This window comes from Quercus robur, chromosome 6 (assembly GCF_932294415.1).
Source record: "Quercus robur chromosome 6, dhQueRobu3.1, whole genome shotgun sequence".
NCBI classification, from domain to species: Eukaryota; Viridiplantae; Streptophyta; class Magnoliopsida; order Fagales; family Fagaceae; genus Quercus; species Quercus robur.
In genome coordinates, this window is record NC_065539.1 from 1,794,081 (window position 1) to 1,926,979 (window position 132,899).

A 132,899-nucleotide genomic window follows, 5' to 3' on the forward strand; every position below is an offset into this window, starting at 1 on the left:
AAAACATGAATTTTCAAAGCATTTTCTTGTACTATAAATGAGGTTTTTTTCCCCCTCCATTCAACATACATTCATACATATAACATCCAATGTAGTATAATTTTTTTTTTTTTTGAGACAAACAAACACAAGGGTGGAAATGTAATTCTAACACAAAGGTAGTACACATATTTTACTAACTATACTAGACTTTAACTATCAAAAAATTATTGGTCAGTCTCAGAGTATACTCCTTCTCTTTCACATAGATGTGAGTCTCATGGTGGGTGGAATCTACTCTATGTGAGAAGGAGAGAGTATACTTCCGAAGTACTCAATAATAACCCTTAACTATCATATAAAAATTAAAGGATTTAAGTGAGAGAAGATCTTCTCTCAATGAATGTCAATTTCATATTCTTTTATCATTGTTAGTTCCACCAACTGTGATTCTTGGAAAAATAAAATAAAATAAAGAAGAAGCTCCACCAACCTCTCATATGATACTCCTCTAAAAAAAAAAAATCCCATATGATATTCATTATTATTATTAAAGATTTTTAGAATCATTACATTGATACTTTTAGAGTCACATTGATGATTTGGTATGCTTGTCACCGGAGATATTTGCATGATTGAAGGAGAAGAAATATAAATGAAAGGATGGGTGCAGCAACTTGATGAAGACATATATTTTAATTGAATTGATTCTGCTGTGTGCTGTCTCAACATCCACCTTTTATTCATTTCTTAAGTTCCTTTTTGGTCCCAAAGTGTTTGCTGCCTTGACCTATGTTCTTTTATTTTCTCGAGGAATGCTACTACCACAAACTATTATACAATATTTTTATAAATTATTAAAATGGTTAACTCACCTTGGTTCTCATTTGAGCACAGTACTAACATTACTTTTTCACTTAATAAGAACTACTCATTACATTAGCATTTTGTAAAAAATGTTATAAAATAGTTTATAACTCTAATATTTTCCTATTTTCTTTGCTTTTGACCCCGGAATTCACTTCTTAATGACAAAACTTCACAACTTAATTTGAATAATGTAGCAAGTCACTCTCACTAAATTGCAGAAAGGTTCGGCAACATATATAAGCTAAAAGTCTTGGCTATTTAAGGACCCGTCCCCTTAAGCCACATATTTATGCTCTTACCAAATTTTCCATTTCACCGCGTTTGCGTGGTATACTTTTTAAGCACACATTTTCAACTATGGCTGCGACGTGTTTTCTGATTGCATAGTCACTCCTATACCGAGTGAGGCCTCGTACCACATAAATATTTGAAATTTTCGCAAGTATAGTGACAATTCAGTTTGCACTTACCTACGAAGTTCCTTTTGTTTTTTATTTAAATTTTCTTGGACCGTGTTAGAATTTAGATTGATAAATTAAATGTGTCGGTGCAACTTGTAATAAGGTAGACAAAATTTTGTGTAAGAAGCTTCTTTTAAGATATTGAAGTACGCAAGACTTGCTCAAACGATCACTAAAATTAGGAAGATTTTTTTTTTTTTTTTGTTTTTTTAAAATGTTAGAAAGACATACTATTTTATAAATTTTTTTACAAATTACTGACGCGGTTAGTAATTATTAATAAATGAAAAAGTGATATTAATGATGGGTCTAAATGAAAACTAATAAAAATTTAGCCATATCAACATTTTGTAAAAATGTTGTAAAATAGTTTATAGATATAGCATTACTTTATATATATATATATATATATATATCTTTTGAGATAAGTTCTACATCCACAACATTATCACAATATTTTTACAAGAAGTTCTAGGTGATAAGTTGTTATTGGTTTTGTAATTATTTTTTTATCCACAGTAACGGGTAATTATTGGGTATTTTCGAAATATCATAAGTATGTACTTTCCCATCTCACATAACTTTGGGTTCCATTAATTAAATTTACGGTGAAACCCACAACTCATATAAGAATGGGAAGTATGTATTTATGATACTCCCGGAATATTCAATAATTTTCCACTAATAACAGCTAGTAGAAACTTATCACTTAAAATTTATTGTGAAAAATATTGTGGACGTAGCATTAATTTCTCATCTTTTAAATACACTTTAATGCATGATTTTCAAGACCTAATTAATGCTGTCGGTGCCAAGAATATCTATGTGTATTCCTTTTTAAGTTAAAAAAAAAAAAGAAATTAAAAATTCTTCGCTATGCCTTTTACAACCTGGAAAGCATAAAAAATTAAAAATAATTCTTTTTAGAGTGCTAGAGAGTTCCTGTGGTTACAAATGAATTCGCTAAACACGAAGATTTTGTAGAAGAGTTAAGAGTTTTGTGGTCAATTTACAAAGGCCTTGTTAGTTTAAACCATTGTTAATAATTTATTCTATAGTGAAAATTTCTGAATCAGGGTAGGTTTTTTTACTATATATTATTATCTTTTAGTTTTTTTGAATTGATATAAAGCTCCAATTGTTGTTTATCTCTTATAATAAGTAAGATGATCTGTTAACAAATTTAACTCTTCTTTTGGTATGTTTATTATTAAGTTTTTTTTTTGGGTAAATTCCAGAAAACACCCCTGAGGATTGGGTTAATTACAGTTAGGTCCAAGATACTTTGAAAATGACCAATTTGGTCCTTAAAAGACAAAAAAACCTTTACACCGTTATCCCTCTTAACCCTCCGTTACACTTTTCTTTTCTTGTCTTCCTTCCTCACAGACCTACTCTCCCTCTTGGTGGTTCCTTTGATTCTCACAGCCAAAACCCCACTCTCCCTCTCTAACCTCAGATCTGCTACAACCACCACCAGCCATAAAACCTAGCCAAACCATAGCATAAAGACCCAAATCCAAAAAACCTTTAGCATCCTCCACTACAAATCCAAAAAACCATAGCATCCTCCACTGCAAATCCACCCCATACCGGAAACCACCACCACCACCACCACCACTGAAAACCACCGCCGGCCAGAAAACCCAAAGAAAAAAAAAAAACCCCCAAAACCCAAAACAAGCCACACAAACATCAGATCCCACCACCACCGCCGGCCACAAGAGCCAAAGAAAAAAAAAACCCACAAACCAACCACATCAGAGCCCACCAAAAAAATCATCAACAAACCAAAACCAACCACTAGAAAACGCACCACCACCGCAAAAACCACCTAAACCACAACTCACAGCCACCAAACCCATGCACCACTATGAAGAAAAGAGGCATGGACGAGAGAAACAGAGGCTTGAGAGGGAGGAGAGTGGATCGGCTTGCAGAGAGAGAGAGAGGATGAGAGGGAGAATGAGAGGTATGAGGAAGAAGAGAGGAAACAGAGAGACAGACAGGATTGAGAAAAAAAAAAAAAAAAGTAACGGAGGAAATAAATATGGTAATAACAGTGTAAGGGTTTTTTTGTCTTTTAAGGACCAAATTGATCATTTTTAAAATATCTTGAACCTAACTGTAATTAATCCAAACCTCAGGGGTGTTTTTTGGAATTTACTTTTTTTTTTTTTTTTTTTTTAAAGAGAAGTATTATAAAGTCATGATTATAATAATATATATTTTTACCATTTAAAACATTTAAGAACATTATTAAAAAAAAAAAAAAAAAAAAAAGCATATATTCACTACCTTGGCACCATGAAAATCATTTTAAACAAAGTAACTAATCTATTACATTTTAGTTAATTCCTACTCAAGCATGTGACCAAGGGTCATGATATGTCTTTGAGTTCAAATATTAAAAACGATGATCCAATGTTGATTCGGCTCAAATACTATTTAAATCTTATTGTTTGAAACTATAATATATTTTTTTCTTATAAGAGAAACTACAATATTTTTAAGTGAACATAAGGTTTAAGATCATGTTGTGACTCGATCCACATAAAGCATGCTCTTCTTTATTTTATTTTTTGATAAGACATGTAAGGCATCCTTGATATGGGATAGATGATGAGTTCAAACCTTAAAAACAATATATGATATTGATTTGGCTCAAATACTAAAAACAATGATGTTGATTAGATTCAAATACTATTAAATCGTTTTTTTTTTAATGAATATTAAATCTTATTGTTTTAAACCACAAGATTATTAAGTGAATATAAGGTTTAAAATCATGTTATGACTTAATCCACATAAGCCATGCCTGATACTGGATGAATTATGAATTCAAAGCTTAAAAACAATAATAAGACATTGATTATGCTTAAATATTATTACTTCATGTTGTTAAAAACTACAAGATTAGTAGAAGGAGTTAAGATTTAACTTCATGATAATGACTTATTACTCAAATCCACGTAATATAAGAGGTTCCCAACAATCTAAACCCTTTTAGGTACATTGATTAATTTCAAATGGAAAAAAAGTCTAGGATTACGTAATTTTTCACAACTTTTTATCACAATTTTGACGTGGCAGAGACTAATTGGTAAAGAAAAAATAATTGATCTATATGTAAATGATAGTTAACTACTCATAATCTGTCACATTAGAACTGTGACAAAAAAATTGTAAAATAATTTGTAATCTTACAACTATTAGAACTATTGATTTCAAATGGTGTGGGGTTCAACCAGAACGAGTGTCTCTTATAGAACCCACCCACCTCTGGAAGATATTTCTAAATACCAAACGCCAAAATAAATATAAAATAGAGTACTTGGCTTGGCTGACCAAAAAAAATACGACCAAAGATGAAAAAAACACACGTCGCAGTACCAACTTGTACTATATGACCAATCTCTCGTGGAAAAATATGTATGTCACCGAAAAATTATAACACAATTTGCTGAAAAAAATAAAAAATTTGTGGACGAATAAAATTGGCTGAAGTGAACATCACGTGGATATATCTCCAAAAGAAGTTTCTCTCATCTGTCTCTCTTTCTCTGTCTGCTTCCTTAATAGTACTATTATATTCATAATCACATTTAACAAGACCTTTCTTCTTGATCAGCCACAAGAAAATTAAGCTAAGAAAAAGTTTTGGTTTTCGGGGAAAGAAATTTAAACAAAAGCTTTAAATGCGAGTTGGTTGATTTGTTTTTTGTTTTTCTTGTTTATTTTTTCCTCCATTCTCTTTTCTCTTAAGCACTAAGCATACCCATCCATCTCTATCTCCATCTCTTTTTTTGTGTATATATAAACATTTTATATATATATTGGTCCATTTAAACCAAATCTTTAAGATCAACCAGACCCCAGCCATAGAAAGCTTTTATCTTTGTATAATTCCCGACCAAGACAATGGATTTTATTGCATACCCATCTCTTTTTTCTTCATCTTCTTCATCTTCGTTTGGGAATTTCATTGAAAGGGTTAGAGAAGCTTGCCATTTTGCTGTGTCTGCCATTATTGGGAACATCTTCTCTGCGATCTTCACCTTCTTCTTTGCATTAGGTTGGTCTCTTTTTTTCTCCCTCAGATTCTCTTTATTGTTTCATGTTTTTCTATGAATTGGCATTTGATTTTGTTTCCTGAGGTGGGTCTTGCAAAAAGATTGGATTTTTGGGCTTGTTTTTGTATTGATCTGTTAATCTCTGTTACCATGATGAATTTGCTTGTTCTTATTTATATAGTTTGTTGTTTTTCACATTTGGGTTTTGATTCCACTATTGAATTGAATTGCAAAAACTAAAATTTAGAATTCATTGAAGACAGAAATGAGTTTTTTTTTTTTTTTTTTTTTTTTTGGAATAAAAACAATATATAGGTATTGGGTACATGGTATGTTTTTGTTGGATTCTGATTAGTATAGTTGAAGAGAACAGGTTTAGCGTGTGTAGACAAAGAGGTGCTGGATTTGTTGTCCTTTATCTATATTCACAATACATCCATAACTAGGAGTTTCCTTCAGTATTAAGGGATGAATTAAACACCTTCATTTTTTAATGATTAATTACCTATTTGTCCCGGAAGGGTTTGAACACAAGACCAATTTCTCTGATACCATGATGAATCACTAATTGTCTCAAAAGCTTAAGCTATTAAGAAATGGTGAATCTAATCTTTTAACCATTATTCTAGCACTGAAAACTACTTGTTTTCCTAAACTGATACTAATGGAAAATGGGCATTTGTCTTGGCAGTGGGTACCTTGTTAGGAGCTATGACTGGAGCTTTGATAGGCCAAGAGACTGAAAGTGGGTTTGTTAGAGGGGCTGCTGTTGGAGCAATATCGGGAGCTGTTTTCTCCATTGAAGTTTTTGAATCTTCTCTTGTTCTTTGGCAATCGGATGAATCCGGTATTGGGTGTGTCCTCTACTTGGTGAGCAATTTAACTTCCATCCTTATTGTTGATGTGATATGGTGTTAGTTTAATGAAGAAAGATTTGACAATTTTTTTGTTCCTATTTGGTTTCCAAGCTCCAATTATGTTGCAAAATCTATCCCCAATAACCCAATTCATGTTAAAATGGTACAGATTGACGTCATAGCTAGCCTTCTAAGTGGGAGACTTGTTCGCGAAAGGATTGGTCCGGCCATGTTAAGTGCAGTGCAAAGTCAGGTAATAATAATGCAATGCAAATATTAGTCTCTGACAGAGATGTGCAGAAAATTAAGCATGGATTTTTGTTGTTTGCTTACAAATTCATTGTGCTTAATCAGATGGGTGCTGTTGAAGCAAGCTTTGATGAGATCCCAAACATTTTTGACACTGGTGGGGCTAAAGGATTGCCTGGAGATTCAGTTGAAAAAATCCCAAAGATCATAATTACAAGCAATAACAATGTAGATGCTTCTGGAGAGAGAGTCTCTTGCTCAGTGTGCCTTCAGGTTCGGCCATAAGTTTCGTCTTTTCTAGCTAACCTTTGCTTTATCATACCCAACTTATGAAATATGTTTATCTAATTGGCATTGTGCATTTCTGCATATTCAGGACTTTCAACTCGGAGAGACGGCTAGGAGCTTGCCTCATTGCCATCATATATTTCACCTAGCTTGCATAGATAAGTGGCTTCTTAGGCATGGTTCTTGCCCACTATGCAGAAGGGATCTGTGACTTTACTCTTGTAAATTATAAACTGAAGAAAATTTCTTTTATTATTTATACAGTTCTTAACTTTTTAGGGCTTTTGCATTTTGTTCAATATATGGTTACGTTGTCACTCTTGTAGTTGGAGCCTACCACGATGTGAGTTGGATCGTTGTACTTAATTAGTGATCATGTATAAAAATTTTGAGTTACAGACAGTTCTTGTTGCTTCTTTGGATTCGCAGCCCCTTCCTTACTCACTCTTTCTTGTTGTTGAAGGTCTTTGATGATTAAACCCAGGTCTATTACTTAAGGATGGTGGATGGATCTTTAGTTTTTTTTTTATTGTATTGAGAATCTGTATATGAAAGGGCTAGTAATCTAAAACTAACCAAGATACCATTCACTAGCCAAACTGTGTTGTGATGTGAATAGTGCCAGTTTCTATGATAGCAGTTACCAAAATATTATTTTGTCCGGAAGTATTTGATGTAATTTAAAATTTTTGTTCTTGCCATAAATATTGTGGTCATCTTCAAAATGCTTGAGCTAACTTTGTTGGTTATATTTATCATGTTCTCAACAATACTGCTCCTGTAGAAGCGGCTATTTGTCCTTCATTTATGAGACTGTTGTGATAAATATGATGATGATAGGCCTATATTGGGAGTACGCAATTGAGATGGCTCAGATTAGGCATGTTTGGAGATTGATTACAGGTAACAGTGTACCAAGTCAACAGGATTTAAGCATCTTTATTGTATACTTGTACCACTACCGCCTCCCTCTCTTCATTTCCCTCTTCATCTTTCTTTGTAAATTCCAAGTTGACCATTAAATATTACTGCTTGGGTGGTGAATGTTGTGGTAGCTCACCCAAGTGGATCATCTTAACCTTTTAATATTCTATCACCTACAACATACTTACTCTTAACACTTAGTTATGGTTCAGTCAAATTTCAGAGTCCCTCCTAATTATGGTTCATCTTAACCTTTTGATCCTAATTCATTTAATGGATGAATCATGCATATTAGATAATGCCTACCTAAGAGAAGTTTGTTGGATCCTCAGGTAGTTCAGCTGTTCTTGCTCACGTTATTTCATTAGTGAATTCTTAGTGTATTCCACTGGTGACCCTCAATTGATATGTAGAAGGATATATTATGTAACTTTTTGTTAATATTACACAACTTAATAAATTTTAATTGGACTAATATTTTAAAATTTCCACCAATGATTTATGCGTTTCCGTTTAATGCACAAACCAATTTTGTATTATTAAGTTGTTATTTACTATTCAATTTAAAAACTCATGTTTTGTTTATAATTTCATTTTTTTTTTTTTTTTTGAAATTTAACATTGTATAGATGAGATAATTACTGGTATTTGATTGTATTGAAATTTTGCATGCATAAAAGGTATAAGGAGAAAATGTAATTCTATGGCGAATTTGTCCAAATAAATTATTATTAAATTGTGTAATATTGTCAAAAATTACCCCAAGTGTAACTTAAATCTCGCCTCATAAACTTCATGTTAATTTGATATTATTTATTTTCCAATCCATAAACTCATGTTTTGCATATAATTTTAAAATTAAAAATACTTGAAATTTAAACTTTTTATGATAAAATAGTTATTGATTTCTAATCATCTTGATATTTTGTAAGTATGAAAAGTATAACAAAACAGTGTAATTCTAGATTGATTTGTTGAAATATTCCTTTAAAAAAAAAAAAAAGAATGATGTAACGTCATTAAGAATTAGATCAAGTGTAACTTGAATTTTTTTTTCTTATAAAGGAAGTCATTGAATGGAATAAGGTAAAGTATCATTATTACGTGTTAGACTTGTTGGTAAATTAGAGTCCACATAGAGGCAAGAAAGTCTCATCTTACCTGTTTAATTCTTATTTAGTTCCCTTCTCAAAAAAAAAAAATTCTTATTTAGTTCATTCTACTTGTTAAGGCTTCATTCTTGTCTGACATTAGGGATGGTGAAAATTTCCCGCCCCATTCAATCCATCCTACCCACTGGCGGCTCCACGTTAAAAAAAAAAAAAAAAAAAAAAATTGTTATATATAAAATTTAAAAATTTTATGATTTTTTAACCTTAAAAAAAATGTGTGACCATCCTAAATTTTTTTAAGCTCAATATAATTAAACTTTAGACAAAATTTAGCAACAAATTAACTTAGTTGTACACTAAGGCTACAACTTCACTCGATATTTTTTTAATGGATACGAATTTTGGCAAATCCATAATTAGATTACATTTTGTTTTCTTATATCTTCCATGCTTGCAAAACTTTAAGAAGATCAGAGATCAATAACTTATGTCATCAATCAAATGTTTAAATTTCGAGTTTTTGTAGTCTAAAATTATACGCAAAAAATAAGTTTATGGATCAAATAGTAAATAACATCCGATTAACATGAAATTTGACATGTGTTTAAAGAACATACAATTCAATGGTTAGATTTTCAAAATATGTAGCCATGTTAATTTGTTTAGTGGAAGTTGTAATCTTAAACTACAACTAAGTTTGTAGTCAAATTTTGTTCCTCTTAACAATATAGAGCCCTTACAAACAAAAAGAAAAATCCAAGAAAATTTTTATTTAACTAAAATTTTGAAAAAGATTTAGCTTGCAGCATTGATAATGAGATTAATTATCATGCAACAATTTCAATTTTTTTTTTAAACAAAAAATCGTAGAAGAAAATTGTAACACTTCATATATTTGAGTTTTTTTTTTTTTTTTTTGCTTTCATTTTTGGTTGTTGTCAATATATGAATTTATCTTTTTATTTAATTTTGTTTAATTTAAGTTTCTTCATGATCACCTTGGAAAAAAATTCTGAAACCACCACTGATCCTACCTCGTTCCGCCCCACATAGATTTTTTCCACCTTGAGTGATATGTATATATAATTTAGTTTATTTTTATGCAGTGCTTTTTTATAAATTAATTTTTATACATATTTTATTATCATCTCATAAACACTTGTTTGATTTCTCATGGCACTCTCATTGCCACCCCTCCCTTTTCTCTCTCATCCTTATCTCATTGGTGATAGGGCTACCTAACTTGTAATTAGGGATGAAAAATGCCTCCACCCTATACACCTCCATAAGTACTTGTCCTGCTCTGGTCCTGAAAAGGGGATGGAACAAGGATAAAGCACCCATGATCCAACTCTGTCCAACCCTGCGACCATCCCAATCGAAACTAACTATTGGAAGAAGGGATTTAAATGTAGAACTTTTGTACTAGAGCTTCTACGATATAATGTTTACTTGACATTGTTCTAGAAAGTAGAGCTTTAATTATAAATTTTTAGCATATAGCTTTTGTGATATAAAGTTTTAACTGAAGAGCTCATTAGTATTTTGGGTGTTTGGCAAACTATAGTGAAAAGTGTTTTAAAGTTCTGGATCCATAAATCATGAGCAGTGAATTGGAAAGTTTTTTTTGCCCTCATTTTTGCTCAAAAGAGCTTTTCAACTTAAACAAGTATTTTGAGGATCTGCATTACGTAGTGCAAGACAAACCTTTGGAGGTTTAACTGTAAAACTCTGATGTTTTTAGTGCGTGGCGAATTAACAGTGTATAATACTTTAAAGTTCTAAATTTATAAATTATTAACAATTAGTTGTAGACCTTTTTTTTCTAAAAATTTCAGTTTTAGGCTTAAAATTAAAGTCGTTTTTAGTTTTAAGGACCCTAAAGTTCTTTTTAGAATCCGTTTGAAAATAGTTTATTTAGCTGAAATTAAAATTTTTTTGCTGAAAATACGATAGATAAAGCTAAATACGATAGATAAAGATAAAAGTTTGCTGAAATAATACAATGAGATTCATGAATAGTATCAAAAAGTACAATGAAACACATAAATAATAGCAAAAATAAACAAAATAGTAAAAAAAATTGTCCAAAAATAAGCTATCCCAAAGGCAATCTTAATGGGTCACCAGGCACCTTTTTATTATTATTATTATTATTTATTGAAGTGCTTTTTAGTTCTAAAAGTTCTATCAGTATAATTATGTCTGACTTTAGATATAATAAGTAAATAAGGTAGCCCAGGGTATTTTCCATTTAAAAACATAGCTTTCTAATTTGTATGTATAAATAAAGGGAGGGTTCCCATCAAAAAAGAAAAAAAGGGAGGGTTATGTAAAAAATATTATTTTAGGATTTTTTTTGGGTATTTGTTAATAAACTATTTTAGGAAAATTTTAATATTACTTTTATAAAAAAAAAATATAAAAAGTTGTTAAAAAAATTAATTACTTTTTTTTTTTTCAAAAAAAATTTCTAAAAAAAATTTCCTAAACCAATACCCTATCCGTTACAAAAGAAGAAGAAGAGGAAGAAGAAGAGCTAAGCCATGGTCCAAAATTTTTTCTACTTTCTTAAGTATATAGAGCATTTTGTGTTTTTTTTTACAAAATATAAATTCTACTCTAACTTAATCTAAGTGTATATATGTGTGAAGCTCCATTATGAAGACTTGAACCCCAACCTTTACTCCCCATACCTCATAAGCACTTATACTTGTGGAGTGACCATCGCATCAAGAGTGTGCGGTGATAGAGCATTTTGTGTTCTAATTCCTCATTGGCTTGAATCTTTACTTTCTCTTTCGGCACTTTATTAAATGAAGGAGACAACTTACCAAAAATTTGTGTGTCAATTGTCAAACCAACCGTGAGAAAACCATATGTCAATTTCCCACTAAAGTCTTCCAGTGATTTTCTTCCATTCAAAAGGCACCGTATCAATGTTACCGACTCTTTGCACCACACAACCTCTTTTCCCTAATTTCGATCCTTCCTGAGTCCCAAGTCCCAACTAGCACTTGAGTTTATTATTACTATAAGGATGGTATACTGTATACCTTCTCTTACATTTTATTTTTCAAAAATTTCCAAAAAAATACTACAAATTTTGTGATATAGAACTTACAAATCGATGTGTTACAAATCACCAAAAAAAAAAATTTAAATAGTAGGTTTTTTTTTTTTTTTTTTTTTTTGGATAGAGTTTCAACCAAAAAACCAATTGATTTTTTGTGTAGGCGAGAATTGAACTCCAAATCTCTTATGCAACCATACTTTACCAATTGAGCAAACTAGAACCCATAATTTAAATAGTAGTTGAAGTCTACTAATTATATTTATTGTTGCATCAGTTTGTAAGGTTTATATAATAAAAAAGATGATTTCCTTTTCAAAAATAAAGTGGATCATGTGATCCTGTCACATGCTACATGCATCAATTGAATGATTTTCGAATTGTGCCTTCCCTTTTAGGGAAATTTTTAGTAGTCATAGGTTCATGTGATTTTTCCCAATTGTCCCTTCACTTTTATTGATAGAAAATTAAGGGTTTCTCATGATCAAATATATATGTGTAAGAATTGTTACACATGAGTATTATTAAAAACAATTCCCACCCCTTTCACATATATAGATCTGTAGGGACTAGGGCCCAAAGTAGCGTATTGGACCTTGGGCCTTGTCCGAGGACATAGACAAGTTCGAGGAGGAATGAATAGCTACTAAGAGGTTCCTAGTTGAAATCTCACAAATGGGGTATGAATAGAAGGATATCCGAGGAGGAATACCTCCTCGGACACGACAAGTGTAGTCCAAGTATACACTAAATGTGCCCTATGAAAGTACGAGAAGAAAGGAAACTCAAAATATCTAAGAAAAAGCTGCTACCACCGTATTAAATGCACTGCAGTTACTTTTCTGGCCGCATTTATGTGAAGAAAACCTCTGAACAGTGCTGCCTTGGCTACCATAACTCACAGAAGGCTGAAAGGGGTGTCTAATGAGATGGGCACTCAAGTGTGGATTCAGATTATCAACAAGTGTAGGGTCAAGATGATCAGAAAGGAGCTATAAAATGTGGAAGAACCCCCATGAGAAGGGGATCGGAAAAACAAAAAGAAAACACTGTAACAATCTAAACTATCTTAGTATCCAACTGTGATCAATATACAATAATTGTGGCCTCCTCGGACTGAAAGTCCACAGACATCAATATCTCTTATTTGTGCTTGATTGTCTTTTGATCCAATACTAGCCGTTGTCCAATTCATTAGGACCCAATTCTTTGACCCATTCTCTGCAAATTCATTGTATTTGGCTCATTGGACCAAGACTCCATACATTTTGGGCTTAGGCTCCAAATTTTTAGCCCTACAAGAACCATAGAAGATATTTGTGGCTATGTGCCACACATTTATGCACTAACTCAATTGGGGTGCCTCCAATTACACCCCTTTCTAATTTGGCCATTTTAAGCTTTTCTCATGACCAATCACGTATGAATCGTTTTGATAATTGTTAAAACAATTCCTACATAATTACATAGAAAACAATTGTGCCACACATACGCTCTAGCTACAATCTCTAATATTAGGGAGATTTGAACCTCAATTGGGGAGATTTGTTGAACATCCAATTCCACCCCTTTCTAATTTGGCCACTTCAGAAGCCTCCCGGCTTTTTTGTCCTATTTCTCTCTAATTTGTTGGGGTTAGCATGTACATGTTTATATGTCTTGCCCATATATGAACTAACTCTAAGCCTATTCTCCATCGATGTCCATCTAATTAATGATTATCTTATAGTAATGTGGGTTTGCTACTAAAGGAAACCTATATGTTGTGAGATGCGTAGTGCATCTATTCAATGCAGAAGATACTTTCTCCTGAGCCTCATTATTGTTTCAGGATTGGGTTTATTCACATCTCTAACTTGTTAAGTCAGGATGTAGACAGAAAATAAGGATTAGATTTAGAAGGATCCTATTATCCTTTATTGAGAGGGGGAAAAAAAAAAACTTATTTCTGAGCCTATTAATTTGGTGGGAATGTCAAACAATGACTAAAAAAATTCAAACGGTAGATAAGCAACATTTCCATTTGTTTTTTTTTTTCAGAGATTTTTAACCTATGACGTCCGCTTTTGATCAGGGGCGGAGCCAGAAATTTTGGTTTGGGGGGGCCAAGTTGTAATGCTAATATATTAGTTAAGACAAACTTCTACACACATGTATATAAATTAATTTACTAAGAGAATTTATCATTTTCTAAATTTTAATGAGTATATAAAAGTCATGTATTTCTTCTATTAGACATGTACAAAAATTTATCATTTTCTACACAATTTAATTTGTTAAACCTCTTAAATTATTTGATTTTAATACAATTCCTTTTTCTTTTAAGAGCACCATTGAAATAACTCAAAATTTGGGAGGGCCAACTTCAATTTTTACATGCTACATTTTTAAAAATGTAAATAATATACATACTATAAAATAATTTTTTTAAATTTTGGGGGGGCCAAGTATGTGGCTCCGCCACTGCTTCTGATGATAACTCTTTATCATCAGACCAAGACACCAATCAGTTTTTGGTGTAGACGGGGATTAAACCCCAGATCTCTTATACAACCATCAGATACTTTACCAGTTAAGCTAACTGGAACCCACAACATTTCCATTTGTTTTAATGATTATATAATAATATCGGTTTGTGATTTTAAACTGTTTGAAACAGTCCAATAAAAATATAATTTTTTCTTTCTAGAAATGTAGAATTAAAAAAATATAGTGGCTCTAATTTGGAATTCGGTTCAAGCTTTTGGATGCATATATATCCTAGACCTAGTAAAAAAAAAATATATATATATATATATATTTTTTTTTTCCAGCTGGTCCTAAATTTAGCAATAGATTATTATTATTATTATTTAGTAACGTCGCTAAAAGTTATTTTACACCCACAAATCCCATATAAATACAAAATATAAAATTGATGATATGATGGAGACAAGGATTGGTGAACTTGTAGAAATTTTATACAACATCAAGTCCTACTCATTATGTGTCAGTTCTTAATGCAGAAAAGGAAGCATGATAATGTTAGGTCAATTTTTATTTGAGTATAAATACTTAAATTTATAAATAATTCATTGAATTTACAAGAAAGAATTCTATAATCCAAAATAAATAAATAAATAATCTCAACCACCCCACCCCCCCCCCCCCCCACCAAAATACTACCAAGTCAAAAAGAGTGAAAACAATTCCTTAACAAACCTTGTTTTGAGTTGGAAAACCTTAAAACCTAGTATTAAAAATAAGGTTAAAGTGCAAATAACCTAGTATTAAAAATAAGGTTAAAGTGCAAATAACATCCCTAAAGTTTAAAAGTCTTTGAATTTTATATTTTAAAATTTCAGAATTTAGATTTTACTTCATGAAATTATACTTAATTTGCATCAGCGATCTCTTTATTAGTTTTTTGTTGACGTGTCTATTAAGTGCCATATAAACTTATGAAGTATACTAATTGATCCAATTGAAACATGACACATGGATTTATCTACTCACGTCAAATTAAAAACCTAAAAAAAAAAAAACCTATTTTTAAATATTTGAAATAAGAACTAAAAAAAAATACAATAATTCCTTCTTCTTTTTTTCATTTTCTACAACAATTTTAGGGAACCCCAAAAAAATTTTAAAAATCAAACAATAAATAAGTTTCTAGGGACCCAAACAAATAGGCACTGGCCCAAATAATAATATGTTGCACATGCTGCTAATAGCAGGAAAATAAACAAAAGCAAAGCTTGAGTTTGAGTAAAAGTTTTCTCCAATGTCTAATTATTATTGTTGTAGGGATGAAGGGTCCAAGAATACTGTGCGCGCCGGAAATGCTCTAGTTCGACTGAGACTCAAGCAAGGGAAATGTTCGAGGGGCGTTCGGGAGGGCGCGCCTAGAGCTGTTCGATAGGATCTTCTCAGGGTTCCACATGGTGGGAAAGAAGACAGAAAAGGCGTGAGGATAGGGAGCGTCTGTGAGGAGAAGAAGAATCTAGCCTGGGAGAAGGATCGGACCAGACCCACCGAACGATGTTGGGTGTCTCGGGACACGGGCAGCGTGATGATAGGGACCGAGAGCTGGAGCAGTTGCGCAAACTGGTAATGGATCTGGAGTTGGAAGTAAGGGGTCGACGCCAGGAAAGGGACCGAAACCACCGGCAAAGGAGAGATGATAGCACGGGAAATTGAGGCGAAGAGGGTTCTAGCCAATCCGGTACCTAACGATTCCAAAACCGATCACCCTCTCGAGAATCACGCCGGTGCAGGAATCACTCACACTCCCGAGAGACACGTCATCACCAGAACCGTTCACGTTCGCACGGATACGACGACTGAGGATCGGATTCACCAGAGGAACGGCAACCCCACAATGCTGCCATAGGCGCCATGAGCCGAGCCTTACGAAGAGCTGCCCGTTCAATTTCATTGCCGAGTCGATTTACATGACCACCATTCAATTCCTACAATAGGAAGACGGATCCTGTGGAGCATGTCAGTCATTATATCCACATGATGTCCTTGCATGCACACAATGATGCGCTGATGTGTAAGGTATTCCCCTCTAGTCTCGGCTCTACGGCCCTGAGATGGTTCAATGGGTTACAAAAAGGTACCATTCGCAGCTTCGCCGAGCTGATCCAAGAGTTCGGCAGTAGATTCGTGACATGCAGCCAAGTGCCGCAGCCGATGGATGCGCTACTTTCCATAAAGATAAGGGTCGGTGAAACCCTTCGGAGTTACGCCAGTTGGTACTAGGAACTATACAACGAGATCGGTGGGGGAAATGAGAAGATAGCGGCAAGCACCTTCAGGATGGGGCTCCCCGAGGATTCTGAACTACGGGAGTCGCTGACGAAAAGACCTCCCGAGGATATGAGGCAACTTATGAGGCGCATTGAGGAGTATAAGTGCCTGGAAGATGATCGGATGTAGAATAAGGGGAAGGCCCCGTTACTCGGCAGATCTCGGCAGGGCATTATTCTGACAAAACCGAAAAAAGATTTTAGGATGCAGGAACCAGAGGCGCAAATTGAAGGAGTTAATGTGGCGTTCAAAGAGCCTGTGCACAAAATTCTAGTTCGGATTAAGAACGAATTGTTCTTCAGGTGGCCGAACAAGATGGGGGGTGACCCATCTCGGAGGAATCAAAACTTATACTGCACATACCACAGGGATAAAGGGCACACCACCGAGCAGTGTCGGGTACTAAAAGATCATCTTGGGCAGCTAGTAAAAGCAGGGTATCTGAAAGAGTTCGTAGTGGACTCCGTAGACCGAGATGCCGGCCAGGGTGTTCAGCAGAAAAGGAATCCCCCTCCCACCCCCGTTGGGAGTGATCGAAGTCATCCACGCTGCCCCCGAGAGATGCGGCCGCAGCTAAGGGAGTACTGACAGTGGCCTTTCGCGGAGGGAGAATCACACGAGAAAATGATGAAAGTTGGTCGGCTGACAATCTCTTTTGACGAGGAAGACTTGGAGGGGACGATCCAACCTCATGATGATGCGTTGGTAGTAACAGCTCGGATAAGTGGGTTCTTGGTGAAAAGAGTGATGATAGACCAGGGAAGCGGAGCTGACGTAATGTACCCTGGATTTGTTCGAAGGGCTCGGATTGAAGAGCCAGGAGTTGGTGAAATATGATACGCCGCTGGTCTCGTTTGACGGAAGAGTCATGATCCCCGAAGGTCAGATTTCTCTCTCGGTGGACATGGAAGGCAAGGAAGTAATGGTGACCTTCATAGTAGTCCAATCATTCTCACCGTACACTGCAATCCTGGGAAGGCAGTGGATTCACGCAATAAAGGCTGTTCCGTCCACCCTGCACGTGAAAGTTAAATTTCCCACCGAGTATGGAGTCGCCGTGGTACGAGAGAGCCAACGAGTGGCTAGGCAGTGTCTTGTCGCTGCGGTCAGATGGAAGGGCGAACAGATTTGACAAGTGGAGGCCACCGAAAAAGAAACTTTATAACAATTACAGAAGCCCCGAGGGGAAACAAGGGCGGACGGTGCCAAGGAGGTTTTGAAGGTTAAAATCTTTCCAGACACTGACAGGTATTTCCATTTAGGATTTCCTACTTTGGGTCGTTCTCGGCACAGAGACTCAAAGTAATATCCTCTCTCCCTTCCTGAATGACTGTTTTTTCTCTCTTTTTTCTGAACCTCTATTTCTTCCTCAGCTTCTCCTATTTATAGCTCTGAGTTAGTGGGGAGATCATAATTACTGCCATTGTTAGTGCAATTGAAGGTCCAATATTATCTGTTGTAAGTGGATGTTTAGGTGAGAGTGAAATGTAGCGATTATGGCTTTGGAACTTGGCTCCAATTCAGGTTAACATGCTCGGTAGTGATGTTTCCTGAACTGCCGAGCATCCTATGGTACATCCGGACAAGGTTTCATTGTTTGTTCGGGTAATTTATGCCGAGCATCGGTTAAGGGTCGAGGCTCAAAACTCGTAGTTCGTGAAGGTAGTTTCAAGCAGAATTTAAAGTGATAGGGTCGTGCCATTGGGCCTGAGTCCAGGGCCCATTTAGGTCTTGGGACCTCGTTGCCGTACAAATATATATTAGACCGCGGGCCTTGTCCGAGGACGTTTAGCTGTTCGAGGATGGTTAAACCTTAACAAAGACATACAAATAGGCACGGAAAAACGGGTCAGAATTTTTTGACCTGACCCGAATCTGATTTTTTTGACTCGAAACAAAAACAAGTTGACCCGTGACCCGACTCATGTTTTTTGTGTGGGTCAACCCGACCCAAACCCGAATCATTTAAAAAAAAAATTTGGGTAAAAAAATAATAAAATTAAGACAATATTGGTTTAATTGTTTGTTGTGAGTTTTAAGGAAACAATTGAGACATTTACATAATTGCATGCAAATTAATTGAAAGATGAATGGTTGAGCATTCTGTAATGAGTAAAGATTTTTAGATATTAAATAGCAAAGTACATGCCAAGATAATTTGGTTACAGTACAGTTAAAAATATAGATTTAAAATTATAAACATATGTGAGAAACATTCACAAGTGCGAAAATAATAAAGCCAAATTAACATAAATTATGAATGCTTAGACCTATTTTATAACAATTTATGTCCAAAATAAATGATTTTTCAAAATAAATTATTATATTTCCTAGAGTGTGTGTTGCTTAACAATGATATGATATTCATAAAAGAGACAATGTATAAATAAGTAAACAATCAAACTTTAATGTATATCTCAAATTGAAATAGAGTGCCAACCACAATTGACAATAGATTATAAAATTAATTTTCAAGATTGTAAATTTTTTATATGTTTTTATTCTTTGTCAAATGAATTATCCAATAAGTCATTTGTAATTTTGTTTTATATTTTGGGATGTTGATATTGTGTAGAAATAAAACTTGTGTATTTTTTTTACTTATCTTTGTGTTATTTTGTTTTAGATAGCAATGTTAGGATTTGTATAATTTTTAAAGTTATTGAATAAGTATTAATAAGTGTAGTTCATTCTTGATATAAGTGGTGAATTCAAAGTAATTTGTTGTATGACTTTTCAAATGGCAAATGCATGTTGTTTTTTTTATAAAAACAATTCATGTGAAAAATACAAGTTAATCCGACCCGACCTACAACCCGATTGACTCGAACCAGTTTTTAACCCGCTTAAAATGACCCGTTTTTTACCTACAACCCGTTTGACATGCAACCCGATTGACCTAACCCGAATCCGACCCACCCATTTTGCCATATCTACGTACAAATAAGTAAGTTATGGAAGGATTTTGGTCATAAAGGTTTGGGAAAGTAGTCCAAGGAGAAATGCCTCCTCGGCTAAGCAGAGTAGAGGTCAAAGGTTCGACTTGCCATCAAGAACGACACATCGAATAATTTTACTGATAAGGATAAGTATCAAGAAAGAATAGGACAAGGGGAAGTTGAGAACTATCTAGAAGAAAGCTGCTGCTACTGAATTAAATGCTCTGCAGCTAACTTCTTGACCGCATTTATGTAAATGTGATATCTGAATAGTAGTATTCAGCCTTACAGTTACCCCCAATGACTTCAGGAATGTGCTAATGGGACAAGGATCAAAGCCGGCGGTTTGATTTACACGTGGAAGGCTAAAATGAAGAAAAACATGGTAATATAAAGAAGAAAGACCCCCATTACTAGGGGAAAATCTGAGAATCTGTAAATAAATAAATAAATAAATAAACACTGTAGCAATAAGAACTATAATCAAGTTCAAGAGAATTATATACACGAACTACTCTCCTCAAACTTTATTGAGGAAGATTTTCCTTGCACAAAATTTGTTTATCTTTGTTTTCTCGTCATCTTTAACCTACTATGATTGTTGTCCAACTCATTGAAGTCTAGTTTCCAACCCACTCTCTACGAATTCATCATATTGGGCTCTTTGGGTCTTAGGTGGCGTTTGGATCCAGATGATTTGCGTTTTGCTTTTGCGTTTTCAGGTTTTTTTTTTTTTTTTTTTAAGCCGTGAATGTTGACTTTCTGCGTGAATAGTGCACCTGTGCACAGTTCACGGGACCCACAAATTTCACTTTTCAGTAACTTTTCATTAAAAATAGATCTCACGGTATTATTAACACATTTAAAAATTATTTTGCTACAGTATTTTCAATTTTCAGTTTTCAGCTGTATCCAAACGAACCCTTAGTCCTTTTACTTTTTTGGCCTAGGAACCAAAACGTGCCCTTACAATTGTGTTTCGTTCTTCTCTTCTATTACACAAATATATTTGCTAAAATGTATTTACCTTCCTCTATTTCTAGTTTTTCTTTGTCATTTCTGCTTATGATCTTTCTTAGCATGGTTTCTTGGCAAAATTTGAGAAATTTTTTTGTTTGTTTAGGTCCCTAGAAAATGTTTAAGAAAAAAAAATTGAATTATTTTATTTTTGGTTTTAGACTTTGATTTCTTATATTTCTAAAAAGTTTTTATTTTAATTATTTAAAACATTTTAGGCAATTTTGTCTGAAGTGGAATAAGTAAATCCACATGCCACGTTTCAATTGGATTAATTAATACACCATAAGCTTACGTGGCACTTAATTAACAGACACATCAACAAAAGAACTTATGAAAAGATACTAATGTAAATTAAGGGTGCGTTTGAATACAGCTGAAAACTGAAAACTGAAACTGAAAACTGAAAAACACTGTAGCGAAATAATTTTTAAATGTGTGAATAGTATCGTGGGACCCATTTTTAATGAAAAAGTTACTGAAAAGTGAAATTTGTGGGTCCGTGAACAGTACACGATGTGCTGTGATTGGTCAAAAAAATTTGAAAAGTCAAAGTTTGCGGCTACTGTTCATTGAACAGTGCATGAACAGTAGCCGCAAACCCAAAACGCGTGAAAAAAAAAAAAAAAAAAAAAAAAAAAAAAAAAAAAAACAGACAAAACGCAAACGCAGGGAACTTTCAGCCGAATCCAAACGCACTCTAAGTATAACTTTAGGGTATAAAATTCAAAAACCCTTAAATTTTAGTGGTATAATTTGCACTTTTTAACCTAAAAATAAAGAAATATAAATCCTTTTATATTACACACAAAATATATATATATATATATATAAATTAATAAAAAAAGAGCAACTGACTAAACTAGACCCGTATATATTTTATCCTATTTCACTTTTTTCTTTTTCTTTTTTCGTTTTTATAAGTCCTATTTCACTTATGAATCACTAGACAAGCATGGGGATTCAATGCCTTCTCGGGCAAACAAAGTATACATGCATGAATTTACGTAAAAGTATAGTTGTACATGTTCTCTTGGCCTATGTGCCGTCCGAAGAAAGAAGACTAAGTCACAAATGACATGGTAAACGACTCTGAAAACATATACTAGCTAACTTTGAAAATAAATATACAGCCGGCATTGTTCGTTAATCTTTATCAAACTACAATGTCCTCTGCTTAACATTTCCTACTATCTTTCTCTTCATTGAAGCAAATATTTCATACAAGTGAAAATGGAACAAAAGTGAAAAAAACAACCAAACATACAGGTTCACGAAGCTTTCTCTTTTAGGACACTATCAAATTTTGTAATGGCAATTAGACAATTTCTTGTAGTAGCTTCAGTTTCAGCACCACCAATTTTAAGTATATTGGTGGTTGCCTTATTTTGCTACTTATGCAAAAGAAAACTCTTTCCAATTCTCAAGCAACGTTACAAGAAGAAAGGTTAGTGACTTTTTGTGCTTCAAATTCTTTGTGAATTCTTTTTGCTTATAAATCTCAGTTCTGAGTTGGGAAAATGATGATTAGGGAGCTTGAAATTCGAGAATATATTGTTGCGGCGCTTCCAGTTGGTGGAGCTAGAGAAGGCTACCAACAATTTCAGCCAAGATTGCTTGCCGGGTTCAGGTGCATTTGGGAATGTCTACAAGGGGGACTTCGATGTAGAAGGAACACTAGCTATTAAGAGACCCCTTGCTGATTCTTCCCAAAGCGTTGAAGAATTCAGAAATGGTAATTAAGTTTCAATTCACACATGTTTGTTCAAAAATATATGAAAAAGTTTCAATTTCTTCCACCCCAGAAAATTAAGGCATGTAATTATTGTGTTTAGTGAGAACAATGCTTAAGACTATTTCACAATTTTTTCATAACTTGTTATGGTGGTAAGTTGTGATTGGTGCTATATCAATTTTATTTATCCGCTACTAATTGTACTCAATTACAACATGTTGTCTTTATAGCCTGGCAAAAGAAAGTTATTGTTATTTTATTTTATTTTTTTATGTCTTTATACTTGTTGATTATTTGTTGTGGTTTCTTGATCAGAAGTGATGCTACTTTCAAAAGTAAAGCACAAGAACCTTGTAAGTCTGGTGGGATATTGTGAAGAACCAGGTACGTAGATACAGTATCACCCAAAAAGTAAGCCATGCTGATTATATAATAAAGATGGAGCAATGACAGTTCAAGTAATATTCACAAAAAGAAAGAATGAAAAATATAATCAAGTAAAATTGTATCGAAATTGTAAATACATATCAAATTAGGCTGTCCATGTACAAAATAATACCCAAATATTGCCCCTTCTTTATTTTGAAAGCTTAATTTATGCCTTGAACAGGACCAAAAGGTGCAAAATTATTAGTTTATGAGTACGTTCCAAATGGTTCTCTGCTTGAGTAAATTACGGGTATGTTGAAGGGCATGCATTGCTACATGTTAACATTCCTAAATATGTTTATCTTAGTTGACTTCATATACTAATACCATGTAGGAAAGAGAGGGAGGAGCTTAACTTGGAGGCAGAGAGTAAACATAGCCATTGGAGCAGCTAAAGGTGCAGTCCTCATTAGACTAAAATGATTATAAACTGGCGTGATAATAAATGTCATTGGCAGCACGTCAACAAAAATAAATAAATTTCTAATTTTTTTAACATTAAAAATGCATTAATTTATATAATAAAATTTGTAATAATTGTAAAAATCGAAAACAAAGAAAAAAAATGGTGTTAATTAAGTTGGTTGAAAATTTTGCAGGCATTGCTCATTTGCATGAAGGGATTCAGCCTAGCATAATCCACCGCGACATAAAACCAAGTAACATACTAGTAGGAGATGAGTTCAAAGCTAAGGTTTCGGATTTTGGGTTAGTGAAGATGGGGCCTACTGAGGACAAATCACATGTCAGTAGCCAAATTAAAGGAACACCAGGATACCTTGATCTGGCTTATTGTATGAGTCTCCATTTGACCCCATTCAGTGATGTCTATAGTTTTGGTGTCATATTGTTGCAACTTGGGGCTGCACGACTTGCAATTTACTCTAATGGAAGGCTGTCTAATTATCATATCGTTGAATGGGTAAGTAATCGAAGCACCTATTTGTTCATAAATTTAAAAAAAAAAAAAAAAAAAAAAAAAAAAAAATCATTAAGGTGTTACTCTAAACCAATAACAAAAGTCATCTAATACATAAAATTAACATTTTCACATTACTTCTTGAGTTTATGTACTATTATTTTATTGTGATGACATATTTTTATTGGTGTTGAGTACTACATCAACTGTATTTTGAAAGTATCTAATAGGAGATTAGGATTGTAATTTTCTTGACAATTTAAGATAATCTCATATAATTCAAAGTTTCAATTAATTAATTTGTGTTTGACCACGCTTATTTGCTTAAAGGCGAGCAAAAAGTAACTTTAAGCAAATAAGGCAGCTTATTTTTTCAAAACTAGTCTATTTACTTAAGTCATTTTTTGTCTCGCCTTTAAGCAAATAAGGGCAACTAAACGGACACATTCATTAAGGTCTTAACCCTACTAGCTAGTTCCAAGTTCAAATAAAATGGGGATTGTGTCTAATGAACAAATTGCATGCAGGCAAGGCCTAGCTTAGAGAAAGGCAGCGTTGAAGAAATTTTAGATGTTAATCTTCTATCAGAGCCATGCAACATGGAGATAATGCTGAAGATGGCACAACTAGGCCTAAGATGTTCTGTGAAAGTACCCAAACAACGTCCTACAATGAACCAGGTGTGGCAAGAACTAGAAGAGGCCCTGCATTCAGTTGACAACTTTATAAGCAAACAGCCCTCGAGCGCTGCTCTATTATCAAGTGGCAGCAGCGCACCTTGTGAATCAATGGATAACGATTATTCTCAAAGCTTTGTGAGCTTAAATGGTGTTGGATTTCAGAGATTTCATGTAGAGATGGAAAGCTACTTCTTTCGAACCACTAGCTTAAGGTGTTTAGAGGAAAATAGTATTAGTGTCGAGTTTGATAAGAAAAACTTAAAAGGGAATACGTGATCATACAGAAGAAGACCTCAATTGAGTTTGTCATGGTTTAAGCTATCTCTCTCAACACAGGAAAAACTTGAGTGTATGATCAGCCTCAATAGCACCTATGCCAATCGAATTCCTTAGCTTATGTGTTTTGAGTGTTAGAGAAGCACATTGCCGTTTATCAAATAGTTATGAGACAATTGATGTGAATTGCTCTTATGTTTTAAGAAAGGGTTGGGAATTGAGAGGCTTACCTCTTTTGCTATTACAATATTGGTGCATGGGAGCAGTAAATTTAGTTTTTAGGAAAGGGTGAATTTAATTTGTACAAGTTTGCGACAAATATACAAGATAATAGAAGTTGCCATTATTAGTTGTGAATTTACTATTTTTGGAGAAAATGGTACTAACTCATTCTTGCATCTCCAGAGCCTAACCAAACATACATTTTGACAATTAACAATACTAACATCCTCGAAACCATTTTCCAGCTTTCTTTACACACTGTTGACTTTAACTCCAGTGCTCAAAGTCCATTCCTCTTCGTTGTATACTAAGTTATTTGCTCACCTCTTCATCTAAGACCTTTGCATTTTTGCCGAATGCCAAAAGATCAGCATACATTTTCTCAGAAGCCTTTGAAAACCCAAGCAAGGACTCAAAAACAGAAGAAAATCCAGTTGGAAATCCATTTACAGTGACATGCTGCGTAACTTGCAAGCTATTATGGTGCTTTTCTTTCTCCATGTCTAGCCTCTTCCTAAACATATCCAACATGGCTTTCTTCTCTGTCAAGTATTCAATCCGACTACGTACATTTGCCTGTGATTCATGCTCATGAAGCTTTGATTCAAGAATTCTGCTCTCTGCCCGCTGGAATGCCAGGACCTTCCTGTCAAGTTCGCTGGCAAGTCCATCAACCTTCCTTTTCTGGTGCTGTTCCTCTCCTTGTTGAACCCACAAAGCTCGAATATCCTTCTCAAAGCTTTTCATGGTATGAGTCACTGCTTTTTCTGGCAACTTCTCCAGGAAAGCTAACCAATTACGACAGATTACAAGCAACGGTGGCCCACTGAAAATAGGCCGTGGGATTGAAGACCTGCCTCTGGAGTATAATTCCTCTTCAGGGGCAATGAACTTGGATAGCCAACCATCAAGAGCTTCAATATATGCCTTCTGAGCAGAAACATATGCAGTAAAGCAAGTGCGCCAATTTTGAACTTCTGCTTCGAGCTGAAGGGTCGCAAGACGGTGAGAGTCATTGCAAAATTTTCCATAGGCAGGACAGTTGAAAGATTTAACCTCACACATGATTCGGTTTTGAGTTTCATATGATTCCACCATTATCTTCCAGTGTTGCATTAGGCTGCAGAAGTGGCGGAATTGGAGGTTATCACAAAATTTGAAATTTCAAGCTTCTTTAATCTAACCTACAAATTTCTGTCATCAACTTTCTTACCCATTTATTAGCTCTAAAAGTTGTGGCTGCAACTCTTCGTCTCTCAGTTTTTCGATTCTTTGGGAGATTGATTCTGCACTTCGTATTGCAACCAAGATCCTTGCATGCAAGTCTTTTACTTCAACTCTTGTCTTGTCCCCAGAGCAGATTCCATCTTCTCTGGCATTCTGGTTCCTCAAATTAGAGCATTTTCGCTCATAAATTTTCTTGTTCTCATCTCCAGCCTGATAATTTGATTTAAAACATGTTCAAGAAAGTAGGTAATGAAACAATGTTTAGTCATTACTAAGTGTCTACAAAAAGTAGCTGTCGTGGATCCATTTATAATGGAGTGACTAAATTTTACGCACGCTGTCATCCTACCGGACCCCTTCTCCCTTTTTTGGGCTTGGGACTAGCTTTGAACAAAATATGACACTAAGCACAGACACAGGCAAAGTGCAGCAGGAAAAAATTGATAGCTTTCTGGTTGCAAAATCTGCATCCCAGATGAAAGAAAATGGCTGTTCCCATTCTTTAATGGAACTTCAGTAATTAGTTTTTCTTCAAAAAACCTAGTTGAAAGCTTTGCAGAATTGACAGCTGACCTCCCCTGCTTTCAAAACTCTGTTTCAGCCAATCAAACAAACATGTTTTTACTCCCAAGGGTCACATTCATGACACCATAAATCTGCCTCATTTGTTTTTTCCCTTCAGAAACAAAGATTTTCTAGTCTTAAACAAGTTGTTTGACCTAAATTTCCAAGTCATATTTGGATTCAGTTTGTCCATTGCTACAGCATATAAATACTTTAACTGGAAAAAGTAACACACGCAAAAGAGAAAAGAAAGGTTTGCCTTCGAATAATGTTCAAAAACAAATTGAAGGCATAAGAAGCAGAGATTGACAGTGTCGTTAGCCAATGACCTTTAGGCTAGTTAGAACCAGTGGGAGGTTCAAGAGTAAATTACCAAGCCTAAAAAAAGGAAAAATAACAAAAAATAATAAAAGAAGAGTGGTTCATTAAAGAAGACAGTAGATAGGTAACAGAAAACAAGAAAACAGATAAAAGGTTCCCTAATGACTGGCTATCTATTTTAATCACCCATATCTATATAATGATGGTACAAAGAGTGTCCCATGTCTCTCTTTTTTTTAGCAGAGAATGAAAATACTGCAAACAAGTGGTAAAAGAGACTAACAAAGCAATAAGAAACTGGGAGGAAATCATAAGAAAGCGTATGAATGAGATTTACCTTCACCTCCTCGTAGAGTTTCTTCTCCCAAGCATATAACCTTTCTAGTGTTAGCGAATGGCTTCCAGATTCCATTCCTCCATAGTCATCAAATAAATCACTCTTTAATTCTGTCCATGTTGAAGAACTTTTGGAGCTACATGAGAGGAGACTTTTACATGAGGAAGACCGAGATGAGGTGGATCGATTCAATGTAATTGACCGAATGAGCTTAGTTGAGCTCTCTGCACCCAAATTTCATGGATGAATAGATGAAGTAACTAAGATACGATGAAAGTTGGTGAATGAGCAATGTCCAACACATGACAAAGATAATGATTGTCAGTAATTTAATAATAAAAAGGCAAAATCTGTATGGAACACCATGACAAATGGCATTAAGAAAAAAAAAATGTTTAAGAAAGACAGTTCAAATTTTCATTTTTTTGATAAGTAGGGAAAGACAGTTCAAATTTTCAGGTCAAAGAATGGTTTGGTTTTTGGAAATTCAATTCAAGGAAATGGAATTTGATGACTTCAATTATATCTGTCACCACAAGGGCATACATTCTTTGTATGCATTCCTACAAGATGGAAACTGGAAAGTGAGTTCCTACTCCTTTGGGATGATTCTTTGAAATTGGCAGAATATACTTAATCTACTTCCCACATTACACAATTTCTTCAATAAAAAATAAAATAGCCTACAATGTCACATCTTACAACCGCCAATGACACATAACCCTGTGCATCAAAATCAGGCACCAAGACATTTTATTCCTCAATTTGCATTCCATGGAAGCAAACGTAACTAATTTCCTCTAATTTAACCATATATATGCACACATAGAACTACGGCAAGCATGTACGAATCACAAGAAATTATAAATTATAACATTGAGAGGAAATTTAAAAAAAAAAGAAAAAAAAAGGAGGAGAGAAAAGAACCAACCTTTTATTTCCTCCAAACCAGACAGCACTGGAACTCTATTGGTCTCCAGCATCCTAGAAACTTCCAAACCAGAATCATAAGCTCTGATAAAATGGTCTTCAACATCCTTCAATGCCTCCAACAATTCCCTCCCATCAGTGGGTGTATCAATCACTCTAAAACTTTTGTGCTCCTCTTGGCTCACATTAACATCGTCCCCTTCTGTCACAGACTCAACCTCACCACCCTCCTCATGATCTACTTCATCATTATTCAAATCCTCAACCTTTCTCTCACTCATCATTCCTCTTTCTCCATCCTCTTCCAACTCTGGAATCCCTTCTTCCTCTCTCACCACCCTCAGATCCTCCTCAGAACTAAACTCATTCTCCACTTGTGTTCTCACTCCATCAAACAGACTGAAGAAATCCCAACCAGAATCTTTGTGTACACCTGCCACTGGCTGAGCCACCTCATCGAAAAAATGCTCACAAACCACATCTCCGTCTTCTTCTTCTTCATCCTCAACCTCATTGTCACCAATATCTTCTTGGTCTTGTTTTTCACTTACTATCTTAATAGTAGAGTCCAAAAAAGCTGTAGAATCTGAGGTGGGACATGAAATGGTTTCATGGGTGGGTTCAGATGGTCTTTGTTGAAGGAACATGGGGTTGGAGATAAGGGTCTCAGTAGTCTCAGAAGAAGAAGGAAAAGTGATGAGAAATGAAGAAGATGAACCTGAATGCCGAGCAACAAACAGCCTTATAGCTGCTGATACAGCACAAAGCGAGTGATTATACTTGCACTGTGCATCTGCAAGAGCATACCTCCTCTCCACCGCCAATTTTATGAGGCGTTTTCTGTCTTTACAGATAGACACAACATCGTCTTCTTCATCTTTCCTAGACACAACACAACCCATCTCTATCTAAAAACTCAAGAAGTTTTGTGTTTTGGTAAGAGTTTTGAGTGCCCAATAATGTGTATAACTCTTTTGGCACAAACAGCTAGCGGTTTATTAGTTTTTTGTTGTTTATGAAACAAAGGCAGGTTCTGCCAAAAGAAAAGATGAAGGTTTTGTGTGTTGTGGCAGAAAGTTTATGTTTTGGCAAGACTCTAGAGTACCCAATAATGTGTTTAACTCTTTTGGCACAAATTAAGAGCAAGTGGTTTGGTTTTTTTTTTTGTTGTTTCTGAAACAAAGGGTGGGTTCTGCCAAAATATGGAGGTTTCGAGTGTGAGTTAATGTGGCAGAATTGCAGAAAGGTGGTTTTGGGAAAGTTGTAGAGAATCACATTATGTTGTTAACTGATTGAAGTATAGCTATATGCCTTTGGTGAGATGAGAAAGACATCATAGAAGACAGATGGGTTTGTCAGAGATGAGACAAAAACTAATTAGGTGTAAATATTGGTTCTTAAAAAAAAGCTTCAAGGCCAGTCATACACTCAAACCAATTGCTTTTTTAGTACTCAACATTTCTTTTGCAACAGGATTTTATCAGAGACTAGCTCAACATTTCTTTTGCAATATGAAAAAGAGGATTGGTCAGTGACTCAGTGCTCCATGGACCCAAAAGTCTTGAAACATGGAGAGGCCTAGGCAAACATATTTTGCTAGATTTTAGCAGAGATTTTGGTGGTGGTGAGTCTGGTGTCAGATAGCCTAGAAGAAATAGGTAGGTGATGACTGAGGAGTCAAAATAAAAAAGCCTCTCTCTCTCTATCACTCACTCTCAGGCTCAAAGCAAGAGAGGGAGAGAATGTTTGGGCCCAGATTCACTGTTTACTGCAAATATGGTATCTCTGGAATGAATTGCTTCACGCGGTGTTGGAGCGTCGAAACACTAGTGAAGTGTACCATGAAATCAAATTCCTCTTTGATCTATGCAACGTGTGTGCTAAGGTTTATGTTTTTCTAGGATTTAATTACATATTTGGTCTTTAATTTTGTCACATATTTTGAAAATGATCTCTATTCTTTCAAATATTTTGGTTTAGTTCTTAACTTCTTAAATGTATGTCAAATAGGTCTCCATCGTTTACTGGTCGATAAAAATGACTTGGCAAATAATTACCAAAATCAAACACAAATGCTAATCTAGAACTCTAGTGCTAGTTGATGATGGTTGTTATGTTCTTTTTTGTTAACTCAATGTTGGTGTCAAAAATGTCCTTAACGTATTCATCTTCTTACAAGTCACAACAACTGATGACTTTTTTTTATTAAAAATATATATATATATATATATATACAAAAACTATCATCACTTGGGCTTCGCATCAGCATTAATACTTGGTTTTTAATGTTTCCATTTTCCAGGATTATGCCTTTTCATTCACCAATTCACAACAGTTGAGGAGAACCTTTTTAAGGCACATTTAAAAAGTTAATGACTAATTTAAAACATTTGAAAGGTTGAGAACCAATTAGAAACATGAGACAAAAGTTGAAGACGAAAATGTGTAATTAATAAACATTTTCTTTATCAGAAGTGTCATACATTTCTCTCTCTTTTTTAGGAGATTTATGTTTTTTCTTATATAGAGAAATTAAAGTTTAAATATTCATAAATTAGTCAAACGTGCGTTTGGCCAATCTATTTACTATTATCATATTTACTTGCGAGTGGAACAAAAGTAACTTTAAGAAATAAGTAGACTTTTTATTTTTTATAATTTAATAGTTACAATAATGAAAAATGAGATATTCGAATTTTGATTCTCCTAATAAAGGAGAATAAGTTATGACACTTAGTTACAAGGCTTTTAACATGAGATGATTTTTTAAAGTAGAATAATTTTAATGTCAAGAAAATATCTGTCATTACAATGCATGATAAACAAGTGTCACTTCATGTAGCCTAGTAGTCTCTTAACCTCTCACAAGATTCATGAGACTCTTCTCAGAGCTACTTCATTATAATTACATAGTGCATGTAGGACAATGATTACACACACGGATGAATAATACTCAAACTCGAAGAGATTCGGATATCTTCGATGGAAAAAAAAGCCAAAAAAAAATGTCAATTCAGATTATGAGGGTGCTACCACGCGCTGAAGTAAGAGTGTGAGACTAGTGAACCTTATAAAGGATAAAAAGAAGAAGAAAAAAAAGTTAACGTGGAAACATAAATGGAATTTGAGGTTGATCATTGCTGGCTTGGTTTGTCAGTAATAAAGAAGGAAACAGTAAAACAGGGGATTTAGTGGGGCTTAGGTCTGCCCAAAGTCATAATTGCCCTTGTGTTTTTTTGCCACAAGACAGCATGTATTACAAATTTACAATATTGGCATTTGTATAACCTTAACCTTGGCAAAAGATTTTTTTGTAGTTGGTGCCATCAGAATCAGATGAGAATCTAGTGAGCTCATTGTGTACATCACACAGCAGATGTACAGTAAGCACTCATAGATAATACCATCTCAGTATTTATTTTGATACTTTTTATCTAATAAATGAGTGATATTTGTTTTAAAAAATTACATCAGATTATTTTAATAAATAATTAATTTATCTTCTTGATAATATAAAATATTATAATTAATTTATTGAAATAATTTAATGTGATTTTTTGAAATTAATGTCAATCATTTATTAAATAAAAAATACCAAAACAAATACTAAATTGGTATTACCAAAACATATCTTACTTTCTCCTTCACTACCCTTTAATTTCACAATCATTCTACGATTACTCAATTATTACTAGGAAAAAGTTGATTTTGATTGCTAACACTTTTTTATTTATTTTATGAATTGCAAATTTTTATTCAGAGAAAAAGATTTCACTAAACTGCAAAAGAGAGAGCGCATTATTGGTTTTAATTTTAAGTAAATGTTAATGGCATTTATGTTCATCCAAGAGTTAAGGATGATTTATTGTGGAGTTCATGCAATAAAAAATTAGTATAAATTAATAAGGTGACTTAAAATATTACTAAGTGATAAGTTAAATTTAATAATTTAATTTTATCGACTCTACATCTTATAAAGTTAATTAAAAATCTGACATAAAACAAAATGATTTGACCTAAAACAACTTTATAATGGATACTATAAAGTGCCTGTTAATATCAATCTTAATTTTAATACTATAGTTTGGTCACACGATAAACTTTTATATATATTTTTCTCATAATTTTAAAAATATTATATAATTGTAATTAATACAAATAAAATTCATGTTCTGCAAGATGTGAAAGTAATATACTTTAACCATAACTTATCATAAAAATGGGTGTGGATTTGACACTTTTCCTCTCAAAATGTAAACCTGCAGAGACTTGCACTTACTTACTAGAGAAAATGTTAAGAAAATTTTTGTATATCTCTGCAGAATTACTCCTCTTCTTGTGGAGTACCATAGCTAAGTCCAGACGTGTGGACAAAGATTTGGACCCTCAATTGTCTATTAACTGCTAAAGTCAAGACTACACAGCAAAATATATATATAAATTAAAAAAAAAAAAAAAAAACCTGCTAAAACCTAGACACTCGAACTGTGGTCACGAGGACAACTTTTTTTTTTTTTTTTTTACTTCTTTTTCTTTTTGGGTCTTTAGTCGTCCTGTCATATTTCTTGGCTTTGCTTGTAAGCTGTAATGTGAAAATTTAAAAATTTAAAAAAAGAAAAAGAAATAAAGATAAGTAAATAATTTTTACTGCGACAGCAATGATAAATTCTTACCACCTGCTGAAACAGTATAGCCTAAACACGTATTCTCACTGCACGATACTATAAATGCCTTATTTTAGTCATTGAAATATCATGAAACCAACACTATAAATATTCTGAATTCTGAGTACTTGACAGACTATGGCTTGGTAATTCTACCATAGAATTATTAAAATTTTGCAATAAATTCTAGATTATTATTTATCAACAAATGATTAAAATTTTAAAGAAATTTATGCCATATTTTAGCTCTACAGACTACAATAGGAAAAGAAATGTGCAAGTCTTAAGTCAATAATAATAATAATATGATGAAAGTCAAGATTAGCAAAGAAAGATGCCAAAGACGAGTTTGGTAAGTCAGAAATCAGAATAATGGAGAATCTCTCTTATCTCTTTTTCAGGTTTAGCTCGTAGGTATGGAGAATCGTGCCCCTAAAAAGTGATAAGGGAAATGACAATTTATAAAGAAGTGGAGCCTCTCACCCTTTCTCATGACCAATGGGGTAGACTTCTATGCGCCGGGAAGCGGAAAAAGACAGCCCAGCTACCCAACGTTCCCTCACTCTGTCCTGCCCTAAATTTTATCTACAATTTGGAATTTTTTTTTTTTGCACAGGCGCGCTAAATTGTATTCACGTGATAAATTGTAAGCGATTATTTATTTTTTATATTTTAAAGCAAACTTGAGTGTTTATTTATTACTTTTAATAAATTCACTATTTTTTTTTTTTTTTTTTATCAATTTCACTTTGTCTCATTAGAGTTATGCCTTTGGTGAGCTTGATTCTTTGGCTGTGGTCTCTTTCCTGAATTGTTCTGTTAACATTCATATATACATTTTGCCCTTGGAGGATAAGTGCATGTCTCTATTTATGGAGGATTACTTATGATATGGTTAAGCATGCTTTTAGGGAGGTGAATAGGACTACAAATGCCCTTGCCGGCCAGGGAAGGTCCCAAGATCCTGATTTTGTTATGTTTTCCTCTTCCTTGGCTGCTGTTTTGGGGTTTTGTGTACTAAATAATTCAGCGGTAACTAGTTCTCGCCTTGTTTCGCTTCCTTAGCTTTTGTAATGCATTCATTTCATACTCAAAAAGAACACAAACATTAGAATTGTCTCAAAATTGTGGCACAAAAAGTTGTAGTCTTTTATTTTCCCCAATCTTTATGTTCACATTACTACTACCAACAATACTATAGATGTTTGGACTCTCAAGTCTACAGCTCTGGTCTCCTTGCTAGGTTTATTTTTTCTCTTTTTGTGGATGCACTCTCTAAAACCAACCTAAAGACACCCAATCGCAAGCCCAATTTCATAATTTATTGACTTGTGTAATTGTGAGTAATCATAAAAAATGATGGGTCACACAAATTATTAGCGGGCAAAAAATATCAATTATTCACAATTGCACAAATCAATAAGTTATAAAATTCAAATTAGGTATGTGATTTGGCATGTCTCTAGAATTGTTTTTACTACTATCTCTCATCTCAATCTCATGTAAGTTGTATGGTCCAATTGCCAAATGATATTTTATTATCATTTAGCTTAATGACTGGTTAGATTTTGCTCTAGGTCATTTTTAGCTCATCTGGCATAAACCATGCATGTCTCCAACAGTTGATTTCAATGGTTTAGTCTGGATATCAGCTTTGTTATTTTTTATTTTTTAAGTTTTGCTGTATTTGTTTAAGTGTATAAAGTATAGATGGCATTGATCTAAAGACATTTTTAGGGTCTTATCCTTGTAATGAATGCCATTTCCCTTTCATTTATTCCCCCGTTTTGGATAAATATTTCATCCTTGCGTTTCTTAATTTTAAACGTTGACCATTATCTGTAACCAGGATTTCTAGTCATCTTCAAAGCAAAGATCATAATGGCCCAATCATATTGGTTCATCAACAATGTTAGAAGGATCTATCTTAAACACCAATCCAACCAAAGGCTTATTTCATCAAACAAGCCGGCATAAGTGCCAAAGGCACGTGACTATCATTTGTCTTCTCCCTACTTTTGTCACTTAGATCAACAAGGCATAAGAATTGTTTCTTAAGTATAAAATTTGGGTTCCAGTTAATTTAACTGATAAAATCTCTAATAGTTGAATAAGAGATTTGAAATTCAATCTCTGCTTATGCCAAAAACTTATTGGTGTCTTAGTCTGATGATAAAAGAACTATCATTAGGAGTGGACGCCATGAGTTAAAACTCTCCCAAAAAAAATATAAAATAATTTTAGGATCCAAATTAAAGGTGTCTCAGACCTTAGATAATTGACTTGCCAATCTCAAATTTTTGCAACAACAAGCAATTTACCAATATTATGTTTTGGCTGATATACAAATTACATCCTCTAATTTCGACGTTTTTGCAATTCAGTCATTTAATGTTTTTTGTTTTTTTCTTTGTTTTTGTTTTTGTTTTAGTCCTTTTAACTTCTATTTGTTTCCAATATAGTTTCTCTAAAAAAATTATTGGCAAGATTGGACAAAACTAGACGAATGACTAAATTGAAAACAAATTAAAGTTAAGGGACTAAAAAAATTAAATTGAAAATAGGTCAAAGTTAGAGGCTACAATTTGAAATTTGGCCTAATTATTTTTATTGTGAGCCATAACTTCCAAACTATGGAATACTTACAATTATAGAGATAACAAAGAAACTTGTTGTAATCTCCACACTATTCTTATTATTTATAGAAATACCATAGTCCAAAAATATGCCTTCTATAAAGGAATCTAACATAATGAATGTGCTGAATCTTATGATAGCATTATACATGATTGACAACAATAATGATAAATGATGCTTGTAACATGTAATCCCTTTTATCACAAAGTCATGCACGTGCTTTATGAATTATTTCATGACAATGCAAATTAAATTGGGCTGAATGCCAACCTTAAATAATAACTTATTTAGGTTGGAAAATCATTTTTCATTCCTCAAATCATTCTCTGGCTAGCTAGCCTTTGTTGATGCCCATTTTGGCAAAAGGGCCCAATGATAAGAAGAAACCCAACAATATAAAAGGGGTGAAGAAAGAAGAATTAGCAAAGTAAGAAAAACCATTAAACCCGAATGGCAGGAATAATGGTACACAGGCCCATATAATAGTAAAAGGGCCCCAAAGAAGGCCCATATAAGGAAGTAATAAGCTCATGAGAACCATAAGAAGTGGAAAGCAAGCAAAGACGAGTCAAAGAAGCCCAAAGGAAGGAATTAGTAAATGAGATTGGTTCAAAGGCCAATAAACCCAAGTAAAGGATATGGTAATTGGGCCGGGGAAGCCCAAAAGATTTAGCAAAAACCCATGGGAATGAAAGAAGCAAGAAAGAATGAGATGGGCCAAGGATGCCCCAAGGAATGAAACGGGCCGAGGATGTCCAAAGAAATAAAATGGGCTAAGAATGCCTAAAATGATATGGGAATTGACCCAACAGGAGTACTGGGCAACATAAACTAAGGGGAAAAGTAATACATGGAACTGGCATGGCAGGCCCAAAGAAGGCCCAGTAAACACAAGTTAAATGCTATCATGGTAGAAATGATGCAGTGGCGTGGTAGGAATACTAGTTGGCCCACGAATTGGAAGTAAAAGGAGACAAGGACTAAATTAAAGAAGAAAAGATCCATACCCGAGCAATATCCAACCCAAAGAAGGAACAAGATACAAGGAATGAAGACTCAATGACTCATCCACGCCACAAAGAGTTAAACTAACAGCAAAACGCGCAGCAAGACCAGACAAACCCACAGGCAATGGCAAACGCGTGAACACTAGACAAGCCATGGACTCATATGGGAGTGGAACACGCACAAGGCTCAAGCACCACCCACATGTACCCAACCAATACAGGGGCGGTGGGCCATGAGTCAGAGGTAAGAGAGGGTATGGTCTGGCTGTGGGGAAAAGAAAGAAGCTTATTCTAGGGTTCCCGCTCAAGCTCTTTTAGGGAAATGTCTTGCTGGGATGACATACCACCCAAAAGAGATGAAAGCTAGTATTTGTGTTAAAACACAAGAGCTTATTCAAGCCCCCAATTAAAAATTACTGCTAGATTGCTTTTACTCCAATTTAGACTAAGTGTGTAATAAGAGTAAATAAGCACAAAGAACTGATAACACTACCCTAAGCCATATTCATCCATTATCAACGATAAAAATAAAGCTTAAAGAGTAGGAAAGAGAGATGCAAACACAAGATAATACTGAGACGTGTTATCGAAGAGAAAATCGAAGAACTCAGCGAAAAACCTTTTCGTGACCCTCCAAGTCGAAATCAATCCACTAGAGAATAAAGTTGAAGTACACGAATAACAAAAGACCCTCCAAGCCTGATCTACCCCATGTACTTGAGCCCTCTAAGCTCCCGCTACTAATGGACTTCTCGGAGTCATGTCTTCTCTAACTTTTCGAATCCCGCAATACGCCTGATTGCATTCGTCAAGCCTCACCGGCTTTTTTTGGCAAATTCCTAAAACTTCCCAAGTTCCAAAATACACTTTATACTCTGAATAGGTGTGAGTTATGTTTGGGTACAAATCTCATCTCAAGGTATGATAATGGGGAAGGGAAGGAGAAGAGGTTACAATGATTTCTCACTAAGGATGAGTAGCTCTCCCTCTAAGGGGTGGGTGTGTTGTGATGTAGAAAACCTATCTAGGGTTTTTCTCTCTAAATAGTCTCCTTTACTTTTATGGATAATGAGGGTATATATAGTATGAGTGAAGGGTAAGAAAGTCACACTTAAAATCCTCCAGGCAGAGAGTTTCGCAGGTACCTCGCGAGATGGCCTGTCTTGCGAAGCACTCGCGAAATGAAGCCCTCGCGAAATGAAGCCAGGCATTTGACTCTTCAACTTCTAGCATGTGCTTCTCACGTGGCCTTTTCGCGGATTACTCTTCTCACAAACTTCTTGCTAGCTAGTTACAAAACTGCACTAATCTTCATTTCATGCTCGATTCCTCATTAACTTAATACTAAATCCAATACAATAAAATCCCACAAAATACAAAGAACAAAATTAATGTAATTACAACACTTTTTGTCATGAAATAAAGCCAACATAAAACATAGTTGTAAATCACAACTTTACAAGAAAGAAGCCCAACCCTTATCCAGATGAGAATGCCACGGGAAGCAAGAAAACAAAACAAAAACTACTTTTGTCTAGGAATGAAGTGTGGTGTGGCCAGCACAAGATAGTGGTGGTAGCTGGGTAGCCAGCAGACCAATGGGCAATTCGGGAAGGACACCCTCAATTGGCCAAAAGTAGTTAAGGGGTAAAATGGTAAATCTTATCACGACAGGCAGTATAAAAAGGCCTTAGCTGTGCACAGTAAAGAGGAGGAACAACGACAACAAAGAAGAATAGGAGAAAACTCTGAAAAACAGAGAAAATAGAGAAGAAAAAACAAAAAGGAAAACAAGAGAGTAGGGAGTAAAGAGTGATAAAGCATGCACCAATAGGCTGCTCACTTCTCTCCCTCTCAATAACCTATTCTTTAGCGAGTTTAAGAATCTGAGATTAAGCCACTTAGGTCCATTTTCCAAAGTAGGTAATTTCTATGGCAGAATTCCTTGTGAAATTACCTATATTGGAGATTGGTTCCCTTCTTGGACTTAAATCTGCTGAGGAGCCAAGTTTGGCAAACTAATCCTCTTCCTTCCTTTAATCATGATTGTTTAAGTACTAACATTATTTTTCTTGTCATTGATTTATTTCTGTCATACTTATATTATTGTGTTTTCCTTTTGCAAAAATGTTTAAACGTCATCTTTGGTCAATAGCATGCACTTTAGTTAGAATATTTTTAGGGATAATTACAGTAAACCCACCTGAGGTTAGGCCCGTTTTCATTTTGCCTATCCGTAGTTTAAAACTTTACACTTTACCCACCTGAGGTTAGGCCCGTTTTCATTTTGCCTATCCGTAGTTTAAAACTTTACACTTTACCCACCTAAGGTTAGTTATGTTAGCCTTCCGTAACCCACCTCTCCGTTTGCCGTTAGAAAAACACATTTTTAGGCTAAAACAAATATTACAAGAATAAAAAAGCTAGGGTTTTTCATTGCTCATGAACTTCAATGAGAACAAAGTTGAGGAACAACACACCAATCAAATGACTCAATGAAATTATTTTTAATCTATAACAATATCAACAATTTCACAACAGGCCAACTATCACAACAGCCATAATCACACCAGTACTTAACCCTTTCTTCGAAGGCAATTTTCCTTTTGCTTGACTCATTACAGGCGCTTCTGGTAATGAGCTCAGGTTCGATGGCACCGTCTGAGCCAATGCAGTCATTGGAGATGTATTGGTGAACGAACAAGCAAGCAAAGGACTCGACCCACATAGCCCGATTTCCTTCGTTCATCTCGGGTTCCTTGGTGAACGAACGAGCTCGGGTTCATCTGATTTCCTTCGTTCTCGCATCCGTCTTGATCTCAGCCTTCGCTTCAGTAGTTTGGAGCAGATCCAAGAAGAGGGCTGGCGGTGGTTTAGAGAGAATGGAGCTCGATCTCAACCTCCATCTCGACCAAAATGGAGCTCGATATTGGCCTCCGTCTCGGTCGGCGGTGGTTTTCTTTTTTCCTTTTCTTTTTTTGCTTTTGGGTTGTGGGTTTGATAATGATTTGATTATGGTGGGGTTATGGGTTGTGGCTTGTGGTGGTTGTGGATTGTGGGCATGGTGGTGGTGCTAAGTTGTGGGTTCTAATAGTGGTGGTGGTGGAGTGGGTGGCAACGCTTCGTGGGTTTCAAAAAATTTTTTTTTTTTTTTTTTGGTTGTGGGTTTTATATGATTTTGGCTTGCTAATGGTGGTTGACCTCCATGGCCGCCGTTAGCACCACTATGAGCCACCACCACGACAGCCAAGCCGCCGTACAAGCCACCATCAAACTTTAGGTCGAAGCACTCGACTACCACCATCGGCAGGATGAACAATGGTGCCGTTTTTCTCTCTTTGGTTTGTTTCTATTTTCTGTTTAATCTATGATTGGGTTCTAAAATTTTTTTTTTTTACAGTTTGGGTTTGAAAAATGAGAGGGATTTTGGTATGGATTCAGAGGATTTAATTGGTTCTGGATGTGTGTAACTGAAAATTTTGAACTATATTTACAAATGTTGTGTTCTTGTGTTCGTGAGGAAAAGATTTAATGGTTCGTGTTTGATCCGTGTTATGTTCTATTTTTAATAAAAAGGTGTTTTTCTAACATATGAGGGTGAGGTGGGTAACGGATTGAAGTTCAGGTGGGCAAAGTGTAAAGTTTTAAACCACGGATAGGTAAAATAAAAACGGGCTTAACCTCAAGTAGGTTTACTGTAATTATCCCATATTTTTAACTATCCTACTATATTACGTTTCTCTTGCTATAACATTTTTATTACAACATTCCTTACCGTGGGCACGTGACCTAGATTTTTGCCAAGGGGTCCTAGCTTGCACACAAACTGGCTTAAGATGAGTTCCAATTGAACAGTCCCGACTCTCCTATCCCAGAATTATTGGGCCATAGTACAGTAGGAGCAATTCAGCCCAGGATACAAAAAGGCCCACCACTGTCTTCCAACATAATTTCCTTATATATAAAGGAATCATTTAGCGTAGTTTTTCTTTTTATTTTTTAAACAAAATAGTGTCATTTCACTTAGTTAAAAAAAGGGGTAATTTCACTCCCCTCTCTTGAAGTTTGGAGAAATGACACTTAGCTCCAAACCTAAAAGAAAAAAACACTCCCTTCCCTTAAAGTTTGAAGAAATTTAACACTCCCCCCCTTATTGTTTATATTAGTAATGAAATATTTTAAAAATAAGAATTTTAAATTTTTAGCAATGGGGGATGTAAAAAGACAAATATTTTACATTCTTAAATACTACTTTATCTATTTTACCAACTCATCCAACAATACACCTAATATCCCAGTTTTTATTTTTACATACAACTTAATAAAATAATATAAACTACCTAATAAAAAATAAAAAGTAAGAGGAGAGAGAGAGTGTTAGAGGAAGAAAGAGTGTGTGGAAGATTAAAAAAGTAGTATTTTTTTTACAACCTCATGAATAGTAAGGTTGCAAATATGCAACCTTACTGTAGTTAGGATGGATAATTTTTTGGGTTTACATACTCAGATGGAACTTGCTTTTAAGGGTGTAGTTGCTAAAATAGCAATTGGGAGGGTTTTACATTCTCTAATGCTAGTGTTCTAGTAAACAAATAATTAATAAATTTAGTATTGTAAGGACTCAATTTGTAACGATCCCAAACTCGTATTGGGTTCGATCGCTAAAGGCCCAAATAATAAATTTGTAGAGCATGGATATAAAAGAATTAGATTAAATTCAAAAGAAAAACGATTAAACTTAGCGTTTCTAGATGGATTAACACAAATATTACAATCAATTTCTCCTTGAAACAAACTAAGTTCTTTATTTCATAAGATTTTCTTTTAGGCACTACTCGTTTAGAAGTTCCGATCCTTTCTCTCAATGCATGCTTCCATGTTATATACTGCCATCTTGGTGTCATCTTCACCACACACGTGTAGATTAGATTCGGAGGATCCCTTCCTGTCTCATCCAACACTTCCTGGAACCTTCAACTAGCAGCTGTAAGACTGCTTCATCACTGTTCAGGCATCACCTCCACATTAATGCGGCCAGAGAATTGGTTGAGAGACAATTAATGAGGAGGCAGCAGTTGTTAAAGATATTTGTTTATCTTTTCTTTCTTACCCTTGGTCCCATGTCCCACCTTTAGTGGTAATGTAACTTCGAAGTGTGTTTGTAACAATATGGCGTTCAGGTTGTCCTCAGACACATATCGTCGAGAAGGATTTTGTCCTCGGACGCATACTGGACCCATCTCATATGATATCTACTCATCTTTTCATTTGGTTCCCCTGATGATCTTTTATGGGCCTCCTCGAATGGTTTAACGTCCTTAGATGGGCCACTAGCCTAGTTAACACGGTTTTAATATTTATTGATTAATCGGCCCTCACAAGTATAAAAATACAAAATTTATTAAACACTATAAAACAGTTACAAAGGAAAATGTCCCCATAACCCATTGAGAAAATAAAAAAGAAAAAGAAAAATTCACACTTAATATTTTAAAATACACTTTAATAAAAAATTTAAAACAATGATTTTTAACTATAAAATATATAATTTTAGAAACCCACTCTTAAGAAAATGGCAAGTTAGTACACAACATTTCTAATATTAATTTAATAAAGTTTGGTAAATCAGATGTCAAGATGGGAAAAAAATTTTCCTTTTAAGTTTGGGATAGGTGTCATTTTTCCAAATCTAGAGAGAGAGAAGTCTAATTACCCAAAAAAAAGAAAAAAGAAACAACAACTACAACATGAAAACGGCGTCGTTTTGTGGACAACCCACACATAACTCCCTAACCATAAATTTGTTATTTTCTCAGACCTTCCTCCTTAACTCTCTCAGTCTCTCTCTCGCCTCTCGGCTTTGCTGAGTGCTGGCTCTCTGACGTGTCTCTCTCTCTCACCGCCTCACCCGTCACCGGCTCACCGCCTCGCTGCCGCCAGCCACTCCGCCGGTAACTCCCTGTCTCCACTCTCCCTCTGAAATGGAAATTGTTCTTGGTTTTTTTAATTAATTGTATTGGCTTTCTCATTGTTGGACCTAATTGCATAATTGAGTAATGAGTAATCGAGCATAATTTGTATAAGTATGAGTACTTGGAATATGTTTTTGTGTATGGCAGGCTGGTTGTGAAAAACAATTAGTATTTTTGATCAATTTTGGAATGAGTTGGAATATGTTTTTGTGTATTAGCTTATCAATTTTGGGAGTCAATTTGGTATTTGGGGTAAGATTTTTGGTCCGGAACTGGTTATCTGAGCTGACATTGGTAATTCGTAAATGGGAAATCTGATCAATCTAATTCAAAAGAAAAAAAAAAATCACAGTTTAATTTGTTCTCCATTTCAATTCAAGTCCTTGTTCTCTGTTTGGATGTGTGATGAATTGGGTATCTTGTAGCCATGAGTCAGTTTTTCCTAACTGGGAATTTTCAATTTTAATCGATCTTGTTTACTAAGCAAGAAGGAGAAATTGATATTGTGATGTTTTGCGTGTTTTTGTTACAGATGATCGACGATCAGGACCTCGGCTTCTTTGCCAATTTCCTTGGCGTGTTCATCTTCGTACTAGTGATAGCGTATCATTACGTGGTGGCTGACCCGAAATATGAAGGCAGCTAAGGTTTTCTGTTTGTTTTTTTTGATGTATTTGCAATAGAGATGTTTTTTCTTGTTTTGTAGACTTGAGCTGTTTCACAAAATGTACGCTCTTTGACCGTGAATATCATTTTATAGCTCTGTTTTCATGAAAAATTAATCCATAGATTCTGGTTTTGAATGCCCATTTTGTTTGGCTATATTTAAATTTTGGTAATGCTGTTAATGTCTTGGGGATCATGATGGTGGTGTGCTTCTATGAATGTGGCATGAAATTGTCAAGTATCAGTTCTAGCTGTTGGCGGTTGGCACTCTTAGCTTTGTAGATTTGAGGTCCCATTTCTACTCTCGTCCAATTGCAAATAGGATGGGTTTTCTTATTCTTGCCGCAAGGATTAGGCCTTTTCTGGTTGAGACCTTAATCTGACCAAATCACATGAGGTGTTGAGCACAGGTAAAGCGTTTGTAGCTTTGTGCTTTGTGATTTGGTTGAATGCCTAGAGATGCATGTTGTAGCCTGACAGCCTTTCCATGTGGGACTCATGAAATCCTTTTATTGGCATGGATTTTCTACAGCTAATTGGCTCGATAGGAAAATTCTATTAACAGTTAAGCAAGAGTTTAGGTTTTCTATCTCTCTTCTCTTTCAGGCACCCACTAGTGTTACTAGGTTGTGGTGCTGCTGGATTTATGAAAAGCAAGCACACTCCTGAATGTGACTAGCCCTTAATTTTAAGTACTATAGTCTGGCCATATGATAAATTTTTATATATATTTTTCTCATGATTTAAAAAATAATATATTATTGTAATTAATACAAAATAAAATTCATGTTATTGCAAGATGTGAAAGTAATATATTTTAACCATAACTTATCATAAAAATGGGTGTAGATTTGACACTGTTCCTTTAAAAATGTAAACCTGCAGAGACTTGCACTAACTTACTAGAGAAAATGTTAAGAAAATTTTTGTATTTCTCTGCAGAATTACTCGTCTTCTTGTGGAGTACCCTAGCTAAGGCTAGACATATGGACAAAGATTTGGACCCTCAATTGTCTATTAACTGCTAAAGTCAAGACTACACAGCAAAATAAAATAAAAATAAATAAATAACTTGCTAAGAGGACCCTTGTTTTTCTTTTTGGGTCTTTAGTCGTCCTGTCATATTGCTTGGCTTTGCTTGTAAGCTGTAATGTGAAAAATTTTAAAAAAAAAATTAAAAAGAAAAGAAAAGAAATAAGGATAGGTAAATAATTTTAACTGCAACAGCATTGATAAATTCTTACCACCTGCTGAACCAGTATTGACATAGCCTATAGAAGACTACTAATTTTTTTTCCATCGCATAATAGTGAATGTGTTGGAGACAAGTGACACTTACATAATTCTTATAGCATGAAACTATAAATGCCTTATTTTAATCATTAAAATATCATGAAACCAAAACTATAAATATTTTGAATTTTGAGTACTTAACAGATTATGAGTCTGTTTGGATACAATTTATTTTATTGAAAACTGAAAATAATTAAAAAGTTACTGTTCATTGACCAGGTACTATTTATTTGCCTAATTGCGCTGTTTATGGAACAACAGGTTTTGATTAAAAAAAGAAAAAAGAAAAAAAAAGAAAAGAAGAGGCTGAAAACGTAAAATGCTGAACGCGTTTCAGCTATCCAAACCGCACCTATGGCTTGGTAATTCTACCATAGTAATATTAAAATTTTGCAATAAATTCTAGATTATTATTTATCAACGAATGATTAAAATTTTTAAGAAATTTATGCCAAATCTTTGCTCTACAGACTATAATGGGAAAAGAAATATGCAAGTCTTAAGTTAATAATAATATGATGAGAGTCAAGATTAGGGTGCCAAAGAACAGTTGGTAAGTCAGAAATCAGAATAATGGAGGATATCGAGAATTGTGCCCCTAAAAAGTGACAAGGGAAATGACAATTTTTAAAGAAGTGGAGCCTCTCCTCTCTCTCTCTTTCTCATGACCAATGGGGTAGACTTCTATGCGCTGGGAAGCGGGGAAAAGGCAGCCGCACTACCCAAAGCTCCCTTCACTTTCTCCTGACCTGAATTCCCTCCACAATTTGGAGTTTTTTTTTTTTTTTTTTTTTTTTGTTTTTTTTTAACTCGATAAATTATAAATTGTTATCTATTACTTTCGTATAAATTTATAATTTTTTTTCATTACTCATAATTTATCACATCAAAATTGTGCCTTTTGATGAGCTTGATTTTTTGGTTGCGATCTCTTTTCTGAATTGTCATGTTAGCATTCATACTTAACTTTTTACCTTTGGAGGATGAGTGCATGTCTATCATGGAGGATTCACTATTATATGGTTAAGCATGTTTTTGGAGAGGTGAATAGGATTACCAATGCCTTTGCTGGCCGGGGAAGGTCCCAAGATTCGAATTTTGTCATATTTTCCTTTCTTCCAGTTTCTGTTTCAGGGTTTTGTGTACTGGATAATTCGGCGACAACTAGTTCTCACCTTTGTTTCACTTTCTTAGCTTTTGTAACGCATCCGTTTCTTACTCAAAACACACACACCATAGAGTTGTCCCAAAATTGTGGTACAAAAAGTTGTGGTCTTTTATTTTCCCTAATTGTTATGTTCACAGTACTACTACCAACAAAACTATAGATGTTTGGACTCTCAAAGTCTGGCTTTGGTCTCCTTGCTAGGTTTAATTTTTCTCTTGTGAATGCACTCTCTAAAACTAATCTAAAGACACCCAATCGCAAGCCCAATTTTATAATTTGTTGACTTGTGCAATTGTGAGTAGTCACAAAAAATAGTGGGTCACACAAATTATTAGCAGGCAAAAAATGTCAATTACTCACAATTGCACAAATAAATAAGTTGTAAAATTAAAATTGTGTGTGTGATTTGGTATGTCTCTAGAATTGTTCTTGCTATTATCTCTCATATTAATCTCATGTAAGTTTTATAGTCCAATTGCTAAATGATATTTTATTATCATTTAGCTTAATGACTGGTTAGATTTTGCTCTAGCTCATTGTTAGCTCATCTGGCATAAACCATGCATGTCTCCAGCAGTTGATTTCAATGGTTTAGTTTGGATCAGCTTTGTTATTTTTTATTTTTTAAGTTTTACTGTATTTATTTAAGAGTTTGTTTGGAAACAGTTTATTTAGCTGAAATTGAAAATTTTTTGTTGAAGGTACCCTAAAAAAAAAGCTCAAAAGTTAACTGAATAGTGCAATAAGACTCATAAATAGTACCAAAATTGCAATAAAACCTATAAATAGTAGAAAAAATAAACTAAAATCCCTTATAAACTACAACTTTCATTACTTCCCAAACACACTCAAGTGTATAAAAAAAAATTCATTTTTGTAGTATCACTATACTTTTGTCAACTTTTAACAAATAAACTTTTAGGGAAAATAAAAATCTAATCTAAAAGTATGTTTAATTTTATACTACTTGGTTTTCAGCAGACCGAAAATTCAATGGATTTGATAGGCCGAAAAATGAGTGGATTTGGGATTGAATCTGTTCAATGAAATAACGTATGCAATATTCCAGTTTGGATCATCTTTTTCTTTTTAATTAATCTCCATCATCAATCTGTAACTATATTACACAGGAAACAAAGACCCATTTTAGAACCTATATTTTTACCGGCTTTATTATTTTCTTTTGATGTGCAAAATGTGCCCAATGATGCTTATCCATATCTTTTCCAGAGTTCCCTGCCGACTGCAAGTATTTACCAGCTTTATTATTTTCTTTTGATGTGCAAAATGCACCCAATGATGCTTATCCATATCCTTTCCAGAGTTCCCTGCCAACTGCAAGTATAAGGGCTGTTTGGATCTGTAGTATTCCATCACCTCTAACTTAAAATTGATGGGTCCTATAGCTGAATAGTTTATTTGGATATGTGTGCTCTGATGGCACACATTAAGCTTTCTATTTTTAAAAATATTTTCTCAGAAATTGAAAAAACTATCATTACTTTTTCAATTCTTGAGAAAATTTTTTCCAAAAATAAAAATTAATGTGTACCCTGTAAAATCCATGTTATAAAAACCTAAAACTCATTTGAGATGTTTTCAAGTTATCAAAAACTGCACATCAAAAAAAAAAAAAGTTATCAGAACTGAATTTCCATTACATTTTGGTAATTAAACACACATACATGTTAACCAATTAAGGCAGAATTTCCAATCGGTTCAGACCAATATGTATCTCTTCAAGTAAGCACACACAAGCAGAATCTGAAAGTGCAAAAAGTAAAGCGAAGCCGTGAAGCAACAGGATCCGAAACTTTGATTTCAAGGGATGAAGTTCACATAATATACAAAACACAAAACTCTAAAATGAAAGAAAGAGAGGGGGAGGAAAATGAATACGTAAGAACACAGTCTCGAAGAAAGAATCATCAGTGTCACCTTTGAAGCTCTATTTCACTGATTCTTTCCTTGCTCAAGTCCTTAGAAACTAAATAAATACACGTTCTTGGTTAAATCTACATTGTACAAGATAAAAATGACCACAGCTTCTCTTATCTCTCTTGGATATACAAGCTGAAGGCACTGGAATTCTGAGAAGGATCTAATACCACGTACAATAGTACAATGAGGCGGCTTAATCAAGTAGTATTAACTATTAAGCTCCACTGGTGTGGCACAGGGGGCTAGAGACTTCGCAGGTAGGTGAACACCACCTCCTCTCACAGACAAAGTAGGGCCTCTAACTGAACTTGCTCTGCTCACAAGATTTGAATCAAGAAAAACAACTATGACTGTGATATCATCGTGGAAATGTCGGCGGACACCGCGGTCAATTTTCTTCAGATCGGTGTATCTCATTTCCCTCTTCTTAGCTGCTTCCTGTAAGGCAACTTTCACAAGCCTCCGGGCAATTCCCTGCATGAACAGAACAGGTAATGTCAAGTTCTATCATTTCTTGAGGCCCCTCATATGATACTCATAACAATCATGGTAAACACAAAGTGAAAGCATGCGTACTTATTGGATGGGCTGAAAAGCCCCAAGATCTCCACAAAGTTTCACAAGTAACTAACAATTCCAAATTTACTAGGTCAAACCAGCTGTTGGTAACTCTAAAATTTCATGCAAGTAAATACAAATACAAATACAAATTAGAACTGCCATTGCTGTGATAAATATCTTACATTGCGTGGGTGGTTTTGAACAATATCAACTGCTTCCTGATTGCTAAGGTGCTCCCACAACCCATCAGAAGCAAATATGAGAAACTGATCATGGGGTTGAAGTTCATGTGCAGAAATTGATGGATCAGAGCTTAAAATTGGCATTTTAAAAGGTCCACGAAGGCGAAACTTAGTATACAAAGGCTCCCTGTTAAATTCAGCCTTTTTTAGATATACATCACCAATAGATCTAGATATCTGAAACACAAAACATATCCACAGATAAGCAAATGTTAAAACCAAGAGAAATAAAAATGCTCAGCATGCCACAAAAATTGCATCATAATTTACACATACATGCATGTGTACATGAATACAAATCCACATACCCAACTAATTTTGGTAAATTCATCTAATTCAAAAGAAACCAGTTTCCATTGTCATAGAGATATTGTACGGAATCATCAGTAAAGCAATAACACGTACAAGGGTTATCTTTTTCAGGAATCAGTGGAACCTAAGACCCTGCCCAACACCATCCCCTGTCCTTCATCACAGGGGCACTATTATATAACTTCTTTTAGTGTGATTGTGTCAAAATCAATTACGAACTATAAAGTATAAATGGCATCGATGTAAAGACATTTTTAGGGTCTTATCCTTGTATGAATGCCATTTCTCTTTCATTTATTCCCCCGTTTCGGATAAATATTTCATCCTTGCGTTTCTTAATTTTAAATGTTGACCATCTGTAACCAGGATTTCTAGTCATCTTCAAAGCAAAGATCATAATGGCCTATCATATTGGTTCATCAACAATATTAGAAGGATCTGTCTTAAACACCAATCCAACCAAAGGCTTTTTTCATCGAACAAGCCAGCATAAGTGCCAAAGGCACTTACAAAGGAAAATAATTGCCAGAGGCACGTTACCATCATTTGTCTTTGTTACAAACTCATAGGTAAAACTCACCCTTGAAAATTGGCTTGCAAGGGGAGGTGCCCAAGAGCTTAAAAACACATGGTTAATCAAAGTGGTACACTAGGATCATAACATACCACCACGCTTCGCAGCCAACGTCCATGACGGCTCATTCTAGCGACACTGATCTGTTGGTAGCTCTTTCTCTTTTTGGTGACTTCACTCAACTATCAGTAATTTTAATCTAGCCTCTAGGTCACCCCTTTTGGGACTCGACCACAAAGTTGCAACTCATTTGATCCCATACTTAATGAGCTACACCCGATTAATCAGGGTGATGGTTGGCTCTGATACCAAATGTTACAAACTCATAGGTAAAGCTCACCCTTGAAAACCAACTTGCAAAAGGAGGGTGTCCAAGAGCTTATAAACACACACTTAACCAATGTGGAACACTAGGATCTTAACAGTCTTCTCCCTCCTTTTGTCACTTAGGTCAACTAGGCATAAGAACTGTTTCTCAAGTATAAAATAACATTAGGTTCCAAATTAAAGGTGACTTGAACCTCAGATAACTGACTTGCCAATCTCAAATTTTTGGAACAGCAAGCAATTTACCAATATTATGTTTTGGCTGATTTACAAATTACACCCTCTAACTTTGATGTGTTTGCGATTCAGTCCTTTAAAGTGTTTTTTGCTTTTTTCTTTGTTTTTGTTTTAGTCCTTTAACTTCCATTTGTTTCCAATATAGTTACTCTGTCCAATCCACACCATTAGGTCCATCAAAACAGTGCTGTTTCGGAAATTGAAAAATACCAAAATTATTGGTGAGATTGGACAAAACTAGACGAAATGACAAAGGGATTAAAAAAATTAAACTTAAAGGACTGAATTGAGAATAGGTCAAAGTTAGAGGCTACAATTTGAAATTTAGCCTAATTATTTTTATTGTGAGCCATTACTTCCAAACTATGGAATACTTACATTATAGAGATAACAAAGAATCTTGTTGTAATCTCCACACTATTCCTATTATTTACAGAAATACCATAGTCCAAATATATGCTTTCTATAAAGGAATCTAACATGATGAATGTGCTGAACCTTATGATAGAATTATACATGATTTAAACAATGCTAATAAGTGATGCTTGTAACATGTAAACCCTTTTCTCACAAAGCCATGCACGTGCTCTATGAATCATTCCATGACAATGCAAATTAACTTGGGCTGAATGCCAACCTTAAATAATGTATTTAGGTTGGAAAATCATATTTCATCCCTCAAAATACCTTAGTCAATATTACTTAGTCACATCAAAATACCTTGTCAATATTACTTTCTTTACTGAATTTCATATGTTGTCAAGAGAAAGAAAAACAGAAAAGAGAAGAAAAACACCACAAAACCAAGAGTTTCCAGTGAAGCCTCTTGTTAAACATGTGCACATAGGAAAGGAACTATAAACAACTTGCCTACAAAGAAAAAGAGAGGCTCCATGCAGAACCAAAATGAAGTCTAAAGCAATATAGTCCCTCAAACAACATCCTTCAGAAATTATTAGCACACAAATTTACACAAACAACTCTAACAGTCTTACTCTGAATGCATGCTCTGAGACTAGAAACCATGGACTCAACAACATGACAAAGTCTGAATCACATGTGGCCTACATGGATAACATATCACTCTAATTACTTAGCTGACATGCGCTGCATGCACAAACTGAACTAATATTCGCATAAATATTGGTAAAAATCACAGGATCCATAATATGACATGGAATTTGTAGCTAGTTTTAGTACTAAATGTCAGTAAGGTTTCAAAAGCATTAATGTTGTAACATCTCAATTCCACAAATCAAAATGATACAAGAAATTAGAAAGGGAAGAAAAAGTTATTACATGGGCTAGTTCAAATGAAAGACATCATCACCCACACAACTAACTCACCTGTATCAAGCCTTTAACACGCCATACATTATGCTTCAAAACCACAACGTGTGAGTCATCCGGGTGCAAAGAGAACATCTCCTGTCGCACAGATTCTATTCCCACATTATGCTCTGCTGACAACTGGATGGCAAGAACCTCCCCAGTTGACCTGACAAGCCTCCCCAGCACAGCACGGGAATCACCAAGGTTGGCAATGTAGAGAGTACCACCACAGATCACACTAACCAGGCAGCAAGATCCAACAGCTGCAATTTGGGGATTCATAGGCCACTGTTTGGTAACAACAGACAGAAATCCCTCCTCAGTTGCTTGATATGCTTTCCGTATCACATCCACTGACATTGATTGTTGCTCTGAGGTGAACCCTGCAAAAATACAATTCAACCCAATCATGAGAACCATTGACTTAATTTCCCACCTCAAACCCAACGATTTAAGTACAACAAAACAAAAGCCCTGAATTACTGAAAGAAACTCATGTAAACTTTCATGGTTCTCAATTTTAACACGGAACTGAGTAAATGTCAATTTTGGCATTAACAAACGTTTTCAACTTTTCATGCTAAAAATCCATCTGAGCATAGGTTTCTTACTCTTTAAATGCTGAAATAGATTATCATAAATGTAACGTGAAGTCTCTGGCCCACCATGACCATCATATATGCCAATGAAGGTGCCATATGGTCCAGACTCTAGCGAACTCAAGGGACCTGACTCAATCTGGCTCTGATCCTCAAGCAAATTGTTGGCCTGGACGACTGCCATTGAGAACTCACCATTCATGTGCTGCCCGGTGTCTTTGTACCAAAGTAATCCATCTTGCCGGCCTGCTGCATCTGAACCCGAGTAGACATAACTGTCCGAGGATGGCCCCCAGCAGGCCTTCAGTAAGTTTATCAACCTTGATAACATCCCTCATTTCACCTGGGCCAGCCTCCAATTCCTCCACATCCAAAATGGATGCAATCCCTCCCTCTACAACCAAAACCAGAGCAACCTCCTCCCCTGCAGGCCAAGAAAACCTCCATATGAACTAAACAAACAACATGATTAACACAATAACATCCCTACCCTCTACTCTCAATCAAAACCACATCATGTAGATAACGAAAGAAACAAACTTTTAGTCTAAATTCTCAGCTTAAAAACCTCATTGAAGTGAACACAATATGGCCTGAAATCCAAAACCCATCTCCATTTCTACTAAGAACTTCAAGAAAACCACAACCCTACTAATACTACCTCTAAATGAATAAAATAACATAGGAGTTGTGGCAAAGAGTAACGGTAAAATCTACCTTCACATTCAACCCTCCAATCATACAAAATTTTGCCCACATACCATAAATTCAGTAACTTTAACTTCCCAAAAACACAAATTTAAAGGGAAAAAACAAAAACCAAACACATTAATTGCTAAGTTGTAATAAAACCAAACATACACAGGAAAAGAGAACTCACAGTGTAATCAGGCTCCTAGATCAGTTGTTGTCAGCTATTGAATACCACCAAATGAAAATGATGGGGATCTAAAAGAAACAGACCAATACAAGTGGGTATAAAAGCGTTAGATCCATAGATCCATCAAAATCAATTCAAAAACTGTGGCCAATAGGGTTTTTTCTTATATGGGTCACTCTCTTTTTTTCTGAATATTGAATAAAAATGAAAACTTTTCACTCTTTTTTGGTCTTGTTGTAGATGCTAGAGGAGGAATAGGACGAAGAAAGAAAGAGATAATTGAATATATAAGGAGCTCTCAATCAGTGTGATTGAACAAACTGAAACTCTCTTTCTCTCTCTCCTCTTTTCTCAGCAGACAAAGGCCTATAAAAGAAAACGAACAAAGCGATGGCTTAAGGCCAGCAATGCATATGGGCAGCTGTGGGCTCCACACATAAAAAACCAAACAAACAGAAAGTAGATAGAAATAGGTAGAATATAATAATTAAATAATCATTATTGTTAAAAAAAAATTAATATAATTTTAATTTACTTGTTAATATTTTGGTTGCTAGTGACACATTAAAGTCTTCCGTTATGATTCTGCGATTTCGGCCACATATTTATTTTCACACATAATTTCACGACTTGTTCGTTAGTCTTTTGTCATGAAACAGGAAACCTAGAGTTTGATCATAATATTTTCGTTTAATGATAAAATGCAATCAACATCAATCTCAATAAATATGTTAGTAAAATATTATCCCAAAACTTAATCATTTGAACAAATAGCAGTGGTAGTTTTTTTAAAAAAAATTTGATGATTCATCCAAAAAAAAAAAAAAAATGGTCCGGATGTAATATTAATTAGAATAAGAAATACATCTTTTTCTTTTTTGGTCCCAGTGCAATATTATTATTATTATTTTCTAATTTTCAGTTTGTCAAAGAAAAGATGTAACCATTTTTCACTGTGTTCATCAAAATATTTTTCATGATATAGATTTTTCATTTTCTTTATTTTTCTATTGAAATTTCTGCCAATGACCAACCAAAAAATGAAAAAATAAAACAATTTCACTTTTTTTTCTATGTTTTTTCTTTATTTTATTTTCATTTATGGAGTCTGGTAGTTGTTAAATCTCTGTAACTTTTATTTTCCTCAGGGAAAAATATAATGATGTCGGTTTACATTTCCTATGTTTAGATGCTAAATTGTCAACATAAAATAGGTATTTTGGGTTTTTTTTGGGTATACGATTTCTAGGAAAAGGTTGGCTAGGAGTGTTTTTTTTTTTTTTGAGGTGAGCTAGGAGTTTTCTAGAACTACGTGTTGGGTTTACATGCTTTTTTCATATATGTATAAAAATATTATCACTTATCATGATAAACTTGGCTCTATATATGTACTTTAATTATACTTATTTGTACTTGCTCAAAAAAAAAAATTGTATATTGTTTAAAAAAAATTTCCTTGAATTGTTTAAGATGTGCTTTTGAGTAAAAGCTATTTAAGCAAATGAGATAAGCTCAAAAAAAAAAAAAAAAAAAAGATAAATCAAACACACGTATCGATTGGCATCCAAAATGTGATGACAGTGTTCTATATAAGACATTAACTTTTCCCCCTATTTTAACCCATATGTCCTTTTGTTCACATAAACCATAATTAAAAAAAATGCTTTAATGAGCTTTTTTTTTTGAGAAACGAATGCTTTAATGAGCTAATTCTCATATTTGATACTCTAGAACTGTCCTCAAATTCTTTTACATAACTAGTAGTTTTTATTTATTTATTAAGTTAATGTTGTTGCGTGCAATTTGAGTATTTAATGCTTTCTGGCTACAACTATTCTCAATCACAAACATCCTTCTCAGTATGACATGAGTGTACATAGGTGTCCATTCGTTGGATTTAAATGACACGTGGTCACACATATTCACAAGCAGGTGGCAACCATTATATGGGTTTGGAACGGTAACAAAAGAAGATAAAAAACACATAAGATCCCAAAAACTTCTAAATCTTTTTGATTTTTAACATGCAGTGTGACATTAAGGGTATGTTTGGTACACTGAATGTAGATTATATTTAGAATAGTAATTTTTATTACTCGGAATAAAAGACATTGTAATTGAATAACTATTACTATTCATAAGTTTGGTTGTAAAAAGTGATGTATAAGGAAACTTTATATTTTTGAAAATATATTAATTTTAAAACCTATTATATACATTAAGGAATAGCTATTATATCCATTTTAAAGAAAAATAACTATTTTTCAATTTAAAGAATAGTTATTCTAATGTAATAACTAATCCATGTAATAAATATGCAACCAAATGACCGAATTGATATTACAAATGAATAACTATTCCATTACAAAAGTTATTACAGCGTACCAAACGTACCCTAAGTGTATTTGGATAAGCTGTTGTAAAATGGTATTTAAAGTTTAAAATAAACGTTAAAAAAGTTACGAGAAATTGTTATTGCGAAATAGAGTTTTTCGTTTTAAAAATGGTTTTTTTTTTTTTTTTTTTGAGAATATCTAACTAAACAAACGCATATGATTCATACGAATCATTAAATTTTTTAGCTGCCACGTGTCTCTGTTTTGAGTTAAAGTGGTTTATAATGTGAACTTGGTTAAACCATAAAAACATGTCTCACGTTTGGCTAGAGATGAAGGAAAACCTCTCCTAGTTGCTAATTCTTAAAAGTGGGTTTTCAATGTGAACTTGATTAAACCATAAACTTAACCCATTCCAAAAGAAAAAAAGGGTTGAAAAAGAAGGAAAGAAAACACGTGTTGTCTCGTGTGGGAGACAAGTAGACAACACTTGTTTTCTCAATATTTTTGAGACTATTACTTCGGGATTTGCATTAGGAATTTTAGCTCAAAGTCTAGGGCTATCCACTTCCTAGTTCCTCTTTTTCTTCTTGTTTCAAACTCCACTGACCAATTGAGAATAAGAGCGTGACTGCTTTTGTTTCGTAATTGTAAAAAGATAAGGTCCTTTTGGATCATGTATATCTTTTAGCAACCATAGATATGCCCTAGGTAATAATAAGCTATGTAGACCATGCAATTGAAGCACTAACTAAAGAGACAGTGCTTCATTGTCAGTTATGAATACGTGTTCATTTTGTATTAAGACCCCAAAAAAAAAACTTATATTTATCTTTATTTGTCAATTGTATTAGATTCGTGAATACCTATGCAGTTTTGAATACATATTTGTATTGTATTGGGCCAGAAAAAAATGCTTATATTTATCTTTATTTGTCAATTGAACTATATTTAAATTTAATTATAAAACTTAATATATTGCATGCACCTCTGTTTTACCTCCACACTTACCCAGTTGCAACTTGGAAAATGGTATTTAATATACAGTAATGTCCTACCATAAGAAAATCATCACAGTTTTTTTTTTTTTTTTTCCTGTACAATTGTTTCCAAGAAGAAGAGGAAGAGTAATAAACTAATAATCGACATAAACAAAGGCCGTATTTGAAAATTCAAGTGCTATCTGACCCTCTCCCTTGGTATTATGGAGGTGTTAATACTAATTAAAATATTGGCCTCATTGCTTAATTACTAATGAAGACAGAAAGCGATTGATGTATGTATTGATAGGTTCGCATTCGTCAAGTCAATTATTAACAAGAGGATAGGTTAGACTTTGCCCATAGGCTCCGCAGTCGTTCATTTTAGGAAGTCCTTTCTACACGGTAAGTGGGATGTGCAAGAATGAAAAGGATCTAGCTACTTCAAAGAATTGTAAACCAGTGAGTTTTTCAGTTGCAAATTGCAAATTTGTAATGCCATTCGTGACTTTAAAAGGGTCTATTTCTAAGTCGGCAAGTATTGACCAATTGGGAATTGCCTAATTGGACCAAAACAAAAATAAAATATGAAGTTCTACGTTTGAAAATGGAGCATAATAGTCTTAGAACCATATAAATTGTTATAATTTTTGTCACAATTATCTTATGTGTAGACTGCGGGGTTCAGTTTAGGTTCAGTACTTTTAGTGCATTAAATTAGGTCGGATGGTGACACATGTCCAAAAATGGACACGTGTCACAATCCCATTTTTGGACATGTGTCACCATCCCAACAAATCCAGTGCCACTGAAAGCTGGACCCAAACCTCCCCCTACATATCATTTTCACATAGACTCACTATCTTTTTTTCACCATTCATAATATATCACATAGACAATTGTAGTATAAGTTATATTATTTTATATGATCTTAGCTTAGCGAATGCAACCAGGGACAGAACTATTCAAGGGCTAGGGGGGCCATCCCCCCCCCCCCCCCCCAAAAAAAACCTTTGAAACAAAAAATATTAGCACGTATATTAATAAAAAGAATTTTAATTCTAACCCTTAAATTTATATACTTGCCACCTTCCCCCCCTCCCCAAAAAATTTACAAATTGACCCAAGAAATCCAACAAATAGATAACAAGAAAAATATATAAAAAAAATGCACATATCCGGATAATAAGAAAAATCTTTGGACAAATCATAAATCTAGTCTAAGCAAAAACAATAACAACAAATCAATTACAAATTCTAGCAAAAAAAAATCACAAAAACCCAATAACATTTATCCAATTTCTTCCTTTCACTTGAGAGCTCTATGCTTCTCTCAAATAACTTCACCCTCATAGCCATAGAGACAACTTCTATGCCACATATTGATCACTTCATCCACACATTAGTTAGACCTTGAAAATATTAAAACGTGTCAATTGACTTACAAAACTCTTGATTATAAAATCCTATTATTAATTTTTTTTCAAAAAAAAAAATACAAATAATAATTAATAAATTAATACTAATAAAACAACTTTGTCAACCTTTAGTATTGATATTCTATTTTTTTTAAATCTTTGAACAAAAAATTTCGCCCCCTAAGTTTGAATCTGATTCCGTCCCAAAATGCAACACTATGGGAGAGAATGTTTCAATTTTCTCATCTAAATATGGTGATTTTGACATACCCATAGATAGGTGAGGTTCTTATTGGAGAGTGGTCGGATTTGTCAAAAGTAAATTTTCGCGAGGCATGGAAAAACATGATTGTTGCCAGATATTATGGGAGATTGGAGCCCAATTCGTCCACTCCAAGCTAATGATCGAGCACACTTTTTGAATTTTTTGCCCCTTCTTATTTGTGATTTTCTTTTCCTATTTGTTAGTGCATGACATTCCTCATAAAGGTACTTCAGAGTTCAGATCTGATATTCGTAGTTGGTAAAATGTAGTTTGTCAATGCTCTTTGACCTATTGGAACCTCTTTCCGACTTTTTTATGTGGTGCTGCATTTTAATATTAATTTACATATACAATATAATTTTTTTTATAATTATGTTATTTATCTGGATTAAATTGAGTTGATAAACAAAAATATAGGAATTTCAATTTGGTATTTGAGAGTTAGTAGCTTGCATTCTAATTAAGTCTATATACATATAAAAGATTTTAAGAACTCCCATCATAACAATAATAATCAAGATATTTATGTGATTAAATGGGTTATAATTCTCATCGATCTTATGAAGTTATAAAAAAGAGAATAGTAGAGATACAATTTTTTTACAAAAACTTTTAAAAATTGTTGATGTGGTGAATGATTATTGGTAAATAAAAAAAGTGATGTTATTAGTGTGCTCAAATGAGAACCAGTAAGAAGTTGGCCACAACAACAGTGTGAGCATGAGCATGAGCATTCCTAAGGACCGTTTCCTCTCTAGTGAAGAAGAAGTTGAGCTAGCCCGGAGTAATAAGAAAGTCAAGGACGTGAACCACGTAGATTATAATTTTAGCAGGGAAGCGGAAGCTATTAGACAGGACAGATACGAAAGGAATAGTTTGTCTTTCAAGGATAAACTTATGGGTGAAATTCCAGGAGCCTATAATCAAGCTTTTGAGTTGAATGAGAATATGGAATCTAATGAGGACTCAGACGAAGAGGTGGCTGAACTTCGAAATGGTGTTGCAGCGGTGACGCTATCCAAAAAGGTGAAACAACGGATTAGAGCTCCCTGGGTGAACTCTTTGATTGTGAAAGTTTATGGCAGGTCAGTGGGGTTTCTTTTCTTGCAAGCTAGGCTTATTTCTATGTGGAGACCGTCGGGGAGGATGGATATTATTGATTTGGCGAAGGAGTTCTATCTTGTCCGATTTGGGCTGAAGGAAGATTTCTCAAAGGTGTTGGAGAAGGGTCCATGGTTTATTGGAGAACATTTTCTCTCCATTAGACCATGGGAGCCTAACTTTAAACCTTCATCAGCCAATATCTCATCGGTTGCAGTTTGGATTAGATTAACAGAGTTACCTATCAAATATTATGAGATGGATGTGCTTAAGAAGATTGGTAAAGCTGTGGGAAATGTTTTGAGGACCGATACTTATACGGCGACAGAAGCAAAGGGAAGATATGCAAGGCTATGTATTCAGGTGGATGTTGAGAAACTGTTAGTCACGTCGGTGAACATTGGCGGTCTGGATCAGCCAATCAGTTATGAAGGCATTCATAAGTTGTGCTTCTCGTGTGGCCAGATTGGGCACCGGATAGACGACTGTGTGTATTTACTCAGAGCCACCTCACCTAAGGAGAAGGCCGATACGGATGCGCAGAGTAACATGGAGAGGGCCGATATGGGTGCGTAGGGTAACGCAGAGAGGACAACATGCATGGCGCATGAAGGAGTGGTCCCCACACAGGCGCAAGAAGAAGGTGACACGGTACAGGTTGGTAGTGTTGGTACGATGGATGAGGACAATTATGGACCATGGGTAGTGGTCACTAGGAAAAAGAGTGGGAGAAAAGGTCCAAATATTGGAAGTACTTCTACCAGCAAGGCTCTTAAGCAAGAATGGGTAAATTCTCAGAATCGGGCTAATGACTTTTCTGGGCCTAACAATAAGGCTAAGGAGGATGGGCTGGGCCTAAAGAGAGAGGGGAAGCGTAAGGCAGACCTAGTGGTGATTGGGAAAAGGACAAATGGGCCAAGAGGGGTGGACCAAGCTGGTGGTAATGTTAGTAAGGGAGATATGCTGAAGACTAAGGCTAACGGATCTGTAAGGGGCAAAAAGGGTATTGCTTGACTAAGGGTCTTCTCTAACAGAGAAGCTACAGCCTTTTCTCCCAGAGGTTCTTTATACCCTGTTTTCTCTTTAACAAGTATTGCTAAGCCAAACATTGACCCAAATTTCCAATTCTTAACTTCACTAGAGAACGAGATGGGTGAGCAATTGAGTAGAGATCGTGGTGGTGAGTCTGTTAGTAGAGATCGCCAAGCCATGAGTGGGTCTGATGGGCAGGTTATTGGAGAGGTAATATGCGAAGATAACGCCGGCTTTGAGCACCCGGTGGAGCAATAGGGGGTTCGCAGTTGTGCTGGAGGTCGAGCCGAGCTTCAGATCCCTCAATCTAATCGTGGGAATGTTGGGCGTGTTTCGGAGTTTTTTGGTCAGGAAAGGGTGGTTGAATGTGTTGCTCAGGCAAACGGGATAGAGTTTGAGGAAGGATGTGAGCATCCAACCTCAAATTGATGTGTGTTTGTCCCTTATCCAGCCACCCATCATGAATTTTATTGTGTGGAACAGTAGGGGTGTTCTGAAGCCCAACTTTCAGAATCATGTCTGGGAACTGACACGAGTTCATGATCCAGCTTTATTGATAATAATGGAGACTCGTCTAGGGGGTGATAGGGCCAAAGAAATTACAGATAGACTTCCGTATGATGGTGCAATTCACATAAACACCATTGGGCGTGCCAAAGGTTTGCGGGTGTTGTGGAATTCGGAGAAGGTGGAGGTGTTACAGCTTGCTAGCACAGAGTAGGAGATTCATGTTTCTATCAAGGTCTGTAATTCTGAATTTTCTTGGATTTTTTCTGCTGTTTATACTAGTCCTAGGCTAGCTGAAAAGGTTATCTTATGGAATAATCTTTGTAGTGTAGCAGATTCTCATAATCTTCCTTGGGTTATTGCTGGGGATTTTAACGAACCTCTTTATGATAATGATAAGTTTGGTGGGAGGAGTATCAGTGTTAACAGGTCTTTGCTTTTTAAGGAGTGCTTAGACAGGTGCAATATGATTGATCTGGGATTTTCGGGTCCAAGATTTACTTGGTTGAATCGCAGAGGTGTGAGTGATCTGATACAGGAGAGGTTTGTTCGTTTCTTTGTTAACCTGGGGTGGTACAATCTGTTCCCTGAAGCTAGGGTCATTCACCTTACCCGCTGTTTTTTTTATCATTGTCTGGTTTTGATGGAGTTTAAGCCTAAGCCTTTGCTAGTTTTGGAGAGGCCATTTAAGTTTCAGAGCTTCTGGGCATCTGACCCCTCTTTCCCTTCAGTGGTTTCAAATGCCTAAAGTAACTTAACCCCTCTTCCAGAGGCTATTAAAAGGTGTACAATTAATGCGGACCATTGGAACAAGACTCATTTCGGGAATATTTTTGGTAAAAAGAAGAAGCTAATGGCTAGGTTGAATGGGATTCAGCGTTCCATTGCTACGCGTCCCTCGGCTTCTCTCATTGAGTTGGAAAAGAAGCTTCATTCGAAGTTGGAGTTAGTGCTTGCTCAAGAAGAAGAGCTATGGGCTTTAAAGTCTAGATTAAATTGGATGGTATTTGGTGATCGTAATACTTCGTTTTACCACATGTCAGCCATAGTGAGAAGGAAAAGAAACAAAATTCAAGCGATTAAGAATAGTGTCGGTGATTGGTTGTTAGATGAAAGAGAGGTTATGGAACACATTAGGAAAAGCTTTATGGAGCTCTACACCACATCATAAAGCCAGGTCTCTTGGGATGTCTTGAGTCAAACTAGGTGGCAACTCAGGCTGTCTAAGGAGGAGAAAAGAAGTTTGGATGGTGAAGTGACAAATGAGGAGATTAAAGCCGCTCTTTGGTCGTTGAAAGCTTACAAAGCTCCAGGGCCGGATAGGTTACATGCAGGTTTCTTCCAGAGGTATTGGTTAGTGGTGGGAGACTCAGTGAAGGCAGAAATTAAAAAGGTGTTTAAGGATAGGAAAGTGCCTAGCTATTTAAATAAGACCAATATAGCCCTCATTCCAAAGATTCAAGGGCCTGAGACTATTGGAAATTTTAGGCCTATCAGCCTTTGTAACACGACCTACAAAATGATTACTAAGATAATTGTGGCCAGATTAAGACCTTTCTTGAGTGGGATTGTTTCCCCATTTCGGTCAGCTTTTGTGCAGGGAAGAAAAGGGACTGATAATGTTATAATTGTACAGGAGTTGATTCACACTATTAGTAGGAAAAGGGGGAGTGTAGGGAACATGGCAATCAAAATAGATCTCGAGAAAGCCTACGATAAATTGGAGTGGAGTTTTATCAAAGATACGCTGCATCAAGCTAACATTCCGGGTAGACTTATCGACATCATTATGAGCTATATCACTTCAGTTAGTACTTCAATCCTTTTTAATGGGGCTTGCCTTGAGGAGTTTAGACCATCAAGGGGTATTAGGTAAGGAGACCCCCTTTCTCCTTACCTTTTTATCCTTTGCATGGACCATCTTGGGCATCTTATTGTTGAAAAATGTGAAACTAAGTGTTGGACTCCAGTAAAGGCATCAAGAGGAGGTCCGGCCTTTTTACACTTGTTCTTTGCTGATGATATTGTGCTGTTTGCTAAAGTAGACCTGATTAATTGCTCCACTATTCGGGATGTGCTAGATCAGTTTTGTGAAATCTTAGGGCAAACGGTGAGTGAAGCAAAATCGAGAGTTTTCTTTTCGCCCAATGTTGATAGGGATATGAGGGAATCTTTTAGTGACATTCTTGGTACGCAGTCTACTCCCAATTTAGGGCGATACCTTGGATTTCCTATCAAAAGTCAAGGATTGTCCAGTCAGGATTTTAACTTTGTTCTTGAGAGGGTTAAACAGAAATTGTCGAGTTGGAAGGCAAACATGCTCTCTCTTGCTGGAAGATCAGTTTTGGTTCAAGCTTCTTCATCTACCATACCAAATTATGTGATGTAATGTGCTCCTTTACCAAGTAAAATCCTAGATGGCATTGACCGAATCAATAGAAACTTCCTTTGGGGAACTTCTGAACAGGCCAAAAAAGTTCATTGGGTTGGTTGGGATAAGATAACGAGACCTAAAGCGGAAGGAGGGTTGGGTCTGCAATCGGCTAAGGGCAGGAACATTGCTTTATTATCTAAGTTGAACTGGAGGTTCCATACGGAGATCGAGTCGCTTTGGGCTAGAGTATTAAAGAATGAGTATTGTACCCAGCAACGAGTCCGCTCAAGAAGCTGTGATAAGTTGCCATGCTCCCAAATCTGGTCAGGTATGAAGAAGGGGAAGAATGTTTTCCTTAAAGGTGTTAGGTGGCTACCTGGGAGGAATAGCGATCTTAGTTTTTGGAATGATAAATGGTTGAACTAGGGTCCGGTGAGGCATTTAATTCAAGGACCTCTGCCCCTAGCTAGCGAAGAAGATAAAGTTAAAGATTTTGTCACTTCAGTGGGCTGGAATTGGGAAAGAATTCCTTTTGAGCTTTCTCTGTGCTGCAAGAAGGAAATTCAGGCGACCCCTTTTGCATAGACTGGTCCGAGTCAAGATAGATTGATATGGACGGGTTCTCGAGATGGGGAGTTTGATATGAAGAGTGCTTATAGACATGCTGTTGAGTTAGGTCCACCGCGCCAATTTCACGGTAAGTGGGTCTGTACTATTAACACATTGCCAAGAATTCAGGCTTTCCTTTGGAAGTGCTGTCATGATAGCATTGGTGTCAAAGACTGCCTGGTGGCTAGGGGGATGGATATGGATTTAGTTTGCCCTTTGTGCCATAATGATGTCGAAACTATTTCCCATGTGTTAAGAGACTGTCCAATTAGTTTGCAAACCTGGAATGAAATTGGAGTTCCTTATTGTACTAATACTTTATTTTCTCAGAGCTTACATACATGGCTGGCAGAAAATTGTACTGTTGAGAGAGGGAATGCGAGGTGTTTAGTTCCTTGGAAGGTGCTGTTTCCTTTCGCAGTCTGGTTGATCTGGTATAATGGAAATCAGGTGGTTTTTAGTAGGAAGAATGCTAATCCGAATCTGGCTAAGGATATAATCCAAAGGGCTAGGGAATTTTTCTTTTGTGCTTATTTTCCAAAGGTGGCAGCAACTCGGATTGTGAAACAGATCAGGTGGGAAAGGCCGACTCGTGGTTGGGTGAAGCTCAACACCGATGGCTCGTCTTTAAGTAACCCCGGATTGGCAGGAGGTGGGGGAGTTATTCGGGATGAGGAAGGGAATTGGATTGTGGGTTTTGCAAGAAATATTGGCATTACAACCAGTTTTCAAGCTGAGCTTTGGGGGCTGCGTGATGGCTTAACCTTATGTGTTGAGCGTAATTTTAGCGCTGTCCAAGTAGAGCTGGATGCTAGAGCTGTTTTAGATGTCATTACCTCCTTTGTTTGCTCTAACAGCTTAATCACATCTTTGGTGGATGATTGTAAGCAGTTGGCTGGCCGTATCAACCAGATCAGATTTAATCATTGTTACTGTGAAGGGAATAGAAGTGCTGATAAGCTTGCCAGGTTGGGTGCATCTTAGCATAGGCCTTTCTCTATTTTCTTAAGTCCGCCTGTGGACGTTGAAAGTGTGTTTAGAGCTGATAGGCTTGGTGTGGTTTTTTCCAGGGAGTGTCCTGAGTTTTTGTTTTCAGTTTAGTTGTTCTTTTAAATTCATTTCTTTACCAAAAAAAAAAAAATATATATATATATATATATATTGTAAAATAATTTGTGGTTATAACATTACTCAATAGAACTACCACTAACATCACACAACACAAATTTGAATGAGCACATTAGTTTTAATGGCTCGGCCAGTTAAAGTAATTAGACTTTGGTACATTTAACGAAGCCACCATAATAAGCAAAGCCAATAATTGGACAAATTAAACCTTTTTCCCTTTTATCTATTCTATTAGGTCATTTACAATCCCCCTAGACCATGAAAATAGGCAAATACCTCCTTATGGCTTGCTTTGTTGTTAACATATAACAAAATATTTTGATTTACAACCTTGCTTCTTGTTGTTATTGCCATTGTAACACATATAACCCAATAACAACCATACAAACTCAACGTTATCCCCACCTTCGTCTAATATATCAGACTATTAGTGATAGTCTCTTGAGTTTTGTGACTCTGTCACGCACTTTTTTGTAACATGTGTGTACAGCCTAATCCATAACTGCCATGCAAACTTAATTTCATCCCCGTCTTCATCCAATATATCACTGACAACCCCTCATGAGTGTGTCGTGCACCTTTTCGTAACTCGTGTGTAGCCCAACCCACAACATCCTAATCTAATATATTATAGAAAGTCTCCAACGAGTGCGTCACATGCATTTTTGCTTGTTTCAGAGTCCAAATTAAAGAATTAATAATTTGACAATTATAGAGTTTTTTCTTAAATAACAAAAACATCGATAGACATTTATAATATCTTATTTGGATAAAAAATAAATATTTTTGTTCAGAAATTAATGATGTGTGTTTAGTTTTAAGGGGGAAAAAAGTATTTAAGTATTAGATTAAGAATTCTCATATATTATAAGACATGCAAAAATTAACATATTTTATCTAAAATATGAAAATCTTTTGATTTTTTCCATCCCTGCATATCCCTCAATAAATAAAGGAGAAAAAATGTAATTTAAACGCAGTAAAATTTGCGACCCTCTAAAAAAATAATATATGTGACAAATTGGGCCGGCTTTTCTCTTCCCAACAAGAAAAAAAAAAAAGGGCTTATAATAAAATAAAATAAAAAAGAAAAAAAAAGTGTTGGCTTTGGAGCCTAAAGAATGAGGCCCAAAATCTGTTATTAGTTTCAGGTTTCAAACTTTTAAGGCAAAAATGGCCCAATACCATCAATTTTGGAAATAATTTGCCCAGAAACACTGTTTCTAAACTATATAGCAATGTACCACTTTTTCTGGTACTCGAGCTTAATCCACTGTCGCCCCATATTCAAGGAGCCCTATAGTGGCGTTTTTAAGCCCTATAGTGACGTTTTCGGGCCCTATAGCGGCGTTTTCCTGCAAATTTTTTTTATAAGTCCCATAACAGGTTCAAGGGGCCCTATAGTGGCGTTTTTAAGCTCTATAGGGACGTTTTTGGGCCCTATAGCGGCGTTTTCCTGCAAAATTTTTTTATAAGTCCCCATAACAGGTTCAAGGGGCACTATAGTGGCGTTTTTAAGCCCTATAGTGACGTTTTCGGGCCCTATAGCGGCGTTTTTTTTTTGAGAAGATGTTTGACCAATGAAAAGATGGTACTCAAGCTCACCAAGCTCGAGTACCAGAAAAGTAGTACATTGCTATATAGTTCAGAAACAGTGTTTCTGGGCAAATTATTTCCAAAATTGATGGTATTGGGCCATTTTTGCCCAGGTTTCAATCCACATTTTCTTTCAAACCCAACCGACCTGTTATTGAGCTCCAAAAACCCGAATCCAAATTTAAAAACCCACTTTTAACCGCCATCCCCACTCCTCCCCAAACAACCACAGCCGCCGCCTCCGTCACCGATCGGTAAGTCTCTCTCTCTCCCTCTCTCTCTCTCTCTAAATTCCTGAAAGTTTGTATTTTAGATTTGGAAAATAATGGTTGTAAAAATTTTCAATAATATTGAAATTATTATGAGATTTTGTTTTCTGTTGTGATCAATTGGATATGGTGTTAGTTGGATTGTTGTGAAATTGATGTTGGTATTGTGTATTTTATACTCTGTTAGAGGCTGGTATTGTGGATTTTCTCTTCATTATGTTATATTTGTGAGATTAGGTATGTGGATTTTTTTTGAACACAGCCAAACACTGGAATTTTTTTTTTCTTGAAAATGTTTTCAGTTGAAAATATTTTCCGGCAGAAAACATTTTACGTCCAAACAAATTTTACCCTTTATAGAGATTGAGCTGCTTCTGCCACTCCTTTCTTTTCATGTTATTTTCCTTGATGAGTTTCAATTATGTTCCCTTTGTTTTTGTCTCACTCTCCAAAACTCTAATTTTTGGCTTTGAGCTTAGCAGTTAGCTCACACGCCTATTTGCCAAGAGACAGAGCTGACACCTTTTGATGTTTTCAACAGAGACGTCTAGTGTTCAAATCTCCCTTCCTCATTATAACCATCGGATTATAGAAAAAAGTTAGCTCACACGCAATTTTGATTTGCTGGAAGCTCCAAACCTTCAGTGATGGGCAAGTCACGTTCACTGTAAGACTATCAATATCATTTTGGCAACCCCGTTAATATGATTATTTTTTTTAAACCTTTGTGATTCAATTCATTTCTGCTTCATCGCTCTATATCTATATGATTTAATAATTTTAATCATGAAAAACTATGCAGACCAGAATCAATGTCTAAAGCAGACCTTAAATTTGAGAAGAAACACCAGTTTTATACAAGTAAGTTTGGATGTTTTCTCTGAATTGTTCAAGTTTGAAAATTTGGACTGTTGGTCCTACAAAGCAAATCCTGAATGCTCAGTCAATTGTTAATTGTTGAATAATAGCATTTCTAGAACATATTTTTCACCATGATGTTTTTCCAGTGTTAAATCTTGTGCAGTAGTCATTTGTTACCTTTTTTGGTTGTGGAATCTTTTTGGCCTCATTTGTTTTGATTTAGGAGTATTTATTGCTGATTTTTTTTTCTGCAATAATATATTGCTCAGTCAATTGTTAATAGTTGAATCATTTTTGGTCTCATAAGGATTGATTATCATTAGATTTTTTTTTTCTTATATATATAAAAGATTGTCGTTAGATTTTTCATTCTAGCATTAATTGTCCACTTTTGTGTGTTACCTATCAAAAAAAAATTGTCTACTTTTGTGTGTCTCAATTGTCAAAATCTTAATGCTCTTTTAATATATTCTCTTTGTATTGTTTGTCGAAATTTATGAATATCTAAAATTCTTCCCTTTTCTTTATTTTTTCTACTATTTATCTTCTTTATTTTTTAATTTTTTTTGGGTGAAATATGCGGAGGTTAGAGATACTGTTGCCGCTTTGAGTGCCCAAAAGGCTATTGAGAAGGTGAGATTCTTAAATGAAATTTCTTGTTGTTTATTGTTATATTGTTGCCACTAATAGTTTAGTAGAGTTTTGACACTTGGATTTGCAATAATCAAGATTGTGTCTTTGATGGAGGAACTTCATCATATTGATTAATGGTCTATTTATAATTTTTGGGAAAAAAGAGTTAATTTTTGTTGCTATTGGTGTGTGGTTTGAACTGTGCTTACATACTTATAGGCTGTTTGGTTATTGCATTATTGAGTTTGCTGTTAGGAGTTGTAGCATCATCTGTCCTGTTTTTGTCAGTGGCAAAAAAGTTCCAGTCAGGACCTGCCTGCATCGCAAAATTGTAAAGACTGTCTTCCTTTTGATGGACTGAATTTTTGTGATAAAGGTCTAGCTCCATTACACATTTTGTTTGCCCATCTATTTCTGGATTGTTTTAATTTAGGTAAAACCATAGGTCCAAACTTTTAGAGTTGAGACATTACTCCTTAAAGGGGTGTTTGCACATTTAAGTTAAAATAGTATCGGAGTTTCCATAGGGGTTTAAAGCGATTTGGCATATATTTTTGGTACTTGTCAAATAAATTTTACAATATTAACAAAATGCTTTTTTTTTTTTTTTTTTTTAAATGCAAGGATGTGGACAAATGTTAATCAGGTGGTATGCAGGATCCACAAATACATTTTGAGGCTGGTAGCATGGTCCAATTCTAGTCTATAATGGGGATGGGAAGTTAAGGGTGTAGCATTAAAAAAAATGACACATGATGCAATATATAGGTGACTTAGCCTATTTGTTCAACGTATATGTAAATGTGAGTATCTTCATTCAATCAACCTCTAGGATACAAGATACAACATTGAGTCATTTATTTGCTGCTTATTTTTGGTTTTTTTTTTTTTTTTTTTTTTTTTTGGGGGGGGGGGGGGGGGCGCAAATGTCACCACCAAGGGTGACTGGCCCAGTGATGGAGGTTTACTCCCATGTGGTTCGATTGGGATCATTGTCTTGAGTTTGAGGGCATGTTGTTGGTTCGGGCAAGATACTCACTGGCTTATGCTGCTTAGATCCCAATGGGGTTGTTGTCAGGGCCGTCAAGCTATGACTGAAGAACCTTCATGAGGGAGTGTCTATGGCCCCCTTACTGTTTCAGCTTTAGTGTTGGTTCCTTAGTGGATGGGTGCCACTATGGTAAGGCTCATGTAGGATCTTTCACAAACTAGTTCCTCCTACCCTTTTTTACATAGCAAAAAGGAAGTGACAAATGTCAAAGGATGACAATTGAACAGAATCTTGAACCTTCATCTCTAAAATGTCAAAAAAGAAAAGTTAATGTAAAGCCTGGATCAAATATTTTTGGAGCACAAACTATATTGCAGCAAAATTATGATATGGGGATTACAGATATGATAAACTGATCGATTGATAAAAAGAACCCATGGTGGTCCACAAAATCTTAGCAAAGCCTTGTAAACCTCAATATTTTCTCATTCCATTCTTCTTGAGTTTATAGTCTATATTAAGGACTTTGCGTGGAGGCATGGTTTTAATCTCCAAATCAAGGAAACTCTACAAAGAACACTCTTTTATTTAATATAGACCAATTTCTTTTGGGATAATGTCAGGACTCTGTTGTGTATTAAAATTGTTTATCTTTATTTAATTAGAAAAGAAAAGAAAAGAAAAAATCTAAGGTGATGTCTTTCTTTTGTTTTGTTTAAACCTTTTAAACTAATATGTTGTGGCAAATTGTTTGATTGCACTTGTGAAATTTATTTATGAATAATATTTTCTCATTCCATTCTTCTTGAGTTTATAGTCTATATTAAGGACTTTGCGTGGAGGCATGGTTTTAATCTCCAAATCAAGGAAACTCTACAAAGAACACTCTTTTATTTAATATAGACCAATTTCTTTTGGGATAATGTCAGGACTCTGTTGTGTATTAAAATTGTTTATCTTTATTTAATTAGAAAAGAAAAGAAAAGAAAAAATCTAAGGTGATGTCTTTCTTTTGTTTTGTTTAAACCTTTTAAACTAATATGTTGTGGCAAATTGTTTGATTGCACTTGTGAAATTTATTTATGAATAATATTCAAGCTCTATAGTACCTTAAATATCTAATGTATGTTCTTTCAGAAGAAGAAACTTTGAAGCCGACAGAAGAAATTGAAAGCATATGATCTATCTTCCCTCTCAGAGTTCCTTCCTGAGTTGAAGACCCTATGGCAACCAAGTCCTGCTGCTCAGTTCAAGCTGAATTGTAAATCTATGCAAAAGTTAATGTGAGTATTTGAATTCCTGTTGCAAGCTTTGGATTTCCTTTGCATTGCGTTATTTGTCTCATGTAATACTGGGTTCATTGTCATCAGCTTGAAGGAAAGAAAACAGTTGAGTACAGTTCTTAACCATCCTGCTTTCCAGTTGGATTTCCTGGCTGCCATTCTTCAACACCTACATGGCACACAACCAGTTACAGATGAGAAACCAAAGAAAAAGAACAAAAATGGAGGGAAGAAGAAAAAAGCAAAGAAATGTAAGGCTTCAGATGGACCTCAATCTATGGTTATGTGATTTGAAAGATAAGTTTTTATCAATCTGCTTCTATGAGCCATATTTGTTTATATCTGATCCTCTAATGCCTACATTTTGAATACGAGATATATTCACCTGGTTAACAAGTCTATCTGGGTTTGTTTGTTTTCTGTTTCCTAGAGATGCTCTTTAGTCTGATCAGTAAAATTATTTTTCCTTTTTCGATCAGAGAGAGAGAGAGAGAGAGAGAGAGAATGTTGAAGACTCTAGTTATTGTGGCCTTCTCTGTATTTTCATTTTCATTGATTTATGGGAAATTTGGTGCTGAAAAGGATTTTCTTTCAATTTAATGTACCTATCTATACATCTTAAAATCTAGCTGATCAATGATTGCCTGAAAGACCCAAGCTAGAAAATTTTCAAGTTTTCAACCGATATAAATATAGGGTTGATTTAAGTCTTTTCAGACAAAGATACTTGGAAACAGGATGGTGAAAATGATGTCAATGACTCTTTTTCCCCTACAAATTCATCTAGAAAGATGGAGATTCTATATTCAATTAACGCAATCTAAGTTTGGGACGTACAAGCTATTTATGAAGTCGAGTTGCTTGGAGTTTAAAACTAAAAAATTTAGGTCTTTACCATATGTCATTCTATATATATATATATATATATATATATATATATATATTTTTGATGAACAAAAGCGGGGTGGGGGCGACTACGGTGACTCACCCCCTGGGTGTGACCATAGGGGCATTTCTGCTAGAGAATGTTGGATTGAGCCATAGTTACTGTGGTTGGAGGTGATCGCAGACCTCACCTTAACCCCACAAGAAAGCTAGAAGCTTAGGCTAGTTGCAGGCAAAAATCTCATAATTCACCCATTAGCAATCAAATATGGAACCTAGTGCTCCTGTGTTCACACCAAGACTGCTAGGTCACCTCTCTCGGTGGTCTATCATTCTATATATTGGCTTTTGGACAAATAGTCGAATTGTATATACTTTAACCAAAAAAGAAAAGAATTGAGTCATATATACATATTACTTACTACTTAGTAACATTTTTTCAGCTTTATAAAGAAAAAGAATCTGCATGCACATTTTCTGTATTTGAGAACCATAATATATTTATTATTCGTACTCTGTCTGGAGTATATAACCGAAAAAATGAAAATGCTTTGCAATGGCTGTTATTATCTTCTTGTACATCAATACTTGCTGTTCATTCATATAGCTGATAATGTGCATGCAATGTTCTAAATACTCCATGCTAGGTCCACTTAAGATAGAGGTTATTTCTCCACCGATTACAGCAACTATCTCAATCGGCCAAAAAATGCAAAAGTATTGCACTAACTTTGTCAATTGGATATCCAATCAACAATTATAATTTATCTTATAATATATATAGGGTTTGTTCGGGATCCGCTTATTTTGCTGAAAGTGAAAACTTTTTGTTAAAAGCACTGTAGATAAATGTAAAAATTAGCTGAAATAGTATAGTAGTACTTATGAATAATATAAAAAAGTGCAGTGAGACCCATGAATAGTAACAAAAAAAAGTTAAATAGTAAAATAAGTTGGCAAAAATAATTTTGTCAAACAAACACAGTTTTTTAAAATCACTTATCAAAAAATAAATATATTTTTGAAGTGTATCTTATAATATTTGCATATTAAGGTCTGTTTGAAATCCGCTTATTTTGGTGAAATTGAAAACTTCTTGTTGAAAGTACTGTAGATAAAGGTAAAAGTTAGTTGAAATAGTATAGTGAGACCTATAAATAATATCAAAAAGTGTAGTGAGACTCATAAATAATAACAAAAATAAGCTGAATAGTAAAATAAACTGGTTTATTTTTTGCTATTATTTATGGGTCCCATTGTACTTTTTGAAACTATTCGTGGGTTTCACTGTACTATTTCAGATAACTTTTATTATTATTTACAGTACTTTAAACAAAAAATTTTTAATTTCAACAAAATAAACGGATTTCAAACAGAATAACTGTTTTACTTTCACTACCAAATGCCCTTTGACATATATTATATGTTGCGGCTTGCACGGGAGAATCCTCTGCTCTATTTATGTTGGGTTTCTTCTTCTTGACCAAAATATTAATTATTTATAAAATGATACCATTTTATAAATTTATTGCAAATCTACCTTATTTTTTAATATAGAATTTTTTTTTTTTTTAATTAACACTAGCTCATGGCACCTGAGTGAATAGTGGCATACTTTTGTGTTTATAAAAAAAAGAAAAAAAAGGGAATCTAGCATTTTTTTTTTTTTTTCAAAAACAGAGTTTTAAAATAATATTATTTTGCAAATTTTGTCTAAATAATAATCTATTTACATTTTTGTGCTGATAAAATTTGATACCACAAAAACTTCTATTCTCTTTCTTGTATTTCCCATTCCACAAATTTTTTTTTTTTAAAAAAATCAAACCCAAGGTGGGCTCAACTGAAAAGATTCTCCTTCATAAAAAAGTTTCCAATTCGGCAATTCCTCGTAGACACCCAATCAAAACGGAAATACACAGTGAAATTCGCTTTCCATTTTTTCCACGAAAAGTATTTTCCTAAACCCTAACCCCAAATTTCCTCTTCTCTTCATGAATCAAAATGTATATCCCACCCAATCGCACCTCAAATTTTCCTTAAACTCCAAAACCCCCAAAGTAATTAAACCCTAGAAAGAATCTATCATCATATTCAGCCATGGATCCAATGGGCCTGAGCCTGGGCCCAATTCCCTCCCCCGACGGCGACGGCGACGGTGGTGGCGGCGTCGATGCCTGGTACGGTAACATCCAGTACCTTCTCAACATCTCCGCCATCGGCTCCATCTGCTGCGTCGTCATCTTCCTCTCCATCAAGCTCCGCAGCGACCACCATCGGATCCCCGGTCCCACCGCCCTCTTCACCAAGCTCCTCGCAGTCTGGCACGCCACGTGTCGCGAGATCGCCCGCCATTGCGGCGCCGACGCCGCTCAGTTCCTCCTGATCGAAGGCGGAAGCTTCGCCGTACTCTCCTCCATCGCTCTCCTCTCGATCTTCCTGATTCTCCCTATCAACCTCTACGCCGGCACCGCTTCTCTGAACGACGACCAGTTCTTCAAAACGACGATCAATCACATCGCCAAAGGCTCTCCTTTGCTCTGGATCCATTTCCTCTTCGTCGTCGTCGTCGTCGTTTTGGTTCATTTCGGTCTCTCCGCGATCGAAGAGAGGTTGAGTTTCACTAGGTTTAGAGACGGGAATGGAAATCTGAGCGATCCGGCTGCGAATTCAACCGCGATTTTCACTATAATGGTGCAAGGAATTCCAAAGCGTCTCAGCGCCGATGATCGAAGCGCTTTACATGAGTATTTCCAGTACAAGTATCCCGGAAAGGTGTACCGCGTTGTTCTTCCGATCGATTTGTGTGCCTTGGATGATTTAGCCACCGAATTGGTTAGGGTTAGGGACAACATTTCTCGTTTGGTTGCTCGAATAGACTCGCGCGAATTCAATGAGATTGAGGTGACTTACGTGAATACAATGTGGAGAAATGTACTGGAAAAGTTGGGATTCACAGATGAAGATAAGTTGAGAAAGTTACAAGAGTCGCGAGCTAAGTTAGAGACCGAATTGGCTGCTTATAAAGAAGGGCGAGCACCGGGTGCTGGTGTTGCCTTTGTTGTGTTCAAGGATGTTTACACGGCGAATAAAGCAGTTCAGGATTTTCGGAACGAGAGGATGAAGCGGTTTGGGAAGTTCTTTTCTATTGTGGAGTTGAGGCTGCAGAGGAATCAATGGAAGGTCGAACGAGCTCCTTTGGCTACAGATATATATTGGAATCATTTGGGTTCGACGAAGCTTCAATTGAGATTGCGGAGAGTGATGGTGAACACTTGCTTGCTGTTGATACTCTTGTTTTTCAGCTCTCCACTTGCTGTGATCAGTGCTGTGAAAGGCGCGGGTCGGATTATAAATGCAGAAGCTATGGATAGTGCGCAGTCATGGTTGGCTTGGGTGCAAAGTTCGAGCTGGCTCGCCAGTCTAATCTTTCAGTTCTTGCCAAATGTGATTATATTTGTGAGCATGTATATAATAATCCCGTCTGTTCTTTCATATCTCTCTAAGTTTGAACGGCATCTTACAGTGTCGGGGGAGCAAAGAGCTGCACTTTTGAAGCTGGTGTGCTTCTTCTTGGTGAATCTGATTCTCCTAAGGGCTTTAGTCGAGTCTTCGTTAGAGAGTGCATTGTTGAGTATGGGAAGGTGTTATTTGGATGGGGAGGATTGTAAGAGGATTGAGCAATACATGAGTGCATCATTCTTGTCAAGATCATGCCTTTCCTCGCTTGCATTTTTGATCACGAGCACGTTTTTGGGTATATCGTTTGATCTATTGGCTCCGATTCCTTGGATTAAAAGGAATATTCAAAAGTTCAGGAAGAATGATATGCTCCAGCTGGTCCCTGAAACTGAAGAATACCCATTAGAGCATCAAGAAATAGATGGTCTTAGGAGACCATTGATACCCGAGAGTATGTATGACAGTCCTAGATTCAATAGTATTGAATCTATCGATATCCCGGGCCAAGATCTTTCTGTATATCCAATCAATAGAACATCGACTGCCCCAAAACAGACATTTGATTTTGCACAGTATTATGCATTCAATTTGACAATATTTGCACTGACCATGATATATTCATCATTTGCTCCACTTGTGGTTCCTGTTGGTGCAGTTTATTTTGGCTATAGGTATGTGGTTGACAAGTATAACTTTCTGTTTGTATATAGAGTCCGGGGTTTTCCTGCCGGAAATGATGGGACGTTAATGGATACTGTATTGAGCATCATGCGATTCTGCGTAGATCTGTACTTGCTCTCGATGCTCTTGTTCTTCTCGGTCCAAGGAGACTCCACTAAGCTGCAAGCTATATTCACACTTGGGTTGTTAGTAATATATAAATTGCTGCCGTCTAATAATGATGGTTTTCACCCAGCTCTTTTGGAAGGCATACAGACTATTGAGAATGTTGTAGATGGGCCAATTGATTATGAGGTCTTTTCTCAGCCTAAGTTCGATTGGGATATATATAATTCATGAGTGGAGCTGTAACTGTAACACATTATTGATCAGTTAGTTGACTTGTGCAGATCCTTCTCTGTTGGCCTTATAGAATTTATTTAAAAAAAAAAAAACTTATTTCTCTGTTGTTCATTTGTAATTGTAAACGTGTTTTATTATATTTATTCATTCTTGTTTACTTTGTATATATGCTGCTAAAGTCTCACATAGTACATTGCAGTCTGTAATGCATGTAATGCAGATTATCTCTGACTTTGTTTTGAAGCCCCCCAATCGGTGAAGGTTTGCTGGAGGTACACAATTCATTGGATTATGCACATTCCTCCAATTCTTTCATTTTTTGCAACCCATTTGATTTGTTTGTTCTTGACTGCTTATGGCAGAGTCATGCTCATTTATAGGGTTCAAGTTCAGTAGTGTGAAATTCATTTTACTTCTTGTAACTAGTGGCTTCATGGAGCTATTTGGGAATTGTTTGAATCTCTAAATTACTGTAGTTTTGATGAATTTAACTACAAATGATTAGTATAATAGATGACTTAGTTTCGAAAATGCCTCAAGCCCTCGCTAATGTCTACCATTGAAGGCAAGGTATCATGAAATTATTCAATCCCTCTATTATATTATACATGTGGTTCTCATGACCAATATAAGTAAGCCCTTATGAGTTTTAGTGACTATGTGGACTGTCTAAAATTAGGAGTGGATAAGAAATAGCTTCTTCTTATTTATGGTAAGACCACATGGCTTCTTCCCATTGTATTGAATAATATCTCCACCCTCTTTTAACTCTTGATCAAGGCCTATCTTAAGCATTTTATTTCTTACCTCTTGTCATTAAAAGTGGGAACCAAAATTTGAGGTGCTCATGTGAAAATAACTCTCAATCTCACTATCCAAAATGATGCATTGAGAAGGGGTCAGATTAGATTTAATGCTTCATTGTTAGTATTTGTTTAGCTCATCATTTACTGAAAAAAAAAAAAAAAAAATAGCAGCACAAAATACATGACCATATATAACAATTATTCTATCAATTATATATATGTATATAGAACAATTATTCTCTCCTATCCAGATTTATCTTGTTAAAACAGGCATGCTTTACAAGCAAAAAAGTGGGGTCAAACCCAAAACATCCAGTAGTCCATGCTGCAAACGTGAGGGTTCATGCAATTCCGCATGACCTGCCTCATGATAGTCACCATGAAAAAGAAACTGTTGTGATGCTCTAAATGAATATTTGAAAAATTATAATTGCATTGGAGAAAGTGTTGAAAATGCAAGGTGAGCTATATTTTGGGAGTTTGATGACAAGTGGGTGCAAATTTACTTGGACCAAATGAAATGTAGGCAAAGATGAGAAATAGAGAAAAATTAGGAGATAAAAGCCAACTGGTCAAGACACATCCTTAACCATTCTTAGCCAAGCAAATGCTCTCTCTCCTACACTTGAGCAGGTTTTACAATCCAATGTGGCTCCACTTATCAGTAATTTCTCACTTGCAACTCTCTCTCTCTCTCTTTTAAACGTGTGGCTAACCATTAAATTAACTGAAAGTTTTTAATTAATTGCCATTTTGATGAAGAAGACTTAAATTGTGAGTCACAAGTAAGTTGTTTCATTTACTTGTGACATTGATTTTCTTCTTCAATTTTGAGGGTCAAGCTCAGGGCAGGAGAGAGTTATGCAATATTGCAATATGCATCATTCAGCAGTGAAAAGCAATCTTGTTGATTCAGGTTCAGAAACAAACAAGCTTGGGTCTAGAGGCAATGACCAGCCCCTCTGCCCTAAGCCCCGTCGGATTGGGCCTGCCATTCCTGAATTTCTCAAACCCCAAAGATGTAGCAAGCACAGGTTTGATTGTTTTTTACACTGGTCCTCTTTTAACTGTTCATTTTTTTTTTCCTTTTACTTTAAAATCAAACATTAATGCTAGCATTATAAAATTGTGCCGAAGATTTGTTAATAGAATGAAAATTAAATCTACTCATCAAAAAAAAAAAAAAAAAGAAAAAAATCTTTTTTCAATAATATCATACAACTTACTGTTATGCCTTGTAATCAGCCAACCAAATATAGAGGGGAGAAGAGATATTCTGAATATAATTTCTGAAAAAGTAAGTACATGTTATGCTGTTGTTATTATTATTTGTCTGCGTTATATTATTCCACTCCAATATTTTCCTTCCTCAAAGAGTTTCAATGTCCAATACAATTTGATCATCTCTTATGGTTTAATGTGAGTGCTTACACAGAATAGTACTGATGGAAGGGATTCTATATGCAATGGGTGCACACCATCTTGTTACCCGGGGTCCCCTCCAGGAAGAACAGATAACCCATTGGTTCACGACGTGCAATTTGTTCATCAAATGGAACTTCTTTCGCCGTTTACACGAACTAAGCTCTCTGATAAATTTGGCTTCACATCTGCCTCTCCAGTATGAGAGCTTCAGAAAATGATGCAGCAGTTTTGAGGAAAGAATATGATTGTCCTTCACTAGGAGCACCACTTTGAGGGGTTTTTTTTTTGTAGCACTATTAGTATGAGTATGCACTTCAAGTCTTAATTTTGGGAATCGGTTTGTAAATATTGTGAGATGAATGCATTCAAATGCATCTTGTACATATTCTGAGAGGGCTATGATCATTTCTTGTATATTCACTAAGTCTATTTCAATTGTAGTCATTGTTAAAGAGTATTTGGTTTCAAGTTTGTTCTGGTAGGAAAATATGTGAGGGCGATGAATATCTCATCAATTTCATTATATACACAAATTACGCAAAACCTAAATCAATAATTTTGTTGAAACCATAAAACACATCTTGCCTGCTAAATAAATCTTCAAAATCAAAATTGCTAAACCTACCCCCTCCAAACGGTTAAAGAAAAAAAAAAATAAAGGAAGAACAATCTAATGAATTTTACTTTTCAAAATATATATAGTCATGTAAACTTTTTATTGGGAGTTATAGTCATTGGTTATAAGTTTGTAATCAAATTTTGTTCTTAATTTAATAAGTGAGACTTATTAATAAGTTTTATGTAAATTTGACGAGTAAATATTTAATTTAAGGAGTACGAACATTTCATTTAGTATACTTTATCTATGCTATATCTGTGTCATACCAGTATTATCATATCATTACTCGTATTTGTGTCCATGCTAACATTTAACAGTATTGTTGGAATATTCTATAATTACCCCGCCAGTTCTGGGTTCTAGTTAAGTACAATGTAAATTTTTTTTTTATTGGGATGAAAAAAAAAAGAAAAAAAAAGACATACATTCCCACAAAACACAAAAACATATATATTCTCTCTCTCAATCTTCACTCAAGTTCCTACGGTTTGAAAGTTGAAACCACCAATCTTCCAATGGCTCTCTGTCTGAGAACATCTTCAAGAAGTATTCTCTATTATCTTAAATCTAAAATGGGTTTGTTGAGCTCTTCTTCGAGTTCTTTAACCCATCAGCATCATCAAAAACCTCCATTTACAGCTCCCACCGCTCAAAATCTAAGAGACCCATTTGCAAATTTCTCTACTAAGGTGAACCTTCTCTCCACTCGCCGTTTTCAATCTACCAAAGTCGAAGAACAATGGGATTCTCTCAATCATGCTCATCATAATCAGGTACACCCTGAATGTGAACTTTTTTTTGTGTGTGTAGCTTTAGATTGACTTTCATTGCCAGTGTAACATTCATATAGGGTTCAAATGATTGAGTTTCTTGTGCTGTTTGGGATCTCTATATTTGATGAATTATAATGTGCTTCATTGGAATTGCGAAGTGCAAATTTGGGGTTTTAAGGCATTTGTTGACAAGGGAAAACAAATGGGGTCCCGTTAAACAGTTCTGTCAAGAGTTAGAGTACTCCTTTCTGAGGTTGGCTTCGGATTACGCCAATAAACTTCATCATCTCCTTTTAAAAAAGAAAAAGAAAAAAAAAAGGTTCAATTATCAGCTCAGCTGCAATGCACTTTGTTTAAAATGAAGAAATGAAGAAATACACATGTAAATAAATCGCTGGTTGCAGGAATTTTGAGTTTCCTAGTAGTTTTGAAAAAAAAAAAAAATTGTGCAACAGAATGTGAAGCTTTCTACATCTTCCTAGAACTTAAACTTTTTTGTTGACATTTGGTGTTATGTTTTGTCATGGATGGCTAAGAAGCAGTTTGGTTGCCCCATGTATGGTCAAGTATGTAAGAGAGATTATACATTACACTTAAAGATGACATTTTTTTACCTACTTAGATTAGTAAATAACTTTTTAATTTTCATTGGTCCATCTCCTATCACTAATGATGTCTTAAGGTTCAAGGAAGCAGTCTTTATGATGAGTACAAGGTGAATTTTCAAGGCTATTACAAATATATATATTACACTAATTTTATTATCAAGTAATTCGGTAAATTAAAAATGTGTTATGAAATGAAAATTTTCATGTGTACTCAGCAAAATTGTGCCATGGCATGAATTTAAAAAATATTAATAATAAAAAAATTGTATTATGATTTCATGTGCATATATTTGAGTATTTCTGGAAGCAAGTTGGAGAAATAATGGCTTCTTATGACCTCCATAATTGTTATACCATTTGAAGGGATGTCATGGAGAGTTTGTTAATCCATTTTTAAGGTGACCATTGTTGGAATGATTACTAAGCAGAGCTGTACGGGCTGTACCACTCTTCAATTAGAAGTGAATAAGCAATTAGAATTTTAGAATGCTGAATATGGGTATAGATAAGAGGCACAAGCATCATCAGAGACTTAACAAGACAGTATGCAGGCCAGCAAAAATTTATTCTGAAATTTCTTCAAAAGTACCCTTGAATCTCTAGACAGAGCATCATGCATTTTTTTCTTCTTCTATTTTTATTCCAAACTACACTTTTTTCTTATATTATCATTATTTTTAAAAATTGTGTGTGTGTCTTTCATACTCATTTGGGTCCCTTTTTGTTGCAGGTCTTAGATTTCCCAGGAGGAAAGGTTGCATTCACCCCTGAGATGAGGTTCATATCTGAATCACCTGTGGAGCGGGTACACTGCTACCGTGTACTTGATGACAATGGGCAGGTGATTATGAGCAGCAAATTTAAACAGGTATTCCACCTTTAATTTTTCCCCTCTCAAGATGAAGTAATTCATTTTTAATTGTAAAAATATATCCAACAAAACAGACCTTTATGGGCTTATAGGTCAGTGAGGAAATTGCTGTAAAAATGTACAGTGACATGGTTACGTTGCAAACCATGGATTCTGTTTTCTATGAAGCACAGAGGCAAGGAAGAATTTCCTTTTATGCAACTGCAATTGGAGAAGAGGCCATTAACATTGCATCAGCAGCAGCACTCACCATTGATGACCTTGTCTTCCCTCAGGTTAGAAGCACATGCATGAAATACATACTCGTGTTACTATTCTTCTAAGCAGTATATAATCACCAAAATTTCCATTCCCATGCCCATGAGTGAGATTGTGAATAATGCAAGAAGAAAATTTGTATGCTGTGCAGTACAGGGAACCGGGGGTTCTGTTATGGCGTGGTTTCTCCCTCCAAGAATTTGCAAACCAATGTTTTGGAAACAAAGATGATTATGGGAAAGGGAGGCAGATGCCTATCCATTATGGGTCTCACAAGCACAATTACTTCACTGTAGCAGCAACAATTGCGTAAGTTATAAACTGTTTATGTCGTAGTGCTTTCATGTATAGGGACAGAGCCAGAATTGCAAGATTGGAGGGGCCAAAGTAAATAGTAATGGTCATAATGAAGTGTGACCAAACATAGGGGAGGCATATACATTCTCTCTCTCTCTCTCTCTCTCTCCTTCAACACACACACAGAAAAAGTGGGAGGGGGGACGCCTTTATATTTTGTGCAAAATTAAGGTCAGAAGTAAGGGCAAAACTATAACTTAGAGAAAGTTTGGGGGCCATGGCCAAACTATCTATGTAACTTCACTCCTGTTCATGTAGAACCTTTTGCACTCTTCATGAAGAAAATGACAGCCACAAATATACCTTCTTTTTTGCAGTACGCAAGTTCCCCATGCAGTGGGTGCTGCATATTCTTTGAAGATGGACAGAAAAAAAGCATGTGTGATCACTTATTTTGGTGATGGCGGCACAAGTGAGGTGAACGTATTGTTACTGTATAACCCAAAAGAGACCTCTCTCCCTCTTAATTTTTTTTATAGGGGAGTTTGGACACAACATATGGAATGAAGCCATTGGACATTTTAGGAAATTATTTTTATTATAGTTTCAGTAACCATTTGGCAATAGTGTAAAAAATGAAAGATACTATAACCCACTACTTATCAAAAAAATAAAATAGATGCTGTAACACATTGCCTTTAAGGGAGAACTCTTAATGCCAAAACATCTCTTCATATCCTTATCTACCATGGCTGGCTGTGACTCCTCAATTCTATGTAATGATTTCAATTCGTTTTCCATGACTTATTCTAGAAAGTAAAAGAATAGACAGTGCTATCAAGGCAATGAAAGACAAATGAATGATTTTATTTTCATTAGCTGTCCAGGGAGCCTTATGAATTCACTGACTCTGGATTGTGGTTGTATATTTTTTGATACTTCAATCATTTTAGGGAGATTTCCATGCTGCTTTGAATTTTGCGGCAGTTATGGAGGTGCCAGTTATATTTTTCTGTCGGAACAACGGTTGGGCTATCAGTACCCCTACTTCAGACCAGTTTCGAAGTACTCTTCCTTCCTTCTCATGTGCATTGTTTTACTTTAAAATTCCTTTTACTGTCTCTTTAAATGGGTATATTAACCTGTTTGTGGTATTGTTTCACTGGCAGGTGACGGTGTTGTTGTTAAAGGCCCTGCTTATGGAGTTCGAAGTATTCGAGTAGATGGTAATGATACTCTAGCCATTTATACTGCAGTTCATGCCGCACGTGAAATGGCAATTAGTGAAAACAGACCAATCTTGATTGAGGTAAATTAGTTATCTATTTTGTCAGTTTTTTGGGCCTTACAGTTTTGATGTTAAAAATAGATGTCTCACATTCTTATGTTCAGTTTGATCTTTTTCGTTAACAGGCCCTAACATATCGTGTGGGACATCACTCCACTTCTGATGATTCCACTAAGTACCGTCCTGTTGATGAGATTGAATGGTGGAGATCAGCACGAGACCCTGTTGCTAGATTTAGAAAATGGATTGAAAGCAATGGTTGGTGGTGCAGTGAGGATGAGTCAGAGCTAAGAACATCTGTGAGGAAGCAGGTAAAACATACAGTATGGTTAAAAAGATATTTAAATAAGATAGACCTATTGAAACTAAAACTATATCTCCATGTGTTAGTTCCTCATGCCTTTTGAAACTAGTAACTTATAGGAAGCAGGAAACACCAGTTTTACAAAAAGGTTATGAATTGGTATTTGGAAGATCAATGCAAAAGTGTTCCGTTGGAGCTTGCAAAGTCAAGTGTTAGATTTACTACTGAATTGATTGGAAAAAAAAGGAAAAAATGAAAAAAGAAAAGAGGACTAGATAAAGGCGAAATCACTTGCTTTCTAGAAGAAAACAAGATGTTCATAATCAAAGTTTGCAATAAAGGTCTCTCTCCTGCAGGCTCTGCTCTCTCACCTTAAAAAACAAAACCAACAAATAAATACCAGAACTTAGAGCACTTTCTAACGCATATAACTTTGTCTTAAATTTATTAAGATTATTGATGGTCTATCACTATGCTTCAGAAAATAAAGGGACATAACTAACATTTATATTTTTAGGATATAGACTAAATACTGCCAATATTATATGATACAACTTCGATCCAATCTGTAAGAACTGCAAATGAGTTATTTCATAAGCCACTAAAGGTCATTTTAAGTTGTTTTAAATACACTATTGGGGCCCGTAGTTAAATTGTATAATACAGGTTTTGCAAGTTTCTAACCAATGACACTTTTCATGCAGATGTTACATGCAATTCAAGTGGCAGAAAAGGCAGATAAACCACCAATAGCCGAGCTTTTTACAGATGTATATAATGTTCCCCCATCAAATCTTTGTGAGCAGGAGAAATTTCTTAAAGAAACCATGAAAAGACACCCACAGGATTACATGCCAGATGTTCCTGTTTAGATGAATCCAAATGTGCATGTATATGCAGCTTAGTTCATTCATGAAAGCTTGAACGTGTTTTCTTGCACCCGATATTCTTTTACTGCTAGGGTAGTGAAAGCATATCAGATGGTTGCCATCTAACTTTAACATGCACCCGGACCTCCATCTTATCAAGAACAAATGCCTTAGTACCTTGCTTTGCTGAATCTTTATCAATCCATGCCAGCTGACATCCGTAATTTTGACATGGATGAAAAACTGATACTTGATTTGCTAAAACTAGAATTGCAAAGTGCTAGTCTAGCATCATTGTGATAAAGAGTTCAACTGAACTACATATCTTAAATTAGCAAGCACGCCACTTTTATAGCCGCATGGAGGTTTTTGCATTATACACAAGGAGGCCACCTGTAACTGCATTAAAATTAAAAAAGAAAAAAAAGAAAAAAAGAAAAAAAAGAAGGGAGATACAAAATTCTGACTCTGAAGTTGAGAGCATTAAACCAAAAGGGTGGACTAGCGACACTGAACAAAACACCCAAAAAAATCATACTTTCACAAACTTTTCATTGGTCCTACCACCGCACATATAATAGGGGCAACTAGGCAATGCTACAAATACAACAATGTTATTATTGATTTTCATATGATCTCACCACTAACACTATTTTGTTATTCACCATTAACGGTTTGTCACCTTAGACATTTGTGAAATTTGTTGTTCCCCTAAAGTCTTATCAATATATGAGAGTATGTAGTCTTTTTGGTGGCTTGTTCAGTGTCTAGAGGGTTAACCAAACCAAGAGTGGAACTAGTGATACCGAACAATGATAAAATCACACTCAGAAAATTTTAGAAGTGTGAGTGTTTGCTAATTCAGCTAGTAAAGTATCTTTACTACAGTAAATGACCCTATGAGGAACATTGTACCTTATCCATCAGGCAATGCCTGTCCACTAGCGAAGACCAAAGCCATCTTGGGAGGTCAATGACCCTACCCATGCAACAGGTCAATGACCCTACCCATGCAACAACTTCCGATGTTGGATAAGGCTAGAGTTGTAAATGAACCAAGTCATTTATAAACAATTTAGATTTGGTTTTAAAAAATAAAACTATTTTATCTTTATTTATTTAGCAAACAAGTCAAGCTCAAGCATAAGTTTGGATTCAACTATTAAATTATTCAAGTTCAAACATAACGATTTGTTTGTGAACAAGCTCGTGTATAAGGTTTAGTTTAAATATATATAATATTTTATCATTATATGGATACATGTATAAAAACATAACTTGATATTGGATTGTGAAAATTATAAATAAGTTTCTAAGATATCAAATTATAATTTAATAATATAAATGTGTAGTAAAAATTATACTTATACATATTTTGTAATGGTACAAGATTGGTAAACATAATTTTTACAAATTCCTAAATGAAAACTATTTTATCTAAGTGATTCAAATAATAAAATTTCTACTATAACTTATTTATGAAATATTAGCACAGAGTTGTGAATGGATAAAAGGATTGATCAACAAAACCCCCCACCACAATTACTAAAATCAATTTGTTATTAAAATATATTTCTCATCGTTGAAACAGTTACTATCTGACACATTCCAAAGAAGGTTACTCAAAAGGCAAATTTGATGATCTTTGTTTCTTGCAAGTAATCCATATAACCATTTACTTAAAGAATAATCATGTAACCTCAACATTGATAGTAGTCACTTGCGGAAGCTGCCTATGGGAAATCGCAGAGAAAAAAGGATCTATTGGATTTTAAGACACAACTCAAATGATTAGAAGGTTCTATTGGATTTTTAAGACAAACACCTCAAATAAATAGAAGAAAAGGGAAAAGAATATCACTAACGTCTACATACACATGTTGAAAATCCCAAATGATGACAAATTGCAAGTTGAAGAAGTAAAAATATTAGGTTTACCGTTTATGTTTTCAGTTTAGTTAGGTGTATACATTTCGGGTAAAGGTACATTTTGCTAGGTGTGTAAACAATAGGGATTATAGGTTTTTAGTGGGGAAAGGAATAGTATGGTTTCGGGGATAAAACAAAGGGGAAAATCTAAGATTTGGGTTGCTATTAGACTATTAGTCAACAATACTGAGAGGACTTTCTAAGAGTTATTTTAAGATTATTTAATGGATGTGTAGTTTTGGGTTTTAGAGTTTTGGATTTTTAGGGTTTAAAGGGTGACAGGGTTTAAGTTGTTGGGAATTTAGACCTGTTTGGATTGAGGAGAGAGGGAGGGAGTAGGGTAAAATTGGCTAAAAATAGACTAATTTTACTCTACTCTACTTCCTCTCTCTCTCTCTCTCTCTCTCTCTCTCTCTCTCTCTCTCTTCCTCAATCCAAACGAACTATTAAGAACAAAAGAAAATTATTCAAAAAAAACTTCTAGGCATCACACCTAGACTTTCTAAGTATCACACCTAAAGTTCCTTGGTATCATAACTCAGAAAATGTTATATCACACAAACCAATAACAAGCTTCATAACTTTCTAAAAATTTGAAAACTTTATTATTCTCCAATATGACTTTATTTTAAACTCCCAAAAACTAGGACTTGGACTCCTTGGGCATTTTTACTAAACCTAAAAAAAATAACTAAACTCAAATGAAACTAAAATAAAAAACCAATGGACCAGCACAACCCATCATGAAATTACAAAATTGCCCCTACCACTTAAAAATAAATAAAACAAGATAAAAACTGAGATTGACCCCTGCCTGCATCAACATATCTTAAATCATTCATTCTTCTAAAATCATCAATGGCTTGTTCAATTTAGAACATTGTCAATTATTTTACCAATCCTATAAACATTAACAAAACTGACAATACAACACTAGTCTCCTCCACATAAAATAGCCGATGTGAACTTCATGGACATTACTAAGATTGCTTAAACTGCCACCTTGTGTGCTTAAGCGTTTTCTTTTGCTCGCTTCATCAGCACTATGAATTCCTGAAAAGCTGTAGCAAGAAAACCTTATGTCAATACTGTGATGGAAGTTAAGTCATACGTTCTATACAAACATAATTCACAATATGGGCATAGAGAAGCTACAAAGAAGAATTAAAAAGGAAATCCACAAAACCAGCTCTTCTCTCATCCATTTAGCCTGTTGGACTCCGGAATTCTTTGAGATTTGCATTAGCCATGACTTACTTTAATACATATCTCAAGGAATGCTCTAATACAAATGATGTGAGCACCTTCCCAATGGGTGAAAATTGATTCTATATGTGCATGTGCGAGAGAGAGAGAGAGAGAGAGAGAGAGAGAGAGAGAGAGGGTGTCCATTACCATTGTCTGAATCATGAGGTCCTGGGGATGCTTCAGGGTGATATTGAAGAGACATGATGTTTTGTGCAGGGTAGGCAAGACCAGCACAGCTTCCATCATTAAGATTGACATGAGTTACTTCCACACCCTCAGGAAGTGATGCAGGGTCAACTGCATAGTTGTGATTCTGCCAATTTATAAATTTATAGTGAAAACACTCCCATGGAAAATATATATATAATTTACAAACGAATTACATTACTTTGACAAACTGTGATTTCTTAGTTTTAAATTACTAATGTATCAGTATTACTGAAAAAAAAAAACCATTCGTCAATGTCATATTTAACTGTTCCTCAGAGAAAAGTTCAAATGTGATTAAGGGAGAGAAAAAGTTAATAGATAAGAGTTAAATAAAATTAACACACCTGGGCACTAATTTCAACATGGCCATTCCGAAGGTTACGAACCGGATGATTTCCACCATGGTGACCAAACTTCATTTTAAAGGTTTTACCTCCTAATGCCTGGCCAAGCAACTGATGACCCATGCATATTCCAAAAACAGGAAGCTTCCCCAGTATTTCCTTCACTGTTTCAACAGCATAAGGAACCGCAGAAGGGTCTCCGGGGCCATTGCTGAAAAGAACCCCATCTGGCTTTATCTTTAGAGTCTCTGAAGCTGGCCATGTTGAAGGGACAACTGTAATCTTACAGCCATAGGATGCCAAGCGTCTAAGTATGTTATGTTTGATCCCAAAATCATATGCAACAACCTTCAGTTCATACAAAAACAACAAAAAATAGTGAGAAAAAATGCCAAATTATTTAGGGATAGTAATTTCAAAAAAACTTAAATAATGCTAACGTGAAAAGTGTTTCCATCTCTCCCATTGGCGTTAAAATCCCACTGTGACTTTGTGTTGTCAGTCCATTCATAAGGGGTCTTGCATGAAACACCACTTATCAAATCAACACCTGCAAATTAAAAGCAAGAAAACTATGGACTTAAAATTTTGGCAGAAAAACTAGGGAATAGGGACTTAAAATTTTAATATTTGGCCAATGACCTTTAGGTCAACTGGCACCTCTTAGTGTTTCCAATGGACATCTATGGAGACATCCAGGTAAAAATCCCCCATCCCCCACTTGAAATGTTAATATTTACAAATCCCTTTAACTAACAGCATCAAATCCTTACCAACAATGTCCCATGAACGGGACAATTCCAATAGTTCCTCATCTGTTTTTGATTCTTCTGTGCTCAAAACACCAATAAGGCTTCCATCTTGCCTTAATCTACGGGTAATAGCACGTGTGTCAACATCATCTGCAGGATAATGGCACAGCATCGAAAGCAGAAGGGAGGTCAGAAGTTACATGGAGAGAATAGCTCAATAATTTAAAATTGCACATGTCAAAAGTATTGGTCTTAAGATAACTCATGCTATATTAAATAACTTACAAATCCCCATGATGTTCCTTTCTGCTAAATAATCACCAAGTGTTTCTGCACATCTCCAATTTGAAGTACTGGAAGCAATTTATAAAAAAATAAATGAGCACAGCTCAACAACAAAGTCGCTAGCATGAAAGTCCAAAGCAGCATTAACAAACTGTACCTGATACTTAAGCTTCTAATGACTAGACCACCAAGGAAGCATTGCATTGATTCTTCATCATCTGACATGAAAGACATTGAAATTAGATTTCAAATAGTATCCAAGACATAAGAGTTTGAAATGATTCAACGTACAAATTTCACCCACCAAAATTTACACCAGTGTTGCCGATATGCGGGTTTGTCATCAGGACAAACTGTCCAGCATAACTAGGGTCTGTAAGAATCTCTTGATACCTGCAGTATACATGTAATACAACCAAAAATCAAATTCCAAGAATGAGCATGCACATTGCACAACTAGTCAACTCATGAACCTTAATAATAAGTTCTCTCACTATTATTAAAAGTGCACCTAGGCATGGTTAAAGCACAAAGTACCAAACGAAAAGCACTCCTTGATCTAAAATAGAAGCATGTTACAAGTGTTAAACATGTACAAGTGTGAACTGGAAGCTCCAAGTGCAAAAAAGTACACCTTTCATTTCCATCATAACATATAATTCATACAATCAAAACCAATCATCAGCATCCAATTAATAATAACACTTGATTAGTTTTAAGCCATCAAGTATAAAATGTTACTGCTCATTCAACTGTGCATATCATGTTCAATACTTCGTGTTTTGTGAATCCCAACTTTTCCATGCAACTTGCTGAACATGCCTAACAGTGGCTGGTTTTCTAATAGATTGACAATATTGTAAAGCAGGTCCCCTTTTTCAGTAGATGAGATTAGGATGAAAGTATATTATCTCAAAGCTTCTTTTCTCTGGCTTGCTCTTTCAAATCCAATTTTGGCCTAGAAATGCTAACATTCTGTTATCTTTATGAAAAAAACATTTCTCAAATCCCAAATCAGCACTGATATGTTGGACAGAACTTGGTCATAATTGGCAATGCAGGTATCTGTCAGCATATTGATGTGCTAGAAACAAGAAAGATATTTGATATAATGTATGAATTAATATATTTCTCATGACTTTCTTCACTAGCTGATTCTTTTTCTTGTTTTTATTTTTTTATTTATAAGTAATTTCCTCACTGACTGATAATGTCTATGATATCACTTTTTACTACATCACACCCTTGTAAACAACGTGCAAATGTGGAAGCATCTACATCACTAACAACTATATTACTGTAAATTTAGCGAGAAAATGCAAGTTCCTTGACTTAGTTGTACTTCCAGATAAAATAAATTAGTTTCAAAGGTGTACAGTTATTTGTGTAAGTTAAACCATACCCACAACTAAAATTGATGAAACACCATCAATAACAATAGAAAAGTTTCTTCTAGCTAATGGAAAAAGGCCACCCTATTTTTGTATCAACAGTCCAAGCCAATGCAAGGGTGCCCAGTGGATAGTTGAGAATACAACATGAAATATGCAGGGACAAACAAACTCTCACAAGTTAATAACACTGGATTAGCCTATGTGGCACGCTTAACAAATCTTAAGAAATGAAAATTTTAAAACTGCTTATCCAGGTATAAAGAATTCATAGACCAGCTCACCCTGTCAAAGACGTATTGAATACCACTTCACCAACTTGTGTTCCCAAAGCACCAAATGACTTAGCCCTCCAGATTGAACCATCTTCAAGCACAAGTCTAGCATCCGAAGTTTTCCAAGGTCTTTCTGCCACACCTAAAGCAATAAAGATTGCATCAACTTTCAAGTACCATAACTATATGTATATAGATTACAATATGAGTAATGATGGCTATAGTGATAGAGCATTCACATCAGTTCAGCTAAAACAACATAAGCCCCCAAATTTGGCCAATAAACCCAAAAAAAAAAAAACACCCCCATCAGCTCATTTATTCATTATACAAAATAAGATTTTGCTATAGTGTGCCCGTTCAAATCAAGAAAATTTGACATTTTAACAAAATAGGAGTATAGAATAGATAATCAGGTGTGGGCTTTTTGCAAAGTGGATAGCTAATACAGAAAAAAAGTAGGTTCTTATTCTAAAATAGATAGTAATTTTTACATAAGCTTTCCGGCTATACTACCATTTTTGGTCTCCCAATTATGTGTTAAGTGTTCAATTTCGTCCCTCAACGATCGATACCCTCAATTTAGTCTTCAAAAAACGGTTCAATTTCACCACTGCCACCAAAATTAACAGCCCAAAAATCAAACAAATCATGCTTCCTTTGAACTCTTTGGTCTTTTATCAATAACAATCAAATTAGAACCACAGCTTTAATCACTCAATTTGTAAACCGATTTCACTAACTTATTTCAGTAACACCATAGACTGAATTGACACAATCAAAAGTTCAGAAACAAAATATATATATATATAGTATTGTTTAAATTTCCTAATGCATGAAGCAAAATTAGCGAACATAAAACACACAGGAATGATAGAGCTGAAGGAATCACATACCTGTGGAGGCACGGTCGGAGGAGAGAGAGACAGAGCATCTAACGGTGAAAGCCCTAAGAATGGAAGAAGGATTGGAAAGAGGCTTTGATGAAGTAAAGCAGGTGAGTGGGTTTGTCACAGCCAATTCCATTGCTTTGCTTACCATTTTCCAAGTCTCACAGACACAGAACGCGGCAGTTAGACTTTTTTGAGTTTAGGTTTTGTGAGCTTTTTTTTTTATAAAGTGTAGTTTCTTTGGGGGAGAGGCTCCCCTCCTTTTCAAAACTCTCATGTTTCCTCCCATTTTAATACAGATGGGGGACACGTGGCAAGTAACAAATCTAACGGTAGAAAGTAAAACACGTTACAATTTTTTTTTTTAATGAAGCATGTTCTTATTGATGATAAATTTTTACAGAGCCATCGGAAACGAAGGCAAAGGTGCAGGACTTGCCTTTCCGTCGATTGAAAAACATGAACTTTTATTGATGGTGGGATTTATCTGTGAATTCCCATGCCTGAAACTCACATAAAATCTAATCCAATTCTTCAAAACCACCATCTATTAAAAATAAAAAGCACTATCAACCCATCAACCACCCACAATGCATATTCATTCTACCCATATTCGCAAATCTAGAGAAACCAAACCCACATTAAAAAAAACCCAGCCTCTGCCGTCAAACCAAACGGCCCAACTTATCTAGTTTCGCCCCACTGCAAGCTCATCGGAGGACCTCCGTTTCGTGCGCCACTGCCGGACCTAGCTAGCCTCGACGGCGTCAACGCTCTAGCCATAACACTCACCGCCACATCAATCCCAACTGCCACGGTTTCTTTGGTGTGGAGAGTGCTAACGGGAGAAAGAGGAAAAGAAGGGAAAAAGAGAAAAAAAAAAATTTGAGAGAATGACATGGCATATTTTTAGCCTTTAGATTGTTTATCTGCCACATGTCCTTCATCTTTATTAAAATGGGAGAGAATGGGAGAGATTTGATTGGGAGGAGAGCCTCTCCCTTTGTTTGCAACACTATTTTTGAAGTGGGCTCACTCGAGTCCGGCTCCCCTCCTATTCAATAATCTCCCGTTCTCTCCTATTTTAAAATAGATGAATGACGTGTGGCACATAAATGATCTAAAGGTAGGAAAAATGACACGTCAAATCCCCTTTGTTTCTCAAGTTATCTTTTCTTCTTTGCCCCTCTCTCTTCCCTCTACATTCTACAACATCACCATTGTGCCGACTCATTGCCAATGAATTGGGTATGCAAAGTAACACAACATAAAAATTCAAAGAGTTTTTAACAAATTCTTCATTGTTTCAAACTACCTGAGCTCTTCAAAGGAATCAATAAAAAGATCATTTTTTTTATATTACATGAATGCAAATATAATACTTTCAAAAACGGAAACTTGTGTAATAATAACAGCTAGAAACTTGTATATAAATTCAACTCATTTTGTGAACTTTTACAATCAAAATTAGGAAATCAGTAACCCATTCCTACTAGAAAACCCATACCCAAAAAAAATTCTTCCTTGTGTTGTGTTCTTATTATACCCACTAAAAAACCCATAGAAAGATCTTAGTATCACCGTAATCCCATAATCAAAACAATTGTAATACCTTGCCGTCACCATCAATACCCAAGGACATCATCCACATCGAAATCACTGAACAGTAGCGTTGCAAATTACCACCAACCCTAGCCGAGACCCATTCCACCACCACCGAATCAAGCCACCAAAAATCAGAGAAAAGAAATCTTACAACCGTCGGCGAAGAACCTAGAGTCATCAAACTCTTACCTTTTATCCAATCAGGCCACTCCACAAAGTATTGCTCTGCTACCGAGATCCTCCTGAAAGCTTTCCTCCTCACATAGGTTAGGCACTTTGCAATGTGCTCAATGTAAGAGAAGGTAGTTTGAATGAAGGTGATGTTGCAGAGGGAAGAGAGAAGGGGTAGAGAAGAGAGAAGATAGCTTAAGAAATAAATGAGGTTTGACGTGTCCTTTTTCCTACCTTTAGATCATTTATGTGCCACATGTCATTCATCTATTAATAATGATGAGAACCTATTCAGAAGTTATGTGTAATTGAGACCTTTCATTTCTCATGCTGAACTCTATTTGTGCATATATATATATATATATATATTTATTTATAAGCACCAGTTTAGTACTTTCATTAACTTGAATAAAGATTACACTGGATTACATCAGCTTGAATCTGATCAACAATTTTGGGTGGAGTATCTTCCACCCAAATATTACAATCATTCAAAAATTTGGCTTGTCTAGCCAAGATTTGAGTAGCTTTGTTGCCACCCCTTCGAACATGGGACAACTCCCATGCATTGAAAAACTTCAGCCCCTCCCAAATTCCATTCACAACCAACCTGATAGAGCTCGAAGGAATGCTCTGTTTCCCTAGCGATCGAACCACCAGCTGTGCATCGCTTTCAATGATAATATCCTTTAGGCCGAGATCCCCAGCAAACACCACACCTTCCTCAACAGCCTTAGTCTCAACTTCCAAAACTCCCAAGGGCAATTCAAACTCTTTGCTCATAGCCCCCATGATCTCACCCCTCTCATTTCTTACAACTACTCCAACACCGCAGCACCACATCTCATCAAAAATTGCTCCATCTGTGTTCACTTTGTACCAACCTGGTTTTGGAGGTCTCCACAATGCCGTATCAGGTGCAGGGGGGGTTCTTGAGTCTGTACTGCTGGTTGAGATTCTTTCAGATAAGCCATAGCTTCCCTCACTATTACTTTGTGGTTTTTTCCTTTGCCCCCATGTCTCACCTGGTTCCTATTATTCCACAAACACCACACCGTGATAGCAAACAACTCCCAATTGAAGCTCATGCCCCTTTCTTTAATCTCCCACATGATGTCAATGAAGTCCCTAGGTGGCTCCTGGAAGAACGGTAACTTTAATCTTGTAGCATTCCACACTGCCTCAACTAAGTTGCAGCTCCATAACGCATGTCCCGAGGATTCTGCATTCCCACATATATCACATTTCTCATTTACATCAATTCCTCGAGCCTGTAGACAAAGTTTTGTGGGAAGGATGTTTTTACAGGCTCTCCACAGCAGGTGTTTGATCTTACTTGGGTAATTTAGTCGCCATACGATCTTCCAAATAGACTTCATTCCAGAGTTGTCCGAGTTGCTACCCCCCTCTCCCCTACTTGACTCTTCTTTCAAGACCTTTTGTGTCACTCTATATCTGCTTTTCACTGAAAATCTACCATTTGTAGTCCATGCCCACACAATTGCGTCTTCGGGAAGTCTGCCACTAATGGGGATGCTCAACACCATCTCAGCTTCATGTGGAAGAAAAAGGTTTTTTACCTTTACCACATCCCACGCCCTTTTGTCGGTATCCAACAAGCTCGACACTTTTTCCGTACTTGAGTGCACTCCAATTGGGCTTGTCACTTTGAACGACTCCGAGGAAGGGATCCATCTATCCTTCCATATATGGACACTTTCTCCATTTCCTATGCACCATTTGAAGCCTCTATCAACCACCTTTCTAGCTGCCAACATGCTCCTCCACACGTACGAAGGCCTTCTACCCAGATCAGCCTCGTTGACACTACCATTCCGAACATACTTCGCTTTGAACACTTTATGAACCAGTGAGGTTGGGCTTTGTAGTAGTCTTCACCATTGTTTGCAAGAAGCGCTAGATTAAACGCTTTTAGGTCTCTAAACCCCATACCCCCGTCCTCCTTTGGGGTGCATAACTTTTCCCATGAAACCCAAGCCATTTTCCTCTCCCTATTCTTTTGGCCCCACCAAAATTTACTCATCATTGAGTTCAGCTCTTTACACAACGTGTCCGGCATTTTGAAACAACTCATCGCATACGTTGGTGTTGCTTGAGCTACTGCCTTTATTAGTATTTCCCTCCCTGCATGAGAAAGAAGCTTACCCTTCCAACCGGCTATTTTCCTTCCTACTTGGTCTTTGATGCGGTTAAAAGCTTTTCTTTTCCCTTTCCCTACAAGCGGAGGCAGCCCTAGGTATTGTTCATGGTGTTAAATCACTCTTGCCCCCAACTTCCTCTTCACATAATCTTTGACCTCCTCACTCGTATTCTTGCTAAAAAATAGGGATGTTTTTTCCCTATTGAGTTTTTGCCCCGAATCCCCTTCGTAATCTTCAAGCACCTTTAATACCTTATCACATTCTTCCTTTGTGGCTCTACAAAATACGATGCTATCATCGGCAAAAAGCAAATGGGATATTCTTGGAGCTCCTCGACAAACAGCAAACCCCCTTGGCTGCCCCTCGCCTTCCCCTTTTTTCAACATAGCCAATAGGCCTTTGGCACACAAAAGGAACAAGTAAGGAGAAATTGGATCCCCTTGGCGCAACCCCCTCGATGGAACTATTCTCCCTTTAGGCTCACCATTGATCAACACCGAGTAGGAGACTGAAGTGACGCACATCATCATTAAGGAAATCCACCTTTTATGAAAACCCATCTTTCTCATCATTGCCTCCAAGTACACCCATTCCACCCTATCGGATGCCTTGCTCATATCAAGTTTTATTGCCATTAACGCCTCCTTTCCCTTCTTTCTTTGGTTAATGCAGTGCATAGTTTCGAAGGCCACTAGCACATTATCTGTGATGAGTCTACCCGGGACAAAAGCACTCTGAGAATCATCTATCACCTTTGCAAGAACTCTTTTCAGTCTATTGGCAAGGACCTTTGAAATTAGTTTGTATACAACGTTGCATAGACTTATTGGCCTGTACTCTGTGATTTTTTGGGGGGATTTCACCTTTGGGATGAGGCATATATGTGGTTCATTTAGCCCACTAGGCATATTGCCCGAATTGAGAGAAGTGAGCACACACTTGACAACCTCAGGTCCAATAATATCCTAATAGTGTTTAAAGAAAATCAGGGACATACCATCCGGTCCGGGAGCTTTTGGTGGGGGGCATTTGCTTAAGGGAAAACCATACTTCCTCGGCTTTAAAATCCATAAGCAACTCTTCGTTCATGTCTGGAGATACACGATTTGTTATTGGGTTCAGGCTGGCCTCAAAACTGATAGGCTAGTTTGACTTGTAATTGTCTTTAAAGTAGTCCAAGATCATTTTTTCAATACCTTCCTTATCTTCCACCCAAACACCCTCTGAGTTTTGTAGCCCCGTAATCCAGTTTTTTCTACACCTTTGACTCGCCTTGGCATGGAAAAATTTTGTGTTTCTATCTCCCCATTTTAGCCAAAGTGCCCTGGACCTTTGATTCCACATAATCTCTTCTCTAACTTGAATCTCATTGATTTCCATTCTAACCTTCTGTATCTCCTCTGCTTTCCCGTGTAAACTATCCCACATTTCTAATTGTTGGAGTCTTTCCTTTTTCTGTTTCAGCACCATGTTAATATTACCAAACTCCTTCCAATTCCACTTCAGCAGATGATCTTGGCATCGCTTAATTCTCTCTATAATGCCACTCTCTGCCTCAGCCCATCCCGGTTCCCATGCCACTTCTACAATCTCTCTGCATCTCTCATTCCTTGTCCACATGGCTTCAAAGAAAAAACGTTTTCTTCCCCGCTTTTGAGTCTGTTTGCGCTTGAGAGTGAACATTAACAAACAATGGTCTGATATGGACATCGCCACATGCCTTACTCTCGCCTCAGGAAAAGGAATCATCCATTCTTCCGTTGCCATTATACGGTCAAGCCTGATCTTTGTCCTCTGCTCACCCCCCTACCATTGCACCAGGTGTAGTTTTGCCCAGTGAAGCCTAAATCAATAAGCTCACAACTATTCAAACACTCCCTGAACTCTTCCATCTGCTTAGCATCCTTATCTAGCCATCCTATTTTCTCATCCGAGTGTGTGATTTCATTGAAATCACCAAACACAACCTATGGCATAGAATATTGATGTTTGAGAAGTTCTAACAATTGCCAAGAAATAAAACGTTTACTTGCGTCAGGGTGCCCGTAGAAACCCGTGGCTCTCCATGGGGTCGATGCCATGCTCCCATGAACCTCCACATCTATATGGGAGTTTGTACAGCTCCTAAACCTGACATCTGAGCCTTCTTTCCACATCATAGCCAAACCTCTGCTTCTTCCATCACTAGGTACTGTGATACCCTGCATATACTCCAATTTGTTTCGAATCCCCTTCATTCTGCTCTCCCCTGTTTTCATTTCTGCTAGGAAGATTAGCAGTGGGTCATGTGATCTCACCTCATCGGCGAGTGTCCAAACTGCCAGATCCGACCCAAGGCCCCGGCAGTTCCATGCCAAGATTGTCATGAGGCTCGACGGTGCTACGTCGCAGCAACCGCCTCTCTGCCAACCATTTGGGTGTTAACATCTTCTTTTCGACTGATGCCTTTCCCTGCCTTTCTGCGTTTTTGTTCCAGTGTGTTTGGGTCTAATTCACTGAGTGGAGTTGGGCCTTCACGTTTAGAGACTTTGAGGTTTTTTATTTCAGCTTTTTTCTCCTCTTTTACTTCACGGGCTAACCTTTTCCAATGTCTGCTATTTGGGCCAAACTTTTCAGCAGTCCAGCCTTTTTCTCCATCGTAAGACATAGCCAATGGGTCAATTTTAGCCTCCACATATAATGGGCTTAGAGGTCCACCAATCATACTTAGGCCCGGCTCCAATATATATTTCCCATCTTCTTCCATCACGTGATTTTCACTTTTTTCTCCCTGTGTGGTTTCTGCGTTTTTTGTCTAGAGGTTTGGTTGGTCCGATGCCCTTCTTTCTATTCCCATCATCTTTCTATCTTGCTTTTTCCATCAAACCGTTGACCCTTCCATTTTCGTGTAAAATTTCTGCATCTCTACCAGCATCCCCATCTGTTACCTTTGGCTGTGTCAGTGTGCGCTGCTCAATGTGTGACAGCCCCTCCTCGAGATCTCCACCAGCCTTCATGGACGCTTTGGAAGACCCAGATGCCATCGATCTCCTTTCTGGATCGCCTCCGGCCCTCCACTGGCCAGAGCCAGAGTCCGATGCTCTCCCCATCCCAGCCTTGGATGTCTTATACAGGTATCTTCTTATTATTTCACCCCTCATCCAAGCTCTGTACTGTAGATCTTCATTCTCAAACTGATTGGTGTTCTTATCTTGATTGGGACAATCTTTGAGTGCGTGGCTAAGGAGGCCACACCGGTAACAAAAATTAGGGAGTCTCTCATACTTAAAATTTACCCACCTACTTTCTCCGCCCCCAACGATGATCTTTTTACCCCGAACGAGTCTCTTGGTCACATCCAAGCGTATCCTCACCCTCAAACATCTTCCCCATTGAACCCCTGAGTCTTAAACGTCAACCTACAACACCTCGCCTAGTTTTGCCCCAATAACACATCCAATACCCTTTATTCTGCAGTTTAGGGGGAGATTGAAGATCTGAACCCAGAAAGGTGTCCACTTGATTTCGATTTCCTTTGGGGTTAGCTTTCCATCGAAATCTTGAATCAAAACCAGCTGCTTATCATAACTCCATGGGCACATGTCCATTACCTTCTTTTTATCCCTACTATCCCCAAATTCCACTAGAAATAGGTCCTCCTCAACCTCGGAAATTTGCATTCCCTTGTTTGGTTTCCACAGCATTCTCAAATTTTTTCTTAGTGCATCCAGGCTTATACTTTTGTGAGCCATAATCTTCATCACCACACAGTTTTTGCCTGCCTCCTTTGCCACTCTTGTGCTGTTCACATCAAGCTCGATACCTTCATCCTCCTCCTCCGTGAAAGAAAGTTTACTCCACAATGCCTCAGGCTCCTCTACCATGATCACTTTGACTAGTTACACTTACTGAGAAATATAAAAAATAAAAAACCAACAGGAACTCCCCTCAACAGGAGAGGACAACTCACAAGCCCTCACGGAAGGGGGCACACACACTCTTGCAAGGTATTGCAAGACACCATTGCTGCCACACACACTAAGGCATGAGCGCACTCCTCCTAGTTCTGGCTCTTTCTTGTGGTTCCTATTTGTGCATATATTAATGCTTAAAATGGGAGAGAATGGGAGATAGTTGAACGGGGGGGAGCCAGACCGGCTCGTTCTGTGTTAGATGAGAGAGAGAGAGAGAGAGAGACGGGACTCAGAGGAGGTTTTGGTTAAAATTTGCAATATATTTTAGGGTAAATTGTAAATTACACCTTAAAGTTTGGGGATGATTAGATTTTACACCTTGAAATTGTAAAATTTGAATTTTATTCCTTGAAGTTTAGGGTGTTTAAATTTTACCCTCTAAAGTTTAGGATTATTTGGATTTTACCCCCAAATTCTGAAAATTTAGGGTGTAAAATCTAAACAATCAAAAAATTTAGGGAGTAAAATTCAAACACTCCTAAAATAGGTAAAATCTAAAATCTGAAACGTTGTGGTGTAAAATCCAAATATCACCAAACTTCAGGGGTAAAATCAAAATTCTGAAACTTCATGATGTAAAATTCATTCAACCTCAAATTTTAAGGGTGTAATTTGTAATTTATCCTATATTTTATTTGAATATTCCTTTTCTAGACAAAGTTTGGCTATATTCCTTAAATAAAAATTTAAGATTATTATATATTTTGAGAATCTAATGATTGGATTATATGTTTTTTACGATCTTAATACACATGTCAAGTTTGGTACTAATCGGATATTTTATTATATGATTCATAAATTTTTTTTTTTAATGTATAATTTTAGACAACAAAAACTTGCAGCATAAATAATTAATTGATAACATAGCTATTATTTTTTGACATTTTCGAAGTTTTGAAAGCACGAAGGATATGAAAAGAAAATGCAATCGAATGATGAATTTGTCAAAATTCACATCCAATGAAAATATACAGTAAAGTTGTAGCCTTAGGCTACAACTAAGTTTATAGCCAAACTTTTTATCATTCTTTTTATGTGCATATTTATAAGTGTTCTTCTAGGTTTTTTTTTTTTTTTTTTTTTTTTTTTTTTTTTTTTTTTATCTTCCACAATTTACAAAATGTCATGTTTAACGAGTGTTCTTATGACAATTTAATTACTTTTTTCTCATAAATTTTTTAAAATATATTTCTTATGCACATATATATTACCATATGTATATTGGCTAAAAACTCTATGTACTAGAACTATGATAGTAACGAAAAGTAAAATGTGGTTGGTCATTGTTCATTGAAAAGTCTTGTTGGCACTAAACACCTATTGTTTGAAGCAGCTTGTTTGTTGTTGGGTAATGGTGAGCCCATTAGAACTTGGTCAGACCCGTGGGTCCCAAATCTACCAGGTTTCATCCCATCTCCCAAGGCTGGTGTAAATCCAGATCTTGCTTTGATTGTTTCTCAACTCTTGAATCAAGATTGCAGTGGTTGGGATATTGCTAAATTTCAGCATTTCTTTAAGGATTCGGTGGTGGACATTATTAGGCAGGTACCTTTGCCCTCTTTCCCTAGTGCTGATTGTTGGTCTTGGACCCTCACAAATTTAGGGAAATTCACAATCAAATTTGCTTACTGGTTGGGCAGAATTTCTTCCCTTCCTTTGATGATGGACCTCTCCCTAGGCCAAGTGTGGAAGTCTAGGCTACATGAAAGGTTGAAAATGCACTTATGGAGAATTGCTGCAAATGTTCTACCTACCAAAGATGTCATTAGTCAATTTGCCAATGTTGAGGTGGGGTGTTCTCTTTGTAACTTGTTTGATGAATCATCTCTCCACATATTTGCTCTTTGCCCTATTGCTAAGTCTCTTTGGTTTCGCAATTAGTGGGGTGTGAGAACTAACTCACTTGGCCTTGCCTCCATTCATGACCTCATTAATTTTCTATTCTCTTCTTCTTTAGCCGAGGAGCTTACTGTGTGCCAAAGGGAAGACTTCTTACTTTTTGGAGCTATTTTATGTGATGTTATCTAGAAGTAGAGAAATCTTTCTCTTTTTGAAGGTGTTGCTGTAAAGTTTGAAGAGCTAACCTCTAGAATCTCTAAATTATTTCTTGAACACAAGTCTGCTAGGCCCTTTGTCTCAAGCTAGGCCACCTTGGCTCCTTCACATTAGTGGACCCCTCCCTCCATTTCTTCAATCAAGATTAATGTTGATGCTGCTGTAGGTCCTCATTATTCTTCCTTTGCATCTGTCGCTAGAGACTGGAGAGGGGAGCTGGTTTTTGCTTGTTCTAAGAGAGTGAATACCATCTTCCCTCTTCATGTAGAAGCTAAAGCTATTAAATGGGCTCTAACCTTGGTAGCTAACTTGGAGTTTGAGGCGATTATCATAGAATTAGACTCCCAAGTTTGTTCCAATCTTCTTTCTGACTTTGAAGTTGCCCCCCCCCCCCCCCCCCCCTTCGATAATCAAGTCCATTTGTGATGACTCTCGAATTCTCTTGGCATCTTCTTCTAAGGTTTCTGTTTGTTGGGTGCCTAGGTTGTGCAATATGGCTCCTCATTCTTTAGCAAAGTGGTCTTTAGCTTGTAATTTTTTTGGTTCCTTTGATGTTGCTAACAGCCCCCTTCTTTTGTTTCTGTTATCCAGGGTGAGGCTTGTTTGCCTATGTAGTTTGTTTTCTCTCTTAGTAAATTTCTGGTACATCAAAAAAAAAAAAAAAGATATTCACGCCAAGCAACAAATCCTGGGCCAATGGTGTTTAGGTCCATTCACAGTTGACACTCAGCTCCGTATGTATGTCTCTGTCCTCACAATTATCTAGGGAAAATGAAACGCACAAATCATATGAAATTTTAATAATTCTTTCTTGTTTCTTTTTTTCGTTAATTTATAATTTTATTTATATTGTAGATTTGTAGGTGTGTAACCTGTTTCTTAACTTAACGTATAGTTTTGGAAAGAAAATAAACATACGTTTGTCCAAATTGGCAAATTTTATACGCAGAAATTATCTAAGTGATCATATACATTTGTTTAGTTTAGATCGAACCCAAGCTTGTCCATTTCACCTGAAATCACTGATGTCAAGGATCCGTAGACTTTAGAATAGGATTCAGAATGTACATTAAAAAACAATCAGAAAATAGAATAGACCAACTTTAATTTAATGTTTAATATTGATTTCTATACGGTAAATTGAGGGCAGGTGCAGGCGTGCAGCCCCAGTGATTTCTTTAAAGGAAAAGCTATCAACTTATCATTATCATAACCATTTGATTCTTTCAAAAAGAAAAATCATTATTAAAAAAAAACCCAAAATGTTATAAGCATTACTTATCAAATTCAAGTTTGGGCAGTATAACCATTTGGATGGTTGAAGAAGCTTAGGACTCGGATAAAGCTTTGGAGCTTGTATCCAAAGCCAATAAGGTCCTTGCAGTATAGGACAGGAGGGTCTAGAATCCATCATCCAATGTTCAATAAAACATTGAAGACGTTTGAAATAAGGTAGACAATAACAAAGTAGAAAGCTTTCCTCACTCTGTTGAGATCGCGCAAAAGCATTTTCCCTCAGTCTTTTCAAATTTTGTTTTGAAGCACAGCAACTAGCTTGTGCAAAGCATATTGAAATTTACTGCACCTACAATCTTAAAGGAAACAAAATTTGCTTACATGCTAACTTGTCATCAAATAACCAATTCTTGAATGAGCCAACAAACTGCGCAGTTGGTTTATTAAGCAGATGAACTGGAGGCTGCCTCCTTTTCGTCAACTGAAAATGGTATAGGTTTGGTTGGGGCAGGCAATCGGCCGATGCTATCAACTTTATCCCTTTGTTTCGGGGGAGGCCTAGCTGCTTTGGGCAACAACCTGCCTTTCTTTTCAAACCACTCAGGCTTGAGCAGTGCTCGGAAGCCCAATTTGTTGTAATACACTCTTCTAACAGACCCACCAGCAGCTTCAACTGCTTCCTTTGCCCTAACTGTGACCCTTGAAACCTGTCAACGTCATATATAAGTATGGTTTTGTGTTTCACGAAGAGCGCTCTGCTGGTGCTTGAAATATCCAGATAAAAGTGTTAGTTCTAAACTAAGGATACATCTTGGATATTTTCTTGACAAACTAGCACACAAAGGATACACCGATGAACTCCAAAGTGTTACTCAATTTAAAAACACCTGATGTCTTATTGAAAGTGCAGCACATAAATATGGTAAACACCTAGAGTCTTCAAACCAGTTACTTAGCCATGAACCTTGTTTTTTGGAATAAAACTACTAAGCTCTGAAAATTTGTATATAAATATATATTTTACTCATCCATGTGCATCATACATAAAAAAAAATTATTCAATAGCAAAGTTGAACATTTCAAGATTTTAGTAAATGTTGACTTTTATGATCATTGAGAATATAATAAAACCACCAGGACCTAAACTGTGGGATTAAAATAATACAGCATGAACAGATTTTTTTATAAGTAATACAACACTAAAATATAAATAGAGACATAGAAATAGATGATATCACTTTTTTTCTTTTTCTGTATTCTACATCTGGTTGAAGTGGTGCAGTTGAGTATAATAGAGGCATAGATATAGATGACATCATTTTTGTTTTCTATATTCAACATCTGGTTGAAGAGGTGCAGCAGCACTCTCAGGTCTCAACCCACCAGGTTGATATATGAAGCATGAATGATGCCTGAACAATACTTATGACAGTGGTGCAGTAACAATACTCGTGACAGAAAAGCAAAAAAATTCAATATGAAGCATGAATGATGCCTCAACAATATGGAAGAAAAGGTATGGTCAGTATATAACGCAGAAAGACCTAAGATAAAGATTCACCTCCAGATGAATTGGCCACTTGATTTGTTCAGCACCTCGTCCCATCAATCTTACTCCATCTTTTATTTGCTTTCCTATTGCCCCTGTATCCTATTGCAATAGTTATAGCCAGAATGAGCCAAAGCGAATGAAGGAAAGGAAATGGTTCAAATTTGGAAACTAGAGAAGGAAGTAAATGTACCTTGAGTGTTTTCATTGTAATCAATTCAGAAGAATCTATCTTCCCAGCATTTATAAGTTTGGCAATTTTTCCCAAGCCTACTGGCTGCCAGAAAAGATGAAGATTTATAAATTTGGCATTTATGCTCAAGTAGTTATCAGGAAGTAAATTTAATGAAAGGTAACACAATCAGAACACTCTTTTCAACAAGAAAGTCAAGTAGATCAATCTATCCTAAATATTGAGAGAGAGTGTGTGTGAAAATTCGTAATAGGAGCTCCTGCCATAGCCATTAATTCTGCAACAAAAGATCGAGATCCAGACAAAGAAAATAAACTAAATTTTTTTATTTGGATGCAAATCAGTGATAAATAAATTAAATAAACAATAAGTTCTTTTAGTCAAAGCTTCTAAATGAACATAGTAATGTTTAAACACCCCCCCGGCACCCCCCCCCCCCCCCCCCCCAAAAAAAAAAAAAAAGGCAAAGGTGCCTAACATATGAGTTTTTGTGGTAAAAAGCAAGAGTTACCATACTAACTATTAGCTGTGAACTTCTACAAATAAACATATGTTCTTCTCATCCCTATGCATCACACATATAAATTATTCAATAACATAATTGAACATTTTAAACTGTTGATGAATGTTAACTTTTATGACCCATTGAGAATATAATGAAACCACCTGAACCTATACTGTGGATTATAAATAACACAGCACCAAAATATAAGTAGAGGCACATATATAGATGACATCAAATTTTTTTTTTTTTTTTTGGGGGTAAATTTCACTAAGACCCTATAAACTTTAATGTTGTTGAAATAAGACCTTGTTAACCTTTCCCCACCAATTTGGTATTATACCAATAGACCCTTCTATCAGTGTTCCATCTCATTGCTAACGGAGAGATCACATGGCTTACAATAAAAAATAGAGCATCTTGCAAGGTAGTCAAAGGCAAAAGGCAACCTTAAGGCACCACGGCCTTGTATCACCCAAGGCGTGAAGTGACAAAAAGGCGCTAGCACAAGTAAAGCGAGGCACCAAATTCAAAAAATATTTATTATACATATAGAACTTAAATCATATGTACCTATTGTATTGAAATATTATAAAATGAAATGTTTTTAAACGCGTTGCATGAATAAATTAGGTCTACCAAATAATTTCAAAACAGGACTAACTTGGTTTAGGATCTATTAATTATTTTAACAATAGGTTTTATAACATGCTTTTTTAAATTAATAATCTAATAATAGGTTTTTCAAAAAACTTCTATAAAAATAATAATAAATAAATGCTAAGGCTCTTGCCTTAGTGCCGTTTTCATTACTTAAGGTGGTCACCTTGCTCTCCTAGACTCTAAAGGCAAGTGCCTTACTAAGGGCGCTCGCCTTTAACTACAATGGCGTCTTGTCATTGTTCCCCTCCCTTATCTTCTTCTACCCCCCCCCCCCCTCTCTCACACTGTCACACACACACACACACAACATTTTTTTTTCCCTTTATTTCTTCTCTCTCTCTCTCTCTCTCTCTCCTTTATTTGGGATTTCATGTCTAGCATCCCCTATTGCTCCAGGAACTCAACCCAGCTCAGCATATTCTGAAAGACAACCCAGCGTCAGCATAATCTAAGTGGCATCACTCCAAATACCCAAACTCGCCTTAGATCTTCATTGGTGACAGTCTCGAAGTACTCAGGATTTGCAAGTGGGTTTGTTGGTTCAGTTCATTGAAAATGGGTTTGATTTTTTATCATTCATTTCATGGTGAGTTCGCATGCGATGGTGGTTGTTTGATGGTTGAGGTGGGCTGTGTGGTGGAGGCTGTAGCAGGGTGGTGATCTAGGTGCCCATCATTGCCAAATTATTGAAATTTTAGCATGCAACAAGCTTACAAAGTTGGAAAGATTGTTATACTATGTATTTGCCTCCCAGTAACTAATTACTACTCTTAATATATGATCCTTAGGATCTACAGAATAAGGATAGGTGTCCAGGTTTCATGCAACTTAGAAAAAATATTCCACGGCCAATATCTAGCAGCAATATTGGAACAAACTCCCAAATTTTTTAGAAAATTCTAGGCCTAAATTGCAAAATCTCATCATCTCGTGTAAGACTAACCACCCCAGATTCACGGGTTCAAGTGATCATCTCCTAAAATGGCTGTCCACATAAAGTTTGATCAGCCCACTACTTTTGCTGGGTCATGTCCCAAAATCTCTATTCACTTAATTTTCAATTTATCCTTTAGGTGGGACCTTTTAAGTTTGGGCCTCCATTATTACTCAGCTTGGAAAGATTACAACTGGCATACAAAAAAAAAAATTTACTTGACACATCCAAACCTCGCCCCACTTGTCTACCAAGCCAAACCCCAATGACCAATTGGCACTCCCCTCGTACATACAGAGATTATGTCAAAACTGTTACTGCAACAAATTCAGCAAGAACTTTACTGCAACGACTTTTAAATCCATCCAAAATGTTATAGAATACTAGAACATGGTAAACAATCTAAGCTTGTAGTTTAAGGGCATAAGCATTTTTTTGATTGGTGGTTCAAAGGCATAATCATTAATCAAACAATATAATAACCCACTAATTTCAAAACTTGATGCACTTTTAGCGACGAACAAGTTAGAAGCCCTCTTTTCCTGATAATTATAGGTTTTACTAGAAACAAGTTAGATTCTTTTCATGTCGATAGTGATTAGAATATGAATGATAACTTGAAGCCAGTAGAGCTAACCCAGGACCCTCTAATGAAGTACTTTAATCTACCAACCAAGACAAATATGCTATTACAGTATTTGCTCTATTGTCCTTACTTAGATATCAGACATTGACTTCTATCCTCAATGATTTATACAATGACAGAACTAGCAGTTAACAAGAATTACAAATTATGTGGTTGATGAAAACAGATTGCTTCATTTGCTTTTTCTTTTTCCTTTTTTCCCTTAAGTAAGAAATTGATTTATATTGCAAAGGGGGCACAATCCATGTACACGGGAACTATATATGAGAACACCCAAAAGCAAACCTATTAACATGCATAATCTTAAAAATTACTAAGATTCCAATCTAACTATCAGTTCCCAAAACACAGACAAATCATCAAACACATCGAACACAAAACCAAAACTCCAATTTTCTTGCACTTTCTCAACAACCAACCAACACAACAAAGACCCCATTTTTATTTTTCAAAAAAGAAAAACAAAAGGGTACCTGAAAAGTGAGACTAAATGGATTATGGAAGCCACGCTTGGGCAAGCGACGACGAAGTGGGGTCTGACCCCCTTCAAAGCCGAGCTTCCCAGAGCCTCTGGCTCTCTGTCCCTTGTGACCCCTCCCAGCAGTCTTGCCTTTCCCTGACCCAATTCCTCTGCCCTTCCTTGTCTTCTGCTTCCTCGGGACCTTGTCTCTCAGATCGTTCAGACTCAAAAGGCTGTACCACCTAATGCTCTCAAAAACTGTGGGCACTTTCTGGACAGTCAATATGGAAGTAGAGTCAAGGCATTGTGTGAAGCGTAAAGGTTGGAGTATGAGATTGGGATTGGTATTGGCGCGGAGTGACAGGATTGAGTTGGAGAGGATGGAAGAAAGTCTTCTTCTCAACATTTCTTTTTTTTTCTTTTTGTGGTGAAGCTGAGAAGTCTGTGTGGGTTTCAGCTCATTTTGGGCGTGGACTTCACTTGGAGTGGTGAGTTTAAGGTTGCTGTCATGTCCCAAATGAAATTCACTGAGGTTTTAGGAGTTTTTAGGGATGGCCGGATGGGTTTGGACTATGGAGTTTGGAGCTTATTAGTTGGAGCACAATAGGTTTTACAGTTTTTTTTTTTTTTTTTTTTTTTTTCGGTAAAACAGGCTTAATCATTACTTAGGAATTCACAAGTAAATTAGCCTTATCAAAAGCTAATATATCCTCCACTACAGACGGTGGGTTACAAAAAGTTACAAAATCATATAAAAATTGCGCTCCTAATTTAGCCAATGCATCAGCGCATTGGTTTGCTTTCCGGAAGGCATGTATCACGCACTTGTTTGGAATTTCCTTCAAGAGGCTCCTGCAATTAGATAAGAGAGGCTCCATTAAGAGATTTTCAGTTTCATTGTTCATGAGAATAACAATGCTCAAAGCATTAAGTTCAATTATAAGTTGTTGAATGCTCATTTCCTTAGCTAGCAGCAGCCCATCTCTAAGTGCCCAAAGCTCAGCCAAGGCACTATTAGTGATCCCAAGGCCTCTAGCAAACCCCTTCAGCCAAGCCCCATCATGATCTCTAATTAAACCCCCTCCACCGGCTCTATCTGGACTCCTCATTGCTGAACCATCGGTGTTATAGGTTTTTCAGTTAAATCTAACACATAATTTTATTAACCAATAAGATTTAAACATTATTTTCTTTTTGAAGGAAAATTATCTTAAATACAGTTATATGTTTAAAATATACCTAAGACACTTTATCTAAATTTCCTATAAGTCAAATATTCGATAAATTATTAATTAAAAAAACATGCAAATTTCATTTGCAATTAAAATTACTTGCATTGTGCGAAGAGTCTTGCTTCTCTTAACATTTAGGGTTCAAATTCCTCATCCTTCAACTATCAAATCAATTTTTTTTTTAAATGCCATGCACTATACATTTTTGCCAATTCTATCTTATGTCATTCCCTTTATCATGATAATGGCCAAATAACTCATAGATTGGGTTGTAAAATAGTCAAACAGAGTATTAATTATTAAACATATATGTTTGTTCATTTGATTTTATTTTGTACTCAACCTCGTTACTAATCAAAATTACATGTTCAAATTTGTATTTACCTCTATTTCTTAACTACTAGAAGAGAAACTGTCCATTAGAGAGAGAGAGAGAGATAAGCTATCAAGTGTCCAGAACAAGGTGGCATACCATGCATGATGCATGTATGCTCTCTCTCACATTTTCTCTTTAAAAATAGGATTCAAATTCATGCCCTTTTGGACCGTTTTCTAAAATTGCGGCAAAGATTGGTCCAGTGCTCTTGAGCATTGGACCCAACTTGTCATGATCTAAACTTGTGTAATGGACACAAGCCAAGTCCCTAAAACAAGGGTCTTAATTCTTAAACTATCTTGGTTATCTTAGCTTTGTTGATCACAACTACTTTTGTACACAATTATCTTTAACTAGTAGTGAGCCACAAATTTGGATTAAAGAGTATCCTATTTATGGTAAATATGGTCAATAAAAGTAAAGTGATATCAATATGTTGATTTAGTTTTTCCGTTTTTATTTTGCTTGGATTATATGTGTTTAAAACCAAAAGATCACATTTTATAAAGATAAAAATCAAAATATTTTATTTATATTTGTGTTATATTTATGTTTATGTTTATTTTTATGCTCATGTTTATTTTTTGTGGCCTTGTTAATTATGAAATCAACGTGCATGTATTTTACAGCAATTTCAATTATCCATTATACATGTTTCAATTGTTTGCACTAAAATTTTAAGCATTTTGCAAAAAATTATAAGGTGGTTATAAAATTTTGTTATAAGGTTCAATTCTTTTTTTTTTTCTTTCTATATTTATAATTTACTACTTATTAAATAAGTTATTTTTAGAATATATTATATAACATTTTTAAAATGGTATAAAGCCTAGAAAATCAAAATCAAATTACTATTTTTTTAAAAATATTTTTTCAAAAAATTTGAATTTAAAAAGAAAAATAAACTCTTTATCTACAAAGAGGACCACTACTAAGCAACCGCACAACTACATTATTAGGCTCCGAAATTCTATCGTTAGTTACGTTGGTTCATTTAAAACTGAAGAGCAGGAACGTTGATATTTCAAAATTCGCAAAAATCCTGATTTACAACAAAGAAAATGCTTTTATCATAACATTTATTTAAAATTTCATTGAATTGTGTCTCGGTTTGAGGTAATTGATCTTACTTGATTATTTATCCTGACAAATAAATGGTGCAATTCTATTGGTTCAATTCAAAATATAGCTTTGCTAATGATTATCATCCATAATTATGATGCCACTAAAACTAGTAATGTGCCAAAAATTTGGATCGAAGAATATTTTATTTATGATTGAGATGGTTAATAAAAGTATAGTAATATCAATATCTTATTAGTTTTTCCCCTTTTTATTTTATTTGTATGATATTTGTTTAAAACCAATGTTTGGTATTTTAGAAAGCTAAAGGGCACATAATAATAATAATAATAATAATAATAATAATAGGTACTATTATGTTTATGTTTATGTTTATGTTATTTATTTTATGGATGTTAAGTATGAAATTAGCGTACATATATTTGAGTTCTTTTGTTTAGGCTAGTTTGGAGAAAATCGTACCAGCATTGCAAGATATTCATGAACTCGTTGGTACTAAATAAATTTACCAACACGTGTACCTTTTTTAGAAACCATTAATATTTCATTTCAAACAACTGAAGTTAATAGAGTATTAGGGGTGAATATAATAGTTCAACTTACCAAACATTTGGTTGACTAGAACATTATATCATATTAGTCACGAACTTGTGCGCGTTGCGCATGATAATATTTTTGGGGTGGTGTCATTGAACTTACTTTTTGCAATTTAGACTAATTTAATAAATACTAATGTATTTCATAATCATATTTTCATTTATTATAGGGACAATCACAAATGTAATATATATAATTTATGTTGTGCGAAAATGAAAACTGATGATGTAAAGAAAATTAGTAGGCTAAATGATTCGGGTTTCAATGATTTAGTAATTACTTGAAAGGCTTGAAAGGAAAACACATGATCAAAGGTGACCGGGGCAGACCGGCCAAGAACACTCTGATGTTTAAGTTAGTTTCTCTCTTAAATTCTGGAATTCCAACTTTTTGGGGGTTGTCTCAAACTTACCTTCATTTAATGTGAATGAGTGTTTATATAGTGTGCACTTGGAGCGGTTACTTGTCTCGTAACTTCCCCTATTTTTAAGGAAGTTAGAAGGCTCAGGTTAACTTCCACAACCGCTATAGGAGTTAGAATATTCAATCTCATCTTCCATAACCGTTGTCAGAAGTTAAGTACTTAGTAAGAAGTTGTAACAATGAACCTGGATCTTGCTTATACCTTGGAATAGTAACACATGGTTCAATTCACTAACTCTTGTAGACAAACTTTGCTGGAATTTTCCCAAGTGTTTGGGGTCGTCCATGTGTTTTCCTCATGGATGACTCGTGTGCCTATGGACAACTGCCATACTAGGTAGAGCCATTCCTGCTTTCCTAACCTGGACGACTCTTATGGACGAATTGGAGTCTGTTCATTTTCAGTTCACCATAAAAAACAATACAATTTTTCTCAAGAACTCAAAAGGTAAATTAGCAGAAATATTAATTATTTAATAAAATTTATTTGCTCTTCTTCTTCTTTATCTCATTAGTATATTATTTGAGATTTTTAAGAAAACAAATTCACTTTTATGTTTAAAATTATTTATTTATCTATTCATTTTCACGTATTGGATTAGATGTTAGATTAGATTATAAAAATATAAACACAATGCTTCTTTTCTCAAAAAAAAAAAAAACTCTACTTTTCATAAACATGTTAGATTATAGTTTGGCAAGACATGCAATAAATATCTCCAACTTTTGTTGTTTGGATGGAATTTGTTCCTCCAAATTTACTTTTGTTGTTTGGATGGAGTTTGTGTTGAGGTACAAATTTCCGAGCCCTAATCTCATTAGCCCACTCACTGAAAAATACCCATACAAACCCATAAACTATTTTGGGCCCACATAAATATTTCCTACATACTTCCCACATATTACCCAAATATTCTTCCTATTATTACCCAACTTGGGCTCCCACAAATATTTCTCACATAAGCCCCATAAATTATCTTGGACCTTCTCACAAATATTACCCATTATATCTCACATATTATCCAACTTGGGTTTTCACAAAAATACTTACCATACTATTACCAAAATTGAGCCACAAAATTACACTATCTCCATAAAAAGGCCCAATACTATTCCTTGGCAGAAATATTTATAAATTACACTTCTTTTCTCATTACCCATTATAAATTACACTTCTCAAAAATACCCATACAAACCTATTGCTACACGACACCTCTAAAGCTCGTTGCTACACGACACCCTTACAAAGTTCATTGCTACAGGACAGTCTTACTAAGTCCGTTGCTACACAACAATATTTTTAAAAAATCTCAAAAAGCCCAAATACTATTTTGGCACATATTTATAAAAGCCCAATACTATTTTGGTGACTACTTATAAAGTCCAATAATACTTTGGCACCTATTTATAAAAGCTCAAATACTATTTTGGCAAAAATAATTACATTATGTTCAAAGCCCAATATTATTTTGGCAACTATTTATAAAAGCCCAATACTATTTTGGCAACTACTTATAAAACCCAATATTATTTTGGCACATATTTACAAAGCCCAATACTATTCCTTGGCAGAAACATATTTTCATCTACTAAAGTCTCTAACTTGTGGGAAATATAAATTACTCATCCCTTAAAAAATACTTCTTTTACAAAATTTATGTGAACTATGCTTATTTTTTCCATAATCAACTAACTACAAAAGCCCATGTATATCACCCATGGCAAAACTATTTATTTTGTAGGGATGGATAAGCCCAAAGAAGCTCAACTACGAGGCCCAACTGAGCCAGCCCAGCTCACGTGCAAATCTCAACAGCTGAAGCTCACGTGAGCTGTCAAGTCAAATTTCAGCACAACCTGATAGCTGGGGCCCATTACCATCAGTTCCAGCTTGTCAAATCATATAAAAAGAGGACATATGTCCAGCAAGGGTTAAACCCTTCCTTTCCAAGTTGATTTTCATCATTTCTCATGTGACACAAAGCTGAGATGACATGACATAAAGTTGGGAAGCTTCAACCAGGCATCTTCCCTTTCTTCTCCAACCCATTCAATGAAGGACTAAGGGCAACCATAACCAGACCATGAAAACTCTTGGAATAACTTGAAAACAACTCATTATCATGCCAAAAACGTGTACTTTCTGGTTCATGGACCAAGCACATAAACCCAAACGAGGAAACTTAGGGAAATGTGGTTTGGAGGGCACCAAAGGGATCTCCAACAAAGTTCCTAGCAAAGGGCTCCAAGATTGCCACCTGGCTTGGGGTGATGCAATCTGTCCTAGGGAGCTCTGATTCTAGCAGTAGCAAAAACAAGATCATTAGCCTAATACATGCTCTAATCCCATCAGCTGAGGACAATTAGCATTTAATGCTAAGTCAGAACTCTAGCTGTCATTACCCAAAACAGCAAAGAACATTCTAAAGCTGAACTTACCACTCTTGGCCAAATCCTAGGAACGATTCTCTAAGGATTTTATGAAGATCGAGGACGATTTAGCAGAGATTATTTGCTAATTATCCTCTCAAACTCAACTATAAATGGAACTCTCCACTAATACTTCAAGATAGACCAATACACACCAATAGACACCAATAGAGAAAAACTCTCTCATAAACTTCTCTATTATCTCCATCTCTAATCTTCTTTAAGCTCTTAGTGAGGTTCTGAGTCTCTGAGCTCTTAGTTTCAAACATAGAAACTAAGTTCTTCAGCCCCCTAGCTTACAAATACCCCACACACCTTTACTTATAAGCTCTTATCCATCCTCGGCATAAAGCCCCAGTAGCTTCACTAAATACTCACTCTCACTCACTACTCATACCACCCAAAAATGACCCTTACTACTCACTACATATACTATATCCATGAGCATACCCTAGCATCATAATAATCTTGCTGTGCTAGTTGGAATCTCTCTCTCTCCCTTCATCTCACACTAAGTTTCTTCATTATTTGTTATAATGGAGCCCATGATATTTGTTTATTCATTTACTATTGAAAGTTATGATGTAATTGTTACTATAGAGTTTTTTCCTCATGTTATTGTATTAGAGGACTCTTCTCCAAAACCAATGGATGATGATTTTGAAGATGCAGATATTTTCCTTAATCTGTAAAATAATTAACGACTGGAAGTTCATTCTACTTTGTTTCATTTTACCGTTGGAATACTTTACCGTTGGAATATTTACTACTGGATTATTTTACTGCTGGACTATTTCTTTATTGCAGTATGCTTTTTTATTGTGCTGACATGTCTGTTGTAGAAAGTGTTTTTGGGCCACCCTATAATCCTTGTCAGTCCCATCCTAGGCCCAAGGCATAAAACAAGATGAATTCTTCAAATCTTCATCGATAGCCCTTGGGTCATGCTTCAAGCCTATTGTCGAGTTTTGGTCTAGGCCCCTAACCCAACACAAATCTCATTTGTCGGAAGGAAGACTTTTCCACCCCCAACAGTTTGTTACTACAAATTTTCTTAATATACTTCAAACTAATCTAGCCAATTTTTCTTTATATTATGATTCACAGTTTTCCCCAAAAAAGAAAAAAGAAAAAAGAAAAAGAGCTGGAGTTCTATAATAGTCACAACCAAAACTCTCCTTTCTCGTCTGGTCACTCATATAGTCAAAAATCACAGGGTAAACTGCCAGCGTCATTTTCAACTCAAATCATTTTATTGAAAATTGGAAGTAACATACTCCAATTTTCCTTATACCCCAATTTGTTGTTTATAAGAATAAATAAAAATAAAATAAAAAATTATGGCGCTTATAACACAAACTCAACCTTGGAAGGTGAAGATGATTCTTGATCGAATGCTTTTGATGGAAAGTAGCCTTGGAAAGTAACCCAAATCCAAATCCTTTTTGGCTTGTTACTAAAAAAAAAAAAAACCAAAAAACAAAAGTTGAATAAAAGAAAGAGTACTGTGGCTAGAGCCTGACTCTTTTTGTATAGTTATTAGAAAATATTAAGTGTTACGTCTATAATATTTCTACAATACTCTTACAACAAATTTTTAGCAGTAAGTTATTAATAACTATATAAAAATAATTATTTATATTATTAATTATATAAAAACAATTATTTTTATATAGTTATTAATGCTTTCTTTCTCAAAAAAAGTTATTAATGATTTAATTTGAACCCACCACTAAAATTATTTTTTCCTCATCAATAATAATTAATTAATACTAATAATTTACTACTTAAAATTTGTTGAAAAAATAATATTTGAATAAACGAAAGAGTACTCGCTTGGCTCTTTTTATATAGTTAGTAGAATAAGATTTCAACATTATCTTCTTTTTGAAAGAAAATTATCTTAAATTCAGTTATATGTTTAAATATATCTAAGAAACTTTATCTAAATTTCCTATAAGTCAAATATTTGATAAATTATTAATTAAAAAAACATGCAAATTTCATTTGCAATCAAAATTACTTGCATTGTACCACTGTGCACCTTTGGCGCAATAGTCACTCTACAAGTATAAGTGCTTGTGGGATATGGGGAGTAAGGGTCGAGGTTCAAGTTTTTCAGAAGGGAGTTTCACACACATATATATACACTTAGTGTCCATTTGGCATGATTAATTTTGCTAACCTTTTTTTACTATTCAGCTTATTTTTGTTACTATTCATGTGTCCTACTGTACTTTTTGGTACATTAATGAGTTTTGCTATACTATTTCAACTAATTTTTACTTTTATTTATAATACTTTCAGTAAAAAGTTTTCAGTTTCAGCAAAATAAGCAAATCCTAAATAAACCCTTAGTGTCCATTCGGCAAAAATTATTTTTGCCAACTTATTTTAATATTCAGCTTATTTTTGCTATTATTCATGGGTCTCATTGCACTTTTTGGTATTATTCATAAGTCTCACTGTACTATTTCAGCTAACTTTTACCTTTATTTATAGTACATTCAGCAAAAAAAATTTCAGTTTTAGCAAAATAAGTGGATCTTAAACGGACACTTAGATTAGGTTAAAGTACAATTTTTATCTTTTATTAAAAAAAAAAAATTACTTGCATTGTGCTAAGAGTTTTGTTACCCTTAACATTTAGGGCTCAAATTCCTCATCCTTCAACTATCAAATCATATTAAAAAAAATGCCATGCACCTATACATTTTTGTCAATTCTATTTTATGTCATTCCCTTCATCATGATAATGGCCAGATAACTCATAGATTGGATTGTAAACTAGTCAAGCTGAGTATTAATATTCATGTTTGTTCATTTGATTTTACTTTGCACTCAAGCTCATTACTAATCAAAATTACATGTTCAAATTTGGTACTTTTTTTTTTTTGTCAAACAAACTCAAGCTTGATCTTGTTTACGAGCTACTTAATTAACTTATTCTTTTCCCATATATATTAATATCATTATTAAAAATTTTTGCTCCACAAATCTATGAATTTTTTATTTTTTACTATGAATATACCAATTATGCTATCAATAAAACCACAACTTATAATTTAATATCATATGAACCTATTTACAAACTTATATAATCCAATTTCAAGTCTATATAACTATATTTCTTGACAAATATACATAAATAAAAATATAATATTATATATAGTTAAATCACGTCTCATGTTCATAAGTGTATTCCAGTTAGCTTAACTGGTAAAGTCTTTGATGGTTGAGTAAGAGATTTGGGGTTCTATCATCCTAAAAGTTTAGGATTCAAAGTGTAATCTAATATATAGTTTAGGGTGATAAAGTTTAATTTCCCCATAATCTTGTATGGGAACAAGTTCAATAGCATTTGAAGTGTCTGCACCCCACCGATTTTGCATTTTGCAAATGTTGATGATTGAGTTTATCAAATTACCATAGATTTTATTTTGTGGTTGTATTCTATTTGAATTTGATTTTTTTTTTTCTAAAGTTGAAATTCTTGGATTTGTTAATTATGTTCAATTTTTTATTGTATTGATCAATGAAGAGATTATATTGGTGGTAATTGAATTTGGGACTTCAATTTGCATTTTTTTGCTATAAGTTTCTTTATATTTGTGTACAATTGTGCTTTTATAAGTAAATCAATGGATTTGACTATCTATCCTTTAGAAGATGAAGGGTGATAAAATTAAGGGTAAATGTGTTCACAAAATATGAAATTTGTTGATTTGGATGAAAACCTAACAAACTTATTTCAGTACAAACTTTAGGGATTTAAATGTTATGTCATGGTCAAATCACAAAGGCTAATTTGTATTTACCCCTCTTTCTTAACTATTAGAAGAGAAACTGTCCACTTGAAAAGAAAAGAAAAGAAAGAGAGAGAGAGAGAGAGAGAGAGAGAGAGAGAGAGAGAGAGAGAGAGAGAGAGAGAGAGAGAGAGAGAGAGAGAGAGAGAGAGAGAAGCTATCAAGTGTCAAGAATAAGGTGGTATACCATGTATTTGGTGCGCATGTATGCTTTGTCACATTTTCTCTTTAAAAACAGGATTCAAATTCATGGCCTTTTGGACCATTTTTTAAAATTGCGGCAAAGATTGATCTAGTGCTCTTGAACATTGGACCCAACTTATCATGATCTTAACTTGTGTAATGGACCCAAGCTAAATCCCTAAAACCAGGGTCTTAATTCTTAAACTATCTCAACTATCTTGGCTTTGTTAATCACAGCTACTTTTGTAGAAAATTATCTTTAACTAATAATGAGCCACAAATTTGTATCGAAGAGTATCCTATTTATGGTCAAGATGGTCAATAAAAGCAAAGTGATATCAATATCTTGATTTAGTTTTTCCGTTTTTGTTTTATTTAGATTATATGTGTTTAAAACCAAAAGATCATATTTTATAAAGATAAAAATTAAAATATTTTATTTATATTTGTGTTATATTTATATTTATGGTCATGTTTATCTTTTGTAAAGTTGTTAATTATGAAATCAACATACATATATATTAAGGCAATTTTAATTATCCATTATACATGTTTCAATTTTTTGCACTAGAACTTAAAGCATTTTGCAAAAAAATTATGAGGTGACTATAAAATTATGTTATATGGTTCAATTCTTTTTTTTTTTTTTTTTTAATTTACTATTGTGGGACCAAAGAATTTGACAACCTCGGCCCACTTTATACTGGGCCTAAGACCCGCGCCGAGGAGGGAGAAATGGCCGAGGACGGACAAAGAAAGCCCAAATGGCCTAGAAATGTTGGCGAGGACAATCCTGCTCTCGGCATCCCAAATCCCAAGAGGAAAGAATAGCACGCTGGCAAAGGCAGCCTCCCAGAGCGCCTCCAGGAGAAGGACAAGTACAGTAGGATACCCATGGGCGTATGGTGCAGGAGCAATCCAAGGAGAAACTGTCACCTCCGCATTGAATGCACCTAACTAACGTTCTGGCTGCATTAATGAGGAAATGACCCTTGAACAGTGCGGCCTTGGTTGCCGCAACTCACAGAGGGTTTGGGAAGGTGGCTGATGGGACGACCACTCAAGTAATGACCTGCATGATCAACAGGTGGAGGGTCAAGATCGACTGGAAAGAAGTATATAATGTGAGAGACCCTCCAAGAATGGGGGATCGTGGAAAAAAGAGAGGAAGAGAGAAAAAGGAGGAGACGATAATAGCCTGCATGGTCTTGGAAACCCCTTTAACCTAGTACTGAAGGAAAAAGAAGGAAACTAAGTTCCTCGGATGAAACGCCCGAGGACCAAATTTCATGCTTTAATCCATATCCTTGTTACTCAGCTTGTTTGTAACCGTGTCTAGTTGTTATAATCTAAAATAAGACCTAGTTCTTAAACCCATTCTCTACAAATTTATTGTATTGGGCTAGTTGGGCTTGAGACCATTCATCCAACAGGAGAAGTGCTCTAACCCAGTCCCTACAATTGGCGCCGTTTGTGGGGAGAACTTGTGTGTTAGTAAGGATAACAATCAGGCATGGTAGGATCAGGCCCTCATCAAGTAGGCTCCCATCAGCCCGAACCAGCCAAATCCTAACAGCAGGGTAACTTTCCTAACCCCGAACGTGATCGAAACGAAGAGAATGGAAGGTTTCGAGAGGGAAGCGTAAACACCATTTAAACCAGCAAGAGCTACTCCCGCGCGGGTAGTCACGTGCTTCAGAGACAAAATAACAACTGGGCCTCGTAACCAGAAGAAGTTAGGAGCCATATGTCTCAGAAACAGAATGATAAGTAGGCCATGCAACGAGAAATAGACGATTTGAAGAGAAAGCTGCACCATGCACAACAAAGGCAATCTCGTTCTAGGCTTGACATGCCCTTCGACAATGAAAGTGACGATGACTATAGACGAAGATCGAGGACTCCCCCAAGTGAGACCTTTTCACATGAAGAATAGCACTACCGGAGGTGTAGGTGCAGAAGTCCATCTCCTAGGGGCTTGGGAAACGATACCATGAGCAGGGCATTGGATCAATTCTCCAAGTCGCCTTTCACACATCACATAGAAAGGGTCATACTTCCTCGATGATTCCAGCAGCCAACCTTCACCATTTACAATGGTAAAACAGACCTTGTGGAGCATGTGAGCCAGTTCAACCAAAGGATGGTTGTCCATTCTAGGAACGAGGAGTTGATGTGCAAGGTTTTCCCGTCCAGCTTGGGACCAGTGGTGATGAGGTGGTTTAATGGTCTAAAGATAAACTCCATAGATTCGTATAGGTAGCTGATCCAAGCTTTTGGCTCTCGCTTTGTTACAAACTGCAGAGCCCCTCGGCCTTTGAGTGCTTTGTTGTCACTATCCATGCATGATGGAGAAACCTTAAAGGCCTACTCGGACAGATATTGGGAGACATATAATGAAATGGAAGATAATTTTGACGATGTTGTCATAATCACTTTCAAAAATAGTCTCCCAGCCGATCACGGCCTGAGGAAGTCTCTGACTAGCAAGCCCGCCACCAGTATGTGCCAACTGATGAATTGGATCGATAAGTATAAGCGAGTGGAGGAAGACCAGTTGCAGGGAAGAGGAAAAGAGAAGGTTATCCCTCAGGAGAGGAGGGATTTCAGGTCGAACCGGTATAGCAGCAATCGCCCGAGGAGAGACTTCGTAGGGCAACCCGGAACAACTAATGCACAAACTGTCAATGCCGTATTCTGAGAACCAGTACATCGGGTGTTGGAGAAAATCAAGAACGAGCCATACTTTAGGTGGCCGAATAAGATGGCGGGAGAACCCTCGAGGCGCGATCAGAGCTTTTATTGCCAATACCACCAAGACCACAGGTATACCACGGAGAACTGCAAGAACCTCTGGAACCACCTGGACCAGCTAGTCCGGGAAGGAAAGCTGAAGTACCTTCTGCATCATTCCAGTGGTCATCAAGGCCATTAAGAAGCCAGGAGGGATACTGCCTTAAGGCCACCCGCAAGGATGATTAACGTAATCGTGGCCGCGCTAGGAAGAATAGGCACGCGCCCTGCACGAGTGTTATCGGTGGCTCAACTGCCTGCCGAGGAATCCCAGCCAGGATCGAAGAGGGCCAGAATGAAATTTCGTCCCGTCTTGAGTTTTTCAGAGAAGGACAAGATCGAAACCATCCAGCCCCACCACGATGCGCTGCTGATCACTCTCAGAATCAGGGACTATGATGTGAAAAGAGTGATGGTGGATGGCGGTAGTGCGGCCGAGGTTATGTACCCCGACCTTTACAAGGGGCTGGGGTTAAAACCAGAAGATTTGATACCCTATAACTCTCCTCTGATGAGTTTCGACGGGAAGCTTGTCATTCCAAAGGGCATGATTAGGCTGCCCATTCAGACTGGCCTAGAGATAGTAGAGGTGAACTTCATCGTGGTGGACACCTACTCCCCTTATATAGCCATCGTTAATAGGCCCTGGCTCCATACCTTAGGGGCTGTTGCATCCTCATTGCATTAGAAGGTGAAATTCTCGTCGGGGGACCAAGTTCTTGAAATCCGTGGTTACCAACCCACCGCGAGGCGATGTGTGGTAGCGGCCGTCTCATATCGGTTCGATGCGGAATTCTCGGCCTCTGCTGAGAAGAATTTATAGAAATCAAAGGCCCTGGCTTCGCCCCTTGACACAGCCGCCGAGGAGGCAAAATGCGAAGATTTAGAAAAGGCGATTATTGGCGGCGACCCGGAGAAATTCTTTCGGGTAGGGGCTCAGTTGCCTTTTTAGGAGAAGGAGGAGCTGATTGAGTTTCTTAAAAGAAATATTGATGTATTTGCATGGGATGCTTGCAATGCCCTCGGGATTGACCCAGCTTTCATCTGTCATCACCTCAATGTCAACCCGACCATCACTCCTAAGAAGCAACCACCGCGTCGCTCGTCAAGAGAGCATGCTGATGCAATTAGGGATGAAGTGGCGAAGTTTAAGCGTGCTGGGGCAATCAAAGAGGTCTTTTACCCCGAATGGCCGGCTAACACTGTGGTGGTCAAGAAGAAAAGCGGGAAATGGTGGGTTTGTATGGACTTCACCGACCTAAATAAAGCGTGCCCAAAAGACCTATTCCCTATGCCTCGGATAGACCAGCTGGTGGATGCGACAGCAGGCCATTCCCCCATGAGCTTCTTAGATGCCTTTCAAGGCTACCATCAAATACCGCTAGTGCTGGAGGATTAGGAGAAAACAACTTTCGTGACACCAACTGGGAATTACCACTATAAGGTAATGCCGTTTGGTCTGAAGAGCACAGGATCCACTTATCAGAGAATGATGACAAGAATGTTCGAGCCACAGTTGGGCAAGAGCATCGAAATCTATGTCGATGACATTGTGGTGAAGAGTAAAGTGGTGTCCAAGCATTTACAGGACCTCGGCAGCACCTTTGGCGTCTTGAGGAAGCATAAGTTGCGCCTGAATGCTTCCAAGTGCTCATTTGGCGTGGGATCAGGCAATTTTTGGGCTACATGGTTACTTATAGGGGAATTGAGGTTAACCCCGACTAGATCAAGGTTATAAATGACTTGAAACCACCACAAAATGCAAAAGAGGTCCAAAAGCTAACTGGGATGATCGCAACCCTCAATCGATTCATTTCCAGGTCGGCGGATAGATGTAGACCGTTCTATCTCTTGATCAACAAGTGGAAAGGGTTTGAGTAGTCCGAGGACTGCGTTGTGGCCTTCCAACAACTCAAGGATTACCTATCCTGGCCACCTATCATGTCCAGTCCCGAGGCTGATGAAGTTCTGTACGCATATATTGCTGTGGCCCTCCATGCTGTGAGCTTGGTGCTAATACGGGATGATAATGGCCTCCAAAAGCCAGTCTATTACGTGAGTAAGTCGTTTCATGAAGCTGAGGTCAGATACCTACCCCTAGAGAAGGCCATACTGGCTGTGGTCCACGCCACGCGAAAGCTTCTCCATTATTTCTAAGCCCACACAGTGGTTGTTCTAACCTAACTACCCTTGAAGTCTGTACTTCGAACCGTTGACATCAAATATATGCCTCAGACCTCTATAAAGGGCCAGGTCCTAGCTGACTTAGTGGCCGAATTTGCTGAACCACCAGTAGAAATAGTAGCAAAGGAGCAGAACATGGATGGAAAATTGGTTAGAGTAATCTCTACACCAGGACCCCCATGTTGGAAGGTGTACGTTGATGGTGCAGCAAATCAAAGGGGATTCGGAGTGGAGCTAGTCCTAATATCTCCCGAGAAAACCATCATAGAGAAGTTCCTAAGACTTGCGTTCTCGGCCACGAACAACGAAGCCGAGTATGAGGCCCTGCTACAAGGAGTTGCCATGGTACAGAAAACTGGAGGAAAAGCAGTGGAGATGTTCTCGGACTCGAGACTAGTAGTGGGCCAGGTAAAGGGAGAATTAGAGGCCAAAGACGTAAGGATGCAAGAGTACTTAAGGCAGGTCAAACGCTTGCAGTCGGGCTTCGATCTTTTCAGCTTGTCGCATGTCTCCAGAAGTGGAAACACTCATGCAAATTCACTGGCCACGCTTGCCACCTCCTCGGCAGAGGATCTGCCTCGAATTATTCTTGTCGAGCATCTAGATAGAGCGAATGAAGTAGCCAAAAGCATGGTCCATGTTCATGAGGTTAGAGTGGGCCCTAACTGGATGGACCGTATGGTGAGGTTCCTCAAAGATGACATCTTGCCCAAGGAAAAGTCGGAGGCGGAGAAAATACGAAGAAAAGCTCCTCGGTTCTGGTTGTCCGAGGACCATAAATTGTACAAACGCTCATATTCCGGGCCATATTTACTGTGTGTCCACCTTGAGGCATCAGAACTACTGCTTGAAGAGCTGCACGAAGGGATCTGCGGGAGTCACATAGGAGGAAGATCCCTGTCGCACCGAGCCATTACCCAGGGATATTGGTGGCCGGGGATGCAGAAGGAAGCCCTGGAATACGTTAAAAAGTGTGACTAGTGCCAAAGATTCGCCCCAAATATTCATCAGCCAGGTGGGATCCTCAACACTCTGTCCAGTCCATGGCTGTTTGCCCAGTGGGGCCTAGATATTGTAGGACCTTTCCCGAAGGCAACGGGGAATAAGAGATATCTATTGGTCGGCACAGATTACTTCACCAAATGGGTCGAAGTTGAGCCTCTGGCCAACATCAGGGATGTGGATTCCAAGAAATTCATCTGGAGAAACATTGTTACATGATTCGGGGTCCCTCACACCCTCATTTTAGATAATGGACTCCAGTTTGACAGCAAGGCATTCAGAAGATACTACTGCGAGCTGGGGATCACTAACAGGTACTTAACTCCAGCTTATCCTCAAGGAAATGGGCAAGCCGAGGCTGTCAACAAGGTCATAGTTAATGGGCTTAAGAAGAGACTGGATGACGCCAAGTGAAGATAGGGAAGAGCTGCCGCACGTCTTAAGGACTTATCGGACTACACCACGGCGGTCAACAGGGGAGACACCTTTTGCCATGACCTATGGTGCCGAGGCTGTTATCCCTCTAGAGGCAAACTTCCCAATGTTGAGGACGAGCTTCTTCACCCAGGACAGTAACGACGAACTATTGGGGAAGAACCTAGATTTAATCGACGAATGAAGAGAAAAGGCAATGATCCAGTTGGCCTATTACCACCAAAAGCTCAAACAGGGATATGATACCAACGTGAAGCTTAGACTACTAGCCCTAGGGGACTTAGTGCTGAGAAAAGTTGTGGGTGCTGCCAAAAACCCATCCTGGGGAAAGCTTGGACCCAATTGGGATTGGCCATACTGAATTACTTCAGTTGCAGGAATAGGAGCATACTACCTAGAAGACTTAGATAAAAAAGCTGTACCTCGCCCATAGAATGTAAATAACCTGAGAAGGTATTATTATTAATAAAAGCATTTGTCTAGTTCAAATTTTACGTCCATCCTGATTACATGTCTTGCATTCTGGCAACCGTTTAAGTACTAGATAGAACCAAGGTCTTGCATAGTCCTCAAACTCAAACTTATGGGGAAACTAGCTACTCCAAGAAAATCTAAGTACTAGACAGAACCAAGGTCTTGCATGGTCCTCGGACTCAAACTTATGGGGAAACTAGTTACTTCCAGGAAGATCTAAGTACTAGATAGAACCAAGGTCTTGCATGGTCTTCGAACTCAAACCTATGGGGAAACTAGATACTTTAAGGTTCATAAAGGTTGTGAATGTGGCTTAAGTACACACTCGGTACCTTGGATCATACACTCAGCCCCCTAAAAAAAAACATGGGTAGACGCAAACCAAGCGTCCCCTTGACACCGGCGAGTTAGAATTTAGGGGTTTAATTTCAAATATATTATGTACACAACCATTCATACCCGTTAGGATAACCAATTCACAAGACACGAGACTCGCAGTAATAGCAATAGCGGTGATGACAATAAATGCATAATTCAAAAGAAAAAGGAAGAAAGGAATTTCATACATGTAGTCGAAAAATTTAAAACCACTCCAAGGTCCTTAAAGCAAAAGAGAACTAACTAAAAACTAAACTAGAACCAATACAAAAGTTGGCCGAGACCCTTACTTCTTCAACTTTATTTTGGGCTTTTCCTTGGGGAGCTGAGCAGGATTGGCCTCAGGACCATAGGAGACATCCCCTTCCTTGGGGAGCTGAGCAGGATTGGCCTCAGGACCCTGGGAGACATCAGCTGGGGAAATGGTCTGAAGGGGCTGAACCAAGAGAGGTGGCTTTTCGACGTGAGAGTCCTGAGCACTGACTATAGATCCGGCAGCCTCCTGGGGCGCTTCAGGATTTGAACTTCCACGTGTTTCTGTCATCCCAGGAAGCTCGCCCCCTTCGGCTGGCTCGTTAGGGGTGGACACGGCCAGGGCAACCTTAGGCCGAGCAACCTCAGCCTCCCCTCCACCCCAGCTTGTTTGAGGGCTTCATTCCAGACTTGGGAGCAGTAGAGCCGGCATACCCCAGGGATTTGAGCCTTGAGAATGGCCTGGGTATCAGCCACCCTCGTGTCATAAGCCTTCTCCTTAGCTTTCTCCTTAGAGCTCTCGGCCTTCGACCTAGCGAATTCCGCCTCTGTCTTGGCCCTTAAGACTTCATCCTTGGCCCATTCCGCGACGCCCTTAGCCCTCTCTGCCTCGAACAGCTTCTTCTTTAAATCATCGATTTGCTCTTTGGCAATCTTCAATTGTCCCTCGGCTTCGAGCAAACGCCTCGTCTGGTCCTCGACTTGTCTTTGGGCATTAGCCAGGCCTGCTTCAGCATTATCCCTGGCCCTGGTCATCTCCTTTAACTCCTCCCTGGCCTTCATGAGGTTAGCCTCGGAGTTTTTGAGGGTTCACGCAGCTTTCATGCGTTTATTATGCTTAAATTCTATGGACTTACTCTGCTCCTTGGTGTCCTCTTCCAGCCTATAGGTGGCCTGGACAGCCTGCCCATCGAAACAAACACATGATAAATGGAAGATCAAGAAGCAAAAATCAACGGAGTCGCCAGTGTAAGAAACCTTACCATGCCCAAATACCTCTTGATATTAAGGAAGACCTCTTGCCTCCTCAAATTCCTCAACTCGTCCATATCAGTGGGGAGCAACAGGGTCCTCTCCAACGCGTTGGCCACATAAATGCCTTCACCGCCTTGGAAGTCCCTTAGGGAAGCGTTGTCCATCAGCGGCTCCCAATGAAGCATTGGAGCAGGAAGCCAAGCCTGGGGCACAGGTTGGGCATCGACCTCTTTTCCACGGCCTTGATGCCCAATCTTTAGTTGCTTTTGAGCCCGTGGGGCTTCACCCTCCTCTTGAGAGGAGCGAGACTTCCCCCCATCCATTGGCTCTTTACCCTTAGAACTCTTCTTCCTCTTTGGGTCGGTAGGCTCAAGCCGAGAAGGCAGAGTTGATTAGGGGGGAGCAGGAAGTTTGGATTGGGGAGAGGGTGCCTGTGATCGAGAGGGAGAAGACCTGGTCTAAACAGGCTGAGGTTGTGGTGGAGGAGGAGGAGGGTTGGATTGTGACTTTCCTGGCGCATCCTTCCCCAATTGACCCTCAATCAAGTCAAACAAGCTAGTCTAGGGCTTTCTCTTAAAGCCCATCTCCGCCTGAGAAGATGTCCCCACTGACAAGAGATCCGCCTCGGACAAGTCGGGGTCACCCAAGTCATCAGAAGGATCCTCGGATGGACTAGCTTGGTCAAACACCTTGAATCCTTCTTCGGATAAACCTAAATCACCCTAGGCCTCTGCTACCTGGTGGGACGAAGAAGAGCCTGCCAACGGGATGCCCTCTAGGACAGGAGATCCTTCGGGGATCAGAAATCAGTGCTCTACTACAGTGATTTTCTGAAGTCGAGGATCGTTAGCTCTGATCATGTGCTTCGGGGTGGCGAATGACTTCTGGATAGGATCGTACCCTAAGATCTTGTGAGCGGCTCTGACTTGGTTGTCCGCTTCATTTACAAAAACCGCCGCCTTGAGAATAGTCTCTAAATCTCCTCGGTTGGTCAGGTGAAAGTGTCGTTGAAAGACGTGTGGATCTGCAAAAAGAAGACATGTTCATATTAGTAACCGAACCTTGCAAGTTATGATGGCACAGAAGATAAGCCCTCTCCTACTCTCTATACCCCACCTGGTTCCCCCTCCTCTGTTGGGCAATGAAGGCCATCGTGCCACTTCCTAGACACAATGAGAAGGTCCTTGTTTAACCCTTTGCTGGACTCGGGGAGGCACTGAATAAGCCGAACCTTATTGTCCCTCGTCTTCATATAGTAGGATTTGCCCTTCAGGAGTTGGAGGTTGTAGCATCAGTTTACATCGTGATGGGTTAATCTTAGCCCTATCTTCTCGTTTAAGGCATCCACATAACCCAGGATCCTAAACACATTAGCAGTGCACTGGGTGAGAGCTAATCGGAAGTACTTAAGGTAATCCCTCATTACTGGCCCCATGGGGATTCTCACACCCCCTTCTATAAAGGCGAGTAGGGGAATCACTACCTCACCTACATTTCTCCTAAAGTGCCATTCCCCTTCCTCACAGTACCTCAAACCTACATTGGGGGGTATCCTATAATCGGCGATGAATTTTTCCATCGCCTCTTTGGTCTTAACCAACTTTTTTAATTTACCCATCTCTAGAAACCGTTAAAGAGACTCAGGGGATGACAAAAGAAGGAGAGGAACAAGAGAAAGATAAACTTAGAAGAGAGAAAACACGAGTTGGAGAGAGAAGAAAACTTACAGAAATGAGAAAAAGCTCCTCGGACAGACCTTTTATGCTAGAAAGAGACTTGAGTTTGGCTGGAAGTTTGACTGAACCCAAGATATGTGCGCAAGAACTCTTAAGTGCAAAGGTAAAGAGAAAAATCAGTTCAAATGGGTATTTATACCTCCCATTAAAAGTAACTGTGCGGGTTTTCCCGCCCATAAAAGTAAAGAACTCTCCACCGTTAGATTATCATCGTATTGTTAAACGTGGGGAGCACGAAACTGCCAGAATTTAATGAAGACATGCTTCATATACCAAGGCGCAAGGAATGTGCCTCAGGCAAGCGAAAAGGCTCTGGCATTGATGGAGGACAAGACTTGACAAGCCATGACAGAGGGCCGATGTCACCAAAACCCTCCTCTCCGTCCAATGAGCCGGACAGCAAGATTTTGAGGGGCTATTGTGGGGCCAAAGAATTTGACAACCCCGACCCACTTTATACTGGGCCTAAGACCCACACCGAGGAGGGAGAAATGGCCGAGTATGGACAAGGAAGCCCAAATGGCCTAGAAACGTTGCCGAGGACGATCCTGCTCTCGGCATCCCAAATCCCAAGAGGAAAGAACAGCACGCCGGTAAAGGCAGCCTCCCAGAGCGCCCCCAGGAGAAGGACAAGTACAGTAGGATACCCATGGGCGTATGGTGTAAGAGCAATCCAAGAAGAAACTGTCACCTCCGCATTGAATGCACCCAACTAACGTTCTGGCTGCATTAATGAGGAAATGACCCCTGAACAGTGCGGCCTTGGCTGCCGTAACTCACAGAGGGTTTGGAAAGGTGGTTGATGGGACGAGCACTTGAGTAATGACTTGCATGATCAACAGGTGGAGAGTCAAGATCGACTGGAAAGAAGTATATAATGTGAGAGACCTTCCAAGAATGGGGGATCGCGGAAAAAAGAGAGGAAGAGAGAAAAAGGATGAGACGATAATAGCCTGCATGGTCTTGGAAACCCCTTTAACCTAGTACTGAATGAAAAAGAAGGAAACTAAGTTCCTCGGACGAAATGCTTGAGGACCAAATTTATGCTTTAATCCATATCCTTGTTACTCAGCTTGTTTGTAACCGTGTCTAGTTGTTATAATCCAAACTAAGACCTAGTTCTTAAATCCATTCTCTACAAATTTATTGTATTGGGCTAATTGGGCTTGAGACCATTCATCCAACAGGAGAAGTGCTCGAACCCAGTCCCTACAACTATTTATTAAATAATATTTTTTTAGAATATATTATATAACATTATTAAAACGGTGTAAAGCCTATAAAATCAAAATAAATTTACTATTTTTAAAAAATATTTTTTCAAAAATTTTGAAAGAAAAAAGAAAAATAAACTCTTTATCTACAAAGAGAACCACTACTAAGCACCGAAGGTTTTTTGCATAGTTACATTATTATACTCTGAAATTATATGGTTAGTTACGTTAACAAATTTAGAAGTGAATTAATGGAAAATTGTTACTCCGAGGATTTGTAAAAAGCCTAATTACAACAAGGAAAATGCTTTGATCATAACATTTATTTAAAATTTCATTGAATTGTGTATTAGTTTGGGGTAATTGATCTTACTTGTTTATTCATCCCAACAAATAAATGGTGCAATTTTGTTGGTTCAATTCAAAATATGATTTTGTTAATGATTATCATCCGTAAATATGATGCTACTAAAACTAGTAATGCACCAAAAATTTGGATTGAAGAATATCTTATTTATGATAGAGATGGTCAATAAAAGTATATTGATATCAATATCTTGATTTAGTTTTTCCCTTTTTATTTTATTTGTATGATATATGTAAGGACTCAATTCGTGATGACCCCAAGATGATACTGGGCTCGTACGTAGAGAGGGCCCAAATAATATCATTTGTAGAGCGTGGGTTTAGAAGGCTAGGCCTTGGTCACTGGTCGGTGGATAACCATGGTGTTCATACAAAAGTAAGCCATGTTCACTTCGTGGAGTCCTTCCCCTCGAAACGGTCTGGGAGGCTCTGGTTCTTGGCCTTTTTTCCCAGCCCCCTTTCTTGGCGCATCAACCTTCACATTATATAGCACTTCTTGGTTGATCCTAGCCCTCCACTTGTTGGTTAGGCAGGTGCCTACTTAAGTACCCGTCCCATCGGCTGCCTCCCCTTGCTTTTTGTTAGTTGCGATGACCGAAGCCACCTTGTTCAGGCGTCTTTTCTCATTAATATGGTTAGGACGTTTGTGGGCGCATTTAATGCGGAGGGGACCTATTTACCTTGAACCAGTTCCACACTGTACCCCCACGTGGGTCCCATTCTACTCGCCTCTTCTTTAGGGGGCTTTTTGGGGGCATCCTTCAACGAGATGTTGCTCTTTTCTTTGAAGTCTTGGAATGCCGAGGACAGGGTCATCCTCGGCTGTGCCCCCAGGCTATTCGGCCTTTCCCTATTCATCCTCGGCAAATACCTTCCTCGGCACGGGCCCTGGGCCCTAGTAGAGCGTGGGTCGGATCATAAGTTCTTTGGCCCCACAATAGCCCCTCAAAATCCTGCTATCCGGCTCCTCGGACGGATAGGAGGGTTTTGATGACATTAGACATCTGTCAATGCCTGTCAATCCTTATCACCTATCGGTTCCCGAGACTTTTCGTCTGCCCAAGACACGTTCCAGGAGACTTTGGAAGGTGAAACGTGGCCTCATTAAATGCGGGCGGCTCTATGTTTCCCACGTTCTACTGCGTGATAGAGATCTAACAGTGGGGATTTCCTTGCCTTTATGGGCGGGAAAATTCGTGCAGTTACTCTCAATGGGAGGCATAAATGATTTTTGGAACGGATTTGTCTCTTCAGTTTTGCACTTAAGAGTTCTAGCGCATATACCCTGGGTTCGTCTGAACTTTCGTCCAAACTCAAGTCTATCTCCAGCACAAAAAGCCTGTCCGAGGCGCCTTTCCTCTTTTCTGTAAGTTCCCTGCCTCCATTAACTCGTGCTTTTTCTTTTCTGGGTTTATTTTTCTCTGGTTCCCTTCCTTCTCCCGTCATTGGTTGAGTTTGTTTAGTAACTCGTAGAGATGGTTAAATTGAGACTGAGGAAATTGGTTGATACTGCGGAGGCCGACTACAGGATTCCTCCCAACGTGAGTCTGAGGCATTGTAAGATGGAGGAGTGGCACTTTCTGAGGAGAACGGGCGAGGTGGTAATTCCTGTCCTTACCTTCGTAGAGGGGGGGTATGAGAATCCCCATGAGGCCGGTAACGAAGAGTTACCTCAGGCACTTCCGATTAGCCCCCACCCAGTGCACCGGAAACATGTTTAGGATTCTGGGTTGTGTGGATGCCTTAAACGAAAAGATGGGGCTAAGATTGACCCACCACGACATGAATTGGTGCTATAATCTCCAAAATTTGAAAGGGAAATCCTATTATATGAAGACGAAAGACGAGAGGGTTCGACTAATTTAATGCCTCCCTGATTCCAACAAGGGGTTAAATAAGGATTTCCTTATCGTATCCGGCGAATGGTATGATGGCGATCCATGCCCCATGGTAGAGGGAGAACCAGGTGGGGTATAGAGAATGGAAGGGTGCCGATCCTTTGTGCCATTTTAATTTGATGTGGTTCGGTTACTAACCATGCACATGTGTTTTTCTTACAAATCCACACGCTTTTCACCGACACTTTCACCTAGTTAACCGGGTGGATTTGGAGACTGTTCTTCAAGCGGAAGTTTTCGTAAATGACGAGGATGGTCAAGTCCGAGCCGCTCACAAAATCTTAGGGTAGGCTCCCCTTCAGAAGTCATTTGCCGACCCCAGGCACGTGATCAGCGCCAGCCGTCCTCGGCTTCCAAAAATTACCGTGGTCGAATCAAGATTTTTAATCTCCGAAGGATCATCTGTCCTAAAGGGCATCCCACTGGTGGACCTCTCCTCATCTCACCAAGCAGCGGAGGATGAAGGCGAGTTAGATCAATCCGAGGAAGGATTTGGGGTATTTGACCTAGCCGACCAATCCGAGGATCTTTCTGGTGATATAGGTGACCCGGCCTTGTCCGAGGCGGAATTGTCATCAGTAGGCACATCTTCCCAAACCGAGATGGGACTTAAGAGAAAGCCCCCAAGCAGCTTACTCGACCTCCTCGAGGGTCAACCGGGGAAGGGTGCACAGGGAACACCGCAGTCCAACGCTCCGTCTCCACCACCTCAGCCCCAGACCATCCAGACTAGGTCATCCTCCACTAAGTCTCAGCCACAATCTCCCCGCCCCAAACTTCCTGCTCCTCCTCGATCAGCTCTGCCTCCTTGGCCAGAGCCCACAGACTCAAAGAGAAAGAGGAGTCCCAAGGGTAAGGAAACCATGGACGGGGGAAAGTCCCAATCTCCTCAAGAGAGGGATGAAGCCCCGCGTGTGAAACAATTAAAGATCGGGCACCAAAGCAAGGGTAAAGAAACCGAAGCCCAATTCGCCCAAAGCAAGGGGAAGGGGATCGAAGTCCAATCCTCGCCAAGCACCTGGCTTCTTGCCCCAATGCTCCACGGGGGGCCACTGCTAGAAACCGCGTCCATGAGGGACCTTGGAGATGGCAAAGGCGGTTATGTGGCCGACGCATTAGGGAGAACTATGCTGCTTCCCAATGACGTGGATGAGTTGAAGAAAATGAGGATGCAGGAGGTTTTCCTTAGTACGAAGAGGTACTTGGGAATGGTAAAGCTCTTGAAACCTAAAACTTTATTAACTCTTGCTCTCGGTTTGTCATTCACAATGTATTTACCTCACTTGACAAGCTCTCCAGGCCACATATAGAATGGAGGAGGAAGTTAACAAGTAGAGTAAGGCCGCCGAGAATGAACGCTCCAAATGCCTAGACGCCTCGCGAACTCTCAAAGCTTCTGAGGACGACCTCGCAAAGGTTAAGGACGCCTTAAAGGAGGATATCCGAGAAAGGGATAGTGCCTCGGCGGGTTTAGATGGTGCTCAAAAACAGGCCGAGGAACAGACAAAACGTCTACTCGAAGCCGAGGATCAGTTACGAATAGCCAAGGAGCAGATCAGTGATTTAAAGAAAAGACTGATCTTGGCAGAGAATGCTAAAGGCGTGGCAGAGTATGCCCGAGACGAAGCCATGAGGGCAAAGCAGGAGGCTGAGTTTGCCAGAAACGAGGCTGAGGTTGCCAGGGAAACGGCCGAGGATGAGGGTTACAACGCGGGGGTAGCTGAAACCCAAGCCTCCCTTAAAGCCCAAATTCCTGGAGTGTGCAGGCTATACTGCTCCTAGGTTTGGGAAGAGGCCTTAAAGCAAGCTGGGGTGGATACTTCGTTTGATTTGTGGAAAGCGGAGAGCATATTTTACCCTACAGCCATCCGTGAGGCCGTCTCCACCAGCTCCGAGGCTGTGAGCGATCAACACGAGGGAGGGGTCACTCAGTCAGAAGCTGCACAGGTTAGCGTCCCTCCTGGCGAGTCGCTTAAAGGGGGAGAGCTCCATGATGTGATAGAAGCACCCGAAAGTATGGATCCCGAGGTGCCCAAAGAAGATGCCGAAC

General features: G+C 36.8%; 11 protein-coding genes and 2 pseudogenes across 12 annotated transcripts; 9 read left to right on the forward strand and 4 right to left on the reverse strand.

Moving 5' to 3' along the window:
* Positions 1-4,849: 4,849 nt before the first annotated feature.
* On the forward strand, positions 4,850-7,179 carry LOC126690520 (NEP1-interacting protein 2-like). The gene is made up of 5 exons (XM_050385710.1): positions 4,850-5,385; positions 6,075-6,253; positions 6,410-6,493; positions 6,595-6,762; positions 6,866-7,179. The coding sequence occupies exons 1-5, from the start codon at positions 5,232-5,234 to the stop codon at positions 6,986-6,988; spliced, it is 708 nt and encodes a 235-aa protein (XP_050241667.1). The 5' UTR covers positions 4,850-5,231; the 3' UTR covers positions 6,989-7,179.
* A 14,768-nt stretch (positions 7,180-21,947) lies between these two features.
* On the forward strand, positions 21,948-24,675 carry LOC126689578 (probable serine/threonine-protein kinase PBL10; annotated as a pseudogene).
* A 321-nt stretch (positions 24,676-24,996) lies between these two features.
* LOC126690521 (protein ALTERED PHOSPHATE STARVATION RESPONSE 1-like) lies at positions 24,997-30,047 on the reverse strand. Its single transcript, XM_050385711.1, has 4 exons — positions 28,278-30,047; positions 27,347-27,570; positions 26,111-26,334; positions 24,997-26,017 (listed from the first exon to the last, which is right to left on the reverse strand). The coding sequence occupies exons 1-4, from the start codon at positions 29,176-29,178 to the stop codon at positions 25,210-25,212; spliced, it is 2,157 nt and encodes a 718-aa protein (XP_050241668.1). The 5' UTR covers positions 29,179-30,047; the 3' UTR covers positions 24,997-25,209.
* Positions 30,048-43,088: 13,041 nt separating this feature from the next.
* LOC126690522 (dolichyl-diphosphooligosaccharide--protein glycosyltransferase subunit 4A-like) lies at positions 43,089-43,365 on the forward strand. Its single transcript, XM_050385712.1, has one exon. The coding sequence runs from the start codon at positions 43,089-43,091 to the stop codon at positions 43,200-43,202; it is 114 nt and encodes a 37-aa protein (XP_050241669.1). The 3' UTR covers positions 43,203-43,365.
* A 4,111-nt stretch (positions 43,366-47,476) lies between these two features.
* LOC126690523 (probable protein phosphatase 2C 46) lies at positions 47,477-53,052 on the reverse strand. 2 transcript variants are annotated; one of them, XM_050385714.1, is made up of 6 exons: positions 52,689-53,052; positions 51,821-52,232; positions 51,225-51,592; positions 48,368-48,604; positions 48,201-48,251; positions 48,041-48,098 (listed from the first exon to the last, which is right to left on the reverse strand). In XM_050385714.1, exons 2-5 carry the CDS (start codon positions 52,137-52,139, stop codon positions 48,201-48,203), a joined length of 975 nt encoding a protein of 324 aa, XP_050241671.1. In that variant the 5' UTR covers positions 52,140-52,232; positions 52,689-53,052; the 3' UTR covers positions 48,041-48,098. The 2 variants fall into 2 exon arrangements, with proteins under 2 accessions (XP_050241670.1, XP_050241671.1); XM_050385713.1 differs by lacking the exon at positions 48,201-48,251 and having other exon boundaries at positions 47,477-48,098; positions 52,689-53,050.
* A 5,355-nt stretch (positions 53,053-58,407) lies between these two features.
* LOC126689579 (uncharacterized) lies at positions 58,408-59,364 on the forward strand. The gene has a single exon (XM_050384817.1). It carries the CDS (start codon positions 58,408-58,410, stop codon positions 59,362-59,364), a length of 957 nt encoding a protein of 318 aa, XP_050240774.1.
* Positions 59,365-66,127: 6,763 nt separating this feature from the next.
* Positions 66,128-70,666, forward strand: LOC126689580 (uncharacterized; annotated as a pseudogene).
* Positions 70,667-72,743: 2,077 nt separating this feature from the next.
* LOC126690524 (CSC1-like protein At4g35870) lies at positions 72,744-75,546 on the forward strand. Its single transcript, XM_050385715.1, has one exon. The coding sequence runs from the start codon at positions 73,057-73,059 to the stop codon at positions 75,436-75,438; it is 2,382 nt and encodes a 793-aa protein (XP_050241672.1). The 5' UTR covers positions 72,744-73,056; the 3' UTR covers positions 75,439-75,546.
* A 193-nt stretch (positions 75,547-75,739) lies between these two features.
* On the forward strand, positions 75,740-78,129 carry LOC126690525 (uncharacterized). Its single transcript, XM_050385716.1, has 3 exons — positions 75,740-77,281; positions 77,493-77,544; positions 77,683-78,129. Exons 1-3 carry the CDS (start codon positions 77,109-77,111, stop codon positions 77,872-77,874), a joined length of 417 nt encoding a protein of 138 aa, XP_050241673.1. The 5' UTR covers positions 75,740-77,108; the 3' UTR covers positions 77,875-78,129.
* A 573-nt stretch (positions 78,130-78,702) lies between these two features.
* On the forward strand, positions 78,703-83,791 carry LOC126690526 (2-oxoisovalerate dehydrogenase subunit alpha 2, mitochondrial-like). The gene is made up of 9 exons (XM_050385717.1): positions 78,703-79,064; positions 80,403-80,540; positions 80,636-80,818; positions 80,953-81,110; positions 81,476-81,575; positions 82,052-82,163; positions 82,268-82,407; positions 82,512-82,697; positions 83,395-83,791. The coding sequence occupies exons 1-9, from the start codon at positions 78,807-78,809 to the stop codon at positions 83,560-83,562; spliced, it is 1,443 nt and encodes a 480-aa protein (XP_050241674.1). The 5' UTR covers positions 78,703-78,806; the 3' UTR covers positions 83,563-83,791.
* Positions 83,792-86,303: 2,512 nt separating this feature from the next.
* On the reverse strand, positions 86,304-91,130 carry LOC126690527 (carbamoyl-phosphate synthase small chain, chloroplastic). Its single transcript, XM_050385718.1, has 10 exons — positions 90,890-91,130; positions 90,003-90,135; positions 88,632-88,720; positions 88,485-88,545; positions 88,328-88,395; positions 88,064-88,192; positions 87,731-87,840; positions 87,291-87,638; positions 86,884-87,049; positions 86,304-86,549 (listed from the first exon to the last, which is right to left on the reverse strand). Exons 1-10 carry the CDS (start codon positions 91,032-91,034, stop codon positions 86,500-86,502), a joined length of 1,299 nt encoding a protein of 432 aa, XP_050241675.1. The 5' UTR covers positions 91,035-91,130; the 3' UTR covers positions 86,304-86,499.
* An 11,164-nt stretch (positions 91,131-102,294) lies between these two features.
* LOC126690528 (uncharacterized) lies at positions 102,295-107,613 on the reverse strand. The gene is made up of 4 exons (XM_050385719.1): positions 107,026-107,613; positions 103,808-103,891; positions 103,627-103,716; positions 102,295-102,772 (listed from the first exon to the last, which is right to left on the reverse strand). The coding sequence occupies exons 1-4, from the start codon at positions 107,416-107,418 to the stop codon at positions 102,509-102,511; spliced, it is 831 nt and encodes a 276-aa protein (XP_050241676.1). The 5' UTR covers positions 107,419-107,613; the 3' UTR covers positions 102,295-102,508.
* A 13,769-nt stretch (positions 107,614-121,382) lies between these two features.
* LOC126689581 (uncharacterized) lies at positions 121,383-123,535 on the forward strand. The gene is made up of 4 exons (XM_050384818.1): positions 121,383-121,645; positions 121,885-122,017; positions 122,132-123,092; positions 123,369-123,535. Exons 1-4 carry the CDS (start codon positions 121,383-121,385, stop codon positions 123,533-123,535), a joined length of 1,524 nt encoding a protein of 507 aa, XP_050240775.1.
* The last annotated feature ends 9,364 nt before the right edge of the window (positions 123,536-132,899 follow it).

Excerpts from the sequence above, each read along its gene's own strand:
- LOC126690520 (XM_050385710.1), top strand. The coding sequence starts at position 5,232 with ATGGATTTTATTGCATACCCATCTCTTTTTTCTTCATCTTCTTCATCT. Across the intron at positions 6,254-6,409 it reads TTGGGTGTGTCCTCTACTTG|ATTGACGTCATAGCTAGCCT; the intron begins GTGAGCAATTTA and ends AAAATGGTACAG. Across the intron at positions 6,494-6,594 it reads TAAGTGCAGTGCAAAGTCAG|ATGGGTGCTGTTGAAGCAAG; the intron begins GTAATAATAATG and ends GTGCTTAATCAG.
- LOC126690521 (XM_050385711.1), bottom strand. The coding sequence starts at position 29,178 with ATGGGTTGTGTTGTGTCTAGGAAAGATGAAGAAGACGATGTTGTGTCT. Across the intron at positions 27,571-28,277 it reads TGGTTTGGAGGAAATAAAAG|AGAGCTCAACTAAGCTCATT; the intron begins GTTGGTTCTTTT and ends ATTTGGGTGCAG. Across the intron at positions 26,335-27,346 it reads AACTCTACGAGGAGGTGAAG|GCTGGAGATGAGAACAAGAA; the intron begins GTAAATCTCATT and ends TCAAATTATCAG.
- LOC126690522 (XM_050385712.1), top strand. The coding sequence starts at position 43,089 with ATGATCGACGATCAGGACCTCGGCTTCTTTGCCAATTTCCTTGGCGTG.
- LOC126690523 (XM_050385713.1), bottom strand. The coding sequence starts at position 52,139 with ATGTTATCAAGGTTGATAAACTTACTGAAGGCCTGCTGGGGGCCATCC. Across the intron at positions 48,605-51,224 it reads GTGTTAAAGGCTTGATACAG|ATATCTAGATCTATTGGTGA; the intron begins GTGAGTTAGTTG and ends TTTGTGTTTCAG. Across the intron at positions 48,099-48,367 it reads TTCAAAACCACCCACGCAAT|GGAATTGCCCGGAGGCTTGT; the intron begins GTAAGATATTTA and ends CTGTTCATGCAG.
- LOC126689579 (XM_050384817.1), top strand. The coding sequence starts at position 58,408 with ATGAGCATGAGCATTCCTAAGGACCGTTTCCTCTCTAGTGAAGAAGAA.
- LOC126690524 (XM_050385715.1), top strand. The coding sequence starts at position 73,057 with ATGGATCCAATGGGCCTGAGCCTGGGCCCAATTCCCTCCCCCGACGGC.
- LOC126690525 (XM_050385716.1), top strand. The coding sequence starts at position 77,109 with ATGCAATATTGCAATATGCATCATTCAGCAGTGAAAAGCAATCTTGTT. Across the intron at positions 77,282-77,492 it reads CAAAGATGTAGCAAGCACAG|CCAACCAAATATAGAGGGGA; the intron begins GTTTGATTGTTT and ends CCTTGTAATCAG. Across the intron at positions 77,545-77,682 it reads TGAATATAATTTCTGAAAAA|AATAGTACTGATGGAAGGGA; the intron begins GTAAGTACATGT and ends GTGCTTACACAG.
- LOC126690526 (XM_050385717.1), top strand. The coding sequence starts at position 78,807 with ATGGCTCTCTGTCTGAGAACATCTTCAAGAAGTATTCTCTATTATCTT. Across the intron at positions 82,164-82,267 it reads TACTTCAGACCAGTTTCGAA|GTGACGGTGTTGTTGTTAAA; the intron begins GTACTCTTCCTT and ends TTTCACTGGCAG. Across the intron at positions 82,698-83,394 it reads GAACATCTGTGAGGAAGCAG|ATGTTACATGCAATTCAAGT; the intron begins GTAAAACATACA and ends CTTTTCATGCAG.
- LOC126690527 (XM_050385718.1), bottom strand. The coding sequence starts at position 91,034 with ATGGTAAGCAAAGCAATGGAATTGGCTGTGACAAACCCACTCACCTGC. Across the intron at positions 88,396-88,484 it reads ATTAGAAGCTTAAGTATCAG|TACTTCAAATTGGAGATGTG; the intron begins GTACAGTTTGTT and ends AATTGCTTCCAG. Across the intron at positions 87,050-87,290 it reads ATGTTGAAATTAGTGCCCAG|AATCACAACTATGCAGTTGA; the intron begins GTGTGTTAATTT and ends ATAAATTGGCAG.
- LOC126690528 (XM_050385719.1), bottom strand. The coding sequence starts at position 107,418 with ATGTTGAGAAGAAGACTTTCTTCCATCCTCTCCAACTCAATCCTGTCA. Across the intron at positions 103,892-107,025 it reads CATTTAGTCTCACTTTTCAG|CCAGTAGGCTTGGGAAAAAT; the intron begins GTACCCTTTTGT and ends CTTTTCTGGCAG. Across the intron at positions 103,717-103,807 it reads TTACAATGAAAACACTCAAG|GATACAGGGGCAATAGGAAA; the intron begins GTACATTTACTT and ends CTATTGCAATAG.
- LOC126689581 (XM_050384818.1), top strand. The coding sequence starts at position 121,383 with ATGCCGTTTGGTCTGAAGAGCACAGGATCCACTTATCAGAGAATGATG. Across the intron at positions 122,018-122,131 it reads AGTCGTTTCATGAAGCTGAG|TCTGTACTTCGAACCGTTGA; the intron begins GTCAGATACCTA and ends CTACCCTTGAAG. Across the intron at positions 123,093-123,368 it reads CCTGGAATACGTTAAAAAGT|ATAATGGACTCCAGTTTGAC; the intron begins GTGACTAGTGCC and ends CCCTCATTTTAG.